We start from the raw sequence: 142,823 nt of genomic DNA on the forward strand, positions 1-142,823 counted from the left end.
CTTTTCCCTGATTTCAGAATCACATAACTACTGTCACATCTCAACCTCCCCGGGTGGACCTGCCTGTCACTTGTTGCCAGGGAGAAGATGCCGACCCCGCGCTGGCTACGCCTTCTTTTCAGGCAGCTCTATAGAGGGGTAGGGTCACCCGTGAGCCCCCTTGTGTCCAGACTAAACACCCCCAGCTCCATCAGCAGCTCCGCACAAGAGTTGTGCTCCTGACCTTTCCCCAGCTCTGCTGCCTCTCTCTGGACATGCCACAGCACCTCCACATCCTTCCTGATTTTAGGGGCCTAAAAACTGAACACAGGATTTGAGGTATGGCCTCACCAGAGTCAAGTACAAGGGTACAATCACTGCCTGGTCCTGCCGGCCCCACTGTTGCTGATCCAGGCCAGGATGCCTTTGGTCTTCTTGCCCACCTGGGCACACTCTTGGTCATGCTCAGCTGCTGTCGACCAGGACCCCCAGGTCCTTTTCTGCCAGGCCGCTTTCCAGACACTCTTCCCCTAGCCTGTAGCGCTGCCTGGGGTTGTTGTGGCCAAAGTGCAGGACCTGGCACTTGGTCTTGTTGAACCTCCCCCAGCGAGCTCACCAGCCACATTAACAGGCATATTCTGGCTCATCAAGAGGCCACACCAAACCCAACACGGAGCTTTTAAGATCAGTTCCCTGTACCAGCTAGATCAGCTTTGGCTTTTCAGTACTGCTGGCATCATTCCAGCTGGTTTCCCAAATCCCTTTGCACCTGCCCAGATGTAGCATATCAGAGCTAAGGTCAACCCCTGTGTCCAGGCTTGGAATTAGATTACATCTATGTGAAAAAAGCATATTATATGGCTCTACGCAGATATTTACTATATGTATTATGCTAGGTTGAAAAGTTATTCTGTATTAACATTTGAATAATATAGTGAATGTAGTTTTGTAATTAACATTAAGCTGTAGTAATCAAAAATAAAAACTATGTGTGTGAGATCTTCTTTTTAGCTCAAGAGAAAGAGAAGAAAACCAGGAAATTCTTCGCACAGAGATAACAATTACAGAAACCCCTAAATTTTCCAGAGAGAGATATTTATGTCTTCCTGATCAACAGAGACCACAACTTCATGTCGAACCCAGACTAAAAGGTGCCTGGGGGGATTAGCAGAGGATTTTTGACAAGGACCAGATAACTTGTTTTGTTTTAAATAAAATATGCATAATCATGAAGTGACTCCTCTTAAGAGAAGAATTCTACTATAACGGGGTCCTTCTCCTGCTGACTTTGGTCTAGGGAGTGGAGACCCAGCCCGGGCTGTACTCTTTGTTATTATTGTCTCATAAATTGTCCGCCTCTAAATTGTTTAACCTTTATTATTGTATTTGTATTACTATTTTTTTATATAACCATTTTTATTTTTATTAAATTTCCAAAAATCCCAAAAGCGACTGATTGGCGTTTATTACATCTATTAGCCAAATGCTGCTACACAATTCCAATTCCCAGATCTATTACCTAGATGTTACTCAAATGAGTCAACATGATTCAAGCACCCACAGGTGCATAAATCTTAAAACTAGTAAAATCTTCCTAACAGAAGTCTGTTCTTCAACACAGAAAAAAATTCTCTGTGGAGCAAAATCAAGTCCAAAACCCTTGTGAGCTCTTCCTCCAAACTGTTGCAGTGTCAAGCCATATAGTTCTGTGAAATACTGAGAGCTGGAAATTAACACTCAGTGATTTATTGTAAAAAAAAAAATCAGTTCAAATGCTCCAGTCCAGTTTCTTTTATACTTATGGTGTAAGTGATCTTCATCTGTCTTTACATTTGTATGCTTATCTTGGACACTAATATTTATTTCCATGGAGCCCTTATACATCCTTACATCCCTACTGTCCCTCCATAGGGACCATCTTGCTCACTTTAAGAGCTGCAATTCACATCTCAATGCAACTAATTCCCACCAGGCATTCTTCATTTATGATGCCCCGACAGGCTGATGGGAAGTCCCAAACGTGTCTTTCCACAAGTGCTTTTGAGTACTTCACTAGGAATATCTTCACCTGTTTTTCCATCAGTGCTGGTGCTTCTACACACTGCACGGGTGACACGAGGGCTGTGCTCAGAAACATCCCCAACTGTGAGCTGTGACAAGCAGAGCAGAGAGAGCTCAGGTGGTCATTACCTGCAGAGGATACTTGCAGAACACCCTCAGCAGAACTGGTTCTAGTAATATTACAGAAGCAGATATCTAAGGTGATTTTGCTCATGGATAGGTTATGATCTCTGGTTTGGAGGAGGAAAATGAAGAAGCACCAGCCCGGAGACAGGCCTGATAAGCCCAGCTAGCCAAAATGCCCTGTCTCATACACATGCCTTCTGCGACATTACACTCACAGCAGGCTCTCCCACAGTTGCAGACCACATGGAGCAAGTAAGTGCTGCCTCTTTTGAAACATCAGGTCTGTTTTCCTGTATTAAGAAAGAGGGCTTTTCCTCACCAGCCCAGTATCATTAATTCCTACCACTGACCTGGAATATATAATCAACAGCAGTAAAATGTACCTTCTTTTCCCCCCTCCTGATGCTTTGACAACATTCCCATCTTCTTTTCCACATTCAAATCAAGCATAGACACAGATGTTTTCTGCATTTCCATTTGTTTAAAGGCTAATACCGCTCCCGGGTGACCCGCGTGTTTGTCACACACTTTAGCGTGTCTCTGGTTAACACTGAAGGATGCTCCCCCAAGACAGATGCCCTCTGAGTAGAGACAGATCTTCAGTGAAGCAAAAAGCAAAGGGGTTGAGTGCTGTCCTCAGCTAACATGGGCTGATCAGGGTGAGAGTGAGAGTTCTGACCTCCTGAAGAGGTACAGCACCCATACTGTGGTAACTCGGCTCTTTGCATTTACCCCTGAAGATGGGTGGTGAAAGCCCACACAAACCCAGAGTGCAATGACTGGGACCAAAGCCGAGGGGAGTTTTGCTTGATGGATGTGTCAAACTCTCAACAGAGTTGTAAGAGAGAAGATCTGTGGTTTCACTGTGAGCAGAATGGTTCACAGGTCTGTTATCTCTGTTAAAGGTCCACTTTTAACATGCTGAAAGTCCTCATGAATGCTGAAACTTGAAAAATTCAAGAGCATCATGTATTACAATAGAACCCCATGATTTTTAAGCCTGAAGCATCCAAAACAAACTAAAAAAACCCACCACTTAGGGTCACAGATACCACGTTTGTCCACAGTTACAAAGTACAGATACAATCCAATTAAAACAGAACCCTAAGCCATTGCCTCTTGGTCTCAGGACTGAGAACTGGTTCCTGCTTCTCCTTCATTTTGCAGTATAGGCTTGGACATAACCAGGCCAAGACCTTCATTTGTTCCAACTATTCCTCTGCCCACAGGAGAAAACGCCCACAGGAGCAGGGTGACACAGTGAGCACTGAGGCGTATGGACTTGGAATCTGGGATACCAACTATGCAATTAACACATGAATAGTGCGTGTGGTTCTTCTAATGCTCTTTTATAGAGGAACAAAGAAAAGTGCAGCTACAAGACTCTCATGTTTACCTTCTTCAACAAAGGTAATTTGACTTCAAGCTAACCACTTATTCCATAAGTGACAGCCTGAGTGAGCCTTTTTTTAGCTGTCATGCTATTCAGCTGGCTGTATGGTAGTGATCCCTGTGAGCCGGGATGCTCTCAATGTTACTCATTGAGGCTGAGAGACATCGGATCAGCTGCAGGTCTCTGGTAAGCAACTGATGTCACACACAGCCTTGTACGGTGCCAATAGATTTTATATTGGTAAGTTTTAATCATTAATATATCCTCGTCAGTAACAGAGTTAACTCTGCTACCAAACTATGTTACATCTTACTTTTACAACATTTTTAATAAAACCATTTTTTGGAACCCTTTGGCAGTCGTTCTTCAAGCGGCTAAATTGCTCATCTGTGACACCTCCTTGCTTGCCCAAGGCTCCAACACATTTAAAAGCCACACACCTGCACACCCATCCCTCGCTCCATCGTAGAGTCACCTTCTGCTTTTGCACTCCGTGTCTCCTAATTTAGCTTGTTTCTCTCTTACCAACAAACCATGTGGTAAGGAATTCTGTGGCCCACCTGTCCCATACGCAATATGGCACTGAGATGAGGTACACTGCATTTCTCAAGGATTTCTCTGTGTGTCACAAACGTGGAGAGGGGTGCAATCCAAAGAAACCCAGTCATTTCTCTCCAGCTGCAGCAGGACTTGTCCAGCTCATTTTGTAGCACAAACACAGCTCTGCAGAACTGTTCTGTTTCATTTTGTCTCTGTTCAGGACTATTTGTCCCACTGGATCCAACAGGCTTAGGCGTATTTTAACAATTCCTAGTGCCCAGAGAGGCAATCTTGCATTCATAATGAGTTTCAGAAACCTGAGTTTTGCTAACTCAGCACTGTGGAGGGACACACAAAACACCAAGGAACTGTTGCTCTCATCAGTCATGCCTCTGCTGCTGGTGGCATGGAGCAGGAATTCTTCCAGTGTACTATCAACTTTGCTTGTGGATTAGAAGGAGGGACAAGGAAGACCAGGAGTACAGAAATTACCTAGGAAAGGTTTGATTCCTGTTCTTAGGACAAAAAGTTCTAATTCTGTAAACTACAAAAGTGACATTTAAAAGCAAATTTAAAAAATCATCATGTGAAAGGCATTTTAGTTGAATGCAATTAGCACCAAGGACTTGAGGGCTGTTCGCTGAGTATTTATCCCTTCTAGTATATCAATCCCCAGGAACAAGACATATTGACACTAGGAAAGCTTTGCTTATAAGATTTTTTTCCTGCACTTCTGAACTCCACAATGACAGGAAATCTCTGCCTCTGGCGTGCTTCCAGCTTCATAACCATAATCCCATGTAAGTTCGGTTCCAGCTTTCACATGCCTAAGAAATAAAACACTCAGTCAATTTGCTTGAACTAAGGCAAACAGTACTGTGATAACAATTTGTCACCAAAAACACATATGCAAACCCAGAAATTGTAGGGGGCAGGGAGCATCACACAGGCAGCTTGCTGGGAGAGAAACAAGGGATACAAGGAGTCACTGGCACAGTCATGCTGCTTTGCCTATGGAAATTGCTATGGAGGTTGCAAAAAGGATTGGAGTCTAAACAATGTGCTCTAATTTAGAGGGAAATCTTTGGAAATAAAAATCAAACAAACAAAAAACCCCACCAAAACCAAAGCCAACCAAGCAAAAAACCAAAATCAAAACAACAAACAAAAATCACCAAAACAAAAATACACCAAAAAACCCCAAAACAGCCCCCCCCCCAAAAAAGTACAACCATGTAAGTGATACATCTAAATGAATAACACAGTTTTGTTATCTTTCCTATGTACAGTGCATCACTGAAGTTTGAACAGATCTCTAGATCAAAACAAATGCCAAACTAAATACCCGAGACTATGATGCTGAGGGACAACTGATGGAAAATGTAATAAAATATGAATATTGTGATGAAGAGAATAATTCTCTGATGTTTCTCACTGGATATGGTATAGGGGACATCCAGTGAATTCCCAGGCAGCTGACTAATTACAAACAATGAGGACTTTTTGTACAGCACGTAATTGCAGCCTGGGACTTGCTGACTTGAGATGTTCTAGAGGCCAGACATGTAAAACAAATAAAAAAGTGACTGGGCAAGTTCATGGAAGGCACACAATTAAGCTCAATGATCCAGATGAAGTCCTTAATTTAGGAAAGTTGTAAAAGGGTGGTGCCCAGAAAACGGAAGAGCCAGTGAGGGGAACTCTCCTTCAACAATTTTCTGCCCTAAGTGTCTTTGCTGGTCACTATTGTCTCTCTCCAGTGGCCTCAGTCCCCACTACACTTCCTTACTGAGCAAGAAAGACTCTAGCTGAAACAAATTCTTTTTTTAGACATATTTCAAAACACTCTTCACAGTTCTTGGAGACCTCCCAGTGGCACCAGCTCTCTGTACCTCTCTTTCTGTTAGACAGTAAGGAAAAACCGCCATCTTTTACTTTCAGAACAAATCTTCACCTCTGAGTATCCTATTGACACATCCCCAGGACATGCTGGGCTACACAAAGTCCTGCTTGTCTTGATAGCTGTGAGGAAAAGGGCTGAAGCCAGCTTGTTTGGCCCACAAAGTGTCTCAACTGTAATATCCTGTAGGGTTCAATCTGCCCTATAGGACACAGATCTGGTGGCCATTCCTTGAGACACAACAGTGGGATGAGTGAATCTTGGCTTTCCGAATGACCCTGCTGAGTTAAACCTATTTCTCCACTGAAGAAGATTATCACTGAAGTGGACACCTCAAAATTAACCTTCCCTACTTTACACTTCAGTGCAAAACTGAAGCAAAACTCATTAGAGATAACCAAAGCACTGTGTTTCTTCTGTCTTTAGTGCACAATAAGAAGTCACCTATAAGAAGGTAGTTTTGTGCTTTTATGATCTAAGCATCTGCCCCATCCCTCAGTGTAATTATGCCCTAATAACTAAGCACTGTTTTTTGCCTCCTAGTGCCTTGAATGAACAACATCAAACTTCCAGAAATTCACCTGTTTGTGAAGAATGCCACCCATGGAAAACTTCTGTTGTGAGTTTCTACAAACACACTTTGTGCAAAGAGATTTGGGCAGCAGCTGTGCTGTAAAACAGAAAATCTGAATAAGAAACAGTCCAACACCACATGATTGGCTGAAAAAGCTGTTTTGTGTCAGATATCTGTCACCAGTCAAGGTAGATTCTTCCTTCCCTTCTCCAGCCCACATGGAAAGTTTATCACCCAATGCCATTGCCAGGGCAGCACTGCTAGGAAGCAAGCAGTGGATTACATGACTTGTGTTGGCCAAGTACAGGATGTGAAAGGTCAGGCAGGTGTGTGTAGGAACATGGGTCATGTAGGAACATGTGTATGCCCATGGGAGCAGACGGAAGGTTTCTGCAAGATGCACTACTAATATTAACACCATATTACCTCTGCAAGGAAGAACAGCTTACACATATGCAAGGGCTTTGCTGTGAGACATATTCATGCCAGTGAAGAGAAATAAATTACCTGTGGATGTGTCTATGAACCGTTTGTCTTAGCTAGAGGTACTTGTCAATTGATTGCTATTTATTTCTTGGCAAGTCAAAACTGAGAGGCTTAGTTAGCAAACATGTACACAGTATGACACACCACATTCTGAACCTATGACTGAACAGCAGGGAAGTTTTGTACAACACAACACATGTCCCAAACCAGCATGAACCAGAATTTACAATGGCTGGGGAGCAAAGTAAACAAAGCTGGGAGAAGGCATGTGGCTCAACAAAATGTGCTATTTGTTCTCTGAATCTCTAAAAAAGGCCATCACAAAAAAGATATCATTTGTTACTGGGGAATATGTCTCTCAGGAACCCAGTGGTGCCAAAAACTGCAGCTGGTACACAGCACTATCAGCTTATGGAGGCACAAACAGCCAGTGTGACCCAATCTACTGTCCTGTCACCTGTAATGGTAGGGAGCGGTGCATGTGCCCCTCTTGTCATGCACTTACCACTCATACTGTTTATGAGCAAAAACTTTCTAGTTTAAGCTTAAGTAAATGATGAATTTGCAGGGACAACGACGAGAACCCACGCAACTTAGTACTTACATTTAGAAAACGACCCACATTTCCTTCTTTTGTGGCATCCAGTACATAAATATTTTCTTCATTAGCATTCTTGGGAAGCATCCCATCACCATCAGACTCCTCACGAAGTGCATCTTGTTTTGGCTGCCTGCTGTTTTCTTTGCAGTCAGCTTTTAGGGGTACATTGTTGGATGGCCTCACAACGCATATGTTATCCAGCACACTGGACTTGCCACAGTCAACACCCTGCAGTGACAGACTCTTTCTTTTGCATCCTGCACTCTCTACACCAGCAGACTCAGTCTGTCCAATTTCCATCAGATGTTCTTCCTTCTGCTGCTGGGTGGATTCTGTCAATGGACATTTATGTTATTTCTCAACACCAGTTTAAGGCCAAAGCCTTTCCCTTGTTTGGCCCTGAACTCTTAGCCACCCATTCTTCCTACATCCTCTAAAATCTAAGCATCTTCCTTGCTATCTACAAGTCTATAACACAACTTTTCCATGTCTCTCATCAGTCCTCCCACAAATGACTGTTTCCTGCTGTGATGCCTAAAGCACTTGCTCAAGGTACCTGAGTGACCTGGTGTCTCACTCTTCTCAAATCCCATTCTACACTGATTTCTCCCATATGGCATTTTTTATCATTCTCCACCTTAATTCCCAAGAGAATCTCAAACTGTAATTGAGACAGAAGCAAGATGCATGTGCAAATAGCATCAGTTTCACACTGCATCTCCAGCTTGAGGTCCCCCCACCCCAGTATGATATCCTGATCAATTTTTGTTGGCTGGAACAGGTACTGGATGAGACACAGCAAGATCTGCAAGACTGACTTTCCCACAACTGCACAGTATTTGAGAAGCTGTTGTCTGGACAGTTCAACATGTCTCAACATCTACAGACAACATTGTTCTCTTCTAAGAATTGGCCTGCCCACACTGTCTACAATAAAGTGTATCATCTGATGGGATACAACTGTAGAAAGCATGCAGCATGTAGAGCTCTGCCAACCTACTTTCTTTTCCTTTCTTTGTTCCACTGGTTAGTTTTGTTTTGCTTGACTGATGAATCTGAGAGCTTTCATATTCATCTGAGCTGGCGCTGTGCACCTGTGTATCAAATGAAAAAGGCTGTGATGTGTTGTTGCTGCATGGAACTCTGGGCCAAGAGGGCACAGCAAGAGGCTTTTAGAACTCCCAGGCTGAAGTTTCAAAGCTACTGTAATGCATAGCTGTGGCTGAATCTGAAAGGTTAAATACATTTACTGCAATGCAACATTTATCCCAATTTCAAATTATCCTTCATAATAACCAGGAGTCCTCCACTCAATAAGACACGTAAGTAAGTGCGTAAGTCCCAACAATTTTGCCAGAATTGTAAGTTGCTGAGCCAAATCCCAAACATGCTTTTTACAGTTTCAATGAAACGACCAGATGAGGCAGAATTTCTCCTCTCCCATCGCAAAAAGGCAATTAGTTACAGGACCTCTAGAATGGACAGCACTGCAAAATTTTTGCATGAAAATTCCATGAGCATTTCCTAAGGGCAATGAATCCAGTAAAACCTACTGCATAAGTTTACACCAGTTTTCCTCCTTTGCACATGTCTGCAGGCAATGCTTCACACTCATGAAGGTCAGGAGTCACATTCTGCTCTGTTCTCCCAACTCTGCCACTGTGTGAGAAAACTGCACAGACATCCTGAGATTCCCTTCTCTCCCTGTATGCCATTCTTTGGGGAGATATCACAAAAATATTATCACTCTGACCCCCTAACCCTGTACACAAGGGGTGCAGGGGCAGAATACTTCACGCTCTTGAGCAGTGTAAAGTGAAGGGTGGAGAAGGGAAGGCTGTGAGAGCAGACAGTGCTGGTCTGGAGGAACACGCTGAAGGACTGATAATGGAGAGGGAATGGGGTGCAGTTTCCAGCATGACAGCCTAGCTCACAATGTGACACAATCTTGTCAAGAAAGGTCATTGGAACTATCTAAACATACAAGATGAAAATGTCAAAATTAACATACATATTCAGCAGCACAGTGAAAAATGAATCTGTTAAAGCCACTTATTACCATTTTTAGCTGGTGATTGCGAAAAACAAGTGTTCTAGTCCCAGGCCTTCTCACAGTAGCATTACTCGAGTTGTTTAGATGAACCCTGTACAGACAAGTCAAAAGGAAATGATAAAAGACAAACAGACCCATAAGTAACTCTCACAACACACATTTCTGTAACAGTCTCTAGTTTCAGTCTCTTCCCTAGAAGGAACTATAGCAGAACCTGCAGTTTGGCCTCACCCCGAGTTCTGTGAGTATTTTGGTTCTAAGAACTAAAAACCTAGGCTAGGTTCTCTATAATATTTGTAAGAAAGAAGTTGCTTAAACTGTTTTGAGAGATCAGCAGCTGTTTTTACATCCTTTTCCAGCTGTCATGGTGAGAACCAAATTGTCTGTTGCTTTATTATTATTATATCAGATTATCTCAAAATAGAGCACCTATAGAGTTTTGCCTTTTCCTGCTACTACTTTCAACAGTTTTGACAGTACAGCTTTCAACTAGGAAAACATATTCACTGCAAAAGTGAGGTGTTGTCAGACTTTTAACAGGAGAGGTTAAGGCTTCTGGCAGGAAAGGTTGTGTTACAAATAACAAAAGATTTAGAGACTGAGAGCAAACGGCAGAGCAGCTGGTGGCTGATGTATTATCAAACCTTTCAGTGTCATTTTCAAACCATTCAGACGATCTTTAAACAATTTATCTCAAGTATATTTTATTAATTCTTTCAAATTAGCATTACATTAATGCTCTGGACAGATCAAGTATACCTGAGAGATGAACTGAATTTCTAGAAAATGCCAAGTGGTACACATTAAGTAAAATTACTATAGAGGGAAAATTTTGTCCTGCTAGAAGAAATAATCAGGATTTTTAAAAGAAGTTCAGAAAGAAAAAAACACCACCCTCATATGAGGACATGCTCTAAGTTATACAACAGAATTTCTAGATTAGCAGAATATTACTCTCATTATGCTCAAGCTTACTTTGCTGAACTTACAAGGTTGATTTATTTTCATTATCCACAGTCTGAGAAAAAGATTCCTGATTCTCAAGAATGTCATCTTTGTCAGTCTGCACTAGTTCAATCACTGAGTCTGAACGATCGATGTCAAGTTTCCTTTTTTTGGAAGAAAAGTCATGGCCTCTGTCTTTCACTGCACCTTTCTCCTTCAGCTCTTGTTCAGCATCTCTCAATACTTCTCTGCTCATTAATCTGCCTGAAAGAAAAAGAAAAGTTCTCTTGTTTGTTTGGGTTTTTTAAAAAAATGCTTGTTTGCTAGTCTCACTATCACAGGTCAAATGTACATTAACAAATACAAGAGCATTACCTGGGAAAGCCAAATATGAATGCTGTCTATAATTCTATGATGTTAATATAGGCTGAAGTACAAACTGAATTAGACAAGGACAATGGCCTTAAACTGAAAGAGAGCACATCTAGATTAGATATTAGTAAGAACTTCACTTGAAGGTGGGAGGCACTGGCACAAGTTGCCCAGAGGAGCTGTGAAAGCCCCATCTCTGGAAGTGTTCAAGGTCATGAGCCACCTGGTCTAGTGAGAAGTCCCTGCCCATGGTGGGGATGTAACTAGATGTTTTTTAAGGACCTTCCAACCCAACTCATTCTATAATTTTATGATTTTTACTGATGGAAAATTACCCCGGCATAGCATGCACAGAAAAAAATCAGTGGTCTGAAATTGGTTTTACTCCATATTGTTTTGTTTGTCTGTCCCCATCTCATAGCAGAGCTCTTCCATGTCCTTCTGTCCATTTGATCATATTCCAAGTTAAGATTACATAGACACACTTCTCTTCCAACCCTGTATTACCCTGTTCTCAAAAAAATCCAGGGCACACAGCACGGGAGAGGGAGAATTGTGCTACATGCCTTCACAGGTTCCCTCTGCTACCTGAGTAAGTGCACACAAATGTCCCCCTGTCGATGTCATCCAGGCAGCGGACGCCCCAGCCCTTCTTCTCCGTGTTGAACACCTGCAGCCTGACTTGAATGCCATGCTGTACAACTCTGTTCTGACACATCAGCTTGTCACACCTGCACAACACACTACACTCATAGATCCTGTCAAGAGGAAAAGAGACAAAACACAGTATAAATAAATGCATCACCATAATGAAGTTCCTATTATTAATTCCCCTTCTAAGCATCAACAAGGCAGTGGACTGAAATATAAAGACTCTGCTAAAACTGGTTGTGCAGCAATGCTCTGAAGCTTGTGACTTCCTTATCTGCTGATTCATTAATTTTAAGAGTCTGTCTGCCAGATTTTGGTATAAGTATACAAGAAAAACAAATGCTGTATTTTTGTTTTATAGGAGTAAATCACACAGAAACAGAAATCCCTATGAAGCACCTAATTCTATACCGGAACAGATTTTAGCAAGATAGCAAGACAGCTTATGCCTGGACTTCACCGTAGCTGTCATGAATTTCAAGATTTAATGAAACATTTTCAAAAGGACTCATAATTGTGCTTTTTTCTTTTTTTTTTCTTTCCTTTTTTTTTTTTTTTTTTTTTAATCTGTTTCTGGGTTCTCTGACAACTTTAATTCTGCTTGTCAGCCAAAAACGAACATCACACAGATGACTGAAAGGGGCTCCTCAAGCCGGTAGATGCAAGCCCTTGGCTATTGCAGAAAACTACCTTGCATAATTCCTCTCCTAGACACCTGAAGTAACTGGCATCTTCTCCAGGCCACCTCTTTATCCACAGGAGCTGAATAAGAGAAAGGGCAAACACTTGAAGCATTGGATGGCTTTGGAGATTCTTGTAAGAGTCACCCATAACCAAGTCTGGCAAAAGCAGCTGGTTGATGCATCTTTAGGACTCTGGTCCCTCTTCACACTTCTCTTGGACCTTGACCTAAGCTGTGAAAACTACAGGATCTGCAATACAAAAATTTTTTTTCCTCCTATTACTCAAGTAACATTAATTATTTTTTATCGTCCTGATCTGTCACTAAAATTGTGACAAAAATGGAAGGTTTCAGTAATCAAAAAACACCAGTTATTTTAATCCTGTGGCACTTAGACTGAACTGTTAAGTGCTGTTTTATTTGTAGGTCTTATTTTACTCCTGTAGTCTTTCTTACCCACTAGGAACAGGTCCCTCCAGTCTTTTGTAATGGTATCCACTGGATCTTTTACTGCTTGGAGATAGAGGAATTTTGTTACAGCCTCTTGCTGTTAGCTGTAGGCATGCGCATTTTGACCTAAAAATAAAACATCTCAGAATGGATTTGAAGCAGAATAAATCAATCATAAATCTAGGTAATTTGAAATGCACTTGACTATACACACACACACACTTCTATATATACACTTGTATTCCCCCCTCCCTGTTCCTTTTACTCCACGAGGCTGTTTCAGGCACCTTTTTACTTAGTCTCTTGGCTGGTTAGATGTGCTTCACAATAACCATGTTCTCCCCAACCCCATTCTTCTGCCAAGCTCCTTAAATGGCACATGCAGCTGAAGTACAACAGAAACTTATTATAAGCAGGACACTGTCAAATGGATTGAATAAATAAGAAACCCCTCTTCTGGCACAGCATCCCAGCCTGTTTGCCGCTGCTCAGTTATCTTCCTCCTTCTTTAGCTCCCAAGAAGTGAAGAATTTTACACTGTGGAAAATTCAAGCAACAGTGCTTGTCTTCACCATTGTTTGTCACGACAACTTCCAAAAGTCACAGTGATTGTGCAAATCTTAAACCCCAAAACTGCACATCAAAAACATCTTGTGGGACTTCAGTGCAAAGAAGCAGCACCGTGTGCTTGCTGTTTCATCTGAAACTAAATTACTAAAATTGAGCTTCATCATACCAGGCTGTGATTTCAGGCTTTTGTTGTGTCATGAGCAACTATACTGCACAGCAGCACGTGCAACTGCCCTAGCTGTCAATAATACAAAACGCATGCAACACCAAATAATGCCTACAGACAGAGATCAGACAAACACCCTTCAAGAACGTAGACAAAAAATACCACCAAACTTGCATATGGTAACTGTGGCAGGTTCCCACAGTGTCTGAAGCTCAGAGTCACTGGGATTTAGAAAAAGATGGCAATGAGCAAGAGTATTGGAACTGCTCAGACCACAAGTGTATTCTGTAACCACTGAGTTTCGTAGTTTCTGTTTAGACAAGGGGAAGGACAACATGTAGAGGTTGGGATCAGAGATGTTTCTTGATCTGTCCTCAGTAACCCTCTAAGTTCCAAATGATCTGAACTCTCGAGGCTGTCCCACGCCATCTACAGGATGCCACTTTACAGCAGGAACTGCAGCAGAAATTGTCAGCAGGATCCTTTCCTGCCTGCCATGAAAACAAGTCTGCCTCTGCTGGCACAAGACTCCCTTCCCTACTCTTTTTCCAAAGCCAAGGTATCTGCTTGTCAGCTCCACCTGGAGAAGAAGCACTGCCAATTTGGGAGGAAAGGAAAAGGAACACAATAATCCCCCTGTTGATTGCTTCCTTCCCCACAACAGAGGGTGGACCAGTAGGAGCACCCAAGTTCTGGCAAAGAGAAAGACACAATGGTGTCTGTCAGTCAACACAAAGCACGGCACGAGATATTCCAGCAGCGCTGCTCCTGTTTGGTACTGTGCCTTTACACCCCACCACCCTGCTGCTGTGTGTCACTGGCCCGAGAGTTGATCCTTCTACCCACCTATCGATGCAGCCATCTGTGCAGTCACAGGAGTCAACAAACAAGCTGGAGAAATTGTTGAGATAATACCCACGAGGCCACGATGACTTCCGATACTTGAAATAAGGCAACCTTGCGTGGTCGAGGTTGTTACAGAAGGAGACAGGCACAGACTCGGCTCCGTTGCTAATATCGAACTCAAACACGAGGGGCTCAGGATTCATGGTGTTCCTGCTCAACAGCACGTACGTGTTGAAGGAAAAGTGATCAACGAACAAGAAATTGCACTCCGTTTCAAACAAGTAATTTAGCACGTCTTGAAAGCTTCTCAGACTCCGACCGCAAGGAGCTTTGTAGTTCACGTCCAGTGACTTTGAAAGGTAATCTGCTTTTGCATGGCGTCTTTGAAAGTCAAACAGGATTGGGATCTTCAGGGGATTTTCACCCTTGTAGGAGCCCGCTGCTCTGTTGGCAAGACACGCACTAGAGCACTTGTGGTTCTGATACTGCACATTTAAAGGTAAACCTTGAATTTTGCTAGATATTTCTTTACTCTCTGAGCAGGTTCTTTTTATGTCCTCTTTTTCACTATTTGAAGTGAAGGAGGAAAAAAAGAGAAAGAAGAGCAGCATCTTAGACAACCAGTGTTGCGCTCAGTTTTTTAGCAGTTTGATATTTCTAGCCCCACTGCTAGAAGGCCCAAGGTTTCACATGGTGAAACTGTCCGAACAACATATAAAGACACATTCAGTTGCATTTAAAGAAAAAAAAAAGCTTCTTCCCAGAACTTACATGCTAAAACACAGGAAGGAAATTAAAAAAAAAGGAATAATGTATCCTACCCTCATCTTTCAAATCAGTACCTGAGGCTAAATACTAAACTCAGAGAGACTAAGTTACACACCTGACAATCTGCACAGTAAGGAAAGCCTGAGAACTGATGCTTAAGTCCTAACCCTGACAACACTCAAGAACATTTATTCACAACCTAATGCCCTATTCTGCAACATTCTCATGTGGGAAATTAGACAAGTCTATCCAAAACCTCAGGTTTTCCACACAGATCAAGTTAAAAACATTTTGTCTTTGAAAACTCACAGAATTCAAACTAGGTTTAAACACTGACTTTAGAAATACAAGTTTAAGAATTTTCTCAACTGCAGTAAAGAATACGTCAAATAAGGAACTAAATGAAGGCACTGACCTGTCAGAAGCTTCTACAGTGTCTGCAGCGCTGTCATCTGGAAGAAGAGGCTGCACTTTGAGCTTGGTTTCCTGTGCACCATCTCCATTCAACTCATCGCTTACTGAAAAAAATTGAATGTGAGCAAAAACTTCATCAATCCAGATTTCAATTTAAGATTGAATTACTTTAGTTACTAAAGAGATAATTAACAAAACACATTACAACAAGGCTTTGCTATGAATTACAGCTAACAAAAAGCTTGTTAACAAGCGCCCTACTGAAAAATCTTCCATGTGCTTTTCAAAGTGACCAAAAAGAACACACACATGAAAGACATTTCCAGATCTCCCTTCATCATCAGAGATAAAAGGATGCCAAGCTATTACAGCTAGTGGAGCCATGCACAGGATAACTGCTCACAGACAGCTCAGGTTCATAAGGCCTTACTAGTTCAAACTCTCTTCCTATGGTACAAGTATTATACATATACACACGAACCACAAAAATACAAACCCAGGTGAGAGTTCACAGTTCAGTACTTGAGGAAATTAATAATTAGTTTTCCTCACTGTAATGCTAATGGCCTTCTCAGATCTATTTTATAGATTTCAAAGAAGGGAATGGAGCTTCCGGTGAATAAAACAAGACAAATTAAATCCATGTACCAAACAAACACAATGGAAATGCACATACCATTTGCCAAGGTTAAGAGATCACCTAGATTAGCTTCATTCACCAGTGCCCAAGCCTGCCAGCATTCTAGGCAAAAAAACAAACCAAACCAGATATTAAGTTTCGTTTAGGTAATGACAATAGGAAAGACAAGGTGTTAAATCCCCCACAGACACTTGTTTCTCCTCACTCTGCTTACCTAAAGCATGGCAAGACTCCTATCACTAGAAACATGTTGCACCACAGACCTCAGCAGACACATCTAGGAATTACAAAATTGTTACAGCTCACAGTAGGAGTTGTGAATGGGCACTGAATATCCCTCAGCTTTTGGAAAGCTGCTGGAGTGTTTCCAAGCACACATAAACTGGTGGTCCACAGTGGCAGTAATATACATAAAGACAATTTAGTGTAAGCTTCTACCTTTGTCGTCAGACTGCTCATCATCAGCCTAGGAAGAGCTGGAACTTGGTAGACCAAATTAATGCTATTTCTAAATTGGTGGAAAGGGCCTTCAGATGGAAGAATGCAAGAGACCCATTCTGCCTCAACCTCTTACGCCGTGCAATAAACATTACAGGCTAGCAGACAACTCTCAGTAACATCTATGGTAATATTTTAGCTTGAAACCTTTACAGAACAAAGCGCAGAAAAAAATCAAATTGAACTTTATCCCAGATTCATTGCATCATCTGGGGATTCAAGTTCAACCTTTATCTCTGCACTGCTTTGATATTTTGTCATAACAGTCAAGATGTGGGAGTTCAAGAACACAAAAAATTGCACTTCCAGTTTAGAAGTAGTATTATATATATAACACAGAATTTGTGGCTAAATTCATTTAAAAGCATCTTACACCACTACATTTTCTTGCACAAAAACCACCAATAAGATCCATAGATTACATTAAATAGATGACTTAACAAAAAGAAGCAATTTTATTCAATTAAATAAAACAGTAAAAGGAAATCTGTGTACTGCTCCAAGCTTATCAGAAGCTTGTATGTATTTTGATGTGGACAAAAGAAGCTTATTTCCTTGAAAATCAGGAACAATCTGAAATGCTTTAGTGTCACATTTTTCTACTATTGTTTCAAGTTATAATGGTGCCTCTGACAAAACATAACACTGAGATGATTATTATCCCACCCCAAAACCACTCAGTTCACTGAGATCAGCTTGAAAGGCTAAAACTTCTGATGATAAATGAAACACAAGGCACTGCAGATATTTCATTACTTTTCAAAAATGAGTATTTGAGTTCCATGTGCTTAAGAGCCATAGATTGTATGAAAAAGTATACAGGCAAAACAAGAAAATAGCCAATTGTACTTGAAATTACTTTTCTTTTTTAAAAAAGAAAATACTTTTTTTTTTAAAGTGTTTAAAACCACCAACAGCTAAGTTATTAAAATTCAGAGATATCTGGATTATGGCAGGTATCACACAGACCTACACAATCCAGGCCACAGCTACTCTGCAGCCCAGTTTAACCACTACCAGGATTTCAAACCTTGGTTTGTTGCAGTTCCATTCTTGATCTTTTCCTTCAGCAATGACAGCACATTTTGCACCTGCTCAAATATGACATCCACTCTTCTACCTCCCAATTGTGTCCAAAATGTCTTCACATCACCTGAAATGCAAATCATCACTTACAGCTCCTGAGAAGTCTAAAAACACACCTAACTCCTGGTGGACTATTCAAAGGCTCCCACTCATTTCATTTGGAGGCACTTCCAAAAAAGCAGTCAGTACAGCAGATGCATTAAACTTCCAGAAGTCTATTCCTAAACCTATCAAGAAAGTGAAACAGAAGCCAAGGGATGAACTGGAGTGGCTTCCAATGGTGCACAATGCTCCTTCAAGCAACTTTTTAAGCAGGTCACAAAGGGAGCTGTGGAAGTCTTTCTTCAACCACCAGCAATTGAGTCCCACTAGAAATTAATCACTGAAACTCACAAAAGTGACACAGGAGACTATTTTCAACTGAGCGAACTGAATATTTTACTTGACAAAAGACACTGGGATTTTTTTTGTAGTTGTAACCTCTCCTGGCTGCATAGGCTGACTATCCTGTCCCATCATTATTTTTGGTATGTTTTGTAGGGGGAAAAAGGTTCAAAATATTTTCAGATAAAAGCAGTTTGATTAATTTTGTTCAACAAGAGATATCAGTTAAAATAACTAGCACACCCCATATATCATGCCTCTTTCCTCCACTAGAAATATTTATAAAGAACACTGTTTAAAGAAATGTTTTAAGCACTGGTTTAGAACTTCTCTTCCAAAGGTATGTACCTTTGAGGTGCTAAGCCCATTCACGAAGGCTCATGTAAAAACTTTAGTTGTGAATCTTTGTCAAGGACTGTGAAAAGGGAGTATGTTTCAGTGTGTTAAAAGATGATGGCAGAAGAAAGAACCTGCTCTTTCTCAGTTAATGTTGCTCTTCTTCAATGACCAAGCACAACAGCAGAAGCAAATCTGTTTTGCTACTCCATTTCTGGATGTGGAGTCCACTGTCACCACACCAGGTTTACATTCCACTTTCAGACAGCAAATCTCTGTTGGCAAATGTGCTCACATGACACCTTCCCAGCAGTCAAGAAATACTGCATTCTCGTAAGGCTCATAAAAAAAATATTCCTTCATTTTTCGACTTAGTAGAGAATGACTTCTGTTTCCCAGGGTACCAGAGGCCCAGTGATGCCACAGCAGTGTGGGTCCTCTCAAAAGTACTGTACTGTGACAGCAGTGAAAGAAGTAACAATCTTTTGTCACCATAACCCCTGCTGGTTATGGCACCAGCAGGTACAGGCGTAAAACTTAATATCAACAGGCAAGGATAAAAGTACTTTGTCTTGTGAAATAGCTTGATTTGGCACTAACTCTCAACAAAATTTAATGATCTCTTATATTCATAGAAAAATTTTAAACATGCAAAATTTTAAAGTCCAATTACAGAAAAAGTCACAACAATTTTTGGAAACCTACTGGTCCAAGGGACACCACCTGCTCTGTGCCATTCGTACCCTTTTGCTGTGTATGACAGTATCACAAATTTAAAATAACAAAAAGTATATTTGATATTTGTGTTTAAATAAAATTTGAAAATACATTGAATTAAAAATATGCTTTAGAAATTCTAGTAGTAAGTTTCTCCACTGCAGGTTAAAACTGCTGTCCTTTTAGTACATCTGGATAGCACTGGTGGATGGATTACTTCAGAGGGTGGGTGACAGAACATTTTCTTGTTTCTGAGTCCTCAGCTACACTAATGCATAGACAACAGGGAAATAAAACACTCACATTAGAAATGCCTCCTCAGTTCTCATGCTGGAGTGCCCCAAAACTCCAGCAGCAAAAGCATTTGTTTTGCACAGAGAAGCAAAGGTTGCATTTGAAGTTGATAGTAAAATTTGCATCTCAAAAAAGACAGATGTCCACACCACGAATTTCTCTAGTGCTAATGCTGCTATCACCAGTGCCAGCCAGAAGGACAGGGAATGAGCAGACTCCAGATGCATCCACCTTGTCAGCATTCAGAACCATCTCACCAGCTGATGGATCAGGGGTGCACTGACATCTGGCTGGAGGGATTTTCTTTTCCCTTTATAGAATCCTTGTGATCACATATCTCTTTTTTCCCAGCATTGTGCAAGAGAATGATCATAGAGCAAGATACAAGCAGACAGGTCGAGGCTACTTACTGCAGCTTCCAGGTAAACAACCTGCGTGCACGTTTCCTGTAGTGCTGCTGACAAACCTCTTACACCATAAAAGGCAAAGCTATTGTCTTCCAGTTGTAATTTTCATATCAGAAGCAGTGCCAAATATACACTCTTTTCTCTTTCCCTCCATAAATCCAAATTATACTACCTTCAGTGCTGTCCTCCTGGGAACTGGTAAGGTTCTCCTCCTCTAAGTCACACAGCACTGCAAGAGGTGCAGAAGGGACAAGTAAGTAAGAGATCAGGTGAGAAATTAAAAACAGTTGTAGCTACTCAGCTTTTCAAAATTTGTACAAGTAAATACTACAGTGGGTATCAGGAGGAGCACTGTGTGAGAATATGTTGTGTTGAAACAGTCATTCCCCTTTCACACAGTCATCCCATTCCTTGTCAAGATCTAGCTGAGGAACACTTAAACAAGCAATGCAAGGAAGTTTTTTTACTCGGGTAATTTCTTACTGTCCTTCAAGCACTAAGCTGTCACAAGATGACCCAAACTTTCCAGCACATTCAGATGAGCCTAGACAACCCCCCTGCCAATTAACTCACAGTTTTCCTTTTTCTTTCCCTGAAATTGATGTGCTCAGTACAGCAGTACTATAACTAAATTAATTTACTTAGGGGGAAAAAAGGAAAACTTTTTCTAGGTAAATAAATTACTGAATCTGTTTCTTAACAAATGCACTCCAAGAATACTAAGGAGAAGACAGCACTCTTTAAACCACATTGAAGATTCGAAATTTTTACCCCCATGATCACAAATAGGTTGGAAAAGACCTCTGAGATCATCCAGTCCAACCTATGAGTGAACTCCAGGACGCCAACCAGAGCATGGCACTGAGTGCCACATCCAGCCTTTCCCTAAACCCTTGCAGGGACGGTAACACCACCTCCGTGGGCGGCCCATAGTGACAGACAACGTAAAACATGCCTTATTCACCTTAGCTACTTCATACTTTCTGTGCTGTAAGTGGAAAAAGAAATCAAACCCAAACCTTTCCATTCATACCGGATACTTCATTTAGTTGCACGGGAAAATAGGTTAAGACACTTGACTCCTAAAAATGTTTCTTACAAGTCTAATGGATGCCCAAAACATGTATATATATATGTATGTGCATATATTTATAATACATTATTCTTTTAAGGCTTACTTCTTTTCTCTTCCATCTTTCGGGGATGCTGCTCGGAGAGCTGTCACCCGCGCTGGGGTAGCGCCGAGCCCGGCCCAGGTCGGGGTCTCGCTGCGCTCCGGCACGGCCGCAGGGCCCGCGCCGAGGCCCGGCGAGCAGGGGCCGGAGCGCCTGTCGGCCTCGGAGGTTGGCATGGGGCGTGCCTGAGGTCAGAGGTCCGGCCCCAGGTCACTCCCACACCCCTCGGGACTTCGTCCCAGCCCCGGCTGGCCGCTGCTTCTGCTGCTGCTTCTTCCCTCTTCCTCCTCCTCCTCCTCCTCCTACACTGCACCCGCGCTGCTGACCGCCAGGGGGCGCAACACCACCAGGGAGCGCGAGGGACTGGGTGTGGGCGGCCCCGCGCGCGTGAGGAGGGCGGGGCCGCTCGCGCACCGCCTTTCTCCCTCTCAATTGGCTGCGACGACAGGAGGGGCGGGGCAGCGACCAATGGAGAAACAGGAAGGGCGGGGCGGGGGCGGGGCCGTGGGGCGGCGGGGAGGTGGCGCAGGCGGGGCGAGGGCACAGCCCAGGGACTGGAGGTGCGTCCGCCATCTTGGAGGGGGCGGGCTGAGGGGGGCGGGCTGTCCCCGGGGCTGTGGGGGCGCCGGCGCCATCTTGGGGCCGGGAGGAGAGCGAGGGAATGGAAGGGCTGAGCCCGCGGCTGTGGGCGGGCCAGGGTCGGGTTGCGGTGTCTTCATTAACGTGTCATAAATTAAAGCGTTTGGTACGTGAACCAATTGCGTAACTTCATTGCTGGCCTCTGCTCTTCTTCCTTGCCGGCTGAGCTGCTGCCATATGAAGCGCTAAATTATCGCTGCCCTTTCCTATTCGAAGTGTGAAAATAAAGTTTTATAGCTCCCTTTAAAATTTTCAGCCGCGTTGCCTTTGCGAGTGTTGGTGTTGTGGCTATGTAAAGACGTTTCTCAGAGGGCCAAAAATACAACCCCACTCCTAAAAAGCAGGGAGGGTGCTTCTTTGCTTTTTTGTTGCTTCTTTTTTTTGCCTCCACTTTAAAACTGTAGAGATAAACACGATTTGCTTAAATAATTGCAAAAATATTTCCAATCTTGTAGATACTGCTAATCTTGTGGTGGGGGTAGAAATGTGGTTATTCTGGGGACGGGAATGCTGTGTTTACTTGACTTGGAGCTCTCATCTGACCCAAGATCCTCCAGAAGATTTTTATGTCCACCATCTGCTTTGTACTTCTGTAAAACCTTTTAAATGTTTACACAGACGTGCCTACATCTGTGGCTGAAGTTTAGCCCGTGAGAACTGCCCAGCTCCCCAGACAGGAATGAGACAACTCACAGCAACATTGCTGGCAAGAGAGTGGCACAGCACTCCTGATGTGCTGACAGATCTCTCAATAAAAATAATAGTTTATTATTTTTTAGAAGAAGAGACTTCTCCCTTGTAATTGTTCATTTTAAAATTAAGCTTTTCCTGCTCTTGGAATATTCTGCGTTATGAGGTGATGCTTGCAGATTAGTTTTGCTTTACTGAATTATTAATACATGTGCTTGAGAATACCAAATGTTAGGAAACACTTGCAGCTTTACAATTGTATATACAGAGTAAACCAAATACAGAGAGGATGAAGCTGAGTGCTGGAAGAATCTGGAAGAACATGACTGCCTTCCTTGGACAAATTCTGAATTTATGAATATATTAGAAAGTACTAATAGATTTTGCTTGCTATTTGAAGCATGAAGAATGGAAAATACATCTTTCTTAAAATTAATGACTTGGGACAAAATTAATGAGACACTTTTGAAACATGCCTGAGTTACCTTTATTTTGCTTTTAGCCTGAAACTGTAGGATAGGCTTTCTGCAACATAGCAGCACATCCTGCCAGTGAACCAATAAGCTCAGTTCTTCCCAAACTTGTTAGGTGGCAGAAGCTCACAAGCGGTGCTGATGTGACTTCCCAGCAGCCTGCCTGCAGCTCTCCTCCAGCAGCAGTGTGAGCTTCCTGGGGCTCTGCACTCTGGACCTGGACTGACCACCTGGACCCAGAGGTGAGAGTGGCGCTCCCACGTGCCTGCACGTTTGTCGGGGTGACAGTGACAGGACTGCCTGTCCTGGTGAATGGTACTGTTGACTGAGTTGCTGAATTAAGCTTTCATTGCATCATTCTGGTCATATGTAGAGAGTTAAAATGAACAATTGCGTAGACAGAGTGCAAGTAGCTCCTTGGAGTGGGAGGAGGTCCCAAAAAAATTCATCTGGTCCCAAAGGAATTAATCTAGTTCTCTTCTCCAGGGGTGTTCTTTTCATCTTGAATGCAGTAGGGATTTGGGTTGTTCCTGATATGACAGGATAGACTTGGGTGAGGTAGAGATACTCCAGCAAACAGCAAACCAGTCAAAGCCATAGACTTTGAAAAGCTGTGGGCAATGGACATTCAGAAAATGTTTTTTAATTCTGATAGAGCTTTTTGTGCTTTTTTTATGGGATTGGCTCTTTGTTCTCTTGACTATTCTTTAAGAGTCGTCATGTCCATTGAATACTTCTGCCAGCTCCTGCTTTGTCACATCCTCCTGATTGTCCTTGGTGATTTAACTTGCTCCCTTACTCCCTTGCAGTGAGTGTCTGCACTTCATTCTTTCAAAATGTAACTTTAACATGATCTTCTTGTTTATTACACTGATTAGTTTGTGTGGTTTATATGTAGTCTCTCGTTATTCACACATCCATCTTCAGTAAGGTAACACAACAGAGAGCAGGCAATTCTGTGCAGATGACAGGCCATTCCTACTTTACAAATTGATTGCTGACAAAATGGTTTTAGTGAGGCAGCCTTTGGTTTATCTTAGAAATTTTGCTGTAACACATCATTATCTATGAAGACACAGGCTAATATTCCCTGTAGGTATGCTTCTCACTAATTGGACTCAGACTATTTACAGGCCCTCAGTATGTTTTGTTACTATGTTTTGTAATTCTTTTGCTATTGTAGATATGGTAGAAGGTTATCTGGATATTATTTTTTCCAAATATTAAATGAAATAAAGGGGAGATTATGGGTCTCTGAGAAGCCTGTAAATGAATTTTGTTCTACTTCTGGTGTAAGCATGTTTGCATTCTTGGCAACTAAAAGTCTAACAAATTGTCTGTTTGAGAAGTGGAAGTTCTAAAATCATAGGCTGTTGTAGTCCTAACGGAATCTTAAAACACAGGCAGAGACTGGCTAGGGAAAGGAAAGGAAAAATTTGTGTCACTGTTTTAACAATAGACTTCTTTCATGTGGAGGACCTAGATGTCTGTTAATTACTAACTGGCTTGAGGGTTTTGGAATCTGGCCCAACATGCTGAAACTTTTAATCATCCACTGGCTGGCATTTTCTTCAAAGTCTGCATTTGGAAACTGGTAATGCAATGGATTTCATCTTTACTGACTGTTTACGTAGTAGAGGCATTTTCAGCCATATTTCTGTCTTACAGTCTTGGTATTCATTGCCAGCAGAGATTCCAGGCAGGTCCGTGAGCACAGAAAGCAAGTTTGGATGTTAGATAATGTCAGACCAAGCTGAGCAGCCTGTGTTGCCTTTGCTGTGCCACAGCCCCACCACACTGATCAAGACCTAAAACTCTGCCCTCTAATTTTGGGTGACGGGAATCAATTAACAAGATCTGAAAGCCTATGATTACAAAATGCACTTGAAAGGGCCTGAGAGATCTCTGGAAACCAGGCAGTAGATGTATATGATGAAAGGAATTCAAAATAAATGCATGCCTAAAACCCTTTTTATCTTCATTTGTCATGTGAACTCAGCAATATATTTATCTGAAATAAATTTTCACTGGTACTTTCTGAAGTAAGGCTTGTGGTTGTAAATTATTCTGACCCTTTTGATGGCTCTTTGCAGGTTTGCCTGCAGGGTAAAATGTGCACACAAACTATTTTCATTAAATGAAAACATAGCAAACGTTAAGCAATCTGCAAGAATTAATGAATTTGTGGTGTTCCCACTCTGAAGAGATGATCTATGGGGACCCCTAAAACTTCATTCTAATTTGCCTTTTAAATACAAGTGTGGAAGCAGCTGTCCTAGTGGTGGCATCTCATAGAAGGTTGATGGACTGGTGCTGGTCTTGTGATAGCTGCTCTGCAAAGGCCAGAGAGGCAGTGCCTGGTGTAGAATTGGACTTGAACTAATAAAAACCATCAAAAAAAGGCATAGGATAACAACCTGAAGTCATTATTGTGTGTGGTGAAATAGCAACTTCCAAATAAAACTGAAACCTGTAAGGTTTCTAATGTACTAAAGGGAATTTGACTAAAACCTTAGAAAGCAGGGTAGATACGTGTTGTGGTGTGGAGGCTCAATAGAGCTCTTCATAAGAATATTCTGGACTAAACAGTCCTTAATCACAGCTTCCTGTGGGGAAATTAATTTAGTTGAAGAAAATTCTAATTTTTTAGTTGATTTTTTTTCCTTGATCCAGTTCAATGTGTTGCATCAGCACTTGGTTTGGCTTAACTTAGTAGATGTGGGGAGCCAGCAGTGAGGTGTGAAGAACAGGAGGAGCAAGAATGGGAGAGTGTATTGTCCTATTAATATCTATTTCATTTGGGTTTGTTTATAAGCGTTTTGAAGGGTCAGGAGAGCCACAGTCCCCTCAACATTTTGAATTGGCACTGTCAAAGAAAGAAACAGTCCAGATGTCCCTGTGCTTCTTGGACTGCCCTGTTCCTGTGTGCCATTACTCAGGGGACTGGTTGAGGTTAAAAAACAAACAACAAAAAAAAACCCAAACAAACAAAACCCCTAAAAATAATAACAAAAAACCCCCACAACCAACCAACCAAAAACAAAAACAAAAACAACAACAACAAAAAAAACCCAAACAAAAAAATAGCAAAGCAAAACACCCAAACAAACAAAAACAAAACAAAAAACAAACCAACAACCCCCCCCCAAAACAACCAAACAACCAAAAAACCCTAAATAAAAACAAACAACCAAACCCACAAAAACTTATTTGACTCAGCTATATTTATCTGAATAACCTTTCCCATCTAATTTGCTGTACATCCACTTAGTATTTGTGCTTTTCTCAGGGAATTGGAGGTGGCCTGAGTGCAAAAGAGCATCTGGAAATCAGTGGATTGCTTTCTAATTTTATTGTTGGTGTAATTTATGTTAGTTTAATGTGTTTGAGCCAACTACTTCTATAGTATGAGCAAAGTGGTGGTATGGGCAAGAATCCTTACCATATCTAGGTTATTTTAGATGATTTTATCACACAGCACAGCCTGGACCTCTCTGTGTTCTCAGCTGTGCTGCATCAAAATCCCCTCCTGCCTTTTTACAGACAGTGGAGACAAATGGGTTTCTCTCATGAGTGCTTGCCTTTAACTTTCCTATTACCTTTTATCCCATAAAATTCTTGAATGACCAAAGAAGCTGTGCTGAAAATACAGTGAACCAAATACAATGAACCAAAGAAGCTGTGTTGAAAATGTCTGACATTCTTTCACTGAGTGAACTGTGAGCCCAAATCAGAAGAATTCTGATCAGCCCCAATTAAGAAAAAAAAGTCATTTTTCTTAAGAAATGTTACTCAAGTGACTCCAATGTATGAATTTGGCATGCCTCTCACAGAAGTGGATACATATGCTATTTGTTACAAAGTAAACACAATTTAGATTACATTCAGGCTGGCATTAAAAAAAAAAAAAAAGGCTTTAATAAGATGAAATGCTTCTAGACACATAAATTTAATGTGCATTTAAAAAAAAAGTCAACCAAACACTACTGTTTATCATGATGAAATGTGTGGAATTGGTCTCTGTCAAGTTTGTTATGAACCAGTTATGTGAGAAGTCGTTTGGTAGCATAATTTGCCTTCACTTCAAGTGAAGGATCATTTTTAAGAATGAAATGGTTTTGTTAACAAATTTATAACAAAGTGTTACAACCCTTGCATTAACAGATCAGCATGTGGTTGCAACCTGGGTGTAGAAATCAGCAAAAAGGGACAGGATTTTTTAAAAAACTGTTTTTGCTGCTACATATTGTAGAAATATTTTTAAATTGCATACCCCCCAAGAAAATGTTCATGATTGGATGGAATTTTTTGTTGTTGTTCTTTTAATATTGTCCATATTGATAGAGGTAGTTCCAAAAATTTCACACAATGTACATTTAGTAAGTCCCTCATGCTTCTCACTTCTCCAAAAGCTGCACTTTTAGGAGAGGTAAGAGGGGTTTGTTTTTTTCTGGCTGTTAAATTTTCATGGTGCTCAGCAGGCTCATGCAGCTCTCTCTGCAGTCATGTCATTCCTAGAACTGATGCAAGGGAGGTGATTGCAGTAAGGGCTAGAATTCTCATTTTGACACCAACGTGTCCTTAGAGCAACTTGATAAATCGTGAAACAACATTTTAAAATTATTTTACAGCATGAGTTAAAAACACCCCTTCTGATATCACAGTAATGTTTGTGCCTTGTTTTTCCTGCTGCAATAATTAAGATAGAAGAAAGTACCGCTGCATAGCTGGATTTGGAAATGTGGGGACAGTTGTGTGACAGCCATCGGATTTTTGGGTGGTCTTTCTTAAAGATCCTCTGTCAATGTAGCACAGAGGCACTTGTACAAATTTATACATACAAATTTATTGCAGCAAAAATACAGATTGTTTGTTCTTAAGTGGTGAAGGAACTTGTTGCAGCTTTTTAAGTCAAGGCACTGGAGACTGCTGAATGCAGAGAGATTAATATTATGTGGGAATGGTTCACTTCCAGGAGCTGTAGTGTCCTGAGCATTCAGCTCTTTGTTTTGCCTCTTTTCATATATCAGCTGGGAGGCACAGCTGTATCAGCTTTCCCTCTTCAAGTCTACCTTTTAATTGTGTGCTCTCACTTTCTGCAGCTCACTGGCAGTCAGACAGCTCTCTTTCACTTCTTCAAATAATTATTTTGGACTACCAGTTCATGGTGGTCATTCAGTACCTGCTACTTTTGGCTACAAGAGAACCTGTCTGCAATATATGATTTATTTGTTGTTAGAAGTAAGCACCAAATTGAACCTTATAGAGTGGGTACAGGACTGCATGCTTGTTGTGGTCCTCTGTTAGGGCAAATACTGTGTATGTCATATAATCCCTGGGAAAAGTCGGGGGGGGGGGGTGAGGGGAGGGGTAATTTTTTTTTTTCCAAATTAGTCTAAGTAAGTGAGACAAGTAAGGCTGAATCTTCTAAATAAAAGCTTATTACTTAGAAATTGTCATGGCCATTGATCTTACTTCTTATCTGCAGACCATTAATAGGTCTCGTCTTTTACATTACCTAATCCATGTTTAGGTCTGTGGCTGTTTGCAACATCTCTGCTCTGTTTGCAAGGATCACACACAGCCTTGGGAAAAATATGGAAGTAAAAGATAAAGTGCTTTAGGTTGAAGGCAGTTTAAATGATGACAGGTTTGAATGTACTCTGAGGTCAAACTGGCTTGGTGGTCTCTAGGTTATGAGTTGTTTGGAAAAGTTTTCCCCTTCAAGAAAGCAGCATTAATGTGAGGATGTACACTCCCCTACAATTCTTCCATGTGCCACCCTTTTGTCAGGGAAGGGAAGATGGCAGCAGATTTGCTGAGATATCCTTACACTATTCTGGTTTCTTGGGCAGCAGTTAAGTGCTAGTTAAAAATGCACAGAGATGTTATCCATTGTTTTTCCTGCCTTGCTGAACTCCCTCCAGGCTGTAATCTAAGTATCTCCTCACCAGGGTTCTTAAGGTGTCAGCACAGGTCATCAGGCCCTGCGAGAAGAGGGCTGCAGAAACTTGAGGGACTCAGCAAATCTCCTCAGTGCCATGTGATGTGCTGCTACATCACTGATACACTTCTAGCCCTGCCTACAGGAGTGTCTCCCAAATCTGGGCAGCGGCTGAGGATGTGGGAGCACATGGCTGGAATAGATACAAATACCAAGAGAGGGTCTCAGCAAAGGGAGAGTCAGTCACATATTTAGAAATGGTTCACATTTAGAAATGGTTCCAGGGCAGCAGCCGGTATATATAGGAATAAGTGCAAGTAAGTTTTATAAAGATGATTACAGAAAACTCACTGGATTTTGTTTTGGATTTAAGGCTAATAAGCAGTTTAAAAATACCAGGAGCAAAAAGAACAATGACATTTGTCTGATGGGTGTGCTAAAGCTGTCAACAATGATGCTGAAAATACAGAACTGTTCTGTATTTCTGCAGTGAGAACCAAGATGAGTATTACAAATAATTACATAACTGTGAACAAATCCATCATATTCCAGCAGTAATTAAAGACCGAAAGAACACTTTTGAAAATTCATGGAGACTGAGAATTTTTTTTTTTTGATATCTAATGTAAAACTCCAAAATTTTAAAATTGTCATGAAGCAAAATGTTCAACATAATTAATAGAAAACATATTATAAAATGTCTCGTATTTCTGTTTGATTATGGGTTTGATGTAAGAAACTCAGTCATGAAAATATTACTGTCAATAAGGATATTTTAATTGATATATGATTTTTTGATTGTTCAGTCATTAGATTTTTTTGCAAAAATAAATAATCCCCAAATGAACACACAGTTGAAAGAAAATGCACAATCCTTTCTGACAGTTTTATCTAGGCCACGCAGAGTAGAAAGATGACAAATGATGGCACAGCCTCATGTATTTGATTGAATCAAAGAGCGTGTTGGCTGACTCTTTTGAAAGATGGACTCAAAGCTTTGTGAAGTTAATAACCATGGGAAGAGGCTGGATATGCCTTAAAAGATGAGGAACAGTATCTGAAAATACTTCAAGGTGTCAAGACTCATGGGCAACAGGCAGTGGACAAGACACTCCCTGCAGATAAGAGGTAGGCAAGAGCTGACAGGAGTTGAATGCACTGGATGCAGAGTGGGAGATTTCTTTGCAGTATTAATGGTCTCACTTCTGTAATACAACCAGGTTGGATGGGTTATCTTCAAGATATTTTTAAATTGAAGTCAGTACTGGTTGTAGGTGTCAGAAAACTATCCATACACTTAATGTAGGTGGTGAAGAAGTGAATTCTGAGTTTGTTGAAGTGATTTGATCACATACCTATGCGTGAATAAAATGGAGAGCCTTCAAAGAGCAGGTTTGCAAACATAGGAATCACAGTGGCAGGGAGCAGAAAGTAAAACAGATTATGAATTTGCAGAAAATTAAAAAAAACCAAAACACTGAAAGTGGTAACTAATTAACTATGCACTATGCATTAATGGACTTCACAGATACTCCAGCACTTGAAATTTGTGTCAAGGAACAAAATCTTGTAAAAATCTGCTCTTGTTCAAGAAGCTGTTAAGCTTCCAGGAACCAGAGTAAATCTTTGAATTTTAGAACTCTTTTGCTGGTAGTAACAACATTCATTTATTGTTTTAAGAAGAACAAAAAAATCAATTTCAAACTTATTTTAAATCCAGAAAAGGTCTTACTTTGTAAGTGTAGGAGTCATATAGAACCTGTCCTTAGTTTTGAGAGAAAAGCCAGCCTGTGTAAACTGTCACAGTCATACTACTTGTTACTTTTGAACTTCTGTGTCATCTGTTTTTAGGGTTTTTTTTAATGGAAAAACGTAAGAATAGGTAATGTGGTTGTTGGGTTAAGGACAAGGTATTAAATAGCTTATGCTCACATCTTTGGTTACCTGGCTGCTATGCAGCTCTCTGGATACAGGCCTTTGTGTGCTGAAATGTTTCAATGGAAGTTCTTTATGCTTGTGAAAGTAATTTCATCCCATGATGACAGCTAGGAGAGACTGTCTTGCTGTGGTCATGGAAAGTTGAACTGATACAACTCTTGCTGGGTGACCTTCTCACGGGATTCTGCCTGCCCTCAGAAAACAAGCTATTTCTTTTCAGTGGCACTTGGGTGGAAACTCCAAAATTTGCAACAATGCCAGACATAATTTTGTGTCCTTATGAGCACTGCAGTTCTGAAAGAAATAGTTTTGAGATTTTTCTCTCTGAATTCTGCTATTGGACCTACTCTCATAAATTCAAGGTGCTACATGCATATATATTAAAAAATATGTTCTGGAAGTGATCAGACTCAGATAGCACTGAACTAAAAATATAATTTTTTTGCAAAGATAGTAGATAACTTCTCATGTCTGGGCTAACACAGCTTGAGACTTTTCTCATTTGAGATGTGTACACCTTTCTTATTTCCAGTGTTAAACATGACTTTTATAAGTGGACAGTAACAGTCTTTTCCCTTCAGAGGTATAGATTTTGATGACAGATAAAGTTATTTCGTGAGTGCACACTGCAAAAACACACACAGAGAAGAAAATTATCAGTTGCTTCCATGGAAAGGGAACAGGTATGTGAGCAACCATTAGCATGAGAAAACTGATTTCTTAAACTAATTTCAGAGGGTGTGACAACATTTTTGAGTATAGATCTGTGTGCTGTGTGATATTGAAGCTGTCAGGTTTCATTAGGAGATGTCTGGAGGAATGATGTTTGCCAAGAAGATTTCCATGAGTATATTTGACCTGTTACAATGTATACTTTCTAGAGCTTGCCATTTATGTCATGTGGTGAGTGGTTTTCTTCCAGGTATCCAGAGCCTGTCAGGGATCTCCACTGTTGGGGCTACACAGAAATGGAACTGATCAAAGCACACCCAGGTGCCAGAGCTGCTCTCCCTCCAAAACAGAAGTTGTTCTAAAGACAAACACACTGCTCATGTTGGTCCTTCTTCAGGACAGAAGTCAAATATGTTTGCAGTTTGACAAATGATGAATATAGTTAATTGTTTGTCAGGAGGAATGACTTTGGGGTACTTGTGAAGACAATATCTCCTTGTGCAACTTGAGCTTGATGAGTTCTCAAGGTTCCCTATCCTTTTCCAATATGTTAAACTAATGTCATTGCGGGACAAAACTGGTAAAGAGCAAAATGTGAGAAGCTGTGGGTTCTCCTTCTCCAGGGGAGCAGTGTTGGCCACTAGAGAGTTTCTTGTGTGATTTTAGGCAAGTCAGTTTAGGGCAATGCTTAAGTATAACAGCTGTTTCCCAAGAATTATAGTAATGCTTTGGTTTTGTTATTTGACACTGAGAAAAAACTGTAATTCTTCACCTGGAAGCAGCAGTTTAGACTTTTAGCCTAATATTCTGGTTTTGTTTCAATTGTTCTGCTTTAGTAGGATTCTTAACCTACATGAGAAGAGACTCAGAAGTTTGTTGTGTCTGTGGGCACGGTTCTCTAGAAACCTGCATCGCATGAACTGCAGGACTGTTATCTCAATCTGCCAGGACACAAGTAAGCTTGGTACTGCCTGCTGTGTTTGTTTGGGTTCCATCACTGTAGTGTCAAAGCACATTATGGTTTTGAATGCATAAATTTTCCAGTGGAGAGACTAAGTGCTTTTCCAAGATCACATATTGTGACATAAATAGGAACTGACTCTCCTTAGGTCTGAACTCATCGTCTTCATGGGTGATTTTAGGCAAGTCAGTTTAGGAGCCTGCAGTGCCTTCCTAAAGACCTCTGTAGTCCATTCTAGCCATGCCTCTATATGAGACTTTCTGGTAGCACTTTTCCCCTTGTTTAGGGGTGACCACCTGGAAAATACAATGGTTCTGCAGGTAAATCCTGGCTTTGCTGCCCTGTAAAAGGAACTAATGGGAATGCAATAAATTGATACTGGATCGTGTCTTGTTTGGTCCCTCATCTACAGGAAATAGTCTTTGAGCAGACTTGGCTGCCCAGTCTTGACAGTCAGAAGCAATCTTGAGCAATCTGTTGTATCTGAGTATTGCAGAAGTGATTTAAGAGTCCCCTTAGGAAGGGAATAGTGCTCCTTTGCTTGAGGAAACCCCAAAGGTGCTAACTTCCAGAAGCAGAAGAAGAGTAGAGTAGTCCTTCCTCTGGTATGTTTCTTTTTCTACTTTGCTCTTGGTGTCAGCCCCTCTTAGAGACGGGATTTAATGGATCTTTGTCTGGTCCAGAATGATGATTCCTATCTCCTGATTTTCTTTGACACTACATTTTAGAATGCACACCTTTGGGTGTTTGCTTGGTGCCACCTCAGTTTCCTCATAATAAAGTGGATGTTACAGTGAGTGTCTCACTGGAGCATTTAACTTGTGTTTTAAATTTAACTTAATTTTTTTGTCTGCAAGTCATCTTGGAAGCATCTGATGAAGCTTCTGTAGTGATGGTCAGTAGAGGAAAAGTTTTAAATCGCAAGCTGCTGTCCAGCTTGTCAGAAATAGCCACATGTTGTGTATCAAGAAATTATAGGCATCAAAGGGCCCAAATGTTGATCTGCCCAACATTTTGTGCATATCACCATTGCTGAGCTGAATATGCAGTAATACAGCTTTCACCTTCAAGCATTCTTAGGAAGTTTAAAATTCTGCTTATGGGTGCTTCGTTGTCTTTGACCAGCAAGGAAGTTGTAGGAAACATCTTTAGGGTTTTTGATTAGTGAGCCTGGTGGAAGGGATGTCTTAGCCTGCAGTACCTGTGCTGCCTAACATTAAGAAAAGTGCTTGGTGAAGTCATGTGGAGACAAGAAACTGAATTCAGTACTTTAAAGAAGACTAAACACTATTAATACTGTTTGACTGTTTCAGAAATGGGAAATCACAGATAAATGCTTTTATACACTTAAAAGAATTTTTCAATTCCATGAAGAAAAGCAGTTATTTAGTGTAATGCAATAGAAACTGCAAGATTGGCACACATGTGATGAGCAGTTTTAGGTCTTCAGCAAAGCTCTTTTTGTTGCACCTCTTGAAATGATCTTTGCTCTTCCCATTTTTAATTCTGTGAATGGACCTTAAAGAAACAAACATGACCACTAAGGTGATTGACTGTACGGAACTGGGACAGAAGCAGTTTGGAGACGTGGAGGCTTTAATTATTTTAAAAATACCTGCTTGGCTCTTCAGGCAGTCACTGATTCTGGGGGATTAGTTTCTGATTGTGTGAATCTGCAGGTAAAAAGCGTGATGTTGTTATGAGTTTACTGTTCCTCCACTCATAAAAGTGGGAGTGCAGGTTTGGTTCTTATTTGTGTTTTGTGTTGGAACATAGTAGATAAGGGGCACAATTAACATTTTATAAGTGACTTTAGGGCAGACATAAAATTTTAATATGTTATGTTTTTCAGCTGTTGGGCTGTAGTAACCTGCTGTTTAGTCACAATTCACTTGGGAGTGGGAATGCTCAAGGAAAGGGATTAATTTTAATTGACTTTCTCTAATGATGGAGCTAGATGCCTTTAAAATTAGGAAACTTTTAAATTCACTGACCTGTACATAAAGTATTAATGCACAAAAGTTTCTGGTAGAAAGGCCAATGTCAGTGCTTGGTTTCAGGAGTGATTGTACACATGAATAACATATTCAGTAAAAACTCATGAGCAGTTTATAAGAGCTATTGCAGATTTTAAAAACCCCCCAAACCCCAACTAAACCAAACATCATCTTAGCAACTGTATTTGCGTTAAATAAATCAGGAAGGAAAAGACCGTATGTACTTAAAAGCTCTAGAGGGAGCTAAGAGGAAGAAAAGGGGAAAATAATCATTTAAGATGTCTGCATTTTTAGGAGTAGCTTATATAAAGCATCCATTTAAATCCTTCCACTCACTTCAGCTAAAATGCAGCTACTGGTCAGCCACTGCATCTTGCTGCTCTCTGGTTTCCACACTTCACTGAAGAAATTTCAATTTTCTAGTCCCGAGAGAGGCCAGAAGCTTTGCTGCTTTTTACATGGCTGTAGGGAAAACCACCTGCCTCCATAGACTGTACCCCTTCTTTTGCCTTTTGTATTTGGATGTGCAGCCAAATAATAATTTGCCGTTTGGTGCTGGTAGCTATTTTGGGGGGACTGATGTACAGGCTCACTTCCAAGCTTGTCTCCTTCCAAGATGACATGGAGAGAAATTGTGAGTGTTGTATGTCTGTATTTGGGATCTACTCAATGAAGAAGAATTTACTTGCATTAATCTGAAGTAGCCACATTGCTTTTGCAGGGATCTGAAGAAATTAAGTATGTGTGAACTCGCAAAATAACACAGAAGTATGAAGTTACTGCAAAGCATCTCATTTTATGAGGTTTTAGAATTGTTGTTGGGCACTTTTTATGTTGCTCTCCCGTACAGCTAAATGCTTTGAGTTAAAGTGTAACAGCTTTTCAATGCAGATTATATAAATTAGTTGGTTTTATTTCCCTCCACCCCAATAAACTGCCAAAATGTTGATATCTTGGGATTTGTAAGAATAGCATGAAATCCTGTGGGGTGTGTTCTTCAGTTTTCAGGTTTTGGAGTGTGGGGGAATCTTTTTAGTATGCTAAAGCTTCTCCTCTTAATATTCAGCATTACACAACTAAACCTGTTGCTGTGGAGAACTGAATTTTGATGGCCTGGGGCACTGAGCAATTTGGGGGGAAGGAAGGATGTTGTTGTTGTTATTATTAGAGGCTGCTTAGGGCTTTGGAATGCTGGAAGTAATCTCAGAGGAGGTAGACAGACTGGAAGTGGATGATTAAATAAGCAGAATTAATATATATATGCTGTGTGTTTATCATCTGCTGCTGTAATTTATTGCGATTTCACTCGTTGTTGAAATTCCTAATTTCTCTTTTCCACATCCAATAAATGGAAAGGGCAGGAAAAATAAACCGAGATTTTCTTCCTTTGGTCTTTATTAAAAAAAATTATTTTAAGCTACGAAAACAAGGGCAAACATTTCTCAAAAGTACTTTAACCATGCCTTAGTCTGAGGATTCTGCTCTCTTTAAAGGAAACAAATATAATTAAATTTAAATATGTGGAAGCTGGAGTGCTTTAGCAGTGCAGAATTTTTTTCCCCATGTACTTTGAGACTGTAAGGATTTTTTGTCTATTTATAATTACATCATTCTAGATTTTAGATGGCTACAAATTAAGAATTGAAGAAAACTTTTTTGGAAATATTGAATAACCTCTTGACAACAAAAATCTCCAACAAACAGATAAGAGCAGCAGGTAATTATCACTTATTCCTATTGAATGTTTCAGGGCCTTTTCCTGTTGTTTTCCTTTCATTCCTGAGAGAATTAACTCTACTTAAGATGAAACAGAGTATTGGAATAGCAGAGAATCTTTTTTCCCCTGCCCCTTTAGCTACCTTGTTTTACACAGTTTCTTCTGCCGCAGTGCAGGGATGGAAGCAGGTGAGTTTCTTGCCCTCTTGCTGTGTATAGGACTCCTATTAAAGCCCTAAAATATTTCTTCAGGTAGAAGATGAGCAAAGTTGAACTGTAATTGAGTGCAAATTCAATTTATTGCTCTGAATCAGGAAAACAGGCATATTTAGTCTGAAACAGAGTTACTTTGTAGATAAATTTCTTATACTTCCAAAGAGGTGGGATACTCAGAATGGTCTGTGAATACTTTATGGAGCCCAGTGATACACAAATTATCCCAACTGGAGCCCCTTATGTGCAACTAAACCAGCTTTTTTGTGATAGTTCAATTTCAGGGTAATATCTACCACCATTGAGCTCCATGGTACAGCAAAAAGTTGGGGTTTTTCCTGTTGAAGTGATGGTAGATTTACAATAGAAAAGATATAATTTTTCTTGGGACAGGTAGGGGAAAAGGTTTTTCTCTTAAAAGCACACAGTGGAAGCAGTGATGTACTTTGATTGTTGTGTTGCCTTAGGAAAAGCCAGTACCTTCAGAAGTAGCCCAAGGGCAGAGTGCTTATCATTTGACTTCCACTGTTTACCCAAAGGCCGAGGCGTCTGATAAAAAGGAAAGGGCCAACGCCAGAGAGGGTGTAAGGTACCACAAGGACCAGCACCCTTTCCCTCCTCTCTCCCCAGCCAGCCGGGACAGAGCAGGGCACCCACAAAAAGGTGCCCAGGGCCAGTTTTTCTCCCCAGGTCCTTCATGCCATGGCACATCAGTGCAGATTGTTTATGTGCCTCCTAAGCTTTGTGGAGGAAGAGGCTGTCTCAAAGGGTGGCTCATCTGGTTCAGAGCTTGGTGTCCAGTGTCCTTTGCTGAACTCTCTGAGGTGGTCTGGAGAGGAAACCTGGTCAGTGGTGGCTAATGTGAAGCCTTTAATTCAGTGCTGGAAGAATATTTCACGGGGGGTTTGGAGCAGAAATTGCCACTTGGTGTCACTTGTTGCAGTGCTTTCTGGTACAGCAGGAGCAGCACTAATTAATGCCTGTTCCCAGTGATGTTCAGGGCACTCCAAAAACACAGGGCTGCAGTATCTTGATGATCTCTTAGGTAAAGTGTGAGCAGCAATGGTGACATGATTTACAGATAAGTAAAGCCTCCTGTGCAAAGGCAGGAGCAAATGCAGGGAGGTTAAGGAAGCAGGGATGGCTCCTGCCTCTCTGAGCCCAAGAGGGACAGGCGAGGGGCTCATCAAAGTGAGGATTTGGGATAATCCTGCGCACTTCAGTTCGGAGCTGGCACTGCAAGCAAAGGCTGGTAGCCCTTTAAAAGGTGTCTGTTTCATCTGTATTCCTCAGAAATGAGGTTTCTCATGCATTTTTCACTGCCTTTGATGTAGAGCTGTGAGTAACTACTGCAGGTGAGCCTTAAATCAGGATCTGATGCAACAGTAGTGCTGCTAACTCCCCAAGCAAATGTAGCATACCAAATTATTTTTAATAATGTAGGACTTTGGCTAGGCTATGCCCTGAGGAAGGAGCGATGGGAGGTAAAGTTTTCCCCCTAAGCTGGAGAGCTTGGCAGAAAGACGTGCTGGGCACACATCCCTGCTGGGACTCGGCCAAGATCCAGATGAGGATACGTTTCAAATCCCACCTTGTAGTGCCCACAGTAAGGCATCCTTCTTTCCCTGGTCTCAACAGCTGGGGGCAGAGGGGACAGCCCTTGCCATTCCCTTTGGGAATGTGTGGCGTTTGCCTAACAATAGTTGCCGAGAGAGAAAAGTGAAGCACTAAAAATTCCTTTTATTACATTTTGCTATATTTGTATGCTTGTTAGTAGCTGGTAGTATTTGTTTCAGAATACTTTATGATATTTTTCCCCCATCACATTAGCCTTTGAAAAAATACTTTGGGCTAATGTTTTTCTTTGTCAGGATTTAAATTTTGCTCAGAGTATACTGCAGGTCAAGGGGGTTTTTATGCCCTCAAGTGTTATTGTGGAAAATTATCTGGATCTTTGTGTCATGATATATAGTCAGGCAGGAAGCAGCTTAACCTCGGCTTTTCTGGACAGGACTTTGCTGAAAGATGTGGTTTGTGAGCATGTTGATTTTATTATTATCTTGTAACAACAACCCGCTGTTGGGCTCCCTTATTTGCATTCCTAGCAGCACGGCAAGGTGAATAATTTAATTCCAGCAGCCTGCGCCACGTGATGGTGCGAGGACCCGTCAGCGATGCCTCCCCCTGCACCGACAGACTTTGGAGAGCAGTGGAAACTTACAGAAGTGATGCGAAATTGTCGCATGTCCTCCCTTAACCCTGGGGAAATCTCTCGGCGGAGTGATCACTTCATCCTTTGCTTTTCCACGTGTTCCTCTGACGTGGAGGTTTGGGGGTGTGTGTGCGAGCCTGTGAGCAAGACGAGTGAGGGAGTGGGAGAGGGGAGGGCAGTGGGGGCAAAGCGCACACCCAGGCTCGGAGCTCGCCGGAGCAGGAGCGGCGCGGAGCCGGGAGTGCAGCCGCGGGCAGCGGGGAGTGGAAATTTACAGCTGCTTGTGAGCGCCTGTGCATGTCCAAGTGATCCTCTCTGCTCACGCTTTTCCAGAGGCTGGCGGCGCTCGGCAGGAGAAGAGCGGGAGGCCGAATCGCGGGATCCCCGGTCCCTGCCACTTGTCGATGGTCGGCGGTGGGGGAACAGAGCGGAATTAAATGGGAGCTCGCTGAGGGCGGCTGCGGCGGCTGCACGGAGCGGCAGAGCTGTCTTCAGCACCTGGCCATGGGGCTGCGCCGGGCTGCCTAGGAGCCCCCACCTCGCCACTCACGGTAAGTGTCAGCCGAGGTGATGTCCTCCGAGTGACGGAAAGTTGAGTGATTTAATGAAACTTTCCTTTTTTCCCGTTAGCACCAGCCTTGTGGGAATAAACCTCTCGCCCGCTTCTTCTCGATAGTTACGCTGGTAGCTTTTTATAGCTTTGTAAACTGTGTTACCAGGAGTGGCTCTTTAATGCAGGCAACCCTAAACAATACTCCTCCTGTTACATAAGGCGCTGGCTCTGCGACCAAGCACTCCGTGTCCATGGAATATCTCTGGAAATGGCTTTATTTACAGTGTGGTTTCCAAAAATAAAATATCTGCAATATATCATTTCTCCTGCTCCTCTCCGCGGGCTGCCTGCAGCTGCGGACCGGCTCTTGAGATGCAGAGGAATGAGAGCGTGGCCCCTTGTATAAGGCAGGGGAAGGAGATGAAGGGAAGATGAGCGTGCGTGTGAACTGCCACAGGGAACAGCGTATGGAAATGTGGGTATGGAAATGACCCAGCTTCTCCTTCGCAGCCATCGCTCTTGTCCACTTGAAATGCTGATTCTGTGCCATGGGCGATTCATGAAGTCTTAATCAGGCAAAACTTTAATGGAGCTTAAGGGAAGTTGGGTTTTTTCTTAAAAGCAAAGGCTCTTTCTTGGGCTAATATTATGAGTAAAGTGAAATTACTGCTATAGGAAATTATTTTAATCTATTACGAAGCTATTGAAAGTAACACAGCAGACTTCCTACGAACTTGATCAAGTGAATGCTGTGTAGAGAGGTAAGTTTACTAATATTGGACCAAATGCAAGAATAGTAGCCATGTTCCTCACTAATAGTTTTAAAGGAAATCCTATTCCCTCTTGGCTGCTGCCTGTGTTATTTAAATTATATTACCAGTTTCCATTACTTCTACAGTTACTATTCCTACTAGAAATGGATATTTAACTTGGTTTCCCTTTTACTTAAGTAAATGAAAAGCTATTAAGGGCTCTTCTGTTAGAATTGTGTGTCCTTCAGAGACATCAGTTAAGAGAACTTTTTCTGCATGACTGAGTTTGTGGGAGTTTTGCTATGGACTACAGTTAGGCATGGAATTGAATTCTTAATCTTTTAGGTTTTAAAGATCTTTGTGGTAAATTGGGATTTCATATATTCTTGACTCATCAATCCTGCAAATTTGGTGGCTGTAAAACCCCTGGTTTTGTATATTTCTAGTTTTATTGAACATGAAGTAATAACCCACCACTTCTAGCTAGTTCACTAGCGTGATTGGGAGAGCTTATGTGGTCCTGTGATACAGATAAATGATGCTGATGTGAGTATGGTGCCACAGGGTGCCACATCTGCATGGGTGAGAATCTGAATGTTATCTGGCATTGCAGTGTGCAAATGCTGTTTTGTAATAAAATAATAATAATAATTACAATAATTATAATAAGAGTGGATGTGAAAACACAGGACTTCCAACAGAAGGACACAAGGTAGCAAAGTCAAATACCTAAAATGCCCTTAACTTTACTTCTGTTCTCTGTACCCTACTCATGATAGATTTAGATCAGATATGAAAAAGAATTTTTTTTATGGTGAGGGTGGTGAGAATGGCACAGGATGCCCAGAGAAGTTGTGGATGCCCCATCCCTGGGAGTGTTCAAGGCTAGGCTGAATGGGGCTCTGTGCAATCTGGTCTAGTAGGTGTCCCTGCCCATGGCAGGGGACTTGGAACCAGATGATCTTCATGGTTCCTTCCAACCCAAACTGTTCTATGATTAGTATTTTGTTTGTATTACCACACATTTATACCCCCTTTATGATCATTACTGCCTCAGTCTGGGTTTGGTTGCTGAATATCTGAGCTGTAGCATCTGCTCCAGCAGTCTCTGTACCCTCCTTCCATCTCCTTCTTCCCCTCTTGTGCTGGTACAGCTGCAGACTGTATCTGGGAAGAACTGGACTGGAAACCTGTGTGACCTTTTTATCCCCAGCAGGCTATTTTTTGTTAACCTGGGTCACTTCCCTGACCTGGCTCACCATGTGGCCCTGCAACAGCTGAATGGCTCCCACAGAGGCTGTAGGGATGTGAATACTTGTGAAGCAGGGTGTCACCATCTATCAGAATAGATTGCCTCAGTGACCAGATTGCTTTTTGGTGTTTCATTTTATCCCCTGTGTTTACTGAAAGATTATACATGTGGGGTTTTTATGCTGTTTTTTACTCAAGTGACATTCAAGCGCTCAGTTGAAAAGAGTTCATAATTTCTTTAAGTGCTTCCATAGAGCTACAGCACAGCACTTCAGTGGAGCATCACCATGAGTGCCTTCAGTTTCATAACAGTATTGAACAACTGTGTAATATTATTATTCTCATTCTGTAGAGGTGATCAGATTAATGGCAGAGCTGCCTACTTCTTTTCCATGTCTGATCTTCAGGACCCTTGCCATCTGCTAAAAAAAGTGACATTTGTGGTGATGGTAGGCATTAGTGTGATGTTTTGTGTGTTCAGGTGAAGTTTCAGCTAATATCCATCTTCATTTCAGGTAATGCAACAAGTAGCCAACATCAAAGCTTATGATAAGTAAATTCTTGAGTTTTTGGAAAAATTAAGTTGCCAAGCAGAGAAGGCAGTCATTCACCCTAACCATAACACTGTCCTGTCTTCTGTTATCTTCGGTCTAATTTGCAGTGCACCTTCCAAAATCTGCAACTCATTGAGAATTTGCAGAGAAATTGCTTGTTTCATAGCCTTGATTTCTTCTGTGTATCAAACAAAATGTGGGTTGTGTGAGGGGACTGCACTGGGGAGGGTGAAAGGACAAACTGGGCTTCTCTGTGTGCTCATCACACATGAGGGCTTCCATCTCCTGGTTTTAGTACATTGCTCTGTCATTGCAACATCTTTCCCAAATACGGCAGGAGGGAGTGATGAGGACCTCTTCCATTATTTGGAGCCTGAATTAGATAAGATGATGAAGAAAGTGTGCTAACTCAGAACCCAAATAGATGGGTCATAGGCACACTGCAGTGAAAGGGAAATGAAGGTCTTTTTTTCCATTCCGGAAACTCTCACACAATATGAGCCACTAAAATGCTTTGATTCTGATCAACAACTTGATGAAGGTTGGGAGCTGAGGCAAGTCTGATACTCCATGGGGAGCAAAATTTTTTGCTTATTTATTTTTGAAAACCAAATGTTTTTTCCAGAGGAGCATCTGCAAAGAGTGCATGGATGGATTCATGTGCTCTCTTCCATTCTTGCTTTCGTGGGCAGGAAAAAGCCTTTGTTACTGAGCTGCTTTAATGAGTCACTTCATAGTGGGATGGGCTGCTGAGCAGAGTGGTGTTGCTGTTTGCATTTTTCTTTCATTGTGCTTAGAAGTTCAGTTACACTGTAATATTTTGAGGAAGTATATGACTTAAAAGCAAAGAAACTGTGGAGAGTGCCTACAATCAGAACTAGATCTCTTTCTGTACTTTATAGCTGTTCTAAATTTTTTTTAGTACTCATTCTCTTTATGAGCCGATAAACTGGCAGAAGAGATATTCTGAAGCTTGATAAAGTGTCAGCTTTGTTGTCAGATGATCTAGGTTGTATTCCTGACACAGCCACTGATCTTTTTTACGTGGCCTTGGGTAAGTCTTGTAATCTTTCTGTGTTTCAGCTTCCCTCTTTGCTGAGGAGACAGAATAAAAGCAGGTAGATAGGTTTTTTGAAATTGTGTTTTCTGTCTTGGTTAAATGTGTGTAGAGTTGGAGACCTCTGAGAGACTGTATGCCCTGAATATGAAGGAATGTTAACTTTGACAAATTACTGAATACTCCAAAACTCATCTCTTGTAAACCACATCCAGCTCTGGATTCAATTCACTGCTTTAGTCCTTGTGAGTTTTTTCCCTTGTTTCCTGACTTGAACAGAAACAGGCTGACATTTAGAAAGCAGTTCTTTAATGTTTCCTTTTGGTGTTTCCATGGTTTATCTAATATAAAATAAATGCCATTTTTTTTCTCCCAAGCAAAGATGGAATGATATTCCATGAAAATACTTTTGTAAAAGTAGTGTTTCTAAAATGTGCTGGACACTCCAGCTCTGGGGTCTGAAATGTCCTGTTCATGCTGATGGAGCAGGCTTAGGAAACTTCATTTCCTCCTACAGCACTGCCAAGGCATTTTTCTCATGACTGGGAGAAACAACCTCAGTGACCAGGAGAGCTGGTCTGGTAAGATACAGCTGTTTCTTTCCTTTTTGTCATAAACACTTTTCAGGAGCACCAGTGAAATAACATCATCAAAACGAAATGTTTCACAAGTTACCTGGTTCTCCATTATGAATTCAGGAGTGTCCACAATCCATTTTTGATGTTATGAAAACATATGTTGGATAACCATTAGATGGAAAAAAGTTTTCCTAGAAAGAGGGAAAGAAAGGGGTTCATTCAGTCCTGTCCCTAGCTGCCAGACAGGAGTGTCAAAAATTTATGAACAGATGCTCTGTAGTGTGCCTGGTAGAGTAGGTCATTTCAAAACCTCAAAGCTCCAATGGGTGGAAACCTTTACATTTCCAGCTGAAGTTTATTCATCAGTAGTTTATAGCTGTTTGTGTCTGCATGAATAAAGTGTTATTGTTATTTTATTGTTATTTAAACTGAAATAACTTTTTCATCTTTCTTCTATTTTTATTCTAAACTTATGAAGGTGGGCACTTTTAGCCTCCAAGACATGCTGGTCTTCCCATTTTTCTGGCCATCCAGTGTGCTTCTCTCCACCCACTCTAACCTCTGTTGATTTTACTTGACTCTGGGTGTTCAGGGTTGTGTTCAGTGTTCCATATGAAGTTCTATCAACACTTTGTACAAAGACATAAATACCTTTGGTTTCTACTGACCATTATTTTTGTGATTCATCACAGATTTGCATCTGACTTTGTCTGTGTATTTGTATATGTCACCAGCTGCTTGTTTTCATCATTTCTCATGATAAGTCCTGAGCTTGAAGCAGATGTTCATAAAATGGCTTGAAAGAACCTCTAAAGGTCATCTAGTCCAATTCCACCTTTCATGGATGTCTTCAACTGGATCAGGTTGCTCAGAGTCCTGTCCAATCTGATCTTGATGTTTCTGGGGATTTGGAACATCTACAGATTGTGTCTCGTCTACCATTCAACATTATCCAATACTTTCTACTCTTAACTTTTATCCCATTTTTCTTACCTTGGTTCTTGACTCCATTCAGTTTCCCAGGCAGTAATATTCAAGTCCTGTTATGTGTTGGTAATATCTTTCTATTTTCAGTCACCACAATCTTTGAATAGGCTCTTAATTCCTATGCATCTCTAAATATGATCCCATCCACAGACTGCTCTTCCCTTCTCAGTCAGATGACATGATCATTTTCTTCTTCAACTATTTTTTGGTACTATATTCACATCAGTGCATTCCATGCTAGATACATGGATTCTACTGTGTTTTCTCTGTTTAAAATACAAGGGATTTTAGTACGAGCTAACTTTGGTGAGCCTCTGTTGCATTCTTTTGAGTTGTCATTAATCTTTGTTTTTCAGTTATTTTTAGATTGGTTTCTTGAGAAAATGAAGCTTATGTGGTCACACTGTCCATTTCTCATCCTAATTTCTTCTCATGGTAACTTTTGAACTTACTGTGAAATTTCAAGCAACCTTGACAGAGGACTAGATGCCTGGAAGGAAACCAAGTTCCAAAAAGCATGCTGAAAATAAGTGATGTAAAGAATAGGGCCTCTAAACCAAATTAGTGCCTCTACTGAACAGAAGACCTTCCAAGAAAAAGCTTAGAGAGCAGGGAACTGGTACAAAGAGGAGGACAGGATAGAAATTCCCAGCTGTGATAAAAGCTTCTTTAATAAGAGATTGTGCTTTCTTTGATTCTGGAAACTCCAGTCACACAGAGCAAAGCTGGAGGAGAGGAGTCCCTGTTTTGCCACTTGCCTTATGGGATAGCCAGCCATAAGACAAAGGAATACAACTCCCAAACCTCAGCAGAGTGACTTTACCCCCATGTGCTTCTGCCTGTAATTGTGAACAGCACATGTGCCCCTAGAAGATTCCTGCATGGGGAACCAAAAGGTTCTGCAGCTGCCAGTATGTATTTTCTGAAGGGATGGATCATCTTTTGCCGGGTTAAAAACTGTATCCTGAGGAGGGATAAATCCAAAAATGCTATTTTATACACATCTGTGGCTCTTCCCCCTTTTCTCTCTGCCCCCCTCCACTTGCATATAGCAGAGGCTTTGCTTTGTGTATAAGACTTTGTATATAATGAAGTAATGCAGAGACTTGGCTCTGTTCAACAGAGCAATGAATTAAACAGTTTCTTGAGTCCCTTCCTGCCGTATTATTGGTGTTTTTGCTGTTGTGATTAAGATGCTGGTAGGGTATGTAGTGGAAAAAAAATAGTATTTTATCACTGAGCAGTGCTATGGTGACTTGCTGGTGATACTGGAACTATGCAGTGGAAAAGTGCTGGTTCTGTGGCAAAATTAGTGATTCTTTAAAATACAGACACACTACTCTAGACACCAATGTAAGTTACCTTTTGAGAGGAAATAATAGTTTATTGTCAGCATTTCAGTTAGAAATGTGAACTTCATTTTTTAAAAATCTCAGAACCTCCAGGTCAGGGGTACTTAATTTAAAAAATCAATTTATCTCCCCCTTTGCTTTTCTTTGTGAAGACTTCTGAGAAGAAAAGATGAAGGGATGACTTTAGCAATCTGAACATACCTACCCCACCCTGGATGAAAACAGTTCTTTTCTGAAATGCAACTTGCCTGTTAAGCTCCTGATTTCAGACTCTCTCTCTCTCTTGCATCATCACATCCTCATGCCATGCCTTCAGGATAATAAAAACATGCAGAATCAGGTCCTTCTCAAAGTGTATTGTGAATTATTAATCTTCTTTTTGCATCACCTGTGGGATTACAGAGTGCTTGGCACTTGCTAGCAGCATCTAAACAACTTTATTGTATAATGCTGGCATCACAGCCGTTCCCAGGGCTTGCGTGTAGCTGAGTGTGCCCCAAAGGATGAGTTGTTAGTAAGCCCAGGATTCAACCTTGCACCTTGTCAGGCTGAGGTGGGACTCTGCTCTGGTGACTGGTGCTGCCAAAACTGAGCCTCACCTCTGAGCCTCATGGGAGCAGGACTCTGCTGCTGGGAGCTCAGCTCAGGAGTGAAGGTCATGTAGCCAAAACCAGAGAAATAAAGATGGGTTTGAATAGGATCGTGAGGAGCTTGAAAGTGATGAGGTTTCAGACACCGAATGTCAAAATATCCCTGTAAAACTGACCTAGCAACAAATGAGAAGCTATATACAAATGAGAAGCTGTATCACCTACTTTGGTTTAAACACGACATTTAAAAATATTTCCTAGTGTGTCCTAGAAACTCTTCCTGTAAAGATAATCTGCAAAAGTGTTTTGAAATGTTTTTAATAAGATATTAGGACAAAGTCTGTATAGATTTTGCTTTTAAAGTTTGAATTTTGTACTTGGCTGTTTTAGATGGTTACTATTTAAAGATGCAATAGAATGTATAGAATGCCTAATCTGGGTATTAATTCCATAGATTATTTGGGGATTAGTAACACATGGATGTATGGCTCAAATGGGTCATATTTCCAGATGGACTCTTGTGTGCCCATAGTAACAACAAAGCACGAGAGGAGTTGGCTCTTTGGGACCATGGGGTTTTCTTCTTTACACTCTGTGTATTGTGCTTGTTTAGTTGTCTTGTTTGAAGCTTCTTGTATAAAGCTTTTTTAAAATTGCAGATGTTGGAGAATAATGGGATAGAAATGGTTTGTGTGTGTATTTATATTTTCACAACTAATTTTACAAATGTGTGTGTGTAGGAATTGTGATGTTTTTCTGTTTTGTGGAAGGAGATGAAAGTTTGAGATTACTTTTTGCTTTTGTTCTTTTTTTTCCCTTTACCTCTTTTTTATTGTACAAACTGGAATGGAGTCCAGAACAGTGCTGAGCTTCTAACCAGAACATATTCCCATCTGTAGTCAGTCATTGGCTTCAATAGATCTTTGTATTGGACCCCCAGCAAAACCCATAAGAATTCACAGCCTAAGGCTTTGTAAGATCAGAAACTGAGCTGCTTGGTTTCTTTCATATATAAATACAGTAATGTGGTATTTGCCTTTCTAACCATACAAAAGAAGAATGTTTTAAATTAAACAAACATTCAATTTTCATTAAAATGCTCAGTCTGTCATTTAAATGTCATGAATACATTTATGTTTATATTTGGGTCTGATCCTCTGTTCCTTATTTAACTCAGGCAATGTTCTACACAAGTGAGATCTGACCCCAGATTCTTGAAGTCTGTCAGACTTAGGGGATAGCTTAAACTGCTTCCTCTCAAGGTCCCCTAGGCTGACAAAGCAAAGCAACTGAAGCAGAGATGGCAGAGAAGCTGGGACTCCAATGCTCTAAACAAAGGGTGCTTTTGGTATGCTGGCATCTACAGTTGGTTTTCTGCACTGTGATGGAGCTGGTGAAGTCTGACAGAAATCCATAGGAGAAATCTAGTGGAGCCTGCCAGATGTGCAGCGCCCAAAATACATTGGACATAGCCATGGACTTGCTGGAGTGCTGACCTGTAGGTCAGAGCTTCCTGCAGGAAGCATCCAGCTCCTGTGCAGGGGCTGAGTAGTTGCTTTTCGTGTTCCCATGGTGGCTGTGAATCCTCAATGAACTTGCAAGAACTACATGTGAGAACCTTTACTGCTCCACTGGGTGGCTGAAGCAAAATGTAATGCCTGAGGTGGAACCTTTTCTTGTTCATAATGTCTTTGTGTGTTTTTGTTGTGTTTTTGTATAAACCTTTAAAGCTGGTTTTGTTTGTTGTTTGATTTAAGGCAGTCCTCTTCTATCCTGAAAGAAGAAATTCAGGTGAAGGAAGACCATGCCTTTGTTTAGTAAATCGCACAAAAATCCTGCTGAGATTGTGAAAGTTCTGAAAGAAAACATGGCCATATTGGAAAAACAAGAAAAAAAGACAGACAAGGTATGAGGTAATGTTGTAAAAGACCAATAAGGCTTTTATGCTGGGAAAACAGCAGAATAAGGGGAATTACTTTGTGTTTGATCACTGCCCTGATTCTGCAAGTGCATGCCTGTGGATGTGGCTGTTTGCTGGAATGGTTCTGTTGAAATCAGGGGGCTTTTGCATAAATAAAATACATAAAATCTGGAGGTCAGACAGAAAATGCTGAGATCCAGGAGCCTCAGCCAAAACCAAGGGTGATCTCCCACTACTTGAAACAGTAATGCATCTAGCAAAATAGCTTGGAAGGCTGTGTGAAAACTATTGTACTGTTAATGGTTTTAGCAGGATAACACATGAGGTTGCCAATTAATTTATAGATACCCACATGCAAAAAACTCTACTTCTGATGAGCAGAAGTTTGCAGAAAACAGGAAAGCTCTATGTGTCCAGATGTGTATAAGAGAGATCTCACTCTGTCCATCTTTTCTAATGTTCTGGGTACCAGTGCTTCCTAGAAGAGCTGTGCTACTCCTTTTCTATTTATAGTGCTAGGCTTTTGCTAATATTACTGCTCTCTTCTAATTCCATGACACAGACTAGAGTTACTTTTGCTGCTTTTCCAGTGACCATTTGATAAGGTACACCCCAGCACACAAGATGCTAACTAAAAAGTTAGAAATTTATGCTTGCATAAAGTTTTACTTATTTTTAATTTCATTTTTTATCTTTTGCATCTGAGACTCTGGCCCTCTACACTATTGCTGTACTAGAATACATGGTTTTAGTTAACAACAGACTAACTTTAAGTTAAAAGTGACTGGCAGTGGAAGCAGAAACAGCTGATAAGGGTCACCAACACATCTTCCATGGAGCTGAGGTTTGCATGCGTACATGCTTGTGTTTGTGCTTCCCCCACCTTGTGCAGGAAGTTATTTGAAAACAAACCCAACCCAAAAGGTAGGAATGGAGCCCTTTGCACTCTTAGTGAAATCCTCCTGAACCTTTTTGTTCAAAGCAAGTAGCTCAGAGTGTGTTAGTTACGTAAGGTAAGTCACATGGATTTCTGTGAGATCTCTGGTGTTTGATATTTCATTCTGAAATATCTTCAGGAACCTGAAAACTAAGAGAACTTGCCTCTGAACTAAAACATAAAATAAGTAACTAAACAAATCTACAGAATCTCTTCTCCCCTGCTGAATTCATCCTCTGGAGCCTGATTAAAGAAGACATTCAAAGCTGAAGTTCCAAACTTGGGTTTCTTTCTGATTTGCTTTGCAGAGTGACTCCTCTGGGTTGTGGTTTTGAGGATTTTTGGCTTTCAGCTGGTTTGTATATTTGGGTGTCAGTGACAAGGAGAAATTCAGATTTCTTAGAAAATTGGCTGCTCAATGTAAATTTTTCAGAAAACTCAGAACAGCTGATGTGTGTTTTCCTCACAGGGCAAAAGGAATGTTTCCCTGGCATATTGGAATGGAAACAGATCATGAAATTAATGGTGCTTATTTTACAGGAAGAGCCTGGCTTTCACTTAGTTTTTTATGTACTTTATTGCTCTGGGGTAGAGGCTGTTCCTGGGGTGAATGTGGGTGATGGAGGGAGAGCAGAGAGGAGGACAAGGCAGTCCCCTCAACAGTGAGGCAGAAGGTGAGGGAAGCCTTTTTTTGGATTGGTTTTAGCTTGGGTGGCCTGTTGACTCAGGACTTTGTGCTGCGATGTCAAGGAAGCACGTAAGGCCCTTTTCCTTGTAGAAGGAAAGGTTTGAGACGCCTTGGTAGTTCTGCCTTTCATCTCAAGTGTTCCACTGAGCTGTCCTGAAATAAATACCCGTTAAAGAAAATAGCTACATTTATTCTCCTGAGTTTATGGAAGTAAATCGTAAGGACTAACTATCTTTGCTACTGAGATGATGATAAACTTTAAAAAATGCCAGGAAAAACAGCTCTTGCAAAACCAGTCAGCCCAATCACACCTGCAGCTATCCATTCAGGTTTGTGAACTTAGTAATGCCATTTCCAAGTGTTGTTTGCAGATTGAATTGGAAAAGAAAACACAATGGGAAGAATTTCAGTGGCCCACAGGTTTTCAGGAGATACTCAGTAATGCTAATGAGTAATGTCTTCATGAGAATGATTAGAGAAATTTAACTGAAAACAAAAGCAAAGAGAAACAAAGCACAATGCTGTACTCTGTGCTCTTGAAAACCTAGCAAGGGTTTTAACTTTCCCTCCAATTTGATTTCCAGAGGGAGACAAAATTTGTCAAACTTTCATGAAAGGGCCTAGAGGTTTAGCTGCTGCAAGAGCCAGAGACCTTGGATATCTCAGAGCTGGGTTGGATGTCTCAGGACCCTGTGGCCCTGTGACCTGAGATGTTTGCAAATCAGGGCTGTCCAGTTTTTCAGATTTCTAGCTCCTAGTCTGCTGTAAGAACTAGAAGAGTACTGTTTCCTCACCATAAAACCCAGGTTCCCAGCACTTCCAGGATACAACCCCAGAGCATCCCTGATTATCTGTGCAAAGTGGTTTCCAACTAGGACTTGCTTCAGATACTTAAACAAGAAGATTTATCCTGTGACAATTAAGCTGTTATTGTAGTACAGCCAATGTGGTATGTGGGTTGAGACAGCTGATAGCTGCTAATACAGCCAGAATTGGCAGAGAAGTGGGGCAAAGCCTGAATTAACTGCAGGGCTGGCAGAGAACCTCCTTTCCTTTCCCAGCTGAGAAATCATGAGGTGAAGATGCCGTGGGCAGCCAGGAGGGCACAAAGTCAGACAGAGAGGGGCTTGATGCTTCTAAATTAACTTTGTGCAACTTTCAACAGGAACTGTATGTGTCTTGGAGGGGGTGTTTTTAAATAATGCAGAAAGGATCATTCCTGCCAAGCTCTGCTGTACACAGGTAGAGGGAACTTTGCAGCAGAGCAGTTAAGGCTTTTTGGGTAATGGGAAGAGGGTGGAGGATATAACTTGATGGGCAGGATGCAGAGAAGACAGTTGTAAGTGTAAAGGAAATTATACACCTTTTCTGAGGCATTTCCATGTGCACACATAATATACAGAGGTTTGCACTCTTTCTTTATGATGCTTTTTTTACTCATGGATTAGTACCCATTCAAGCTTTAACTAAACTCTATTGACTGCACTAGCATCTGTCTCCTTAGATAAGGATTGAATTTGACCCACTTTCTGCACGTGTCTAATTTTTTTAAACTCTTAATTTGAGTAGTGTTGCCATAGTGCTTTTTAATGCTTTTTGAACACTCCCAGCTGAAAAATGGGCTAAGTTGTAATGTTTGGTTCTTACTTTTGTGTGTGGGTTTTCTTGTTTGTTTGCTTGCATGAATATATGTGTGCTTAAAGCTTTGCCATTTTCTCAGATACATTTTGATGGTTGATAGACCACAGGTTGAGAAGTGCCAGCACATTTGGCTCCTTTTCCTCTGAAGTACTCTTTCTAATAGCTTGCTTTTACAAAGTTTTTAAAATAATATCTATTTTAAAGAAGGGATTGGAGCACTGGCCAATTTAATGCAATAATTGGGAGATTAGGTAGGGTAAGGCAGAGCTGAAATAGTGGACTAAAACCTTCTTTATCAACAATTCTTCTCTCTTCCAATATCTGAAATAAAATAAGGTGTTCTTGGAGCATATGCAATTGCTGACATCTTATTTGGGCTTTGATGTGGTGAAGAACAATTAATTAAGTTTTATTACAGTATTGTTTAGATGTCATTACAATTTAATCTCAGTCACGCAGAACCAATCAGTCCTTGAATTTAATGAGGAACTCTGGAGCTACCTAGAAAAGCAGGAAAGTGTTTAAAGATATAGGAAAGGAGCCCTTCAGAGCTTAGGCTCTCTTCCTTCTTTCTGGCACAAACTCCTATAGCACTTGGAGGATGCATGTAAATAGGGATAAAGAGAAGCCGTGATACCAAGAGCTCATATCTGTTGATCCTGAGGAAGAATGGGCAACATGTGACACTCTGGTCACGCTGCTTCATTTATTACCGATGCATCGCCGTGTCTTTTGTGAATGGATATTGTGAAGGAGCATTGATAGAAAGGGTGCCTGACCAACCTCACAAGAAAAGGGGTGTGACACCCTGACTTCTCCAAGCCTTGTGTTCAGCTGCTGGGCCCAGTCAGCACAAAGCAGTGCGGGTGGCCTCCACTTTGTCACTGAAGGACGTCCTTGAGCACATCCCCCTCTTACAGCTAACCAAACACCTTCGGGTGCGGCAGCCTGACTCAGTGCCATCTGTGGTGCCTACAGGTTTGGTAACATTTTCTGAACCTGCCCTGCAGCAAAAGCCTTCCAAGTGTCACAGGCTTTTAATTTAGTGCTGCAAACGGATCTGAGGTTGGTTGAAACTTGGTCTAATCTTTGCATGTGGTCTAGATGGGCTGAAAGATTTGCAGTTTCTGGTATAGCTGATCCAAGACAAGGTTTTATTGTGGGAAATGAACCCAAATGCATTAAAGCAGGTTCAGAGCACTGTGCTGAGCGCTTTCCTGTCAGGTAGGACTGCAGGCTGCAGCGCCTTTAGTCAGTGTTCGGAAGCATAGCAAAGCAAAATGTAACTTGAAGTGTCGTGCTTCTGCCCCTTTCACTTAAATCTCTCTAACAAGACTGCTCATTCAGGTAGGTCACTGTAATCCGTCCTCTCTTTCATCTCTGCCTGCTGTGACAAATTTGGTGCTGTTCAGAAGGGTCAGGAGAGCAGGATTTTATTAAGGCTACATTTAAAAAGTTCAAGATATCTGGAACAAATACTTCTATCAATAAATCCTGTTTTTTTACATAGCAACAAGGAAGCCATTCCTGGCTGCTGTTCAACCTGCTGGCTGCTGCACTGGTAAAGCTCTGGGGGCTGCTGTGTGAGATGAGGTGCACACGGAGGGCTCTGTGTGCATTTGCGTGGAAGAACAGTTGCGTGACTGCCAGGAACGTGAACACCCATGGATGCGATCCTGCAGCTGCCAGAGCCAGTTGCAAAATTGCTTTCCATTTCATTGCTGCACACTGAAACTGAGGGAATGAGATAAGAAGGGTTTGGCACCCCTTTGCCCTAGCTCTGCGTGTCCTGGGGTTTTGTGGAGCGTTTCATGTTTCAGCTTCCCTGTTCTGCTAAGGCCTGTTATTGCTCTAGAGGTGGGAGAAACTCCAGATACTATCAAATTCTGGTGCCAAGAGCTTAAACCTGTCCCTTCTGGTTGGTTTTATGTTTTAAGGACCTTCAGAACCTTTAGTTCTGTCTTAAGTGCAGGATTAATGGTGGGAAAGGAATTTATGTCCAGGTGGGGCAAACCTGTCTTCTCCATTTGCTCATACATCCTTTTAAAAGGCGTTTCCCTGTTGTGCTTGCTTGGCCAAATTGTCTTTGCCAGCTTCCTTGAGTACTAGTCCATAATGTTTCACTAAATGACAGACATCAGACCTCCTGATCCAAAATATCCACAATTAGGCCCTGTAGATCCATTTAGCATGAAATTGCAGCAAGAATAAGTCAGTTGGGGTGACCCTGGAGTTACGTGGTTGTTAGATTCAGATTCTGCTTTTCTTGGGAATCCTTACAATCCTTAGAGAGAGCTGCATTGGCACTGTTCTTTAGGGGAAAAACTGGTTTGAATCACACAGTGAGAATATTTTAAAACAAGAGAAGACCAAATCAAGGAGCTTTATGCTTTTAGATGCAATATATAGCATAGAGTGCTGGCAGATCACTGAATCACACGTTGGAGTATTTAACATCGCACTGGCAGGCATCTCTGTGTGTTACTGTCTGCTGCTGTACAAGAGAAAAGCAGTTTATAGAGAGATTTTCCACCTGGAAATGTGCTAGGTACACAAACAGAAGCTGTATGCTCCTATCTGCCATATTCTTATGGCTCTCCTCTCCACTGCCTACCCCACATGTGAAGATCAATCAGTCTTTCAGAGAAGATTTTTTTCATATAGAATTTCAGGGAATCATTTCTCTATAAGCTCCTCTCTTTGTGTTATGTTCTCACTAAGTGACAAAACTTTCATCTGTGAGGAAAATAAACTGACACAACAATCTTCAGCTTACAAAATCTCCAACTCTGGTTGAAGCTGTTGGGTTTTGACAGAGACATAAATGCTGACAAAGAATCAGCTTTATGAGGAGGGGATGTTTAACATGTTTATAATTTAACATAGATAAGTTATGCAGACTTATCTATACTGTCTGTTTTCCATCTCCAAGACTGTTGTAGATCATCTAGTCCAGTAGGGTTGGCAGAGTAATCCAAGGATTGTTAGATTTCAGCCTTTACACAAATTACTGTCTTTCAAAATGGACCCAAAACCCTCTTGTGGGTTGGTGGTCATTATAAACTATACTCTGTGGATGTAGTCAGTTCTTGTTGGATGGAGACTTGTTGGAAAGACCAGAAACTTGGCTTAGGGGGTTGAGATCCTGACATCTGTGCAGGGACAACAGTGCAAATGCTAAAGTCATGTGTGTGCTGGGAATCAGCTTGCATTTCATCCTTGCTTTTTTGTCCCTACCTGCAACTTTTGACTGTCCAAAGTTCAGCATATCCCACTTTTGACATTAGTATGTATATGTACAGGCTGTTCTGTTTAGGATTATGTGTTTGGTTTTCTCCTTTCCTCCTTTTTTCCCCTCTATTCACAACAGCATCTCTAAATATAGTGGCATAAATTCAATCATGATGGAAATGACTTGTACCTGGAGGATAAAAGGAAAATCTGCTGGAAATAAGATTATGCCTAATTGCAGGAGTGAGGCAAATGGCTGAAATGCTTTGATATTTCATGAAACTCTTTCTTCTGTGTTGTAACTTCTGCTGGAGTGATGGTTGCAGCACTTTGCTGTTGTTACTCTTGCCACTGATGGAAAATAAAAAGTAGCATGGAAGTCATAATAGACTTAGGGGTTTCTAGGAAATCTTTATTTTTTGTCACTGTACTTCTGTTCGTGGCATTGTTGTGGGGAGGATGTCTTCCAAGGCTTTTTGTTGGTTTTTGCATTTTTTCCTAAAGAGGGTCAGGACCAGTCTGACTTCTTATGTAGATATGTTTCTGTCACCTTGTATTTTCCATGTGTTTGAGTGAATAAATGTGCTTTGTTTTTTGTTTTGGACAGATGTTGAGTTTTTGGATATTGGAATGTCTTTTTTCTCTGAGTCTTAAGAAAGTTTCCATCCCAGAAACTGTGCTTATGTACTTAAGGTATTATTCTAAAATTGCTGTGAGATTAAGTGGAAATGTCAAAATGGAGGCTGTTAATTGAGGAATCTGTGTTTGGGATTATGGTTTTCTTCCAGATATATTGTGAGGGATATCCACTGAGGAGTAGTCCTTAGATTTAACCGTGATATTTGGTGGTGAGTTGCACATCGAAACACAGACCATGGAGAGGCTCTGAAGGGGGAGGAAATGACACCTGAAATGTAAATTGCATGTGGAAAAGCTGAGGAGATGAGCGGATGGGATGGCAAGTGACTAGAGAAGTGCAGCTGTGGTGGCCATTTCTGCCCACCAGCACATGTTCTCTGTTTCATTTTCTCACACAGCACTTTTTGACCTCCTTTTTGAGAATTAAACCTAAAGCTGAGTCCTGCAGACCTCTTTTCTACATATCAGAAAGGACTACTTATACTTGAAAGCAAAGTTATTAATGTTTTTTAACTACAGAATGCCAGAGATATTCACACCCAGCCCAGCAGAAAGGGTGGAAAGCCAAAAAAGTACGGACTTTTCCTTTGAAATGAAAATATTTCCCTAGCTCTTATAAAGATTTAGAGCTTTACTTTCTAAGATAGAGCCTCTGTTATTAATCCTATCTGTGCTCTGTGGGATATCTCAAGTGACACACCACTAACATTTGAGGTAAAAATAGGCTCTTTTGCAGAGTGCTGGTAAGGAACATCAGGACTTCTGCTGCTAGAAGTTATCACATAGTCATGCTCATTTACATGCTGCTCATGCTGACCTATCTCAACCAGCAGAAAACTGTGATAGGTACAAAGAGATCGGAGGAGAGCAGTTCTTTATGCTGTGCAAAATCAATGCTTAAATCTTCCAGGTAGCTGCAATGTAAAAGTGGCTTTTTATTGTAGTTGGTTTTGGTTTGGTTTTTTTTTTTAGGACTGCTAGGTCTTTTTCTATAATTTTTATTTATTAATGTGAATAAAATCTGTGACTGAAAATGTTGGGAGATCAGCAGCAGGTGAGAGATGCCTCTTCAGAGCACTGTGGGGTTATGTTATTCAGATTGATGAGGTGGTATTTGAAAGCATGGTGTTTTTCATTTCAATATATGTGAGAGATATATAGAAATTACTGCTCTGGCTTTGAACATCCGTTAATTTCCAGTTAGCTTTTACAAATCACTCTTGGGTTTTCTCTTTTTGTCTTGATTTTTTTTTTCACCTGCTATACTAACAAAAAGCTGACTTCAAGTTAAGGTTTTTCAAAGATGTGAAATGCTTTCCTATCTTCTGCATCCTGCCTGGCACTTTGCTGTCATTCACAGCTTTGCTTTCAAACCTGTTCGTTACTTCCTTCCCAATCCCTGCCAAAGAATCCAATCGACCTTGCTGCAGGTCATGTGTGTATTAAATATAACCCGACCCAGAAGGAGCCATTGTCTCCATAGCCCCATGGCTGGAGCAGGTGGGATTCACAGCACACACACCCACATGAAAAAATGACTCCTTCCCTCCACAGAGGCTTCATTTGTTTGAAGTGGAGCAAAGCTGTGAGGAGAGTGTGAGCCAGAGCTGCCACGCTGCAGGGAGCGGTCATTTTCCTTGGGAAGTGGGGTATTACCATTCACACCTGATTTAAACCTGCTGACTGCAGGAATGCTGAGCTGATACCTGCTTACAGGCGTCTCTTTCCTTTCCCTGTTGAAACCCTGCTGGTCAAAATACTTTGTAAGGTAATTCCTGATTCATCCTCTACATTAGGTACCTGAAACATTGCACAGGATTAGTACACTCTAGGTGGGAGCAAAAGATGTGAAAGATCTATTTTACTTCACTTGGTGGCAGCTGTGGAACTTTACTAAAGCAAATTGTTTAATTTAAATGTCTCAATCTGAGACTGAAGCGCCTGTGTGCTCAGTGAGCAAATCCCTTGAGGAAGATGCTGGCTCAAACCACATCTGATAGGGAGAAATAGGTGGTGGCAATTTGAAGCTGTCAAGCTTTAGCTGGGATAAAGTTAATTTTTTTCCTAGTAGGTGGTGAAGTGCTGTGTTTGGAGTTTAGATAAGAATAAAATTGGTAAGACTCTGATGTTTTAGTTGTTGCTGGGCAATGCTTACACCAGGTCAAGGCCTTTTCTGCTCTTCACCCCACCCCAGCAGCGGGTGGGCTGGGGGCACAAGAAGCTGGGAGCAGACACAGCTGGGACAGCTGGCCCCAGCAGGCCAAAGGGATATTCCATATCACATGGCGTTATGCCAGCGCACAATGCTGGGGGAAAGGTGGCCCAGGGCTGCTGCTCAGGAACTGGCTTGGACATTGGATGGTGAGCAATTGCATTGTGCATCACTTGTTGTTTATTATTGTTATTGTTGTTGTTATTGCTACTATTTTTTCCTTCCTTTTCTGTCCTATTAAGCTATCTTTATCTCAACCTAAAAATTTACTTTCTCCTCCAAGTTCTTTCTCCCATCCTACTGAGGGGGAGTGAGCGAGTGGCTGTGTGGTGTTCAGCTGCCTGCTGGGTTAAGCAGTACCACAGGGCTGCAAGGATTTATTTGGGCTCCCTGCAGAGGAGCTGGGACAGCCCATTGGGAGCAGTGGGAGCAGCCCAGCAGCCACCCCTGTGGTGGGAGCAGCCACCTGCTCTGGTACCTTCATCTGGCACCTCTTGCCCCACGTGTGCCATGGAACCCACTGGGGTGGACAGGGGGAGCAACAGTGAAATTGCTGCTACCTCTGCAGGGCTGTGCCTGCCTCCAAACTTGTTAAAGGATCTTGCTGGCACTGGTTGGTATTGCTGTCTTGGCCCTATTTTATATCCATGCTCTGTAAGTGATGGTATGTCATGTTTAAATTGATTGTATCTCATGTAAGGCTTGCAGGGCACAGTATGGATGCTCCAGCCTCCGTGATTACCTAAAATTATGATATCATCTTGCAATCGATAACGTTCATTGTAAGTTCATTTAGAAAGATTTGTTTTGAAATGCATATCTTTTAAAAGAACACCCTTTTTTCCTGTTTCATTTTTTAAAAAAAAAAACCCTTATCTGCTGGCAAAAAGGCATCAGAGGAAGTGTCAAAATCTCTGCAAGCAATGAAGGAAATTCTGTGTGGGACCACAGACAAAGAGCCACCCACAGAAATCGTGGCCCAGCTGGCACAAGAGCTCTACAACAGTGGCCTTCTAGTGACGCTCATTGCCAATCTGCAGCTGATAGATTTTGAGGTAAGTCAGCATCCTTAAACTTTTTTCGTCTCCTTGGTGTTGGTGTTGTCAGTGACTAGAGCCATATCTTTCTGAAGTCTAAATAATTTCATTGCATTCAAAACTGTTTTCCACAGGCTGAAGAAAGTTGCTGCTGCAGATTGGTTGGTGTCCTGAAAGACATGCTCATACACTGGCAGTGAATCTGATTTCTTTTAAATTAAAATTAAAAAAATAAAGAAATATTGCCATATGTATCCAAACAAGATAGGACATGGTTCTGGGAATACTGTCTAGGACCAACCTTGTAAACTGCAGGGATGATCTTTGGGATAGTGCAACTACAGCTACCTGCTGTCTCTGAAGAGTGTCCAATTTAGAAACACTTCAGGGACATGGAATAAAAATAACTGGAAGCATGGAGAATTTCATGTGACAAAGACTGAAAGAATGAAAATGGTTTAGTTGAGAGGAAAGGAATTGAAAAACATGTTAAAAAAAGACAGCAGGTCACAAGGTAATTTGGGTGTTCCCCACTTAATATTTTGGATTAAAAGAAGAAAGGAATATAACTTTTTTTTCACAGTAGGAAGATTAATATGAATGTATATGTATATATATATTATTTAATTTTATATATTTATATATAACATTATATATTCTGTAGAACTTCTTGCCAACTTTGTTGTTAAGGCCAAAAACCTAGTAAACAACTGCTATGACAACTGAACTTGCTTATAAGCAAGGAGAAGAAGAGTTATAGTAGCAAAGATTGCAGTAATTCAGGATGAATATCAAGTCTGTTAATTTACTGTTGGCTGGTAGGGATGGGAATGAACTCTGCCACTGTCAGGTCATTGTCATTCCTGTGGTTTGCAGTCCGCTGGGATAGTGGCCCCCAGGGGCTGCTGTTATGAGTTCCATGATTTCTGTGGCTCCTGGGCACTGGTGATTCCTTACAAGTGTCTAACCATCAGCAGGAAATCCTCAGTGCCCAGGAGCCAAACCTCCACCACTGAGGTCTGGGACAGGAGGAGTACTCAATGTACAGGCAGCTGCTGAAGAGAAAAATCAGTCTCTCAAAGAGATCTGATGCTCTCAGACACACCTTTTGTGGGAGTCATGTGTAGAAGTTATTTTCTTTCCATTTTGGAAATGAATGAAAGGGAGGAAAATGGATGATTTATGTTTCATTTTTCTGCCCCTGCCACCAGTAAATGCAGGATCAAGGACTGATTGATCTATTTTGTATTAATTTTTGAAGAATTTTTTAGTGGAATTCTCTCACTCTTGCTCAGGTCTTAAGTTCAGGAGGGTTTTTTTTAATGCTTTGTCTTCTCTGTGTCTCCTCTGGTTACTGTTAAATGTCTAATTACAAAACTATTCAAAACCCAACAACCGAAGCCCTTAAAACACCCTTTAAGAAAAATGGAGAAGAGGGGAGGAGAAGATACTGTTAGCACAGAAGAGACACTTCTGCATTTTTTTAGTTACACGACAGGCTGCATTGCTTCTGCCAGAAAAAATATTCTGTATGAACATAATAAACATACAGTCTTTAAAGCAAGCACTGGATGAAATACCTAATCTGTTGTTGAGTTGCTGTTACTACAAGCAGTTCTCAATAATTCTTATTGCCAAATACAATTTTTATTAATTGCAGAAAACTTCCCAATCATTTAGCCAAACTGTTATACATATTCTTTGGACAAAACACCAGAAACCAAATGTCACTGAACACAAGGACAGTGAGAGCATGTGCTGCATTGTCTTCATGTCATCCCACTGACTTTTCCAGTTTATCAGCTTCTCTGTTTCCATTTGGTTATGTTGGTGGCCACAGTTGGTATTTAAGTTTCTTCGTTGAACAAGCAATTTCATCACTCTACAACATGCAAGCTGATCCGTATGTAATGGTAAAAAGCAAATCATAAACTACTGACAATCTGATTTCTGAAGGCAATAATGTTACCTTGCTTTGTCCTGACTCCCTGTATGCTCCTCCCCAACCCTTCTGCCCACTTTGATCCCAATTTTTCCCCGCTGAACTTCCCTTTAAAGATGTGTTTTCAAAGACTGTGTAGGGAAGACTTGGACACGTCCATCACACATCCATAGGAAACACAGATTTATTGCTTCTGCTACTCAACAAACAAGACATAATTTCAGTGATTTCAGACATTGTTATGAAGCATCAAGGTCAGGTTTGGGCAGGAGCCCAGAATCAAGATCAGACTGGATTTTTAGAAATTTAAAATATGAAATTTATTTTTGAACTTTGAAGAACTGAGGCAAATGTGCAAACATAAGAAGTCAACTAAAAAAGTAGACGTTACTGTGTGTAAGTCTGAAGGTTCACAAACTGTAAAGCCCCTAAAATAGGCAGTAAATAACTACAAGCCCAGGACTGGTGATTTTATAATCTCTCCCCTACTTTACCTTGAAACAGGAGCTAAATTATGGTATAAGTATTATACAATTCTTTATTTATAAAATGCATTCTTAGTGGGTTTTTTTTGTTCTTGTCTAGCCACTTTCTCTTCACGCTGCCCTACCTTGTGCTTCAATGGCCATATGTATTTCATTATAAGGCAAAATTCAATTGCAGGTCCAAGTAAGGAGTGTTCCAAAAGTACTCCTACAATTTTAATGTATCCCTCCTATCTGCCTCTATTCCCTCCTGGAGAAGCCATGGAGATCAACTCTGGCTCCCACTGTCAGTGATCTTTAGAAGATTAGCTACAATTGGATACATATATCTATATATCTATATCTGTCTCCTCTCTGTGGATATTATGCTGCAATGCACACAGTATTAAGTAACTAATATAAAATTTGGCAGAGCAGAGAGGATCACTTAATTTCTGGCTATCTTTACCTCCCCCTTTCAACAGCTCCTCTCTGTCTGAGTTGTTTTCGTCTTGGAGTAACTGCTGAAGCCCGTGGGGATCACAGAATTCCAGGCATATGATATGGGTGTTGTAAAGATAGGGGAGAATGGGATGACTTTGTACAGAATTAGCCTATTTGAAATTATGTCCAAGGGTCAAAAAAAAGTGTTGCAGACAAAGGCAGATGGACTAGCCTGCTCTGATTTAATTCTCCTCTTTAATTCCCAGAGTCTCCAAGTCTCCAAGCCAGCTGGGCTGGAACAAGTAGGAAAGCAGAATGTTTTGTGTTCCTCAGCACTGATTTATTTGTAGAGGTGAAACCAGGGAATTTTCCTCCGTGTGAAACTATCTGCTCCTTGGCTTCAAACATTCATAAGTTCTCTGCCAAGGAATGTTTGTCCTCCCAAGACAGATCAATGAGCATGTACAGATTATAAGTGACCTTTTGCTTTAGCTTGCCCTGTGCATAGTGACCTGCTGTTGACTCAGTGCCTTGGTTACTGTTCCTTAGGGCAGCCATCTCCCACCTCCCTTAACTTCACACATCAATTTGTCTGCTGTGCCAGGGGAGAAAGCAGCAGGGGTGGAAGAGGATTTTTAATGCAAGACGTATTGGTGAGCCCCATGGCTGAGTAGAACAAGATTTGGAAAGACCTTCTGGAAAGCTGTTTGCACAGGGAATCTTTTGAAGACAAAATGTGATTGTGTAGATAGGTGCACACAGCACAATGTTAGGACAAAGAGAAGGACTTCATTTTTGATTGAAGCAGAGACACACATGTGATGCAGCCATTCTTTATCGGTAGTAGTTACGTCATTTTTCATGGTAAATAATGGACACAGTTTAAATGCAACCCTGATTTTCAGAAATGTAATCCCACTTGGAGTTGTTTGCATTGGACTAATGAAAAGCTTTAGCTTTTTAAGTGTAGGCAATGTGGCAGGGGTTTGGTACCAGCTCTGTTACTCACATTTGGAGGCCACGAGAGTAACAACACACACGGCAACAGCATGCTGGGCTCAGGGTGCTTTTATGGTGCCTTAGTGTTGCTGTTTGAAATAGCCAGGGCCTTGGTTGACAGTGTAAGAGGAACGCACATCTTCATTTAGGAAAAACAAGGAGAAAATGGGAGGGGGGAAGTCAGGAGCCTTCAGAGCCACCCAAAGGAGAAAACCTTCTTGTGGAAACAGCAAATATGAGACAGAGAGACCGTGGAGGAAAAAAATAAAAGGCTGACATGTTCTGTTTTCAGTTTCACTTGTACTTTAAAACGATGAGTAAATGGTCATTTGCTCATGCTTTTCTAAGCAAAGATATATTTTGCTTCTTTAACAGGGCAAAAAGGATGTTTCCCAGATATTCAACAACATCTTGAGAAGACAAATTGGCACACGCAGCCCTACAGTGGAATACATCAGTGCCCATCCACATATCCTATTCATGCTTCTAAAAGGGTAGGTGCTTTTATTTGAATTTCATTAAAGAACATTGCCTGGAACATGCTGCCATTGCAGTTGATCTACTTTCTCACTTTTAGTTAAAAAAAAAAAAAAAGGATTTTCAGATTTTGCTCCAGATTTCTTACTTTATTTTTTTTTTCATATTGACTTTCTTTGTATGGAACTCTATACTTTTAAATGATTATTTCATTTGGCTGTTATTCCTTCACCAAACTTCGAGCTGAAATAATTATGTGCTGGTTGTTTTTGACTGCTGCCCACGTGATGTGTAATTCATTTCCCACCATAAACTCTTGCGTAACATTATTGGTGACTGCTCAGGTTCATTTAGATCTTTTTGCATTGCAGGAGTGACCAGCAGTGGTGTCTGTAAATAACTGGAGTCAAACTGGATCATTGTGTGGTAGAACAGAGAGGAGGAAAAATGCAATAAAGAGTAGTTCTGCCTGTGGGACAGACTTCTCCAGTGCTTGTGGCCACAAGTGAACTTCAACTTTAAATTATTTCTGTAATTAACTCCACAACTTTCAGCATTAAATTTCTTTTTTTTGGGGGGGGTCTTTTTGACATCACTACAGTGATGATAATTCTCTCTGTCATTATTACAAACTGGTTTTAATTTCATATGTATATACAATCATTTTCTTCCCTTTTCTCTGTCTTTGCTTTTTCAGTTTTTCACTCATTTGGATCTTACACATTGGGCATGTATTGCTACCATATGTCTGGGCTTTATTTAAAGATAAAAAAATATTTTTGGATTATGTCCCAGATTTCCTTTGACATCTGTAGCAACCCAGAATATTAAGATGATAGTGAAGTTTTTATGCATATATGCTTCTGACAGACATTTTACTGTGAGTGACCTGAGTCAGTGGATGAATTTAAATAGCATCACTTAGATGCTTTTTTTTTTGGAGAATCCTGCTGCATGCAGCAGTGTCTATGGTCCTCAGGCTCCTTGTTCATGGTGTCTTGACTGCTCCTCTGCAGCACTGCACTGGCCTAGAACTGCCATTTCTGGAATGTCTTGTTGAAAAGTGCAGTTGAATCCATCAGCAGAAGTCCAGAGTCAGTCCTGCCCAGCGTAAGCAGCTGCTGCAGAGCAGTGTAATGATATCAGACATGATGATGCCTTCCCTGCCTGTGTCCTGCTGCTGGGACTGTCTAAAAATGAGACCTAAATTCTGTGCCTGCATCCAGGGCAGGGCCCTGAACACACAGCTTGCTGTGTGCCCACAGCGTGGGGTGCCTGTGTGCAGTCAGCTGCAGGACTGGGAAGCAAGCACCTCGTGTTAGGCACCACCACATGAAAATGTGACTTGAGGACATGTTTTCTTATTTATTTAGTGCTGAATGAATTATGTTATTTATATTATATAGATATATATTTATATAATGCTAGAGGAAATATAGGAAATCAAAATCTGCTAAAGGACAGTGGGTTTGGCTGACTTGTGCCATTCCGTGTTTGTTGCATGACATCACAACATTACCTGGAAAGAAAAACAAAAAATCACCTCTACCATGACTATAAAGGAAATGTGACTGCTGTGCTTCTATTGGATGTAAAATTTCCTCTGCCCCCTGTCAGTCCCCAACAGCAAAAGGTTGCTTTTTTGTGGCTTAATGTGAGCTCTGTTGGGTGGGAAGGATCTTCAATCAGAGCTCCCGCCCAGTGTTTCCTGTCTCATACTCCAGTGGAACTGCCAGCTTGAGATAACAGTTCCTAGCTTTTAGGCTTGGTTTTCCTTGTTGCCTGCTTCCTTCCAGCTCCTCAGCTTCAGAAAACACACAGCACATAGTTGCTTTTTTTTAAATTTTCTTTCATTTGTGTAGGTTATTTGACTTTGCACTGCATGAGGACTTGCTTTAATACCATCTTCTGAGTGCAGGCTTTGTGTATAGGATTTCAGATGAGTACAGTATTTGGTGTACATAGAGAACCAGGTGTATTTGGGCTGATTTTTTTTTCTCGGGTGTCAGCCTATTGCATCAGCCCAGAAATAACTTTGATCCTTTGTAAGTTAAAATATTTTTCCTCTAGGACAGTGACTGTTGAGGGCTAAGTTTATGGCACTTGCATTGTTTCTCTCAAGTGACACATTTAGAAGCTTCTTTGTGAATATATGTCCATGTATCTACATATCTATATATCTACATATCTATATATCTACATATCTATATATTTATATAGCTATATAGATATATTGATATATCGATATATATCATGCCACATGATATCTCTACCCTAGATGTTGCCCCAACCTGTGTTGTGATAACCTCTTCATATCACAGTGCAGTTAGAGCTTTAATGAAATATTGGCTGAGGTTGCAAAATTCCCCTTGAGTTTATTCAAGGATAAACTCAGACTATAGCAGTAGTGTAAAGTCAGATCAGAATATACCTGTTTAAGACCTTGTGTCTTCCGGACTTGATGCCTTCCAAATCTCCTGCCTGTGTTCCTCCCCTTGTACCATCTTCTGCACTCACCATGGAAGAATGATTCCCTTTATACAGAAATACATTTCTGCTCTCAGTCTTGCCTCTTTCAAACTCCACAATAAGTGTTTTGAAATACTTCAAGGCCATTGTTTCATTTTCTAGTTCTCTCCAGTATTCACTCTGTGGGGGTTTCTTTAGGTTGTAAGTTCATCCAAACAGAGAAGGACTCAGTAGTTTTTTCTGCTGTGGTAATACATCAGCATAGAGCACTAATTGCTCATTAAAAGTGATTTTGAAACACATTTCTATCATTCCTGTTTGGTGGCTTTGTATGTAAGTGTGGGTGCAAAGGACATGCTAGCTATGACTGGGCAGCCTGTAAACTTCTTCCAGGCTTATTCCGGGCGCCAAACCCAACTTCCCTCGCTTATGTGAACAGCCAAAGGTCCATAACCCACTTCCAGATAATGGAGCATTTGACTAAGAATGATTCTGTAGATACTTAATGTTTTTAAAAGTTATTGTGCTGGAAACAATGTAATTTGCTTTTATTCCAACCAAAATATTCATTAGCCAACTATTAAATATTTTCCTGGCTGCACTCCTAGGAGCAGCTCTGCCTCATTTTCTTTAAAAATTAGTATTCCTGTTAATGGAGTTGATGCCTCAATGGGAAACATCAGTGAAGTTCTGCTGTCTGAAGAGTTAGAAGTTCAAGTTTGCAAATGCTTCCCCAAACAAAAACAAATACGGGCTTGAGTGCCTGCATTTCCTTGGGGGTGGGAAGCTTCATTTGCCTGTTTGGAATAGCAATCCATTTTTCATTAAGCCAACTATTGTTGACAGCAGGTTGAAGAATGCAGCTCTGGTATGCTTGCAGAACACTACCATTCTTTTCAATTGCTTGCTGATGGTAAATTTGAGGGCCCACTCACTTACAGCACAGATGGCATTTTGTGTTTTTCTTCCCTTTTCTTTTTATTGTATTTCTTTTGGCCTAGTGATAGGAATTAATTGTGCAAAGGAAAAACGATGCTGATAAGCTCTGGGTGATAATACACAGTTCTGATATAGTATAACCAGTTTATTGAAACAGAGAGTGCTTTCTGTCCCCTTGGACTTCAGCACTTTCACATAATTTCTGGCAGACTGCTGCAAGAAGTTCATTTTAAGTCCTTCTTGACTGTTGGATTTCATCCTTTTTGTTGTTTAATGTGTTTCTAACAGTTTTGTTTCAGATTAATTTCAGCTTTAAATAAATCAAGACTTCATAGAAGTGGAAGATGATCTGAATTTCCTCCTCCCTCCCTCCCTCCCTCCCTCCCTCCCTCCCTCCCTCCCTCCCTCCCTTCCTCTCCAAGGGCAAGACGTGTGCTGGCTCCTGGCTATTGCAGTGCATGTGCCATAACAGGATTGTAGCTTAGGGAATGGATGCTTGTGTCCTGTACACAGCCATTGCCCCTGCAGAAGAGGAATTGAGCAGAACTCCTCCTAAATTGCAAAAAAAAACCCCAAACAAACAAAAAACCCATCAAAACAAACAAAAATTTCAGAGCTACAGAAAGCTTAATCCTGTGTCGACTGCCTGGAGAGACTCTTCCTACCTTCCTCATTAATGCTCCAGAGTGATGTTCTCTAGAAGTGGAGTGGGAGGTGATGGATGGTCATGAGGTGTTACAGTTTTCTTGGATAAACTGAGGAGCTCAGAATTAAATCTGAAAAGGGAGGTTGTTATACTCTACTGGCTGTGCTTTTTCACAAATCCAAAAGGGTGAAGGAGCTCTGTGGAAATGTTGCACACTCCCCACGGTCTTTCCACAGAGAGGAGGTGTGGTGCAAATTTACACCAAAACGTGTTTTAGCTTGGGAAGAGAGAGGTTTGCAATGAAAAATTCTGGCAGCTTTATCTGTGTGTCTGCTCCTGAGCTTTGGGATGAGGTCCTGCAGCTGGGTATAGCACTGTGGCTGGGAGCTACTCTGTGTGTGTGCTGTCCCTTCTGGCATGTGTGTTCCCTGTGCTATGAATTTCCTTGTTGCTAGAAAGGTGCCTGTTTATCTTTGTTCTTCTATGTTTTGATGTTTTCTGTTTCTTTTCATTCTCCAGATATGAATCCCCAAATATTGCCTTACGTTGTGGAATTATGCTGAGAGAGTGTATCCGCCATGAGCCCTTGGCCAAAATCATACTATTTTCAGAACAGTTCAGAGACTTTTTTAAATACGTGGAAATGTCAACATTTGATATTGCTTCTGATGCCTTTGCTACATTCAAGGTAAAGTATTCAGTATGTGCATCATAGTTTGTGTCAAAAGCAGCACTCCATCAGCAGTCATCACTGAGCATTGTGTTGCTTTGAACTGGGTGGCTTTTTGATTGCTCAGTTAACCCTTGGTCTGATTGTAGCAGGATTCACAACAGGGATCAAGTCTGCAAAGAATCTTTAGAGAAATGTCAATCTGTATTTAATTAACGTTCTTTACCTTGATAATCCATGGTCTTTTATGCTACCATTTAAAACTCAAATTAATTACATATTACCTACAGTTCTTGTAAAATGCATAACCTTTTTCTCTCCCTACCTTCCCCCAAGACAAACCCACTGCCCATCATGACCATACAAGTAAATAGAAGGCATCTTTTAAAACTAACATTGGAAATCATTGTAATTTTGCTGTCCCTTCTGAGCTCAGAAGTCACTGTTTGCCACGCTCAAATGACCGCACAGAGACTGGAAACTGAGAGAGAGGACAGTAGGGCAGAAAAGTCTGCCCCTTGTTTATTACATCCTATTATATACTTCCAGAAAGGTGACCATCGATTGGAGGGTGGAATCCCACCCCCCATCCACAATTGGCCAAAAGGACTGCCAGACAACCTTTTCTTCTGGAGAAGAATGCAAAACAATGGCAGTATTTACAAAAAACAATCTCCTGTTTACATGAGCAGAGCGTGAGAAAGTGAGAACTTCTACTTCAATATGAATGCTCAGAAAACTAGGAGATCTCATGGTGACACTCAGCAGTCAAGTTTATATTAATGCCAAGCCCACTGATTCTTTCACAATGTATTCACAGTCTTATCACCCATGGTTCAGTGTAAGGACTGTAGTGCTAAAAGCTAAGTAGGTGGAAGCACTGCATAAGCTCTGTCGAGTGGAGCCTACTGTGTAGAGTTTGTGTTATATTAAACATGAGCTTGGGTGAAGTTGCCAAATTTCTTGGAGTCTGGATGTGAGCGTCATCCTTCCCACCAGGTGCTATTACAGTCCTTGAGCAAAAAAAAAACAACCCAAAAATTTGATGCCTGTGAACTTCATACACAGAAGATTAATTTATTTCTGAAAAACAGTTTAAGAAAGCTGAGGGAAAATCTTTTTAGTTAAAGACTCTTCTAAATATAGAAGTAACTCCTTTTTTTCTTCTATCACTGAGCTCCCTGCTGTCATAGAAACACATTGTTTATTCTTTCCTTTCAAAGCTAATTAGAACATGATTAGCTAGACCTCAGGAGTAATTGTAAGGAATGTTAGAGCTCAGCTCAGTGATTCAGCATACACTGAACCCTGGCTTTTTACTGGTGTTTACTAACCAACCGAATGGGATGAAGATTTGCATAATGGAGATAACGTTGCATTCTTCAGTAATGAGTTGAGCAGGATTAGCAATTCAAATCACCCTTTAATCAATTGCAGCATCTTTCCCTTATTATAAGTTTCGCTGTTGTGGTGTCCATTAGGTAAAGACTATGAAATTCAAAGTAGCACAGAAACACAGGCAAGGTATTAAAAAAAGTGCAACATAACTTAGATATTTAAATCTTCTGTTTCTGGCAGTTTACCCTATGCTAAGAAGAATATTTGTCTCTGGCCAGAAAAAGTGCTCCTTGACTCAGTTCCCAGCTCAACAGAAGAGATTTGCATCTTCTCCCCATGTCCTGCTTTGAGCAGGAGGGAAGAGTGTGTTGGTGGTGATGGGCAGTCTTCACCTCAGCCAGGAGGCAGGATGGGGACAGGGGTTGTTAAGCTCTGGCAGGGACTTTAGACTGCTACAACCCTCCCCCAAAAAGAGGGGTTGATGTTGTTCGCAGATCTACAGCTGTAGAATGTACTTCTGTCCCCTGTGAACTGAGAGTATTTTTAGTAGGATTTAAAAATAGGATTCTACATGCACTGGAAAGAGAAGAGTATGAGGGCAGTTCATCCTCAGACAAAGGACAGAAATCGCCTTTTAAAATGCTTGGGGGAAATGTATAAATGGCATTTTTAGTTTTTTTTTAAATTGCCTCAGCACCTGATACATGGTCAGTTCTGGAAATAAACCAGCTGCTCGTCTCATCTCCTGTTTGTCTGTTACTCTGAATAGCTGGAACAGCAAAAAGTGATGTGGAAGTGATTGAATCATGAAATATGGAGCTACCTCATCCCTAACACTGAAAAAATAAATGCTGTGATTGTTTGCTGGCTGGATTACTGAACGCACGTTTTTGTTTCTGTTGTCCCTATGTTGGGTTGCAACTTGAGTGTCTGGTTCAGAGCTGAAAGCCTTGGATAGTCTATGCACGGGAGGAGGGCTTAATTAAATGTGCATTAAAGTCTGAGGATATTTATAGTAGGGAAGCATTGGAATTTTTTATGATCTGGAGATGTACTTCTTAATTACAGTTATCCAGGTGCACTGCAGAGAGGAAACAGAGCTATTAAAAATGCAGAGGAAAAGGGCTTGTATTTCAAGGTATAAGCTGGCTGTGGAGGGTGCAAGCAGCAGTTGGAATAGGCTGACTGAACACTTCCTTGTCATCTCCTATGAAAAACTCATTTTGGATTATATTTCATTTGTGCCCACTATTGAATGACTTGTACTTGCCTCTAAGTGCCCTGCATAAAAGCTCCTGAATCACATGTTTCTCTTTAAAACTGCTGTCACTGCAGTCCTGCTAAATGAAGGGATGTATTTAAAACAGGCATGGAGTTTTGTAACACACTGCTTTCCTCTTATAATTGATGGTAAAAATAAATTAAAGGATTAGTATGTAAAGGATTTCTTTTCTTTATGAAGATGTGTCTGTCCATCTGCTTGAGCTCCTCATCAGCTTCAGTCTCTGCCTGGGTAGGGAAACCAAGAAAAAGATTATGAAAAAGAAACTGATTCACTGAAAAATATCAACTTGAATGGACTTCATCAGGCATTTATTGTGATCAATATTATGTTTTAAAAGAACCAGCAAGATAAAAATCATACGTAAACGCCTCACGCTGGCCACTCATTTCATAGCTATTCATCCAGTAAAAAGACTCAATTTCTTCTGGAGCTGAACATTTGCATCTCTGTCACTGAGCGCCAGCATCCATTCCCATTCTGTGGGAGGGGTTCTTTTAATTTGAATTGGAATTAGTTGGTCTTCTGGAATGGGAGGCAGTCTGTCCAGCTATCTGAAAGGTCCACTACTGCTTTGTGTCAGAAAGTCAACCTTAGGCAAAAAAAGCTCTACAGAAGGGACTCACCCTGCTTACCTGAGACTCCTTCCAGGGAAGGCAGTGGAGCAGGTGGGAGCCTGGATGGCTTAGCTTAGGTTGGTGTCTAGCTTTCATTATTCAATAGATAAATGTATATACAGTGGCTGAATTTGAATTTTCCTTGTATTCTTGGAGATGAGCAATAGCAGTTCAGCCTTAGCATCATTCCCAGTTGTGGGATGGCATGTAGATCACTTTTGGCTTGGAGATCGTAGCTCCAAGATTCCATAAAGAGTCAGTTTAATTTCTTTCTTTTCCCCATCCCTGTTTAATATGAGTACTGTGCACTATGACCTATCAACAACAAGAAAAGGTGAGAGGGAAACAGGAATAAAAAGAAAGAGTATTAGAATAAATAGAGTTCTAAATTTATTCTATTAGCATTATATTACCTGAATTCTCCCTAAAGTCCTACTAAACACATAATGAATACAGTGTTGTCTATAGAAATAATGTTGTAAATGCCTTCTGGTCAAAAGTGCTGAAATACATTTCAGAATCAGGGAACAATCAAAGGCACTCACTCTCTCAGATAACCTTTCTCTGCTCTTCCCCAGGACCTGTTAACACGACACAAATTGTTGGTGGCAGAATTTCTGGAACAAAATTATGATGTAGTAAGTACCAATGCTGAAAGACTTTTTTAAAAAAAATCTTTTTATGCTTGGCTGGAAAAAATGAGCAGGGGGTTTCGTGCTCTGCATAAACTCCTCACATAGAACTGCAAAACCAAACACTGCTTTGTACTGGAGCAGAATCCACGCTTGGCCTGTGAAATGCAGATACTCCCTCTGCACACACCCGGAGACACACACCAAGGTTTCAGGAGAGCTCACACTTAAGAGCAAGTTTTATTTCTTGCTGTGTGCATCAGATCTCCTCAAGTGTGAATGGAACTGAAACTTTGCATGTAAACAGATCATGGGAGAAAACTGTGCAGGTTTAAAACAGTTTTGTGATATCCCAGCACAGACGGGGTCATACCGGTGTTATTTATTGTTCTTTGGGACAGAGGAGAAGAGTTACTGAAACAAGTTTTAGCATTACTGGAAATTATATGTACCTAAACGAGGGACTGACGTCTGCGTATTCCCGTTATCTTCCTAAGGCATTTAGTCCCTTAGTTAGCTGTAATTTTTCACTTCGATTTTTTGGCTCCTTTTTGGACCAAATGTGGGTCAGAAAAATTCCATTTGATTCAACTAAAATTGGACTGATACAGATCATGGAATTAGACTGGGGGTTATGTTTTCATGTTACCTGAGGTATTCTTTTATTTCATTGCCAAAAGGAAAAGACAAATTTCTTTCATTCTGGTTACCATGAAGGCTAAATAAAGAGCAGGCTTATTATTGCTGAGTCACTAATGCAGCTTAGCTGGAGCAAAGTGTCTCTGCTAATCTTTTCTCCTAATGCTGAACTGCACTGGAACAGTCCCCATTCTACATTTATTTGACATTTTAAATTTTTAAGTATCAATTGCCCAAGCGAGGCTTTTTTTGTTGGGTTTTTTTTTTTTTTTTCTGGTGACTGTTGGATGGCAGTGTTGATGTTTCCCACTTGTTTGGTAGATAGTTTGAACATATTTCAGCCTTCTCTCTCAGTCCTCCTGAGCACAAGATCCCCTTGGTCCATCCCTGCAAAATCCAGCATGCACTTTGCGCCTGGTGACCCTTGCCGGGCAAAGAGCTTTAAGGAGCGAGGGTGCTGAGGGCAGGCGAGGTGGCACCTCTCAAAAGGAGCACTTGGGATGCCCCATCACCATTGTGGGGTGTTGTTTTAAGTCACACAGCCAGGCATGACCGTGATGTGTGTGAGTGGATGTCATATGCTGGACCCACATGTCCTGCTGCAGAGTCACCCTTCTGTAAGAGAAGGCTGTCCAGGCACTGGCTTACTTCTGTCCCAGTTGGCTCACACCAGCCCTACTCCATCCAGTCCATATGTGGTATTCCCCCACTGCAGCACTTGGAAGAGGAGTGTTCCTGAGTGTTAATTCACTGCATGATAACCAGCCAAGAGAAAAGGCCACAAGAGCTGGACCTGGCACTGCAGTGAAGTGTTAGAGGGTGGCTGCAGCCACTGCTGCTCCTCTGGGGTGAGAAGGACCAAGGGAAGGGAGGATGGACATGAATCTGATGCATTTGTGTTTTCTCGTTACTCTAGATCTTTGAGGATTATGAAAAACTCCTTCATTCAGAGAATTACGTAACAAAGAGGCAATCTTTGAAGGTAAAGTCTCTCACCACTTTCCTGCTAAATTTGTGCTCTGTGTAATGCAGAATATCAAGGTGCATGTAGGGTAATGGAGCAGCCATTTATCTGTTGAGAGAAGAACTAAGGGCTTGTGATGCTGTACCTGGAATGCACAAGAGCTCAGTGTGTCTTTTCTTTCCTGGAGCTCTGGGGAAGCACAGGGCCATTTCTGTGGAACGAGCGCGATCACTTCTCTGAGCTCAGATCTGTGCTTTGATTCAGAGCGTGGGTTCCAATGAACTCGGCAGTAACGTGGCAGTCTCTGGTGTGCCACATGTGACATGGCCTGCACATGGAAGCAGAGGGGGGTGTGAATGTCACATGGGAATGAAATGACGGTGTCTTTGTGAGACAGCTGCACTACACCTGCTTTTGTCCCAACTGCTCACACCAGCCCTATACACACAGCCCATATGCAGGATCCCTCTCTGTAGTATTTAGAAGATGAGCATTATTGGGCATAAAGTAACCCCCTGCATGATAAGAAGTCTAGTTCCTTTTTTTTAAACTTTGTGACATTGAAGCCTCTTAAGCAAATATTGAAATAGGCTGCTGCTTTCTTTGCATTCAAAAATGATGTGGTGAACTGAAAAAAAAGTGGGGTTTTTTGCTAATTGTGGTTACAGCTTCTGGGTGAACTGATTCTGGACCGACACAACTTTGCCATCATGACAAAATACATCAGCAAACCAGAAAACCTGAAGCTGATGATGAACTTGCTGCGAGATAAAAGCCCCAACATTCAGTTTGAAGCATTCCATGTGTTCAAGGTGAGCCAGTGAGTTGTAGAGGTGGAAAACTTTCTCTTCTCCTCATAAAAATGTCTTTCAAGATGGAAAAGAAGTCCAGAAAAATAAGGCAAAGGTTGGGGTTTACAGTCACTTGCAGTGTTTGAGAGTGTCATAATTGAAAAGGTTTCTATCAATCAACCTCTGATTTCTGTTTGCTTGCCTTCAGGTGAGACCTAAAGCAGCATCATTTTGGTTTGAGCTGGGGGTAGTCAGTCAAGTAGCCATGAGCTACAGATAACAAAATACACAACTTCTAGATAGTATCCAAGGGACCTTCTCCCCACTTCTGGGTCATTTTACCATGTAATTCTGGGTAAAGATAAAAAAAAGGTCTTAAAACTCCACATTAAGATTAAAAGTAGGTGGTGCTGGTGCTGGGCATCAGTGCAAATGCAATATGCTTTTAAAGGTATTAAAAATCTGAGCTTGAAATGAGCTTTATCCTTCCATCATTTGGCAGTGACATTGATGCAGTGTTAAACAATTACCAGACCCAACCAGTGTCCCTTTTTTCATGATGATCAATGTTAATAAGTTAGAAGTTTACCATTTTCCTATCAAAAGAGTTCTCTGCTCTGAAACAGAGTGAGTCAGATTGTTATGCAAAACTAACTCTAATTTGGAATGAACATGTTCATTCCAAACTATAAATAGAGTTGTTAACGATTATCAGAAGTGGAATTTTGAGCCTCTAAGGATATCCCCTCCCTAAGCTCTCTAAGAAGGATACCAGAAAACACCAAATGACTGTGGAAAGAGGTTACAACACCCTCCACAAATTCCGGGTGACTTGTTGAGTTTTGTACTTATGCCATTTCTGATTTGGAAAAAAGCTTTCAGATCTTCAGTGTGGAGACTTAGAGAATGTGCAGCTTCTCCAAAAAGCTTTTAGTTTTCTAAAAGAAAAAAAAAAAAAGCACCTTTAAGGAGGATTAAAAGAAAATTCTGTTAGTGAAATAAGCAGCTTGGTAAGCTGTTCCCTTGCTGACTTCTTCCAGTCAACTGAACCACTGAGAGTAACTTGTATTCCTCCTCTTTATCAGGAGGTGTGTGGCTCCAAGATAAGGAGCAGTCTGGCTCCAGACACTTGCAGCCTTTGAGATGCCAGTGGGGAGAAGGTATCAGAGGAATAGGGTTTCTTAGCCACTCTGTGAATAAATGTAAGATTTTTATTTACGAAAGACATGAGTTGCTGTTCCTGAATTAATTATAGGCATGGACCAGGCCTTGGGAATGGCTGATTTCACTTATTTTAGGAGGCATTCAAAAGGACTTGGAATAATGTAAAAGGATTCCAGTGTCCAACCATGTCACACATTGCTGTTCCTCCCATTCTGCCTTCCCACTCCTCCCTTCCACCATGTTGCATCCCATTGCCAGTTAAAATGGAGATATTGCAGGCTCATCCTTGCCTGACCACTTGCAGTTGCTGCCGTGTGGATATAATGCTTGGACCTTGGAGTGCCAGCAAAACAAACCATGAGCAACAGTGGTGCTGTGTTTCTTCAGTTCAAAGGGCCAAACTCTGTCCTCAGACACCTCCATGGGATGTTGTTGGTCTTTTCCAGTCAGCAGGGCCAAGCACTCCCATGGCATTCCTCACACTGCCTCACATGTGCAGTGCCCTTTGTGGGGGAGCTGCAGACTCAGAGCAGAACCTGATCAGCTGGAAATTGCTTGTTCACCACCACCAGCAGCCCACTGTGGAGTAACTGCAGAGGTGCAGCAGCTCCCCTTTTAGGATCCTCCTCACTGAGGATCTGGATTCCCTGGATGTAGCAGCATCCAGGTCCTCCCCAGGGGGAAGGGTCATTACAGGGTTTGCTACAGAAAACTGCATTGTGAATTAGCTTTGTAGAGAGGGTCAGAGAAGCTCTTTTCCCTCTGATTTCACTTCTTAAATTGAGTACGAACTTCTTGAGGACTACTGAAATCCTTACCTATTTAAGAGACTGGCTGTTTGTGCCCTGTTCTGCAGAGTCCCTTCCTCCTCTTTCTGGGTTTGTGTCTCTCAGCCTGGTTCTCTTGTCAGCTGTAATATTCCATGTTAATGTAACTGGGAGAGGAATCTTGTCCTCAGCTTCTAATCTCATAAATTTTAAACTGTGCCTGCGTTTTAAAAATATGCTTGCAAAATACCTATGCAGTCCTGGCTGAAATTACAGTAGACTAACCACAGCAATTTGGAATAAAAGGTCTGCTGAGAAGTGGATACTCACTGCTCTGTCTGAGCTGCCAAAAGATTTGGGTTTAAATTACCTGATTTAGATGTTTCACCAGTTAGCACAGTTGAAATGAAAAAGTGTTTGTTTTGTAAGCATCCAGATTCCAACACTCTCATGTCCCAGCTGACCCAGAAAAAGGCTTATGACTCTTACTCCCTGAGGCGATTTCTAATTATTGCAGATTTGAAACTGTAAGATAGAGATGAAAGTGGCGAACACTTCTAGTGCAAACTTATTTTGGAGGAACATTTTGTGGCTGAAAATGCCAATACCCCCAAGCTCTGAGAATATTTAAATCATCCAACCTACTGTGAGTGGGAAAATGAAGACAGAGTGCCCATTTGCAGTGCCTCTTTCCATTCTCCATTTAGGAGATGGTTGGTCTTCCTCCTAACTCCAGTCCCTTCTTTTCTTTTCCCTGAAAAAAAGTGGACCTTCTGCCTTGCAGCATCCTCCTAAAGATCTGCAGCTGCTTTGTAAAACTGGATGTCCCAGGCAATATATGCATAAGGATTACCCAGTATTTAATAATGAAGAAAAGCTAACACACCTCACCCCTTCCCTCCTCCTTCATAAATAATCCAAGGGGATCACTTAGAGTTGTAGGCTTTGAGAGTCACTGGTTCTTCTCTGCAGTGATTCAGTGGAGAGATGTCAGTCTCGAGTGCACACACTTTGGGGATCCAATATTGGGAAGGGCTCTCCAGCTCCCGTGGTGGGTTTGAGATATGTTCCATTAGTGGAGCCTGCTTTGAGTTTGCCTGTCTGCAGGGGAGGCTATATCGTATGTGAACATGGTGCAGAGATTCCTTTGAGCTCACATATTCACAAAGGGTAGGAACAGCTCTCTTGGATTTCACAATTTGCTGATTTTCAGGAAAACACCCTGCAGCAGTGAGCTGGGACTATGCAACTTTCTTGCTCTTAAGGAGACATTTAGCAAGATATATTTTACTGTTTAAATCTAAAAATAGAATGGGTACAGTGTGTTTTGTGACCTCAGTTTCATTTTTCCATTCTCTTCTGTGCACATTACGAGCTACCTCCTGCAGCTTGCTCTGCAAACGGCCTCTCATAATTTGACCATACTGACAGTTTGCTCTTGGTACGAAGCTGAGGCCGTGTTTGTGGGGATGTGTCCTCTCTGTTTCTGAGCTGGATAATCTAAAGGTTAAGGGCTATTATGTGAAGCACTGTGCTATAAGCAGCATGAACTGTGTGTGTTCTGTGTGTGCAGTGTCCTGACAGTGACATTGTGCATGACCCCAGAGTATGTCCTGAAATACTCAATCCAGGGCATCCTGTAATTGCTCTTGCTCTGCTGTTGCCCCAGAAGGTGGTAATGCCTGGTTATCAATTGTAAGGAAATAAGGTCAAATTCTCTAATCAAGTAATTCTGATGTTTGTTTGAAGAAATACATTAGGACTTTTAACAGAGAAGGTAGCAACAATTGCACTTAGGACAACTTTTGAAGCTTCAGAGTTGAATTTCATTCCAGGCCTTTTGCAAATCCTCATGAAATGGAGCTGTCTCTGTTTTGAGACAGCTATATTTAGAGCTGGAATTTTTATATGGGTGCTGTCTTCATTTTGGGTCTCTGTCTCTCTCATCTCTCTGAATTTAGTGCTCTAGAACATATATCCATTCATAATAAAACCGCAGGTGAAACCAAGTTCTCTGTGGTTTGCCCCAAACCACATTCATTTTAGTGGAAATGTTCCAGACAGCATTAATAATGTTTCTGGTTTTATGGATTGATCTCCTTCTCTATGCCAATACAGAGTTCTAAATAAGGGGGACCCTTTCTAACATAAAGTCTTGTGGTGGTCCTGCTCCTGGGCTCTGTGAAACTGGCCACTTGATACTGGCAGAATTGATTTTGTTTGCTTAGCCAAAGCACTGAATAACATTTCAGGAATTTTCTGGTCCTTGAACATGCTCTCTTTAGGAGTCCCTGTTGACACTGAGCAAGACTGGCAGTTGAGATGATCTTTGTTTGAATGTTCACTTTGCCAGTTTTGCAAGGGGCAGATTGTAATCTATAAATAATTGAGCAGGAAGATAAACAGGATGTGATGGCTTCTATGAAACTAAGTTCTTTACTATTTGCTGTGGTAATACCAGTGGTAGGTCCAATATGAAATGCTATTTATTATGTTTACCACCAACCTTCCAGTTCTGGCTACACAGCAGAGAGCTTTTACAAGAAGAATTATTTAGATTTTTTCATTTTGAGAGTCACCCTTCAGACAAATCTTATGGAGGCCTAATATTCAACAAATACATTGAAGGAAGATGTTCAGCACTTCAAGGTCAGGCCTTCTTTGATGGCTTCCATTTGCATTGTCAGCAGATGACTTCTGAACCTCTGGGTCCTGCCAGTGTCTTTGATGGTTTCTTCACCTCATCACCAAGGGGAAACTGAACTCCAAACCAAAAATTTCTTATGAAGATCTACAAATCCCTGCCTGTAGGCTTACATCCTGCTTTTCCCCAAGGCAGCTCATCCAGATGACTGGGGGCTTAGTCCAAATCCTGGAAGTATCTGGCTTCCATCAGCATGGTCACCTGCTGTAGGTCAGCACACAGGGAGCTGCATCCTGGGGCTGCTCCAACTGAGAGCATGAAGTGCTTGCACCCTCATCCAGAGCCGAATGTCCATACAAGGAGGTCTCAAGATTCATGTTCCCTAGATAAAGCAGAGACTGGAAAGCTGTGAAGTATGTTCAGATTTACATCCCCGAACCCTTTTTCTCTCAGTCTAAGGGAAACCAATGCATCAATAGCAGCGTATCAAAGTTATTTGCAAAAGAGGAGATGCTGCTCTCAGATGCTGCAGCTGTTGAGAGTCCCTCAGGTGTAGTGAGAGCTGTGAACTGGCCACCCCACCCACGGGCAGATGTGTCCCTGGTACCAGGCTGCCCTGTGAGTACTTTGGGAATTGTGCAGGAAAGTGGCTGCTCAGCAGGGGTCCTTGGGAGTGGAGGCTGTTAGTGTTGCACTTGAGAAATTTTAGGTGGCAAGTGGGAATAAAAAGAAACAGTTTAGGATGATAGCTCAGGGTAATTAGAGAAGGGCAAGGTGGAGGCCTGTGTGATAATTGTAGATAGTGTACTGTCACTGGGACCATGGCCTGGACACTGGATCAAGGAAAACTTTGTAATACACTTGAGGAGTGTTCACCCGGCATGGCAGAGGTTGCAGCTCTTTCTGCAGAGGGCAATGTACCTTGCAGCAAGGACTCCTAGGAGCAGCCTTGTAGCAATGTGGGATTTAGATGATGATTGCTGCTACTATTCCTAACAGGCCTCTCTTTTGGAAAGGCCACTTGGGTTGGCACTCAGGCAAAGCAGTCAAGTCCACACCACATACACACCACAGCCAGCTCAGCAAGAGAGGCAAGAAGGGCCTTTTGTAGGATAAATTCCAGAAAGGGTTTATTCCAACACACCGAAGGGAATCAGGGACAAAAGCCCTGGCCGTGTGGTGTGCACAGGGTTAAGTATGGGGTCAGGAACCAATGGTCTGAGGGCATGGGGCAGTACAAAGGGCAGGGCATAGGGCAGTGCCCTATAGTGGACATGGGGGCAGGCCACCAGGGATACCACAGCCAATGGGGAAACAGGAAAAGGAGAAACCATGAGAATTAGGGACGTATGGGGAGAGCAAATCTGGGGTAGATCACATAGTGTTGCGAGACACCATGGGGGAAGTCTTTCCTTTCAGTCTAGGTGGAGACTCTATGGTATATTCTTCCAGGGCAAGGCTCTGGGGATTCCCCTGAGGGGTTCAAAGCCTTCCAAACAGCCTGAGGAGGTGGGATCCAGAGAAGACAAAGGCATAGACAGAGATTAAGACTATTCTAGCATCAGGATGCCAGGGTTTAAAAGCAGATGCTTTGCATCACCTACGTGAAATCAAAAAGTACTTCTAGCTTCCTGTTTGGGCAGTACTCAGTGGGGTACTGTTGGTATGTGTCGAACCCTGCTCCTTCCACATGTTCCCCTGATGTGGCACTTTCGCGTCCTCTGATTTTGGAGTATGAAGCCTAGTGGTGGGTCCAGTCTGAACCCTGCCCCAGCCTTCACCAAGGGTTGTCTTAGGGACAAGAGGCTGTAGCACAGCCTCCCAGGTCAGAGTGTGCGTGATCCTCATCAGGTAGCACAGCTCCTCCCTGAGCAGCTGGATGTGGCTCAGGTTTTCCTGTGGACACAACCTCAGGGGAGACAAAGGGACCTGCGGAAGAGCCCTGGATTGGGAGGCAGCGGTGGTGCCGCCTGTGCTCGGCAGGACAAGATGCCATTCTGTACTGTCAGCAGATGTTTGTTTTCATTCTGGTTTGGACAGGCTTGGAGGGAAACTGGACACTTTCCAGTTCTGTCCATCCTTAATTTCTTCTCATCGGGTAGAGAATAACTGGAGTTATTTCTGTCGTTGCACAAGCGCTCAGGCGGTGTTTGTTGACCAGCCATGGTAACCTCGGCGCGAGCCAGATGTGGGAGCTGCTCCCAGGGTGGCCGGGGGCGCTGCACTCGTGTTCCCACTGTGAGCCCTGCGCCCCATCTGCCCCTCCTGACCGACATCTCCAGAGCCCCAGCTCTGTGGCATCCTGAGGTCCCTGAAAAGAGCCTTTCACTGCTGCCCTTTGCAACCTTAGGTTTGCACTTAACCCAGAGCAAATGTTAAAGAAACAGTGTCGTGGCATGAGCAGTCATGTTCAGAGCTGGAAAATTGCAGGTTTAGAGATTACTGGAGGAAAAATCAGAGCGTTGAAGAAGGCCAGCAAGCCCAGAGTGCTGGGCCAGCTGTGCCAGGTGAGCATCTGTGTCTCATGTCACCTTCCTGCATTGCCACCCTCCTCTGGTCAGCCAGTGCTGCAAAGATGCTGAGCACACCACAACCCTCCTGCTCCTGCTGCTGTAAGTTTCCATGCTCCCATGAATGAATTAGGCAGAGGGAAGTGAGGCCTCTGACATATTTTTCCAAATCAAAACAAATCTGGCAAGTCTAATTTTAGGCCTGGTTTAATATGGAAATGGTATCAATACTGACACAAAGCTGTTCCATTCTCCTGATAATTAGTTTCTGTGTATTTATCATGGGTGACAAGAGACTGAGAATTGATAGCTCCCTCTCAACAGCTGGGTTTACAGTCAGGTTTTTATCACCAAAGAGCAAAATTAAAGGGAAGCAATACCACATGCGGGCATGGATTTGCTTCAATTTGCTGTTGAACCAGCATGTTTGAACTCCTGTCTGACTGCCTTGGGACAAGGTGTGTAGCAGTAGAGCATCTGCCTGCCAGCCCGCCCTCAGCTGACTTGTTAGAAAGTAACCTATGGGGATGTTCTGACTGATGTTCCTCTGTCTGTCTCTCTCTCTCTGTCCCCACCCCCTCGCTGTCTCAATGTATCTGATTTTGTTTGCATGTTAGGTTTTTGTGGCCAGTCCAAACAAAACACAGCCTATTGTGGAGATCTTGTTGAAAAACCAACCCAAGCTAATTGAGTTTCTGAGCAATTTCCAGAAAGAAAGGACGGATGACGAACAATTCACTGATGAGAAGAACTACCTGATCAAGCAAATCCGAGACTTGAAAAAGCCAACGGCATGAAGAACTCCTGTTTTCCACTGTAGGCATTAATCTCAAATGTTAAGTTCCTCTGTGTCCCTTAAACACCACAATAGTGCTTGAGAAGGCACAGCAAGTGCCTGGTTTTTATTTTGTCTTTGTTCCTAGATGTCAAGAGTATAGGGGTTTTACATGAGAACTAAAAAACCAAAAATCTAGAATAATATATTATTTTTAATCAAGACTATAATTATTTATGTCAGTTTAGAATCTCTCTGTAATAGAAGCTGGTTTGACAGTTTTTTGGTTTTTTGTTTTTTTGGTTTTTTTTTTTGTTTTGTTTTGTTTGGTTTTTTTTTGTTTTTTTTTTTTTTTTTTTGTGCTCAAGAAGAATGAACCTCTTTGCTTAATTTTGTCAGCAAACTTAAGCACTGGCAAGTGCACAGAGCAGGTCTTCTGAGGACTGTGACATTGTTCCTTCACACCTGTAGTTGTGACTTGGTTCTAGTGCTGCACACACACAAGACTGTGAAAGAGTACTTTGGTCTCTGGAGTTGCTGCACTTACAGGTCAGGTTCTTTAGTCAAAACTACGGAAGATAAAAAAGCAGAAAAGGTCACGTTTTTGCTTCATTTTGTGTTCTTTCATCTTTTTTTCCCCTAGATCAGAGCTTTTCTATTCAGTGCTAGGGAACAGATGGATATATCAGCCATCTGAGCTGCTTCTGCCTAACTCCCATTTCCCTGTGTGTGATCTATCTTGTGCTAGAGCACAGGCTTTTCCTACCAAGCAGTCTCATGAGGAGCAGCCCCACGTACACGGTGCTCACATGTCCTGTAATGGAAAAAGGCAAGGGCAAGCCCCTCTCATCAAAGGCCATGCTGAATTTCCGATGAAATGATCCTGCACCTAAGGAAACCATCCATAGTCAAGAATATTGGGTGGTAGCCAGAGCTACTTGGCTGAATTGCGACAAGGGCTGAGCCTAGGCACCACAGTAAGAGGAGGGTCCTTAGTGTCTTTCCATTTGAATTGCAGTCTTGGCTGTGCGAGGTGTGTTTGAGCTGAGTTCAGCAAGGGAATCATGAAAAGTCCTCTGCCAGATCTGCTGCGTGGGCTGAGGTCCCTGAGCCTGCAGGTGCTGTCACAGCTGAGAGCATTTTCTGGATGCCGAGCCCGGGAGGCCCCTGAGCAGCAACAGGCACCAAAGGCCACCAGTAGTCTGGCATTTCCTGTCCTTGTTCACCCTGACATGAATCCAGGTGTTGTGTTAAAGTTGTAGAAGAGGAGGTTGTTGCACCATTAATGTTTTGAGTTTAATAAGCTCTGTGGTACAGACAGTGTTTCCCTGGTGTGTTTGAAGAGTTTTTAGGGTCTTTTGTTTTTGAACAGGAAAATGTTATTCTGGTGCTTTCTTAGGAAGAGAAGTTTGAGAGCAGGGAGTGGAAATTTCTTGAATTTTTCTGGACAGCCTAAGTTATGAGTTTTCCTATTTGCTGTAAGAAAGTTCTCTAGCTAAAACTCTAGCTAATGCTTCAGGTAATAGGTGACACTGACTTGTAAAAACAGAACAAGCCCTTTTCTTTCATTTAACTGTTGTATATTGAGGTGACTGATACTTTAATTTATGTGCTTTAGAAAAGGGAAGAAACAGAACAGATTGTGGTCTCATTTTTTTTTCAGATGTCAGATACACACAACAAATGTACATCTTAGTTGCCTGGAATTTAAAAAAAAATATTTACAAGCTATTAAAGGCATGATTACTGATCACCCTTTATTTCTGTCTTTGGTGTTTTTTTCTCTCTTGCCTTTCTGGATAGCCATACTCCATACAGTGCTAAATTCCTTCTCTCATTTGCCAGCCGGTTTCAGCAGATGGAGAGGGATGAGCACTGTCTCGGAGCCAATGCTCTTTGAAGCATCACCTCTGCAGCCTGGCTGCAGTCTGGCAACCCCAGCCCCAGCCCAGCTTAGCCTGGCCATGAGTCCAGCCCCACCCTGCGGGTGGTGTTTGCTGGCAGCAGTCACTTGCAGGTCAATAAGGGAGCGTCTCCGGAATTGCAGTCCTTGGAGCCTTTTAAGTCTGATCCTCTGAGATTTGGAGCCTGAATCCGAAGGGTGCTTGGCTGTGTTCTGAGCTCCTGGGGTGGGGCTGGTCTCCAGGGCTGGATTAACACAGAGACACGTGTCCATTGCCTCAGCCTCTGGTCACATGAGAACACTGAGCTTCCAGCCCATGCTAGGAAAAAGTGTCTCATGGTGTGCTGCTGGGGAATGCCTGCCCTTGGCGTGTGAGTGTGACCCACACAGAGGTGCCCAGAGGGTCTATAAGGGGTCACACTGTGAGCGCTTTGTCTGTGTGGTCTGGACACAGAGGAGCACTTGAAGAGATCCAAACCTGGCGCTGACACGAGGAGCAAGGTTACACCCTGGTGTCTGCATTGGCAGAGATGTGTCAAGCCAACAGGAAGAGTGATGGGCCCCCGCCCTGAGAAGGAAGCCTTTTTCAGGGCAAGGAGTCTTTGGACCACATGAGAAAGTAATTGGTAAGGAGGGCTTGTGAAAAAGGGGATCTGTGTGTGTCTGCAAGAGTGGGGGGAAGAAGTGGTCTCACAGGTAAAATGACACATGCCAGGGCCCTTGCAGCTTGTTTTACCAGAAGCTGGTCCTGCAGTAGATCACACAACACATCTCAAAGTAGAGTCTTCCCCAAGCTCAACTTGTTTAGATCTTTGAAAGAATAAAAAGCATAAAAATTGGTGAAGATTAAATTAAGCACCATAGTAATATTTCACAGCAGGTGGGGACACATCCCTAATTAAACTAAAATGAGGTCTTTTCTAATGTGACTTTGAAATAATGACAGAACTCCCAATTTCCTTTGGTGCATTCAGTCAAGGTGGTTCTTCTGCTTAAGGGTGTGCTCCCACCAGGGACTCACAATTTATCTGAAACTATTATCTGAGAGGGCTGTGTGTTTGCAGGACGTGGTTCATCAGAGTGAAAGCAGGAAAGAAGATTGAAAACTGGAAAGATAAAGAAGCTCTAGGAAGCCTCTCCATTCCATTCTGCACACAGCACTCAGCAGGTTTGGATTGCACAAATGAATCTCTGCCAACGTACGATGTATGATCCTGCAATGTCAAACCTTATTTGATACAGCAGAGTGCCAGGAATCTTTGAACCATAAGCTTCTGTCATGGGATATGGGTAGCTTCTGCTGAAATCAGGAAAATCTGATTAGAAGCAGCCACAGGCTCCCCTGGGTGTCCTGGTGTGTACAGCAGCAGGTGTGAACCCGGGAGAGGCCAAGGACTCTGGCCTTCCACAAATGTGGGCGTTAAGACTGCTTGAGCCTCTTAATCTGCATTCTCCAAAGACAAGATCAGATGAGAAGGAAAGAATGACTTGGGCCTCTGCTGTTATCTAATGATAACAGCACTCACAAGAGGGAGAGGAGATCCAGATCCCATTTGTGCTTTGCTCCTGCTTGTGAAACTGGAGCAGGGCTAAGAGAACTCAGGCCTCTTTCCAAGGGGTGCAGTGGTGTTTGGTCAATAGAGAAGCTTTTTCTCTGGGCCAAGAAATGCTTCATTTCTCTTTCTGAAGTAGAAGCACTTCAACTTTTTGGCTGAAAGCACCTTCCTGCAGAACATCTTATGCCTGGCAGTGAAAGTTGTTATGAGGCAGAGAGGATACAGGTTTTGGTCTCTGTGACATAAAAGGGAATTGTACATAACTCTCCCACTCCTTGACTAGGTGTTCTTGCATAAAGATACAGGTTTACATGGATGGAGTACAAGGTGTCCCAGAACCTCCTGTGGGAAGTTCAGCCCCGTGGTGAGAGGCAATCGTGTGAGCCAGAGCTGCTGTGGCCTGGGGAAGAGAAGGAGCTAAAGTCCCTGCCATCCTAGCCCATGCTGAAGGGAAGCACTGCCTCCAGCAAAGGTTCCAAACCCTCAGGGTCTGATGTGTGAGGTACCAGCAGCCCAAGCCAGCTCTGAGCACAGTTGGTGCTGGGCACGCAACATGGGATCAGGCTAAGGGGAACCCAAAACAGGTTAGCAGTTTTGGCTGTGTGGTTCAGCTCTAAGCCAAGTGTCTTACAGGGCTGTGACTTGGTCCAGCTCCCCCAAGAACCCCAGGGAGAAGCAGGCAGCGAGCCCAACCCTCTTGACTCATGATCCTGCTCCACAGTGCCTGCCTCGAGCTGGCCTCTCTTTCCAAGAATGGGAGAGGAGGAAAAACAATTAAACCACCCACCCTCCTCCTATGGCATTGGTTGCAAGGGGCTTTCCAAAAAAGGGTATAAATAACCTTTCCCACCTCAGGCTGTGTCGCGTTGAGTGGCAGCACGGGGACAGCCTGTACCGGGGGTGTAGCGCCAGCTCTCCCCGCCGGGCTCAGTAATGACAGGGACCGGTGACGTGCCAGCCGTGTCAGGCAGTGGCGTGCCTTGCCCCGTCACCACTGCTACAAGAGCCCCGTGGCTGTTTCCATCGCCCTACAGGCACTGGGGCGCTGGCAGCCGCTGGGAGGGCTTTGCTGCTGAGCATTGGCCCAGGACAGCCCCGCACTGCCCTCGCTGTCTGTGAGACTGCAGACCCCGGCTGTGGCACGGCACATCAGGCATGGCCAGGTGTCCAACAGGGTCTCAACCTCCTCCCTCTCTTGGTGTACCAGTTTCGCAGCTTGGTAGTGGTGCCCATAGGGCCATGGGATAGGGTGTGCTTTTCTTCAGAGCCTCTCCCCCAAGCACAGGTTTGGGAATGAAATTTCCAAATGTCATTTTGTCCCATGGCCAAAAATGTAACCCGTGTATTTTAACCACCACACTGTGCCAGCAGACACCTCCAGCATGTTGAGCTTTGACAAGTACTTGGACACAACCAGCACCTGACCAGCAAGGTGACAGGTAGGAACAGTTTCTTGGCTGCAGGACAGACACTAGCCCAGTCATGGCATCATAGCCCAGCTCCTCACAGTTAAAGAAACAAAACCCACCCAAATCCCCAAAGCAGCTCTCCTGGGGAGAGCTATTAGTCTGCCAGTGAATAGAGTTATTTCTTCTGAGTGCACGGAGAAGACAGCACCTTGTCTTTGGGGCCGTGAAGTGCCTTAACTCCCATGAACAGAAGCCCTTTATTTCCAAATTGCTGGGTACGTTGCCTCTACTGAAGCTTTGGCAATGCCCTTCAATTCCCTTGTAGAACAGCTGGCTTGACAGGCGTTTGGAGCGGATTTAAAAATACTGTTGCCAAAGCAGAGCCTGCTGCATCTGTTTGTGCAAACACTCAGTCAGATTTGGCTTTTCGGCACACCCCAGCACAGCCCTGCCCCGGCAGCCAGCAGGGAGCAAACAAACCCTGCCTTTGCTCAGGCAGATGGTCAGATGCCCAACAGGCTCTGTGTGCCTGGGACAAGTGGGGGCCTGTAAGGAGCAGGGCTCTTGAAATCCCATGGGGGAAGTGGAGAAAGGCATCTCCTCCCCATTTTAAAGCTGGGTGTGGGAGAAAATTTATATTCACAGATGAACTTGCCTTGTGCCCCAAGGAATGTCAAGGGCAAAGCCACAATTAGCTCATAGCACAGAGCAGGTTCTTGCTGTGGGCTGACAGCCTTCCTGTCAAAGGCTCAAAGGAAAGTGACACTGGGGACTAGCAGGCAAGAAAGCAGGATATCCCAGGGGATGGCAGGCATTGCAGCAGGAGGAGAGACATATGTTCATTCCAACAAAAGACCCAGCTCTCCTGCTAATACATACCACTGCTAGCCATGCAGTTAAGCTCCTCTGCTTCCTGCTGGCTTTTGTTTTCTCTAGCTAAATCTGACTTGCCCCACAGTAGGAATGCAAGACTAAGTGAAGGTGAATGCACTGGCATTCACACTGTCTTACATATATCTTTCAGGTAGTTCTGAAATAACATTGGGGAGGAGGAAATGTGTCTTTGCTGGCATTTGAGTGACATGTCCCTAAGGCCTGGCTCTAGCTGAAGTTATTGTTCAAGTACTTCATGGTTTCCCCACATTTCTTCAACCCTTTGTTTTTCCTCCAAGTTGGATATTTAGCTGCCCTGGAGAAAAATTTACTGGCAAAGCAGTGGGGTGTCCTCACTGGGGCCAAAGTACAGATAGTTGAGCAATGAGGGTGAAGAAGGAGGAAAAAGTCAGGCTCGGTTGGTAGTATATCTTTCTTATGCTACTGAGGAACATTTTGAAGCTGCTACAGATTCCATCCCTCCAACAATGGTCCTGTAGCTACAGAAGCCACCCAGTCCTGAGACAGAGCCTGACTCCCTGGGAAATCAAAGTGGAAAATTTCCTGTACGAAGAGCTGATATTTGGGGTGCAGAAGATAAATGTCACTCTGCAAAATACCCCAGGGAAAAAGCCATGCCCAGCATTTTCCTCTGCATGTCTGTTCCCAGCCCAAGCATGGTGAAACCTGTGCTGCTGCACGCCAAGCAAGAAGGCCCTTTATCTGCACAGCAGATATGCCAGACACAATTTTTCCTCTTCCCATTTACGAGCTTTGAGCTGCCTTGTGTGTCCTGACATTTATAATGAGCATCAGCACACCTTTGTCTTGTTGTGTCCGCAGCAGGACTCTCTGGCTACCAGTCACAATCACAGAATCATGGAGTGGTTGGGGCTGGAAGAGACCTCTGGAGACCACCCTGTCCAACCCCTCTGCTAAAGCAGAAACAGTTTGCAGAGTATTACACCAAGGTGGGTTTTGAGTGTTTCCAGGGAAGCAGACTCCACAGCCTATCTGGGCTGCCTGTTCCCGTGCTCTGTCACCCTCGCAATAGAGAACTTTTCCCTCCTGTTCACACGGAACTCCCTGTGTTTCGTGCGTACCCGTTGCTTCATGCTCCTGTCACTGACATACACTGGAAAGAGTGTGGCCTCACTATCATTACACACCCAGCCCTAAGACATTTGTTGCACTAAGATATGTAAATAATATAATATAAATTTTATGTAGCAGACGAGAGCTGCCACATAACTGCTGGAACGGCTCCAGAGCCCGGCACGCCGCGAGTCCCGGCATCCCGGTGGAGCCCGGCACGCCCTGGGTCCCGCTCCCCGCGCTGCCTCGCCGGGCATTTCCCTGCCAACAGCGCCCTCTCCCGGCCTTCTTTTGCCGGCGGGGGCGGCCGCGCTGGGGAAATTGATTTAATTTACTGCCAGTCAAATCTGAGCAGGGTAATGAGAAATAAACACGTCTTAGAACAACTTCCCCTTACTCCTCTCTTCTTCCCGAGCTCAACTGCACTCCCGAATTGTCAACCTTGTCCCCTCCAGCAGCACAAGGAAGAGGAATGGGAACTGTAGTCAGTCACCACACTTTTGTCTCTGACGCTTCTTCCTCCTCCCCATTGTGAGGGGATTCCTCACAAAGTTCCCCTGTTCCACCGTGGGGTTCCTCCTATGGCCGACAGTCCTCCATGAACTTCAGCGTGCATCCTTCCCTCGGGCTGCAGTTCTTCATGAACTGCTCCATTGTGGGTGGGTCCCAATCCTGCCAGCAAAGCTGCTCCGCAGGGGCTCCTCCCTCCGCTGACTCCCACAGATGCTGCCAGGAGCCCAGCACGGGCTTCCCACGGGGTCACAGCCTCCTTAGGCATTCACCTGCTCCAGCAGGTGGATGTTCTGGAGTGGAGTTCTGCACGGCTCGCAGGGGGATACACGTTCCCTGTGGGCCTCCCTGGGCTGCAGGGGCACAGCTGCCTCCCCATGGTCTGCACCAAGGGCTGCCGGGGAATCTCTGCTCAGTGCCCCGAGCACCTCCTGCTCCTCCTTCCCCACTCACCTCGGTGTCTGCAGAGTTGCTCCTCTCACATATTCACTTCTCTCTCTGGCTGTTATGGTGCAGCTTTTCCCCACTTCTTAAATCTATTATCCCACTGACACCATAGCAGGCTGCTGGGCTTGGCCTTGGCCAGAGGTTCACCCATCCTGCAGCTGGCTGGCATTGGATCTGTCAGATATGGGTGAAACTTCTGGAAGCATCTCACAGAACCAACCCCAGAAGCCACCCACTACCAAAACCTTGCTGCACAAGCCCAATACAACGGTAACCCAGATCTGTTTGGAATTGGCACATACCATCAGCCCTCTTTGCTTTCCTAATATCCAAGCAATGTCATTTACTGGATCCAGCAAATTAAAGCCAGATATTTGGAGTCTGGTCTGCAGGCACAGCGGCTGACACAAAAGGCACAACGGCTGTCTATTTAGAGGACAAAGCTTTTCAAAGTAGTCCCCACATTAAACATGGCTCTGGAAGCCTGTCCCTTTGCCAGCCTGGCTGTGTCCCACTGACTGCTCACTGTGGTCTATGATGACATTGCAGTTCAAGGGCACCTCTGAAACACATCTCCCATCTGTCCCCACTTACTGAATGTGGCTCTGTGACATAAGCCAGTCTTGGAGGGCACTGAGTGGATTCCTTTCAGCATAACAGGAAAACTAACGGTAGGAATAGCCATAATGCACTCCACTGCTATCAGGCCCTCAGTCCAAACGCCAGGGCTGGAAGCAGGTGGCTGTGAAACCCCTGGTGGGGCAGAGCCCCAGCATCACCCACTTGATGCTTCAGCCTCACTGCCCACAGCTGCTCTGGGGGCTGGCACCGCTCTTGGCCCCATCACCGCAGCGATCCCGCTCTGCCCTGCAGGGACGGGGAGCTGGGGCACCTGGCCATGCCCCTACTGGCATCTGGGCAGCAAGGCAGGAGGCGAGGCAGGGACCAGTGTTACTGCTGGATGGTCACAGCTTCATCCACTTCGATCCTCTCCAACCAAGAAACAGAGGGTGGCAGCTTGCAGGGCTCCCTGATGCAGTTCCCACTCTCCTGAAGAACAGGAAATTAATCCCCATCGGCCGGGGAAGGGGATCCCAGCCCTTTCCCAGGGCTGGCAGGAGGCATAGTCTCATGTTGTGACAAACTCTTCAGGCAGAGCAGAGGGAGGTGTTAGAGCTCAGCAAACAGTACCGGGCCTGTAAGGAGTGTGAGCGTTCCAAAGCACTACGTAATGTTCCTAATAACCCAAAGCCCTTAAAAATACACTTCAGTACTTACTGTCAGATTAATTTATTAGCAGGAAGCATGTTTTGCAGTAAGGCAGACAATTAACAGAGAATTTCTGCAATTCTCAGTCAGGAGGCCAAATTATTATGGACAGTTAATACCTGCAATTAAAATGATTGTTCTGAAATGAATGAGTCTCAAGATGCATATGGAAATGTCATACTATGTATAAAATATATAACTTTTACATTTCTTGAGTAAATACTTCGCAATTGTTATGTAAGAAACAAACATCCTAGAGTTGATTTGCAAAATAAGCACTGCAGGAGATGTCCAGTATTCTGTGGCTCTCCCTGGTAAGCACACAAGCAGAGCAGAACCTACAGAGCCCATAGGCTGAGAGAGGAACCCCATTTGCATTTCTCCTGTTGGCCAAGATAAAGTCCCTACTTCATAATTCCAGGAAAAAATAAAGTAGGATTATACTGACAATCTGAGCCTACAAAAACTTCTGAGCCTCAGGAAGTATCTATAGAGTATAGTAAGACAGAAACAGAGCCACGCTTTCAAGCCTTCAGCCTTACAAGGGATTCCAAGTTTCACAGAAAGTTTTGTAAAAAGTCTTCTTTTTAAAAGAAGTAATTAAAAATAAATGTAGAAGCTCAACTCCTCTTGAAGCAGAGATTACCAGCAGCATTCACTGCAGTATAGTTATTTCATGTGTGTGATATTTGACTTAATTTATTTCTCTGTGCACCCAGGCCACCTATGAAGGACTTTTCAATTTCAGCTGTTCCTATGAAGATACAGATTTTATTGATTTTGATACCAGCAAACTGATTACTATAAAACTTGAAGGTGCCTTTAATCTGGCCCTGTTTTTTTCCTTGCTTCTACTTCAAGTAGATGAGCATTGTCAATGGATTATGGAAACAAGAAGGTTTCAGTGGGTGGACCACGGCAGACTTTTTATTCTAATTTGGACAGTGTACACTATCCAGTCACAGCCTTGCTACCCAGTTCCAAGCTTCCCCAATACCTAAAAGAAACAGAAAAAACCTACAGATGCATCTTAGATGTGATTGCCCTTCCAGGACTTTAAGAAGGGCAGCAAAGACAAGATGCAGGAAAGAACTGGGAAAGTGCTGTTTATATATCCTACCAACAAGAGCAGAAAAAGATTTCAGGTATTTGCACTGGAGAGCTCAGCAGAGGAGTGAACAGAAAGTCTTGGGACATCTGCTAAAACAAACAGTTTGAGGTCAGATTCAAATCAGGAAACAGATGGGAATCAAAAGATTCTGGGTACAACTCTTTGTTCTGGTTATGCATTACTTGCCCCCTCAACTAGCAGCAAAACTAGACTGCAGTTTCAGTGGCTGTCACCACAATGTCACCCTTTAGTGCAGTCATCCAAGAGATGGGCATCTGAAAAGATTTGGGCTATTCCACTGGTACAGATCATCCTATCTTAGAAACAACAGACACTGGTGATTTATTAGCTTCTGTAGTCCTAGGAGCCTGTCAGTGAAGATTAACAAAACTCAACACTAGCAATTTTCACAGATGTAGGTGCCAGTGAGATGCATACAGCCAAACACTTTTATGCCTGTCCCCAGAAGCTGAGAAAAAGCAAAGCTAATCTTTATCTTCATTAATTCAGATGGACTGCATGTGGGGCAGCACAGAGAGCAGCAAGGCAAGTACCACAAAACGAAACAGCTCTGCCGCTATGGTGGGAAGTGTGATTGGTATCCAAATCATTCAGCTAGCAATGGCTGCTATCCCAATGGTTTTGTGTCCATTATACTGAGAAGAAGACTGAGAAGCAAAAGCCACTGTCAAGAACAGAAATAGTTGCTGGTGGTTATTTACCTACCATTTCCTAGAAGATTCCCTTGATGATTGTATTTGAAGAAATACAGCTTATTTCTGCCATTTGCTAGCGCAGAACTTATAAATCCATTCCCTCAATCCATACCCCAAGTACCTAAGACACCATTTTATTATTACTCTGACCTACCACCCATGAACTTTCAGTATGTATTTTTTAAGGTGTTAAAAATGATCAGCCACCCAGTTACTTTCACAGAAAATACAAGCAGCATTTTTTTTTTGCCTGGAGCTTTTAAATTAAAAAGACCTACAGGTAACGCTGTAAAACATTAAAGACATCATAAATAAACTTATTCTAAAATTCACTTTCCAAACAATAAATAAAACTGTCCCTTATCTGAAAGTGCAAACAGGCTGCATTATAAAAAGTATGACGCAAGACTGCAGGATGTGCTTAATTATTCAGTAATGACCAAGACACAGTTTCTTGCTTTGGTGCTGCTGGTCATCCAGCGATTTTGTTTTCTGGACCCCATCTAAAGAAAAAAAATGCATGGAACATTAATATAACAGCAAGCATGGCCTAATACTCATCATGGACAGGTATACTGGAATAACACTGGAGGTGGGGAATGGGGTTGAGATTGTCTTCTTCCCCTTACAGAGGAACATGCAGTAATCGTAGCTAAGAGGAATACACCAAGGAAAGAGAGGAACTTAAACCAGTTCAGTACTGAAGATGCAGGCACACCACATTAAAGAAAACTATGTTAGAGAAATAAGCCCTGTGAAAAGTTGTCAAACAAAGTACCCTAGGATTAATCTTTCTCCAGCTGGGTCTAAAAACCATTAAAAGAGAGAGGAACAAACAAGCCCTAACGTTTTGCAGTGATCACTAATGCCATAAACACTACTCTGAGCCCTTCCCTCCCCACTTCCCCAGACCGTAAGGAAGTAGCTAACAAAGCGACTACTCCACAAATCTGTCTCAGTACACATTAGGAATTTGCTTGGAGTATTGTGGCCATTTGTGTGCCACAAAAACTACCTCCAGTCTTTTTTGTGCTCCTAGCACAGTACTCAATGCATCTTTACACTGCATCTTCCTGCTTGAAGCACAAAATTATTTAGCTGCTATTTTCCATGTTGTTTTCCCTTTGGATGAATAACATTTTAAGGATTGGTAGCTGACAGTAGACGCCTATGGTGGGTCTCTTTTGTAGCACAAAAAGGCTTCAGAATAAGACTTATCTAAACTCTGTTTTGAAAAGGTGACAGCTCCCTTGCTACAGGGGTGTATGTCAACAAGGATTTTGTGAACTTTATATTATACATGTGTGTATATATACACAAATATAAAAGCACTGAAATGTTCTGCAGAACATATATAAATGACCTGAAGGAGTCCAGTCCCATTTATCTTGAAAAATAAGGGTACTGTTTTTTGAACACAATCTAAAAAGTCTTTCTAGAACAAAATGTAAAACATGATCAAGTAATCTGAAATGATCTACGTGCCAAGCAGCATGTTGCTGACCTTCATAATAGCACTGCTGGATTTTGTAATGTGTATCAATGCCAAGCATTTTGTTACAAGTTAGTTTACCTATTACAGGCAGTTATTACCTATTACAGTTAGCTCATCTATTCAAAAACCTCAGAAAACTTCTCATAGCAAAATTTAACTCATTGAAATCAAGACTAATTAAGACTAAACCATCCCACAGGGAATCAGGTTGGTTTAAAATGTGATCTCACTTACTAATTTCAGTCATAAAACGAATTAATAAAAAAATACTTACTTTCCCTGGCTGTAGGGTCATGGAATTCAAGTGCATTAGTGTGCAATGGACTTAGTTGCCACTGGTAAAAGAAGAAGAAAATGTTTACTTATTCCAGAAGACAGAAGAAGGAGCAAAGTGAGACAGGAAAAGTACCCTACAGGCCTTCACTAAGAGGCATAACTAGGGGTGAACACACTTGCTTTGAGGACTAGTAGCTATTACAGGCATGCAGACATTAATTTCCTTGAGAAGGGGGAAGGAAGCTGTTCACACCGCCAGTGCTGCAGTTTGCCATGGAGAGTGCCCTGACTGCAGGTGCTCATGGCCACGTTCAAAGGCTTGGCCCACCCTCTGGCTCATGGCACAGCACTGCTCCCCAGAACTGCGACAGAGCAACCTCTCAGTTCCACTCACCCAACTGAACAGCACAGCGCTCCTCCTTGCTGGCTGCAGACTGCTCACTCTACTCTCCCATCAATGCTGCCCCCAGTTTTTAGAATACAGTACACTTAGACACTTACTGTAAATTTGCTTACACCCTCAAGTTCACCAAACTTCATATAGGATATGTCTGCTTTCTTTTTTCCAGCATCAACATCTCCTGCATAGATCTGCTTGATACCAGCTCCTTTAATTAAAGGGACACATTCGTCACATGGACATTTTGTTACAAATATCATGCTTCTCTCGTCTGGCTTTATTTCTCGACACCTACAAACAGTCAGAAAACAGAATTTCAGAGTTTGCATCTCAGTAGTTTTGAATTGTGACAGATTTGATGCCTCAAAAAGCAAGCAAAGAAGTGATATTTACTCTCAGAAGCAACTTAATCCTAATCAAGTGCACAAGTACACAGTGGAATCTGGTTTGGTTTCACTATCTGTGAACAACATCCATCCCACATCCCCACACCTATTATTGTTGGAAGCTTCATCGACTCCCACACTTCCTCATTTTGGGTTATAGCATGATCTAGCAAGAAGCAGAGCCAGTGGTTTGTATCTGAAGGATAGCTGAAGGAGCCAATACTCTTTAAAACCCAAATTCATATAAGAATCTGAAGAAAATCCAGGAGCTGGCTGTGTCCATATATATCCAACATCTACATCACAGGCATAAAAAAGACTCTCATTGTAATCCACAGTTCATCACAGTGACGTCACACATTGTTCTAGTTTGGGCTGGAATACAGTTAATTTCTTCTCAGCAGCTGGTGAAGTGCTGGCTTTTGGATTTAGTACGAGAATAATGTTGAAAACAGACTGTTTTAGTTGTTGCTAAGTAATATTTACTCTGAATCAAATGCTTTGATTGACATTCTGGCAGTGAGGAGCTGTGCAAGAAGCAGGAGGGGTGACCCAAACTGGCCCAAAGGATATTCCATGCTAGAGGGTGTCACTCCCAGTATATTAACTGGGGGAGTTTACCTAGAAGGGACATTGATCAGAGTTTGGGAATGGGGTATGGCATTGATCAGTGGCTGGTGAGCAATTGTGTTGTGCATTGTTTGTTTTTACCTTGGGTTTTATCTTTATTATCTTCTATTATTATTAATAAATTTTGTTTCAATTATTAAAGTGTTCTTGTCTCAACCTACAAGTTTTACTTTAGATTCTTCTCCCCATTCCACTGGGGCAGGGGCATGAGCGAGAGGCTGCCTGATGTGTACCTTCCCCACTGGGCTTAAGCCACAACATGCATTTGTCATTGTTGTTTCAACCATCTCACTCTTCTCCATGGTAAAAATAAACCCTTTACCTGAATGTCAGGGCGTTCTGCTCCGCATGGATAATGTATCTGAACTTTCTGATTTCCCGATCTTTTTGCTTATCATCCATGTGTGGAAAATCTGCATATTCAGATCCAACAGGAAAGGCATTGTAACCACAGCCTACAAAATACATTGCTCCTGTTCCATCACAGCCTCTCTGCAACAGTAAACAAAGCATCAAATTTGGAGGCATTTTAACTGAGTTCTAAGTCAAAGTCAAAGCTGTGCAATGTATACTTTTGTGTGATCAGACAGCTCAGCTCTTGCCAAACTGCTCCATGTCTGTGTGAAGCTTTTCCACTGAGCCCTGGAGGAGCTGCACAGGTAAAGTGTGACACCTCAGGTACCTGCACCAGGCTTTTGAGGCTCTCCTTTTGGCAAGCAGTACTGACAGCAGGGACAAGAAGTCTGAAGGATTCAGTCCTTAACAGTGTCCATGATTAAATACAGCCGGAGTTCATCCCTGATGTGCCAGAGATGGCATTTTGCCTGTCTTTTAACAGACCCAGTGACCAGTGGGCTGATAAGAGGCGATTGGTGATTGAAGTAGAAAAAGATATAAAACAGCAATAAGCAGCTGATGATTGAAGTGTTAAAAACAAATTAAGAGGATGTTGCAGCTGTGTGAAGCATGAGGCTTCCTGGGATTGGTAACATCCATAAGCAGAGATACAAAGAACAAAACCTTTCTGTTTGAATGGGAAAAAGCACTGTAACAATATTCATAGAAAAATAGCACTTTGATCCAAAAAGGAATGTGCTAAAGCCCACACAGCATTTCAACTGCAACAAATATCCTCAGGAAACTGTCAGGCTACAATTGCACTGAGAGCTCTCCTAAAAAGAGCTGCAAAGAGGGGCCATGCAGGGCACATGCTGCCTGAGCAGCAGCTGTGGAAAACCTTCTACCCAGGATAGCTGGAATAACTGACAATGACTGGGGAAGCAGGTGCACTGAAAACCCAGGCAGAGACACTGTCGTCGTTACTAAAATCATTTATACTTCCCCTTCACCTTAAACATAACAATGAACCAGTCATTAACTTAGTTACTAAAGCTGTGTGTATGGAAACCAGAAGTGTATAAACTTTAGGGCAATAACAAGCTCAAAGCCAGTGTATGAATTGTGAGTGCAAGAAAAAGTAACTTTTTCATACTTACTGATTTTTCCTCTGCCCAAATAATAGCTCCAACTCCAGTTTTATGATCCTCTAAAATACATAACATTTTAGGAGTAAATAACAAATAAAGCAGTTTGAGTTACCTATACATCAACATATGACATCCTAGAGTAAAGAATAACATTTATTGTTACTTTGTGACAATAAGAATTATTGTCAGAATTGTGGCAAAAAGATTAAAAGCTTAGAAATCATGAGTCTACTGTAAAAGCTGGGTGTTCTCTGTGTACATTTGTTCACAAATTAAATGAAGCAACCAACACATAGATAAGAATATGTGTGCCAAGAACATGTGTGGACAGGTTCACTAATGTGAGACGGCAAACTGATAGAAACCTTCTTGTTGTTTACTACTTAATTTAATGACTTAATTTCTGCCATTCTTTATGGTTCTGTGGTCTGAAGTACTATCAAAATCAGTTCCATTTTATACCAAATTCAGAGACAAAATATTAACAATTGTATTTTGGGGGTGTATTCTATCACCATAGGAAAACCAGTACAGAGCTTTCATTATATGACTTGGATGGTTTTTATGGCACTTGAAAGATCTTCCCCAGTAGCTACTGATGAGAATCTTGACCAGTTAAAACAGAACATATCAAGGAGAAAAACACTTCAGGCTTCCACTAATTAATATTGCAGGACACTGTTTCCATGAATCATTTCTATCATCCTCAGTATCACTACCATATGCAATCCCTCAAAGAGGGTCTTTCCTGTCAAAGATGTATTTTATCAAAGCTCTCTTAATTTATATTCTGCATATTTATTAGTCACTGATGAAGAGAAGATGATAAGGACTGATCAAACCAGCAAAGAAAACATCATATGTTCTTGCTCATTTTATATCCACCTATATAATAGTCTAAAGCACCTAAATATGTGTGTGAGCCGCTATTTATTTTAATTTCATTATAGTACAATAAAAGTTGACTCAAAACCCAGACCTGAGTCCAGGCTACAGGTAAACTTGAACTTTGCTGCTCCCAAGAGTGAGTACTCAAGCTTGGTCATTCCATCTTGTTCTGTATAACAGCAGCTGTACAAAGAACTCATAACTGGTTCCATGAAGCTTCTGAATTACATCTAAAAATGTGATCTCTGCAATTTTTTGGAGATAAAATTGCTGAGGGTACCTGACTTGGTTGGTTTTGGATGGATGTGTTGGGGGATTTGTTTTGGTTTAAGCTTTATATATGTACTATTTGTTTGTTTACAATGGTTTTAAAAAAAGGCAACTATCATATCTAGAGTACAAAAAACATTCTTAGGGAGTACCATCAATTTTAAAGTTTCATATGCTGTTCTCTGGAAGAACTTATCACTTTCCTGCATTGGTACTCAGAGAGAATAAAGCAGCTAACAGAAGTCACCTCTATCAAGAGAGAGTCAATAACCATCTTTCTACCTCAGAAGCCTGGACATAAAACTCCAGCATATGTGCAAAGAAAACCCCCATCAGAAATATAAGCACTTCCACTAATAACATTAGGACTAAGAGACCTCATGTAACTGTACTTAATGTCCTACTGAAGGATATTATGTCACTGCTTTTTTTTTGAAGTGTACATTATCTGCTTGAAATATTGACATTTATTTGATTACAGAAGCATCTTGTGAGACCTCAGTAAAAAGAGCAGCTTGAAGGATTTAGATGCCATTCTGCTCCATTTTCAGTTGGGCGTTGGACACATGGGCAGGGCAGGGTTTGCCAGCACTGCATGTGAAATACCTGCACTGATTTCCTCATGCAAAGCCTCCACACACAATACTGTGTGGCCCTGTGGAGCCTTTACCATTACTGCTGCACTCGTTTCACATGTGTAGGAGTGGAATTGAGAATTCCTTGCTCAAGGAAGCATGTGGAAGAATAAGACTGAAATCAGGAACTCGCTCTATGGACGAGACCCCGTTGTTCCTGCTCCGGTATGGACTCACCTGTCCGATATGCAAGCAGCCTGGCTTGGATCATGCAGTGCCTTGCCACGTCCTGGGGCAAACACTGATCGTCGGCTTCACTTGTTCCTTGGGACCCACTCCTGTGAAATCCAAAGCATCCAAAGACAGGGACACTGGCAGCCACTGACGCCAAGACCAAGACAAGATCTTTCATATTCTGCCTAAGGTTGCTGAAGTACGGGTTTTCGCAGAGGTTCTCCAGTCCTATTGTCATCAATATTTGCTTGTGCATTTCCTCATTTGAAATTAGAAATAAACTTTCATACTCTTTTATTCTCTCTTGCCTACACGCAGTATAAAAGTCGGTGTTACAGTCAGGCTGTGATTTTGCTATTTTCTGAATAAAATCAAACTTGGTGGAAGTTTCTTCAATAAACTGCACCATGTAGCACACCAAAGGCTGAAGCAGCACACACACGCGAGCACGACTGTTTGACTTCAGTCTTTCCACGGCTTTGGCATCCAGCTTTGCATCCTCAGTGCTCATTGGATTGGATACCTCGTTCTGCAAGCTGATTTCAGGATCTGCAGGCCAGTAAGAAATCCTGTTCACCCCGGCTGGAAGAGAAGATGATGCAGCAGAAGGAAGCATGCAAGTGCAGTGGAACATAAAGCTTATATTCAACACGCTATTGTCTAACCCTGGTTTACTTCTTTAGGGCCCCAAGTATTGCCTAATGGGTGTCTAGGCAAGAAAAATGCTGGTAGATACAAGTAGCAAGGGTTATCCAACCTGACAATCGGACTACAGATAAAAATTTGAGTTACCCAAGTTCTCAAATCTTTGTGACTGCCTAATTTTGCATCTTAAATCCAACAGATAAATTAGCAACATACAAAAAGAAATTAGCACTGATAGACACTGCTGCTGAGATTAAAAACCAGTTTTTGCAGAAAGGCTGTACCAGCAGATCCCATTTCTAGAAGTGAATGATCTGGTTTGTCTTCATCTCTCACGGGAAATGGAAACCCTTAAGTACTCCTTTGATTTCTGCACAAAAACCCACTCTTCCCTGGTGTCAGTGATGTGCAATGAGAAAGCAAGGAAAAATACATCCAGCTAGGCCTCATCATCAGGCTTAGGGCTGCTCTGGCAGAGTGCACAGGACCATCAGAAGCTCAGCAGTGCATCCCAGCTGAGTATTAATGGTTGCATACTACAGAGAAACAGGGTCTCGTCAGCAAAGCCCAGTTTCCTGACCACGGCTCCAGGAAACGTACATTCATCCTTATGGAAAACATCAAGGCCATACAAATCAGGGACTGCCATTCACAACTGGTCAGTCCAAAGAGAAAACAGGCTTTCTGTCCAAACAAAAAAACATTTACACCTACTCTACTACAGTCATTGCTTACCATTTACAATCATTTTTAAGCAAGCTGAGCATGGTTTTCTGGAAAAATAAAGGTCACAGTTTTTAAGTCTTGATCCATGTTTAATGAGTGCAATCTGGCCAGCATGCAAGTCTGTACTGGAGCAATGAAGACCAATAATCTTCATATTTTTCACCACAACTAGACCACTCTTCTTCACCTACAGAAAAAGGCATTGTTATTACTTTATGTTTTTTTCAACATTGAGTCCATAAAGATGTTACAGTTCCTCTTTGGATAACAGTAACCAACCAGCAGCAGAGCACAGAACTCTTCAGAACAAAGGGATCATTGAATAACCTGCACTTCCCTAAGTGCTTCTTTTTGTTGTTTTGTTTTCACGTGTGCCTGTTAATATCAGGGTGTCTCTGTCAAACTCCAAAGAGGGACTTGTCACAAATTCCTGATTTTTTCTGGTTATTGCTTTACCTGTAACAAAATCCAGAAGCGGCATAGAAAATTCTGTCAGTTACAGCTGAAACCTTCTCTGAATCAGCCAGCATCTGGAAATGCTCATGAATTTAATTTCTATCTTAAGCTTGATCATCCTAGGAGCCAATAGCTTCTATAGCTTTATTTCTGTCTCTTCATTTATGTAATGAATCCTGGTTCTAAAGAATCTTCCATGGAAGAAGTCTCCATACCACAGACAAGAGCTATTACATCTAGATTCCCATGTATTGTGAGAAAACTGGATACAAGCTAGCTTGATGAAGCTGGTGAAACAGATCTCAATATGCAATTCAGCTGCTACTGAACACTGCTGCCTTAGATCTGTAAATTGTTCCACTGCTTTGTGGCTACGGAAATGAGACTTTACTAAAGCCCTATATGCAAGCCAAGTGCCATTTCTGACTGAATTACTAAATTTCAAAGTGCATTTGAAGGCTGTAGGTGCTGTTCATCTTTCCCTCTTTCAGATCTAGCCTGGGACAAATCCAGCTCTGCAAATGAGGCCTAATTGGCACGCAGATTATATTCCTATCTTTTTGTGCCCTGGCTGATAACTGGGCTGCAGATCTTGGCACATGGGTATGCTCTGCAAAATGCAGTTATCATTTAAAGAGCCCAGTAACAACTCTGAGCACAAAAGGTCAGTCTGAAAATGCCTCTTGACTTTGAAGAGTAACAGGCCACTGTTTAGAAGACTCACTCTCAAGGGCAGTTTCTTCTCCTTGTAACTGAAGTAGTTATCTACAAGTTCTTGATCAGCAAACATTTCAAATACTCATGTACCCCTCCACTGTATAAAAGAACTCATCTACAGTCATGAACACTGTAACTCTAAAAGAGTCTCTCTACACCAACAACCATCTTGACTTTACACACAGGGTATAACCACATCTCCTTTGTCACGCTCTTTAACACACCTGCCATTTTTAATGCTTGCTTCACCTCTTGGGGTATATACCTTGGCTTTCAAAGTTTTTCAGAAATAGCATGCTATTTAGCCATTTTGCTATTTTTCTCCCACCACTGGTACTAGGAAATATTTGAAAAAAGTTTATTACATTTGGTTGGTTTTGGTTTTTTCAGCTGGACTATGTCCCATCTAAAGAACAGTTGGGTTAAATTCACTGAAGGAGCTCTTCAGAAAGACCAATTAACAATAAGCACAGACATTTTACCTGGGATTTTTTCTGCTGCTCAGCTGAGGGAAAGAGCTCCATCCAGAGACTTAATAAAGTAAAAAGATTGACCTTAGAAAGTCTTGGCATTTGACCTGTTATGAAGGAAAAAAAAGAAATATTTATTAGAGAATACTTAGAAAGAAACTCCATATCGCTGAACATTATTTTTCAAGTCTTCTAGACCACAGGTGCTACAGAAGCCGGTTCATCAATCCCTTCTGCTCTTTCGCAGCTCCACCCTCACTCTCCTTCTCAGGGCAGTCATTCCTACTCGGAATGTTCCCATCTAGATGCAGAGCTCAGATCTGTGCAACAAGAGGAACTGGTGAAACTTTCACTGAAACTGAGTTAGTTAGTTTGACTCAGAGGTGTAGAGCACAAATCACAGATCAGATCACCAGATCCCACACAACTTAATATGTTCATATGATTCACAGATGCTTACAGAAATCTGAGACAGCTTCTAATTCAGCTTAAGGTCACCACAGAAGAGGGCAAAAATATCCAGGCACACACATCAAGATCTTACACTGCTGCCTACAGCCAGAGTGGACGAGCCATTGTGAAACCTTCCAGTTACATCAGTTCTGGAGATCCTGCCTCTGGATTCTTAGTCTGCTTAGATTTTGGCTACGCTTTTACAAAAATTCAAACTTTTTGCTCAGGCCATCACTTCTGACAAAATATTCAAATGCAAAAATCCCTTCTCGGAGCACCACCTTGTGCTGTGCTTCTTTTCAAAATCTGGGAGTTGTCCCACAAAAGAAAAAGGAGGAAGTACCCTGCTGCTCGCTAAAGCTTGCACTATTCCAGATGTAAAGCTATCTTGCCTCACACTTGGCAAGAAGTTAATTAAGTCCTTGAAATATCTCCAGTCCCCATTTCAGGGCTGCTTACAGAGAGCTGTAATGAACACATATCCCTCTGCAAGTCTCACACGTGCTGACAAGAGTATTATTTCTGTTTCTGTCTTTTCCCACAAATGTTACAGTTTTTGCAAAGGAGGAAATGGCAGAAGCAAGAATGGAACAGAATAGAGAAAAACATTCTTTAAGTAGTTCCAGCAGCTTGGAAGAGATACAATCAGATTACCTGGCTGGGTGAGAGGGTTAGTTTAATGGCATGTTTGTGAGCCCAAACAATTAGGACAACAAATAAACATATTGAATCCATGACTGAAACACCATTTTCAGATGATATTTTAGCAGCTTTTTTCACACATAAGTGTGGTTTGGGAAAGCAACTATAGTCTGTCAGCAGCACTATCCAATGCCACACTGTCCACTCTTCCTTAGGCTGCACAAGCACTGCAAGGGGCACCTGGTTAGCACGTGTGCTAAAAACGTACATGGCAAGCAGCACACATCAAGATTTGTTGTCACTTGTACTAAAAGCAAACTGTAAAAGTTAAGTCTACAAGCCACATCTAAAGAAGCAGAATGTGTTTTGTTAAATGGGCATTTGAGTTCATCCTCATTACAGCCCCTGTTTACTCCTGTCATAGCACACACATGTGCAGTTCCCAAGTGGCAAGTTAAAACAAACAGTGCAGTTTATACCAATGAGTATATACCAACAATTTGGCACACAGAGTAGACTTAAAACTGCATGCACCACAAAAAAGTTTTAATTATTCTTTGTTTGCTGGCACCTAACCCTAATGTGACCTGTCTAACACGTGAGAACCAAACTGAAGCACATCCTGAAGAATGAGATGCAGGAAAATATTATGAAGAACAAAAGACCTTTAGTTAGAGTTGTATCTGTGTGTTTGCATCTTCACTCACTTAGGTAGTTAAACACTCCCTTAAGTTCAACAGGATGAAGAGAAGGATGATTAAAGCGGACTGGAAAAGAGGCAGAGGACATCTTACAGAATTAAAAACAACTACAGCAGACTGGGGAAGTAAAGGAATCAGGCTCTCTGCTACTGACAGCAAGGCCACAGAAAAAGGAGTGCTCTTTCCAGGTGCATCAGGCCCACTTCACACACAGGTAGGATTTTATCCTCCTGGTTACAGATCTTGCTTCAGTGAGGCGAGGCATGCTCCAGGGACAGTGTGCTGTGAAGGCTGGTGACAAAACCCTGCTGCACCTGGAAGCAAACAGGAGCAGGGCACAGCCTACCCGGACATGGCTCAGATCCAGGATTGTGTCCTGGCTTTAATGCAGGAGCTCCTAGCCCAAAGTCTGAAAGGCTTCTTACAAGTGCTTGAGGAAGCCAGCAGTGACATCAGTCTGCTGCCTGGGAAAAGGAAACTAAAACCCATTTCCAGAGTTTAACCATTTTGCTTGTTTGGAAGGAGGATTTCCATAAAACCAGGATGAAACAAAACTCATACACCTACGCAGGAGACCTGGCTGTCCTGCCATGGTGCTCAGTCTGAGAACCATCTATACATCACATCTGCATGCACACACCACTCCCTTGGGACTGCAATGGTGGGATCTGTGGAATCTATCAGCACATGTTTCTCCTGGGCACCCCAGCACTGTGAGAAAGCTGCTTTTTACCAAAGCCATACCACGGGCCTGCTCTGGGGTAAGTAAGAACATCCTTCAGAAGGCAAAAGTTTTCCTGCACATTGTGTTGTATGCACATTAAATACACCTGGTACAGGGCTGGAGGAAGAAATCACTGTAACGGGGCAGAAGGGGGAGGAAAATACAAGCTTATGTCAGCAAAAGGCCCTCATGGAGAGGGGCACTGTCAAGCAGCAGCGGGAGAGGATGGAGGAGATACATATACATATATATATATTTAATGTATAGATACATGCTTAAAGATACTACACAGAAGTATAGACATAATTTACGTATATATACACATTGTGTACATAGTATAAAGTGTGCATATATATATAAAGTATCTACATGCTTATATACTAGAGATATGCTACATATATATTTTTATATATATCTATACAATATATTTTTTTAATATGAAAATATAGGTACACGTAAGTACATATATACTTTATATGTATACACACATATACGCTACATATGTAGATATACTGTATGTATATGTACATGCACGCTGTCTGTGCGGGGCAGGAGCACTCTCTGAAGCATCACCGGCGGAGGGGGAAGGCGCGCGCTCTCTGAACAGCCCCGGGAAGAGGCGGAAAGAGTCTCTTAAGGAGAGGACAAACCGGGCGGCCTCTCGAAGGACCCGGTGGGCGAGGCGAGACCCGCGAGGGGTCGGTCGGCGCACACCCCCCTCACACCCGCCTGGCTCGGCCCGGCCCGGCCGGCCCGGCCCGCCGTCAGCGCCGCGGTTCCCTCACTGCGGGGCAGGCCCCGGCCCGCTCCCCCTCCCAGCCCCGCAGCCCGGCTCACCGGCCATGCTGTCGGTCTGCGTGCTGGCCGCTTTGACCCGCGGCCCCGCCGCCGCCTCCTCCGCGCCGTGCATGGGTGCCGGTGCCCGGAGCCCCCCGCCGCCGGCCCCGCACCGCCCTCAGGGCGGCACCGCCCCCACGGCCGCCCCGGGGCGGGGCCGGTCGCACGGCAACGGCCGCTGACGGACGGGTGCCTCGGCCAATGGGAAGGCCGGAGGCCGCGGGGGGCGGGGCTCGACGGGGCGGGGCGGGGCCGTGGCGCCCGGCGGGATCGGCGCTCCGCAGCGGGAAGTTAACGGCGAGCACGGGAGCGCGGGGCCAGGGCGTTGGAAACGACCCGCAAGGATCAACCAGCTCCTGCCAACTCCAGGCTCTGCACAGGAGCACCCCCAGGAGTCCCACCATGCGCCTCAGAGCACTGTCCAAACGCTTCTTGAACTCTGTTCGGTTCCAGTGCCCAGGCACCGCTGGGTGAAGAACCTTTTCCTGATATCCAACCTAAACCTTCCCTGCCACAGCTTCAGGCCATTCTCTCGGGTCCTGTCACTGGTCACCCCAGAGAAGAAATCGGTGCCTGGCCCTCCTGTTCCCCTGACGAGGAAGATGTAGCTGCGATGGGGCCTCCCCTCAGTCTCCTCCAGACCTGAACAGACCAAGGGGGCAAGTAATGCATAACCAGAACAAAGAGTTGTACCCAGAATCTTTTGATTCCCATCGGTTTCCTGATTTGAATCTGACCTCAAACTGTTTGTTTTAGCAGATGTCCCAAGACTTTCTGTTCACTCCTCTGCTGAGCTCTCCAGTGCAAATACCTGAAATCTTTTTCTGCTCTTGTTGGTAGGATATATAAACAGCACTTTCCCAGTTCTTTCCTGCATCTTGTCTTTGCTGCCCTTCTTAAAGTCCTGGAAGGGCAATCACACAGCTCCTCACGGCTGACCCTCAAGGACCTGCACCACATTCACAGCTCTCTTTTGGACACTCTCTAAAGCAGAAGCAGAAGACTCTCAGAATATTCTGAGTTGGAAGAGATCCACCAGGGTCATCAAGTCCAACTCTTGCTTGAATGGGATCCCAGATATTTCCTGGAACAGGCGGCTCAGCTGCAAATGGTGCAGGAGGAGCAAACACCAGACCCTGGCTACTGTGCTTTACTCTCTGGAGGGGTTTGGGAGCTGTGCTCGGACTGATTATTCAGCTTTCAGCAGAGGTGTCTGGAGGGACCAACCTTCATTAATAAGCTCTGCTGGGCATCGTGGTCTGTGTAAACCAAGGCATCTGCTTGTGACCTCTGGGCTTTTTGACCAGAACCTCTGGGGTGGAGTGGTTAAGGTCCCTGCCACTTTTTCTAATTATCAGGATATGTAAAATCTTCTCTGTGGATACATTTTTTGAGATATCTCCACAAACTGCTGTCATGTATAAACCCCCAAATAGTTATTCAGAGCCAGTGAGAAAAAAAAAAAAAAAAAAAAAAAAAAAAAAAAAAAAAAAAAAAAAAAAAAAAAAAAAAAATCCCATCTTGAAGAGTTACAGAAGTCCTAGACCATCTAGACTAAAAAGGCTAAGGACTAGAAGGACTGAAAATTAGTAAAAGAATTCCTGAGGATGTGACCTAAAGCAATACAGAATTTTTTGAATCTCAAATCAAGTCAATTGAAGCCTACAAACTGGATAAGAGCATGAATTAGGTTATAAATAGTTTCTTTCTAAGGATCATTTTGTTTCCTGTATGGCCAAAAATTAATTTATTTGTTGTGCATGCATTGCATGACCATCTCAGATGAATTTTTCTTCTGTTTGGAAAAAATTCTAGACACCCATTTTATGAAAGACTACAAAAATGATTTGTGCATTTTCACTTACCAATCTCTCAAATGTGACCAGATCATGCCTGAATTCTGTGTTAAAATAGACTGCATCAAGCAAAAGGGTAACACCTTTTAGTATGTTTTTTCTCCCAGTATCCCAAAACCAAACCAAGACTTGCAAGAAGTCTCTCTGCTCTATTAAGTCTTGAAGTGGGTTTTCTTTCCCTTCTGTGTTAGAGAAACTTCTTTCACAAGTAGCTTGCTGATTTGGACACAGTACTTGATTTGTGTGCTCTAGGGTTTGCTCTTCCATTCAGAGCTGGGCATGGAGGTGGGATGTTTGAGGGTCAGTAAGCCTGAAGTAAGTGGAAATCAAATTTACAGCAACATTCATCTGTAACTTGCAGTCACCTCTTTATGCTGGAGTTGTCTTCATAAGAGGGGAGGCAGCATGGTAGACAGACAGACAGACAGACAGATAGATAGATAGATAGATAGTCCCATCCTACAATAGCTTTTAATCTAATTATGGTCTTGAATTTGAAAGCTCCCACTGACTGGACTGGGACTAAGTGTTTTGCTGCCTGTTTGCCTTCCAACAAAAGCTGCAGGTAAAAGCTGGAGGGCAGCTGATAACAGCATCTCTGTGGAGCATGAAGAGGGTACTTATTCACTCCAGAACCAAGAGAAATCATGTAATTCCCTAAAATTTGTTGAAAGGAAAATGGCATTGACTCTACTGCAGAAATCATCCCTGCCCAGGGACTAATTTGGCTTCTTTTGGCAAGAATACAGTGGAGAAGAGGATGGTAGTAATGAGGAAAAGTGGGTCTTAGCCTTGCTGTTCTTTTATATACAATTCAGGGTAATTCAGCCTTTCCAGTTAACCAGCATGTCTGAGCTTCAGTTTTTATAATTTACAGATTGGCAAGAATTTCTGGATAAGCCTTTTCTCCTTGAGAGAGACCTGCTGAAAAAAACCTACTGCTTCTCTCAGCAGCTCCAGTTTGTTCCTTCATCTGTGTCTTACAAACCCAATGCATTCAAGTGATTGATTGCTTAACGCCCATTCCCCTCACCCCTTTTTCCTTTGCTTGGATGTCCCGTTTGAGGTGTCCCAGAAGGCTCTCGCTGATGTGTTGTGTTTTGATCTGACAGATGGGAGAAAGCAAAAACTCTCTCTGACACAATGTCCTTTGGAAGTTATCACACCCCTTGTGTTCTCATGCCTCTGGTATGTTTCCATTTGTGCAGGCACCTTCTGATACACAGCTACGAAGCTGTGTGATCATCTTGGCTGATGACTTTCAGGATTTTATCCTTTGCAATAATTTAATACCCATTTGGTATAGCAACAGTGCTCACAATTTATTGAGTTGTTTTGCTGGGCTTTTACGATGCTTCTTGTACTGCTGTTAGTAAATTTTTACACCCTTATCTTCATGGTATCAGTGGACTGAAAATCTCATTCCCCATCACCATCTCTTTTGGGGTCGATTTGCTGAGAAAACTTACTGGTGTATTGCAGTTCCCTACTTTGCAATATTCTTCTGTGTCTGTGCACTGCAGATTTTAGATCCTGTATCCAGGTGTCCTGCACTACCATCAACTCTATTAAGGTAGATGACTTCACACCTACCTCAAAATTCTAGCTGGAGTATAATGATAAACAGTGAAACTGTTAATCTGTTTAAAGACCAGTAAGAAGAACTTATAGTGCTTATTCTTGGGAGTTTGGATCTTTATTAATCTCTAGGAATTCTACTTTGACATTTGTTTTGCCTTCTGGATTTAAAAACAAACCCTCTCCTCTTAGGAAGTTTTGTCTGTGAGCTGTTCAGCATCTGTAACAGCTAGGCCCATCAGTTCATGTAGGAAAGATCTGATATCTGTTAGTAGCATGCAAATACAACAAGGTGCTCTTTTTATCTCTTAACACTCCTTGTGTGAATGACCTTGGAACAGATGTGCTTGCTTTATAAAGCAGTGTGCTGAAGCACACGCAGTGGAAAGGGGAATAGTTGGAGTGTTGTGGTGGCAGGAGTGTGATTTGTGATGGCTGCAACGCTGAGCAGGGAAACCTGCCCTGAGCAGGAGCCCCTCCAAGAGCCTCTGTCCTTACCACTCACTGCCTTTTTCACTGCTTTGGAAAACAGCAAGATCAGGAACCATGTAAAAGTCAGTTTGACAACAGAAAAGGCAGCATCTGTCAACTCTATGTCATGGAGGCAGAAGAAATGGTTTTGCAAATTCTCTGCCTGTCTCCTGCTGTAGAAGTTGTAGGCCTCAGTACCTGCTTTGTGCGGGAGTTCAGTGTCCTGCCATGTTGGTGGCACATGGCACCACTGATAACTTTCTTTATGAGCAGCTTTTTCCTCACTAATCACTGAAAGCAGCCAGTGATGCCTCTTTCCTTCTTCCTCCAAGCAGAGCCAGGTTTGTGCAGACAGCCTGGAAGTGATTCCTTCTGCAGTTACCTACAGATCACTGGAATCAAACACTCTGCTGCTTTTACCTTCTGGTAAACAACAGCCACTGAGGCAGAGCAGAGGTGTTTTGCAGGGTGGTGAGTGAACATCCTTTGGCTGCACCAGGATTCCTCCCAAATGGCACCAAGCACTACCAGGATACTTCGTAGCTCAGTGATCACTTTGAGTTTGCTCCACTGGCAAACATGAGTGTGAGGTCCTGGTCACTCTACACCACCCTGCCCTGTGGGTCTGTGACACAAACTCATTCATGGTCCAGCTTCCCTGAGCTCACGTGTGGGATTTTGCTCCCTGTCATTTGTGCGATAAAGCTCGGGTTTAAATGTTCCGTTGTATAAATATCCCAAAGACTGCCCAGCACAAAACCAGCATCCTGTCTGCTCTTCCAGTCTGCAAGCCCACAGAGGCAGTTTCTTCTAAGGATGTCTTTTTTGATGACTATCAGTTGTAATGCAGTGATGTGTTCTGTCAAATGGTCTAATTTGGATATTTCTCCCTTTATGTAACAGAAATTACCTGTCGATTTTTTCTTTCTGGCATGTGAGTCCTTTGACAGCCTTGTCCCATGTTTTGGTGTCAAGGAGGCAAGAAATCAATTTTGTTTCTGTATTTAGAAATAAATGCAGTATTCCTAGAGCCCAGACTAAAATGTAATACATTTGACATTTCCACAGAGGCATATTATTCCTCACACACACTGCACTTCACAAAGCAAGAGGTGTCTGAGAAGAAGGAAACCAAAAGAAAGTGAGGACTATTACAAGCTCCTGATGAGCTATTGTTTCTCACCAACAGCTGTAAAATGGACACTGAAGACCAAATCAGTTAGTGAAGGGAAAATACATAAGGAGGGAAGAGTTTATGGGGAAGAAATGGATCTGGGTGGATCCCATCTGTGTGGTAGGGGGCTTCTGCTCCATGGGACCAACTCCTGCCTCTCTTCTGTGTTTCCTTTGCCTTTCCCAGACTTATCTCAGCCAGGGCTATTTTCAGCCATGTCCATCCTTCCCTGCTTCTTTCCCGTCCCCAGACTCTGCAGGAGAGATCTTCCTTCACAACAGGCAGCATGGAAAGGAGCAAAGATTTCTGTGTTCTGAGTCTGTCCCTTCTGCATCTTTGTGGTTACTTCCCAGAGGCCGGAAAATTGGCCTGCCACTCTGTGGGAGCAGCTTCCCTTGTGTCAGCTGCCTTAGCTCACAGGTTTGCTCTGGAGGAGCAGAATGCTGCAGGCAAGTGGATGAGATGATTCCCTGGCACAGATACGGCTTGTCCAGGTCAGTCCAGCAGACTCTGCTGAAGTTTCTTGAAGTCTGTAAAGAGGTAATGCCTACAAGCCTCAAATGAAGTCCAGGGCTGGGAATGCTGCCTGACTTGGCAGAACTGAAACCCTGGAGTAAGAGAATATTCCCTATGCTGTGCTCAGCTGCTGCAGGAGAGGGGGAAACTCAGCCTCTCTCCACATTCCTCTTCTTCTGTGGTTGTGGACAGCTTGCACTTCCACAGGTTCAAAACACAACTTGTCTTTGGGGTGTATTTGCGCAGCACAGACAAAAAACAGACCTATATTCAAATTAGGGAACTGATTTCCTCTTTAAGATGGGGAAAATTTGTTGCACAGGAGCCACACATTTCTTGGGCATATGCTTCCCCATATAATCAGTTTAGCAGCAAGCTGGGCAGTGCTGGTATCCTTGATTTATAGCAGGCACCAGGTCATTTTTGTTGCTTTCAAGGTTTCCTGACATTGCTTTGCAACCTCTGCAGAGCTTCAGAGTGCAGAAACATTATGCAGAATTACACAGAGTATTCTGTTGAGTTGAAAGGCACCCACAAGGATCATTGAGTCTAACCCTTCAGTAAATGGCCCCAATAGGGATTGAACCCACTTGCAGAGTCCTGCTGTGCTTAGATACCCCTGATACAACAACAGTCTTAAGGAACTGTCACGGGCTCTGTGAGGTGACATCACAGCGGAGTTTCTGAGAGCACTGACACAGAGCTGGCTGGCTTTTGCTGTGGTGAAATGCTGCTCCTGGTCACATGGGATGATGTTAAATAAGTTCCAGAGGGAAAAAAAGGTTACTTTTATCCTTTTGCTGCCTTCTCTCTTACTCTGGCCAGGGTAGCTGTCACCTCTGATACAGCAATTGCACCAACTTCCACAGGGATTTGAGTGCCTTGTGTTGCAAAAATGCTGGTGTGGTTCTTCCATTGCAGGTAAATACAGCCTCCCGTCTGGCTTGCATCCCTGTCACTTCATACTGGTTCTAGTGATTTACAGATGATGCATCTCAGGCTGGTTCACTGTGCTGAATTTGGGTGCTTTGCTAAGGACAGTGGGATTTGGTGGAGTCTCAGCTTTAGGACACCTGACTTCAGCCCACACTGAAGGCTGACCTTATGGATACATCCCTGGCTGCATGCAGGGGACATGCTGAGGCTGAGAGAAAACACTCTGAATTTCCTCTCCTGCCCTGCCTTTTTGCCTGTGGGTCCTAGGACAGTGTCTGTGAGAGATTATGGGGAGTGCAAGGGCTTTACATGGCCTTCATATCTTGGGAAAAAAAAATTGACCCAGCCCTTCTTAAGGGTTAATCTTTTTTTAAAATCAGCTCACATAGAGGTGCTGTTAAAACTTTAAACAGCGTGAGCACATACAGGCTCGTGGCTGACAGGGACAGGCTGTGGTTGAAGCATCTGGCTCCCCACCAATCCCTGGCAGCCTAGATGAGCCCTTTGGCAGAGAAATTTGTCACAGACAACTTCTGACAGAGAAATAAACAAATCCATGTGGTAAGTTCTGGCTGGCACAAGGAAAGGGAAAAGGAGGGAAAACAGCATTATCTGTGCTCCACAGCAGGGGAAGGAAGACGAAGTCCAAAAGTGGAGATACAAGGAGCAGGGACTCATCTTGGAGAAGGGGCAGCATGCAAATGGGGTGACCTGAGGGCAAGATGGGAGAAGTGAGAGGTAGGACAGAGTTGTCAGCCCCACTGTTCTTTGTCCTCTCCCAGGGCATAAGCCACCCCCATCCTGGGTATGTACCCTTGGGGTTCTGCTGTTCCAGCCACTGGGAAGGAGACTGACGTGATGTGTAGGGCAGCTCTGGTCCTGGCTATGGGGGGCTGAGGACACGGGCTCTTGGACACGCACAGCCCCAGCAAAAACAAAGCAGTGTTGCTGCCTAGAGCTGCTGCAGGAGGAGATTCCAACCTCATCTCTGTTAGGTACTTCCCAACCCCTTTTCTGGTCCAAAACTGGCTTTCTGAAATGCTCTGGGAACCTTAAGCTTTGGTAGCACGCTTGGAGATTTGTGTGGCCCATGGAAGCACTGGATGACATCAGCCTTAACATTTTGGGTCACCAGAGGGTTCCCACAGTAGGGACACTAGACAGAGCAGAAGACAGCGTTGCTTTTGCTTCCCAGTGTTTTGAGGCTCAGTTTGATGGATCAGGGACATCTGGACAGGCACCAGAAATCCTTGGTCCCTTGATATTCACCCAGATGTTGCAAGCCCTTGTCTGCCTTGTCATGAAAAGCACTGAGCCTGCCTCAGCAGTAAACAACAATGCAACAAGTGGACCTGAGCCTGTGGAAAATGCTGTGCTTTGCCTGATGGGAAAATCTTTTAACATCCATTGGTACCAAGTAGTTAAATTTAGTGTCTGGCCCCCAACTCCTCAATTTCCCCACTTGCAGTGTTTTCCCCCTGTTTTCTTCTGAGTTCCAGGAAATCCCCACCAAAGCTCAAGTGTAGCATCACAGGTGACCAGGAGCATATAGCAACAGTAAACCAGTTTGTAAATAATTCCCTAAAGCAGTGAAATATACTTCTGGATACTAATTTTATCATAGAATTGGCCTATTTTGGCAATGTTAAGCCTGCTCCTAAATCAAATAGGAATTGGCACCCCAGGGATGCTGGGGCTTGTTCCCATCAGAGTCGACTGATCCAAGGCCAAGATCATGTTTGTTGGTTTAGCTAATTCAGAGCAGTTTGGGCCACTTTATACCTATTTGGTTTTCCTCTTACTTTGTATAATCCCTTTGTCTGATTGCTGAGATGGCCTTAGGCTTTGTGTTTCCTGTGGGAGTAATGCAGCACAGTGACAAATGGAATTTTAAGGGGATGACTGTGGGGATGAAACGTGTCCCTGCACCTCTCTGTTTGCCAAGCCAGCTGCACACGGCCCTTGGAGACAGCATCACTCCAGCAAGTACTAGAGCAGCTCTGAACTTGAGAGGTCTTTGTTCACCCAAGTGCACCAAACCTCTCTAAAACAGCCTCTCCTCTCCTCTCCTCTCCTCTCCTCTCCTCTCCTCTCCTCTCCTCTCCTCTCCTCTCCTCTCCTCTCCTCTCCTCTCCTCTCCTCTCCTCTCCTCTCCTCTCCTCTCCTCTCCTCTCCTCTCCTCTCCTCTCCTCTCCTCTCCTCTCCTCTCCTCTCCTCTCCTCTCCTCTCCTCTCCTCTCCTCTCCTCTCCTCTCCTCTCCTCTCCTCTCCTCTCCTCTCCTCTCCTCTCCTCTCCTCCTCTCTCACTCTGTCTCTCATTTTCTTTACCATTTTCTTTACCCTCCTTCCTTGTTGGTGGCACACCTCAATGCCACCTCAGTGCTGGGGGCCAAGCTGTGCCTTTCGGATACGGTCCATGGGAAGAATTTCTTTCCTCTCTGTTAAGAAAAACCTGTTCATGTGTTTAAAAACAAATGGTTTTAGGTTCCTTTCAAGCTTCAGGTGGCTAACTTTGGGTTCAGCTCTTCCTCAGTACAACCACAACTCCAGCAAGCCTCGGGGCTCTGTCAAATCGCTGATTTTCTTTCCTGTGATTTTCAACATAACTACATGTGTGCTTTAAAAAAGAGACTATCTCACCATGCTTCCCTTTTTATCATCTGGTCTCTGTGCTTTTCTTTTACACCCCTTCCCCATTTTCTCCCTCCTTCTATTCCATTTTCTCTTGTAATTTATATCCTTCATGGTATGGAAACTACTTCTGAAATACTTAAGAGATAGCCTGCCTGCACCTGGACTCAGAGTTCCTGGGAAGCGCTATTTTATTTACAAGATCCCTGCTTACACAATCCAGTGCTGAATGCCAGAGAGAGCAGTGCCAGGCCTGGTTAATTCTGAGTAAACACCCCAAACTTCCTCTATTTCCTAAGCCTTTGTTCTGGTGGGGAGGGAGCATTAACAACAAGGCTCTGCAAGCTCACAGGTGCGATTTTGCTGCCTGTGTTATTCTACTAAGCGTGCAAGGGGATACTTTTTAACAGGGATGCAAATGACTTTCCCAGAAAAGCAGACCATTTCCATGGAGTCTGCCAGCGGGAGCAGAAGCCTGCGGCTGCAGCGTCTGAGGCTGGGCAGGAGCAGCCCAAGCCTGGAGCTCCCTGCAGAAACACAGTCACTGCATGAACAGCTTGGGAGCCCCAGCTGAGAGGGAGCTGCCTTGGACACCCAGCACACCCAGCAAGCAGAGCAGTGCCAGGGCTGTCTGTGGCAGGGAGTGCACCCTAGAAAAGGGGGTTCAGGGCAGCATCCCACCAGGGCATTTCCCTCCTTCCTCCACTCACCTTGTGCTTCTGGTACCTACGCAATTGCTTTTGGGGAAATTTCTGATGAGCAAGTATTTCACTCCCAGTGCAATTTAGCAGGAACTGATAAAGGAAAAGCCATTATCAGGAGACCACAGGCTCGCAGGAGCAGCTCCACAGCCACATATCAGTGTGATAAAGCTTTTTTCCCCCCCTTGGTCTACGTATATTTACAAAGATTACTATTCATAACTTGCCGTCTGAACCCCTCCAGAATAACAGCTGTTCTTTTACGATAACTTTACATCTTAATGACACCCCTCAGCAAAAGCAACCTAACCCAAGCCTTGCAGACAACTGCTCTCCACCAGTATGAAGCTGACAGAAAAATAAAATGTGTATGCAGAGAGATAGAAGATTTTTTTCTGTCTTTAGGTGTTTTAGATTTTATTCAATGACTCAGAGTTACAGATTCCTTAATGGAGAAGTGGTCATAATTTTAAAACTCAGAGAAGACTTGGGTTCGATTCTGCTGCCCTGAGATCTCTGAGCTAGCTGTTGAAATCTGTTGAATTGATCTGGACTGGCTGGATTGATGGGCTGAGGACAGTTGTGTGAAATCAGCATGGCTAAGTGCTGGGTCTGCACTGTGGCCACAACCCCAGGCAGTGCTACAGGCTTAGGGAGGAGTGGCTGCAAAGTGGCCCAGCAGAAAAGGACCTGAAGGTGCTGGTTGGCAGCAGCTGAACGTGAGCCAGTGTGCCCAGGGGCCAAGAAGGCCAATGGCATCCTGGCCTGGATCAGCCACAGTGTGGCCAGCAGGACCAGGGCAGGGATTGTCCCCATCAGCACTGGTGAAGCTGCACCTCAAATCCTGTATCTAGTTCTGGGCCCCTCACTGCAAGAAAGACATTGAGGGGCTGGAGTATGTCCAGAGAAGGGCAGTGGAGCTAGTAAAGGCTCTGGAGCAGCTGAGGGAGATGGGGGTGTTTAGCCTGGAGAAAAAGAGGTTCAGAGGGGACAGTACCACTCTCTACAACTGCCTGAAAGGAGGAGAAGTTAACAGAGAACCAAGGGCAAGCATGGACATACCATCAGTGATGCCTCTGTAAGCGCAGTCCCACGTCATTGATTTTGGTCCAGATTTACACCACTAGAACCAATGAAGTAACAAGTAAAATGCACAGAGGCAATGACCCTCCAGAGAAAACACTGCTCCAGCTTCTTCTAGCTTTTCCTCACAACTAGCCTCCTTCCTAAATTGTCCAGTTGAAGTTTCCCATTAAAATCTTTTGGAGCAGCATTAGTGAGTTGATTATGCAGCAGGAAGTCCTGGGCATAGTCCAGCACATTCAGTGATGGGTGTTGGTGGTGGCAAGGTGGGTTAACTTGGTGTGTTATTTGCACACGCAATACACAACGTGACGCAGTGGAGACACGCCGCTACCACTTACCAAACACTGCTCATCTATCCTAAGGAAGTGATCTGGGATATCTCAAGTTACACAACAGAGGACTGGTTGCTAACATACAAATAAAAGACCTTATTTGATCCTATGGGTCACGCAAAAAGGGCTAAGACCAGAGACTGCTGCGTGCAGCAGATGCTTTCCTAAGAGAAATCAGTGAAACTTCCCAGTAAAGTTCTCTTCATGATTACAAGACCAGGTACTAAAAGCATACACCTCTTTTTCCAGGGCTCTTCAGGTTGGCAGGTGATTTTTTTTTGCATCCATCGCCTTGTGAGACTGTGTTCTGTAAAATCTCATTTATAAGAAAACCGTTTTAAAATGGTGAAGGCTGTCTGTGAGTTTTACTCATTACAGCTCCCAAGAAGTGCACGTTTGCAGACCTTGGTGTTATGATTTTTAGAAAATACTGGAAATGGCACAGAGCATGTGCAGTGAACAACATGAAATAAAGTGATCCCGTGGTTTTACTGGCAATTTACTCCAGCTCTTCCCACTGACTTGTCAGCTTTCACGAGTTGCACATCATTCTCCCTGCTTCATGGTGCCTGCTTGCTCTGTTATCAAAAACACGGGTAATCCCAAAATGCAGACGGGTATGAAATTCCACATGCCCTAACAGATGTCCACCCTTTTGCGACTCTCCTGTGAGAAGGAAGCTCCCTCCCACAGGCAAGAATGCCTGCAGAAGCGCGGGGTGCAGTCTCAGAAGCTGGTGGTGTACTCGTTCCTTGAGCTGGCGCTGGTCTCTGTGCAGCCCCCGGCGTCTTTAGTCACGGTGAAAGCCCTTTCTGCCGCACGGCGCGGCAGCAGCAGCCTGCAGGCTGCTGCCCTGTACTTCTTCGAAACGAGGTTGTAGAGGACAGGGTTGATGGATGCGCTCAGGTAGAAAAGCTGCAGGGCGAATATATTAAAGTACTGCGAGAACAGCATCGTCCTCATGTCCCGGGTGTTTATAAATATGATCCTGCCAATGTGGAAAGGCAACCAGCAAATTACAAAGGCCAGAACCACCACAGCTATAAGACAAAATAACACATGCGGCAGTTAAGGAGTGAGTTAACTTTTCAACCAATCCAGTAAACTAAATTTTACGTGGCTGATTTTGCAGGTTCTTCTAACTGATACAAACGATATATAGAAATAATGGCATTAAATTGTTGGAAAACCATGAAAATGGGAATAGCATCAAGTCTGAATGTTAGTCTTTGAAGTAAAAGGTAAGTGCTAAAATTTTAAGCTAAACTGTGAGATGAGGTTTGCTGAGGAAAATGTGAATTGACAACAGACAACGTAACATCTGTATAATAACATCAGGCACTACAGAATTTCCCCCAGCTATGTCTGTAATACCACATATGAGATAGGAAAACAAAAGTCAGAATGAGGAGTTTTTGTGGAAGTTCCACAGCAGCTCCATTTGCTGCAGAGTTGTTGTTTAACTTGTCTGCATCACCAAAAAAGACCGAGGCTGCACCTCAGTCACCCAAGCTCCCACAGAATTCACTCTTGTGATGGGATGGTATCTAACATAAAGACTTTACAGTGTAGTTGGGCTACTGATTTTTTTCCACTAAAGCTTTTTCATGCATCCCCAGACCATTACTGCTGGAGACAGCTATTTGCCTAGATGGATCTCTAGCTCGAGTCACTTCAGCTGTTCACCTGGTCCTGGGTTGCATTTTAGCACAATGAGAACAAATACAAACCCTTTTGCAATGGCAACACAGCAGGAGCAGATGAGGAACAATTACACAAGTATATTACTGTATCCGTACTTTTAATTATTTTTGTTTATAAATGCATGTAAGTAAAAAACCCAATCATTTGTAAGGCATCCTCCGTGCTTCTCAGAGCTTAAATAAACGGGATGTAGCCAAAGGAAGTTTACATCTGAAAAACACCACACACCTGGATGCTGCTGGATCTTTGAGACAAGGGGGCACTGGTCTCATTCAGCGGGTTCTGAGATCATGGATATGGGTGTTTCTGTCGGAAAACCTTGTGCCTACTTTAGTGTAAGTACCTTCCTCAAATAAGTTGGCAAAATTCTCTCAGGCTTACTAGTTTCTTTCCTTTGTGCTATGCTATTTCCATCCAGCTGATTACATTCTCAGTAAAAGAAGTCTCCCATGTGACATGTGAAAACTACACTAAAGGTAAGCAAAAATAAGTATTGGGGCATTTTGTTTTATGGTCCTTAGTCAATAGTTGGATTTATTTTTTCTTTCCCCTCAGACTGGTCACTACTTACAAACATTAAAGCCCCAGAGCAGACTAAGATCTCTAACTTTCCAGAGTCTGATGCTGGGTTACTAAATGTACGATTAAGAAAATGAAATAAAAATTATCAGCATCCTACATCTGTGGGAAGTGCTTTGGTTTTATGGGATTTGTCTTCAAATAGCTCGTAGGGGCTATGTTGCTGTTTTTCAGCCTCCTTGGGCAACCAGTGGATTTACTCCTTGGAGAGCTACAAATGACCACTAAGAACTGACTTTTCAGAAGCAGAAATCTTCCATGCAGAGGTGTTGCTGCCCACTGGAAGAGACTGCTGATGTTACCACAGTTTTTCTGAAGTTGCAGGCTACCATATACTTGGTTCTGCCTGGTAAAATTCAGACAAGGGGTATTTCTACGGAAGGCAGCCGTGCTGCTGGACGTGCAATGCCACGCGGGTGAAGCCTCAGCTGGGAGGGAGTGAAAATGCCCGCCGTGGCAGTTCTCGGGAGTCCTGCTGGGCTCGGCGTGGCGGGGATGTGCCCCTGCGCTATTCTCTCTCCTGTACGGGAGCTGCGGGTGCCTCAGCCCTGCACGGCCCCCCAGCCCGGTCCCTGCCCCAGCCGTAGCCCGAAGGGGACGGTAGCGGGACTCACCCAAGATCCTGACAGTGTGGCGGTGCCCCTTCTCGCGGAGCAGCGAGCTGGGGCCCCGCAGGCGGGAGTTGCTCCGCCACAGCTCGCGGCCGATGAAGCCGTAGAGGACGCTGAGGCAGGTGACGGGCAGGACGAAGTAGCAGGTGGTGACCCAGAACATGGTGGCCAGCAGGCCGGACTGCAGCGCCTGCGGGGTGGGCTTGCACTCGCGGCTGAAGTCGGTGTGGTTGTCGGGCTGCTCCACGCCGACCAGGAAGAAGAAGGGGCTGGCGGAGAGCAAGGCAAAGGCCCAAAGGACGCCGATGGTAGCTCTCACCCGGCGCTTGGTGACGACCACCTTGGCCTTGAGGGGGAAGCAGATGGCGAGGTAGCGCTCCACGGTGAGGGCGGTGATGTGGAGGATGGTGCAGTAGGTGCAGCCCTCACTGAGGTAGTGCGAGAGGCGGCACAGCAGCTGCCCGAAGATCCAGGGCCGGGAGCGCCAGAGGCGGTAGAGGTCGAAGGGCAGCCCCATGAGGATGAGCAGGTCCGACACGGCCATGCTGCCCAGGTAGAGGTTGGTGGTGGTCTTCATGTCGCGGTAGCTGCGGATGACCAGCACCGTGAGGACGTTGCCCGCCACGCCGACCACGAAGAGCCCCAGGCAGACGGCGGTGATGGGAACGAGCACCCACATGGGCAGCACCAGGCACAGCCGCTCGTCGCAGGGCGGCCACGGCCACGGCCACTCGGGCTCGCCCTCGCTGCCGTTCCCGCCGCCGCCGCCGCGCCGCATCCCGCCGGGGGACGCGCCGTGCCCGGGGCAGCGCCGCCGCTTCCCTCGGCCCGGCCCCGCCCCGCCCGCGGCTCCGCCGCCCGCGCAGGTACCGCGCCCCCGCCCCGCCCCGCGGGCCCGGGCGGCGCGGAGGGAGGCAGGCAGGGAAGGAGGGAGGGAGAGGGGCGGCGGCGGTGCGCGCACAGGACTGACCACCAGCAGCGAAAAAGAAGGTACTTTTATTGTCCACAGACTCTTAAAGGTACTTTGCTACATCGTTTTATGTATTTTCTATCAGACTATACAGGTTCGTCTTCATGGAGCCCGACGTTGTACAACCGTAAAGTGATATGTTTGGTAGTGTATCTATAGCGTTTTAAAAACTTTAGAGTTTCTCTTTTTCTTTTACTTATTTTTGGAATGTACAGTATATGAGGTAAAATTAAGATTACATTAAAAACTGTCTTCAATGCAGTAATATGCACTGAGGCTCAAATGGCAAATACACTATTAAATGACTATCAAAAATAGGAGCTCATTTGAATTTTTACTATGAAAAACGTAAGTCACTGCAGGTTACCTGCAGTAACAAATCTTACCGTTTTAGACATTCAACCGTAAGAAATCTCTGGGCTGTGACACGCAACCTCATTTGCACTGCCAAACATGGCACTTTTAAGAAGGTTCTAGAAAACATCAGTTATCGCGGTATCCTGCGGGAAGGTATCGGCCTATACGTACAAATGACAAATTTGAAATAAAATGTAAACATACAGTACATTTTAAAGACAGATCGTTCTCGCCACGTGGAGGCCAAGTTCTTCGCCATTTCTTTTTTTTTCTTTAAAAAAAACGAAACTCAGCAACATTATTCTACAGCACAGATCATTGGACGTATAAACAATTACAATACATGCCCGTTCTAATATAAGAGAAATTCTTCAGAGATCTTCAAAGCACAAGACAGAGGTTCCTTTTTTTATTATTATTAAGACTGACAGAAGTGTTTAATACTATTAAAAATGCTAAACTGAACACAACTAGAAGTCATTAATGATCCACTATCTTGTAACTCAAATAAATTAAAAGTAGCTAATTACAAAGTGTATAACAAATAACATAAGTGTGATGAGACAAGGATTTTTTTTTTTTAAGATAGTTTCACTACAAGCTTTGTGTCACTGGCAATCATTGACATCTAGCAAGATGTTCAATGGGATACTTGTTAAAATTCAGTCTGGTCATTCAAGAACTCACAAATGCAAGCTCACAAAACATTGATGAGTTATGCAATTGCAAAGTGCTCTAATGCAACATTAACTACATGCAATCAACGTACAGTATCCAAAGAGACATTACATTAAACATTAGGATCTCAAGAAAAAAGCAGCTTTAAGTTTTCTGGTGCAAATTACTACACTTCGTCTTCTGATTTGGTGCCCCAAAGAAAGAAGGAAAGGAAGGAAGGAAGGAAGGAAGGAAAACAAAGAGAAAGAAAGATAGAAACAAACAAAAAAAAGGCAGTGCTTATTTCTGGTGGATATGGCAAGTGAATGTTGGGGAAACAGCAAAAATTCAATAATGAATTTTATCTCAAAATTCTATTGACTAGCCAAAATCAGAGGGCACAGACATCTGTATAAACTGTATCCAATCAAAGGTCAACTTTGGAAATGTGTTTTCCAATTTAAATAACAAATCTAAGAAGGTCTCTCACACTCTCCCTTCTATATTCAGAAGAAGTAAAAGAGGCATTTTTGTAAGTAAACATCAAATCCTGGGGGTAAGATAAACCACTTGTGCCATCTCCTTGTAGTCTTTCAAAAACATCTACTTGCAGTGAAGAACTCCACATTTATCACATTAGAAGCTTCCTTCATGCATACTCTTCCATCCAGTTTATTATTTGCTGCCTGAGAAAAGCCCCTTCTGTTTTTCAGCATAAATCCTGCTTCCCAAATAATTAAGACAAATGAGGAGGTAGAAATACAGCGCTAAATTGCTTTCACAGCATCAGATTAATATTGTGTACAGCACAAGTTTGTTAGTGTAAGTTTTAAATGCGATCTACACATTCTTCCCTGTTATGTTAGCAACCCTTAGAAGTGTGGGCCAGGAAATCATCTTTACACTTGCACTTACTGGTCAAAGCCTTTTCATTAAACACTGCGTGCCTGCCCCATATTGAGTTTGTACTGCATGAAGGCATATAAAGAAAAGGTTATATTTCTGTGGCTTGCATTTTAATAACATGTGTCAGCCTATACCTATGAGTAAGCATTTTAAAGTGGCTGAGAAAGTTTGCATCAGTCCAAATGCCGGTGCTAAATGCCTGGTTTTGTAAAAGCAAGAGAACAGAATTACTTTTAGATGATGAGAAAGTAAAATGTAATGGGCAGCATTATAAAATAGATCTCTTTTCTTCACTTTATGACGAAGTACTGAATGATAACAGCAATCAGAATGGAAAAGATAGCAAAAAGTGCGAGGATGACAGCAGCACACACTTGGTCGCTCTGTGACCATTGTGTCCTTGTGGTTTGCACAGTGTCCTTGTTGCTGGCGCTTGCCGGTGGTTCAGTCCTCTGAGAGATGAATAGCACTGGGGCGCTGTAGGGGCCCACCAGGTCCTGGTGACCCGTGGCCTCTTGGCACTGGCGAATGGCACATGCGCGGAATCGGTATTCACAGTTCAGCTGCAGGCCTGTGTATCGGAACGACCAGTCCGGGCCCTTGTAAATCTGGCAATAAGGGGGAAAAAGGGATACATCAAGTACAAAAGTACTAGAGACACACATGTAGCTTAGTGTGCTTTGGTTTATGGTGAAGGTAACTAAAAAGGATGACAACTCACCAGTGTTTTCACCCACGCAAAGAAAAATGAACAAAAAGCTCAAACACACAATTTAAATACCAGATAAAGTCTCCAGTTCTTTTGGTGAAACACAAGAACTATGCTTGCTTGTGTGGAATGATGAGTACACACCAAATAAAATCTGCCACAAGCCCCAGCGTTCAGCCGTTTTAGTGACCACTCACAATGGGATGCAATATACATCATACTGTATCATGGGATTTTAGGCAGTTAACTGTATCAAGCCAATTCATTAAGTCTAATTCAATCCAACGTACTTTGTTGTAGTTATCTATATTTAAAATATTATGATTTATCCCAATAAACACTGTATCAGCAAAGCCACTGAGTCCTCTTTGTGATTCTTAATTTCATCATATTCCCAAGACAGAGATGACTTATGAGTGTGCTCTCCAGAGGTCTATCAGTTGGCAGGTTAACATAAGTTCACAATGCTTCAGCATGGAGTGCCTAATTCAGTGAAATCTAAATTCCAGTTTCTGGAATTAATTAAATTTGCAGTTACGTAAAGGTTCTGTGAAAGCCAACAAAACCTCACAAGGACACAGTTAGAGGTACTTCAGTAGGTACAGAGGTATTAGGTGGGTAGCACAGTGCAATTTGATTTCTCTCATTAAACGCCTTCACCCTCCCACCTCCGAATATCTGGATTTGCTTTATTTAATTGGTAGCACGATACAGAGATACCACATCCTCAGGAGCTTTCCCTACTGTTACCATGCTGTTAGACAGTATTCTGAAAATGCAAACAAGAAGTGTAAAGAAACAGGAAATCCCTTCTGATTCTGCTATTCGAAGAGCTCTTGCTGTGCCTGAGGCTACTGTTGGAGTTCTCAGACAAGCTGAGCTTTACTGGAATCTACAACCTAGAGACTCTTCCCTCTGAGACAGAGCAGGCCATCAGAAGTGCAGCACCTTCAAAATTCTGCTAATTTGGATCATGCATTTGGGAGTGAGCAAACAGGCCATGGACACACATCCTACTCCAGCTCCAGCTATGCCAGCTGGCAGGGGTTACCATCCTCAGCTGCTTGTCCCCAGTGCCTTGCCAGGAGTTGCCTTCTCTTCCAGTGTGTTTCCTGGGGCATTTATATGGTTGCTTCCTAACCCCTTTAAGATCTTTGATGTATATTGCTCAAACAGCAAAAATTAACTCATTTTGTTGTAGCATGGAGGGAGCAATGACATGAACAATTTGGATGATGGATCAGGAAGAAGGAGGACAGGGGAGTGAAGTTTTGGCAGTGAAACAGCAGGAAACCACTTAGAGCAGACTTGCAGACAGTTTATTTTTTGTCTATGTCAAATAAAATTTCCATCATCATGTCTAATGTTTTAAAGGCTGTTTTCATAGTGTTTACTTCTTGATTGTTCCAATTTTAATTTGTGCAAATTAGTCTTTTCATTTTATTCTAATTTACTATGCTAGACTGCTCTGCAGAGGCAAAAGCAATCACACACCTCAGTCTACTTTGTTATTACCATACTCAAAGAACAAACTTTATTTTCTTGCCCAGGTAATTTGGCAATAGACACTGATAATCAAAGCGTGGTTTGACTCTGTATCTACACAGACCACACCTTATGTACCTAATGTTGCATTTACAATGTTGAAGTTACAAAAAAGAATATTCACATGGCAAGACATCTCAGTTTACTGTTCATCTTTTACTGAAGAATTTAACAAATGCCCATAACAAACACAGTGCTACAGTAAAAGTTATGAAAATATTAAGGCCTATAATTTACCAAAGCACAGGTGAAACTTATTTAATATTGAACTGTAATAAAATTATAATATACTAGAATTAATTGTTTCTTTCCTGGAAAGAAAGTTCCTTGGCTTAATAGTATGAAACAGTTTTCAAGCCTAATTTCATGTCAGGCACTTTATAAACTGTGAAGCAAAAAAAAAAAAAAAACAAAAACAAACCCAAACTGGGAAGCAAAATTAGCACTGAATGCAGGATAATTTGTACCCTGGCATTTCAAACTGCTTCTTTGCACTTAGTGCAAAGAGAACCCCTTGCCCCTTTTCTCCCCAGTCTCAATTCTGTACCATTGGGTAAAAGGTTTATTTTTGTCAGCTGATCCATTAGTGGATGACTTCCTCACCACTTGATGTGTCAAGCTGTATTTGGTGAACATCAGTGTGACCCAGAGAGGCTGTAATTTAGTGCAGAGCTCCTTCTGAGATGGAGGAGATGGGTTTAGGAGATACTGCCTTATATTACTAGTAACAAAAAGTTAACATGGTGACTGGTTATCACAAACAATAATTGAAGAAAACTACAATAACTTAAACACACCATACCTGTTTGAATTCTGAGTCTTTTCCCACCATGACCTGAAGACAGTAGATGACTGGATCACCCTTCATGGGCTGCAGAACCTCCCATGTGATTTCACAAGTATGGTCGTTTATTCTCTCTATCCTTGGTGCTGAAGGAAGGAAGCATAAAAGTGACAGCTAGCTCTGCTTTCCCACATCACATACTGTCACATTCTAATGACCTTTAGAATTCTATATTCTACCTCCTGTTTTGTCTCAGAGAAACAAAAGCTTCAGATTCAAATTTATTCTTCCTCCAGTGTTTTCTGGAGCAACAACTAACAATTCATACAGGCCTCTCCTCCTAGTTTAGGTATCATCCAAGAGAAAGCAAATAAAATTTAGTGACTGTAAGTGTGCATCATATATCAAAAAAAACCCCCCAAACAATGCTTAATATTATTCTAAACATGCTAGAAAGCATTTCCACCTTAACTTCCACTCTTAGGTAAGCAGGGTATTCTAAGTACAAACTTTTTATGTCAAAGAACGTATAAACCCCAAGTCTTTAACTTTTGGAGTGAATATTTTAGGCAATTACATGAAAGGAGCATTCTCCCACTATCCCTACCTGTACTTGAAAAGGGCTTAGTAGTCTCAATATCCCAAATACAACATAATACCAAAACCTGCTATCCTCCCACCCCCCAAGTGACAAAAGAAGCACCCTTACCTTTCAAGGCAGCTGGAACAGATTTGGGAGTAGTGAAAATATATTCTTGAGAAAGGGGACCTTCGCCAGCTTCATTACATGCTTGAATACAAAATTTGTATGATGTTGACTCACTGAGTCTTTGAACTTTGTATGTATGACATGGTCCTCTGTATAAGGATACAAACCTGAAAATGGAACAAGCAGCTTATTTTGAACACAGAAAAGGACTTCTGAAACAGCTAAACTATTGTCTTGAAATCTCTTCCCATAATTTCCCACAATCTAATGAAAAGCCCAGAAACACTTATTTCAGAGTTAAAGAGTGTTCTGGTTGCTATAAAACAATAAGCTCATTTTCCAGGGGCAAGTTTCTATTTCCCGTGTCTTTGAAATAAAGATCTCTCGCACAAAGAACACTACAGATACTCTCGTACCAAAAATCTTCCTAAGCCTTTTAAGAAACTATTTTGCATTTGAAACAATGGGAGAAGACAGCAGTTGTGTCTCTCAATGAGCTGCATTTTTTTCCCTTGGCCAGCTATGCCTCCAACATCTTTAGCTTTTCAAAATTAGGTAACTAGATTTTAGCTTTTTGTCCCTTTTTAACTCTCCCTTACTACACCTAAAAAGTGCCACGGATCCAATTGCTCACGTACATCACTGTTGGAGATGGGCTCATGCAGACCTGCACAGGAGGGCAGAGTCACACCTGTAGTGCACACCAAATGTGTTTCTGACAGTTTTGTACACTGGCCGCTATCCTTCTTGTGGCAATTCTTGCACAGACTGATCATGGCAACTCGTGTTTGATTTTCAGTTTTGGTGTCCCCAGGACCCAGCACAAATTTCTCTCTTCCTGCAAGGGTTGTCATCTACTTTGGCTTTTTCTTATCTTTTAAAATTAAAACGGATGGAAGCTGCAAATGACCTAGTCTTTGGTAATGGCAATTAATTTCTTTCCAGTTAAAATGTCTAATTTATTTTTCTCCTTACAACACAGCAATTTCACATAGTAGCCCTCTTTTGATCTTTTTGTCAAGCCGAAGCTGCTCATCAGACATGGAACACTCTGCAGCTCTGCTCACACTGCTCATCTTACCATTTAGGCAAGAGTTCTTGCTGTACCACCTCAGCTGACATTCTATTTAACATGAGACCAGGGATCACTCAAAATAATAATAATTTGTATTGATTTCCAGTAAAATAATTGTATATAAGGCAACAGAGAGTAAAGCATTCATCTCTTCCAATATTAGGTATATAAAATTCACAACACTGATTGGACTTGTTACTTTGACAAAATATTTAACCAGAAGTGAGAAAGAAAAGTGCTGGTACGAAACACTGCATTAAACTCTTCATGTTGAACTGTAAGTAAAAAACAACAAAGTTTTTTATCTTGTACTTCTCAGCACAGAACACTAGAGCCCCTCTTGCCCTGCCAGATGAGAATACCTTCTACATCTGCTGTAAATTCACCAAAGCACATGGAATTTCACCCTTTGCTGCCATCTCCCAAGCATCACATCATGGTGACACTGGGCAGATTAAAGCAATGCCAAAACCAACCTTCCATTCTTATCCTCCATCTGAAGGTGGTATTGGATGGAGTCAGTTAATGCTTTCGCAGTTCCCTCTCCCCACTTCAGCTTGAGAGTCTGAGAACTGTATGCAGCACACTCCAGGCGAGGTGGGTCCGGGGGGAGAGGCTTTGTTTTCAGTTTTATGGTGTGGCTGAAAGGACCCGCTCCAAGACTATTTAGGGCTTGAATTCGTACCCTAGCATTTGGAAGAAAAGAGAATAAATTAAATTGAAATTAGATTCTAAAAAATAACTGCTCATATCCACCATTCTCATTAAATAGAGAATAATGGTCCTATCTACAATGAAGACTTTTATCAATATTATGCTTTGATAGACCGTCAAGAATAAGCAGGTATATCAATTTCCTTACATTTTAAGGTGCTGGCTTAATTAGAAATAAATTCAAAATAAATTCACATTAGCGAAAAGATGCCAAAGCTCCGTGGGTTACTTCAACAGTGGTCCATCTTTCTGACTGTCCCGGCCTTGAACCAAAATTTTTGATAGCCACATTGGACTGATGAGGGAAGGTAAAAAAAATCCCAAAGAGGGGAAACCGTATCTGTGACTGTTTTATCAGGTGAGTTCAAGGATGACTAACAGACATTTTTATGGACTTTTCTGAACACAACCTATTCATGTGAAAATAAAGTGATGGTGCCCAGCCACCTCTCTTGCTGTTTCCACCAGCAGCACATCTCTGGGCACTTGCAGACACAAGCCCTCTTGGGTCTGTCTGCAAAGTGAGGGGGAAACCACAAGTTGCCAAAAGACACAAAGCTGAGGAAGTTGTAGAACTTGATGTTCAGGGATAAGGTAGGGTTTTGTTTTTTTCTTCTTTGATACTCCAAGAAAGGTAATGCTGGCATTAGATTCTTAAGTAGGAATTAAAATATTTAGCCAAGAAATTTATTTCTAAAAAGGAAAAGGCAGAAAACAGAGGCTCTTTATGTATTTCACAGGTAGCCACAGGGAGCAAAGTGTGTCTATTTTCATTTTGCAGACTTAACATTTGCTTGTCCAAAACAGTATCTAGGTAACTGGAAAAAAGTAATCACAGTAATTAAATTATGAAACACTCAACCACACAACTGCAAAATGTGGAAACACAAATGTGTATGCAGGCTAAAGAATAAATATTTCTCCATCACTACAGTAATATTTAACGTTATGCTAATTTATTACAGCCCGGAACTAAGGTTAATACATGCAATTTTTTATTTGCACAAGGAGTTGACAGTGTATTCTATAAAAAAACTTTTGTGGGTAGAAGTATAGGCATAGCTCTGCAATGGAAATGCCTTTTTTCAGTGTACTGACACAGAGAGCAACAGTTCTTCAGATTGCCAGCATTACTGTTAAATAATTACAAGGCACACAGAAACACTATATTCTGACATAAAGCCATAAAACATTAATTAAAAAACATTAACACAAAACAAGTAATTAAGAATTCAGAAAACTGCATAGCCAGATGATATCCTAATTATACTGAAATCATAGTGGGCTAAAAGTCTGACTTCAGTGGGACTGCCATTCTTTAACACTGAGGACATGTTTTTGTAACAGGGATGTAGTGCCTTCAGGCAAAACTACTGATTTTTGCATTTATATTTTTCAGTAACCCTTGCACCGAACATGAGATGATTTCAGCAACTAAAATTCTTCAAAAGAGATGCATAGCTGGCTGATTTTTCAAACTGATACTGTTCATGCTGACTTCCGCTTTTTCTGCAGATAAGGCATTGCAAGTTGCAATGAGCTCTCAGTAGATCAGACTGGACACAGTCCTTCCTTGGATGGATTTTACCTTCTCAAACAGAGAAACAACCAGTCCAAATGCAGTTATGAATCTGAATATGTGATGTGAATGCAGTTAAATTGACACATTAACCAGACAGATACAACAATACTGTAATAAACTAACATAAATTATTTTTGACAGAAAATAAAAATAGCACATCTATTTATGATGATCATCATTACAAAATTTCTTTTTGCTCCATGGCTGTGCACCACTGTGTCTCTGAGAGTAATAATGAAGCCAATAAAAAAATACAAGGAAACAAAGCATCTGCTCTTGTGGAGGAAACAGTAGGCTGTCAAGTAGCTGTGCATCACCTACCTGTAGGTAGTATCTGGCTGTAAGCCATCTATAAAATAGGTCAGATCCTTCCCAACAGTTATTGGCTGCTTGTCTCCAAAGTCTATGCTGTAGCCAAGGATTTCAGATCCATGGTCACAAGGTTCTTCCCAGCTTATAGCAAGGCATGTGGAAGGAGAATAGTGTGGACTTTCAACTTCATCTTCACTTAGTCCACGAAGACAGGTCACAACTGCAGGTACAGAGGCTGGAGTCATACATGCCACTACTTCACTGAAAGGGCCTGTACCTGCAACATTCACTGCCTGCAAACCCAAAGTAGACCATGTTTTTATGGCACAGTCAGTTCCTGTTTCCAGAGCTCACCAACAACAATTTTACATCTTTACCTGAACCCTGCAGTAGTATATAGTGGCAGGCAAAAGCCCTTTCACTTCACAGCTGAGCCCAGGCCCACAATAGGAGATCTGCATGCATCCTTCCACACCGCCCCACTCCAGTCGATACTCTGTGACATCAGCTCCATTACTTGCTGGTACCTTGAAAATGGATATTGATAATTAGAAGTTAAATATAATGACATAAGAAAAAAAAAATCAACCAAACTCACCACATCTATATTTTGTTTTTGTTCCAGAGGAGTCTTACCCTCCCATTTCTTTGCTGGTTTATGTTTAAGTACAATAAAAATAACAGGCAGAATCTGATACAAACTTCAGGAAGTTCAAGTAAGACAATTGCAAACACAAAGTCCTGGACTGATACAAAAAAGTACAGGCTGAGGAGCAAACTTAACCAAAAAAATCCCTGTGTGTTCTGGTGAGAAAGTTGAATAAGCTGTGTGTGTCTGATGAAGGTGAACTACATATTGGTTGTATTAGCAAATGAACAGCAAGAGGGGTAAGAGGAATGATTCTCCTCTGCTCAGCACTTGTGAGGCTGCATCTCCAGTACCATGTCCTGTCTCGGGATCCCCAAAAGGAGATGGACATTGACATAATGGAGTAGGTCCAGCAAAGGGTCACGAAGTAGGAGTGCAACACACAACAAAAAATAAAGTTTACTTGATAGCAAAGTGATCCAGCTAGGGGAAGACCTTACTGCTGCCTTAATTTACTTACCGTGAGGCTACAAACATTATGACAAATTTTGCTTGAAGATGGCACAGTGCCAGGACAAGAGTCATGACTTGCATTAAAGGGTATTTTGAGTAGACAAAAAAAAATCCTACAGAATGAGAGCTTACCCAGACAGTTTTGCTAGGCTGAAACATCTTCATTCTTGGAGATAAATAAAATTTCACTGGGAAAAGCCCTGAGAAACTTAAACTATTTGAATAGAAGGTTGAACTGAAGGACATCTAGAGGTCTACTTGTGCCTTAATTACTGTGTGACTCTGTAAAGCAAACATCTAATATCACTCAAATTAACTCTACCTGAATGTTTTATGGTATTTTTTTTTAAAAGGCTTTGCCTTTTAGATATTTAAGGACTGCTCCTCTGACATTCCTCCAGTAGGAAGCATGAACACTACTTTCCAAGTAAAACAGTTTAAAATTTTTTTCTGTACAGTTCTGTAACTCAGATACTTCACCTCATCTCTAAGCCACTAAAAAGTTTTGTTTAAAGAGTATTCCCAGATAGAATCTTTCTTTTTACAAGCTTAATTTTTATCCATTGCATTTTTTTAATCAGATATCTAAATACTATGGGTTTATAGGAAGTCTGTGAGGCTTTTTCTGCATTATTACTGATGTAATTATATAAAATTAAATCAGGTTATAAACCCAAGAAACACAGTAATCTATTGTATTATGTGGATACATTGTCTCTGAGGAACTATAACTATATTAAAGAAAAATTTTACGATGAGACTGCATCACTCAGAAATGCAGAGCAGCAGCTGTGGCAAAACTTCTAAACAAAAGAACACAGTAAGATCCAGTACCCACAGCCTGCCAGCTTACTGCTGCCTTTTAATGGCATGATGAATGACTAAGGTTTCACCTATTGGATAATCAGGTATGTTTGATTACAAATAAAGTGATTAAAATACAGTACTAGACTTTTCAAGCTGAACTCAAAAATGCAGAAGACCATTATGTCAAAACAGGTGTTACCCTGGCATTCTTACCTCCCACGACACCTGAGCACAGGCAGCAGATCTGCACGTCACTTGAGGGGGCTTGCACTGATCGGGGGGCCCAGGGGCTGTAGTTATTTCACATTTTTCCGAGTACGGTCCAAACTATCGAAAAGGGAGTTGATACAACTACATTGTAAAAATGAAATTGCTACTTTTTGAAAAACAGTTTACCAGAGTAGGGACATGTAATAGCAACCTGAAACTTTGTATTACTTCTTTATAAAATAAATTTCTGAGGACTGTGGATTCCAGATTTATTTCAGTATCTAACTATTCTCCAGAACAGTTATAAGTTTTTCTTCACTCCAGCAAATGCAATATAAATATATGTGACACTTCAAACTCTTGGGAAAACCAGGGAAGTACTATCCAAAGCCTTCTTCTGAAGTTATATGATGGCTGCACTGGAACATGAACCAACTGGTACTGCCTATTTATACCTATGTAAAAGAAATAAAGGATTCAAAAGCTATGAACCATTCTTTGCAGAGTGGAGGGGAGATAAAAGTTAGGATAGTGCTTTAAGGCCTTAAGCTGCAGACCTCTCCACAAACAGTGTCAACTCATCCTGACAGTTTTCAATGAAGTGTACATTATTGAACAAATCAGGACTTTGGGTACATAACTAAATAAAGCTGGTTCTACAGCAATAATTGATTTAAACACATTTAATACTCCCAAGAGGGAAAGTAGTCTTGTATCTGATAGAACATGTACTCAGAAGTTAAACTAAATATAAAAATGGAGAGTCAGGAAACACTAATTATTATGTTCTGAACACCAACAGATGTAAAAATAAAGGTCAATTTACAAGGCTGTATACAGAAAATAATTTGCTACCTTACTTCACATGAAAATAGTGAAGTCATAACAGTGCTTTAATAAAGTCCATAGCATTTCCTAATGATTTCCTAATGTAACTGTTCAGATAAAAGACATAATCATCTATTTTCTCTTCCCTTCATCTAAAAATCCCCTTCATTATAACCTGATGTTTAACTGTCTGTTCCCACATAACAATAAGTTATGTGACTCAAATGACACTACATTAGGAAATCCTACTTTTAAAACTACTGTTAAATGCTTCTTTTGAAATAAAAAATCTTTTATTAGTGATCTGCTTCTGGAATGAATTTCATTTCAGACTGTTTCCTTACCCCAGCCTTGTTAGCTGCTCTCAGTCTGAAGCTGTACATCCTCCCTGGAAGAAGGCTGCCCACTGTGCATTCAACATCAGAACCCTGGTAAACCTCTCTGTGTTCATCACCTTCTGCCTGAAACATTTCCAGACCATAACAGGTAATGGGTGAACCACCATCTACCTGAGGTGGTCCTAAAAATAATAAAAAAAAAAAGCTCATTTAATTTCAACACTTAACACATTTGGATCCCTTACGATTTCTAACACTTGTAATAAAATTACCCCAACGCAGCTGAATTTCTCTTGCTCTTGGTCTACCCTGTAGCCTTGGAGGCTGGCATGGACCAGGAACCACTGCTGGGGTCTGCACCAGTAAGGAATCAGATACCTAAAACAGAAAGATAGATTAATTAAGCTATCCAGGCCAAAACAAGAACTATCAGTTACGCCACAAGTAAAGACAAATACCTGAGTCATAAACAGGATATTCCTCATTTTTTAATGACATCTTCACATATGTGAAGATGCTCAAGTGATCTGGTATTCTCATAATATAAACCATGCCAAAATAATCACACAATATGCAAAATTTGCTTTTGTATTTTGGTACCCACACAAGGAGTAGAATTAAAAACAGTGGTTAATTATCAGTACAAACCTAGTACAAATGCTTGAAATATTACTTATTCAACATAAATTCATGCTCTATTGCATCAGACTGCAGTTTAATGAGTTCTTAACCCTTACTCTAAGGGTTCTATACTTTCTGTGGTAGAACCTCTCAGAAAGCAAAAGTGGGCAGAAGTGTCAATCAGAAGAGATTAAAAAAAGAGATTTCAACTTTTCCATTGCTTAGCAATACCTAATGTGCAGCAAGTTTCCACCTCTGATTTGAAATTTGGGCAAAAATTGCCTAAGAACATAACAACCCATGCAGCAGATGGCTTTGACTGTTCTGGATGCAGACAGAAGTGAGCAGAGGCAATGAGAGGTGATTTGCTTCAGCGTGATACACAACAAACAGGAAGTTGGAAAGCCTTTAGGTTTAGAGATAAATGAATCTCAGTCTCATTCCACAACTGGTTTCTATGTATGCTGAAGAAAGGGTGGACTGGACGATCTGATGCCTTTCAGCTCCTTTGAATATACTGATGCACTGAACAACTGCTGCTACTTAAAAGGCAGAATGTTTCGCAAACGTTCATGAGAAGCTGCAGAAGAGTTAACGGCATCTTTCTTCACAGTTCTTCTGTTGATTTCTGATACCTTCAGAAAGTATCAAGACTTCTGGAAGTTATTTTCTCTTTGGTACTCAATGTTAATTCTAAAATCATGGGGTTGGGCTGTAGGGAAGTAGGCTGCCAGAGTAAAAGTCTCCAAGGACTTGTGGTCTGGTGACTGGGAAAGCACTGCAGCCAAGCCAGCACTGAAGGAGTCCTGATTTATTCTTAAGGCAAAGGTGGCTGTAGTCAAGGTTATCTTTGCAGGAGACTTCTATGTGGAGGAAGAGCACATTTCAGGTTGTAAGGCAGGGCTTGGTAGAAATGCCAAACACCAAGAATGTAAGGCTTTTTAAGGTTTTTGTGACAGCAGCTTGACAGCAAAGCCCTGCTGGAAGTCTGCAGAGAGCCAGGGCTGGCTTTGTCACACTTGCTGACGAGAAGGGAGAGCAAATACAGCAAGACATTTTGGCACTAGCTGCTGAACTACACCACAGAATTGACAGGGCACAAGTGTGTGTATGTAATTTGTATGTATAAAGGAGCATAGTATGGCACAGCAAATTGTTTGGGAATACTGAAAAGTAGGGCAATGTAAACATTTTAATTGTGCATAAGAAACCATGGGAAGCAAACCCTGTAAAGCCTGAGTGAAGACTTCTTCCCCTGCCTGCTGGGGTGACTTGGCTACTCTGACAATGTACTTCACTGACTACAGGAAATACATTAAATTCATAGAATCACAGAATCTTCTGAGTTGGAAAGGATCTACAAGGATGATCGAAGTCCAGCTCCTGGCCCAGGACAGCCAAAAGAATCATACTATGTGAGAAACCATTGTCCAAATGCTTCCTGATCTCTGTTGTGCTTGGTGCTCTGACCAATTCCACAGGGAGCCTTTTCAAGTACCCTTCTTAAACTTCTGTATTGGGTTAGGCCTTAATAAATGACACTGTATAAATGTGTAAAAGGATCTGTTTCTGTGAATAAGATAATCATGTCAAACAAAATATAACATCAGAGAAGAATATTCAGATATATTTCTTTAACAAATGAGAAGAAACTCGAACAACTGTGCAGCAACACTGGAACTTCTCAAACATTCTAATTATGGCTATTTTGTTAGGCACATCTGCACAATATTTGCTTAAATATCTACCAGATCAGATTTTCTTACAGAGAGCGATCTGATTTAATAAAAACATTAGCTGATTTTACCGTGCTTTGTCCTCCTTCCCCAGTGCAATATACACGTAAGCGATAGGACGAGCCCGGATTTAGTCGGTCACACACGTGTTCCCTGGCGGCTCCGCTGTAAATGGGATCCCATTTGTTTCCTGAAAGGTTGGGAATAAGCGTGCAATGAACCAAAGTGTAATTTGCCACACTTCAGTACCAGCCACAGCAGGTATCCTAACTTCACTAAAATAAGTGTATGCCTGATGTTTATTTAAAAAAAAAAAAAAAAAAAAGAAACTGAGACTGCTTTGAATCTCATGGAAGATCCTATAATTTCATAAAGATAGTTTCCTAGGTCTGCTAGGAAGTAGATCTGCTGAAGTGAAATAGCTTCTCTATTTGGTATTTACCTTAACTAGAAGAGAACTTATTGGGTCAGCATGCACATTCAATATTATAACCAAATAAACAGAAAAGATACAAAAGTAAAATTTTTCATGGAAAAAAAATTTCAGATTACATTACCATTTTGCAGGCTGTAACTACAGTTTATAATTGATGAAGTTTGTTCCTGTATTCTGAATGACCCAGAAGCATATGAAATTCTGATTTCATTATTTACTGCTCTTAAATCAGAAACTCTTTAACACTCTCTCTCTCTTGTTACAAGATTAAGCAGGGAACCTGGGGACTTTTAATAAAATCTCCAACAACTCAATACACCACAGAATTTAGAGGGCTGGGAATGAAACGTAATGCACAGCTCACTAAACCTGCAGGAAAGGTTTGGGTGCATCATTCCAAAAGTGACTTAATGTGGACATGTGACAGAGAGAGGACAGCAACAGACTAAGTGCCGAGAGGGCTCCCATCATATCTAGGGCCAGTGCTCTGTCTTAATCTGACACAGCACTGGAGAAGTTTAAACTTTTATTCTCAATGTGTTTCTGAACTCAACAAGGCTACTTAAGAGGTCTAGATTTTTAAATAATTAGCAAGATAGGTTTATGTCCAATTTAGAAATACTGTCAGTTTGCTTTCTGTATGAAAGAACAGAAAAGCAAATAGCAGAAAGTTATCCCAGCTGCATCATTGTTCTCTTTTAACAGTGATAAATGGAGTATGAGCTTTTCTTTCATCTTCCATGCAGACAACAAAGCTACATGTCCCTGTCTTCTTGCCCTAAAATGTCTGAAATGTGTGATTTCATTTCCAAAACTGAATAGACCTAATTAGTAAGTTAAACAAAAAGCATCTCTTGTGTCACAGAATTTTGTGGCATCTTTTTCTTAATCAGAGAAAAAGTGTTTCTTGAGTACAATCATCAATGTACCTCTATTTTCTTTTTGATGTCAGTCCCTGGCAATAACTTTCTCTGTCATAATACACATTTTACTATTCCCACATGCACACAGAGACAGGAAAAAAACCCCCACACAAGTGAATGCCAATGTATGATCCTAACACTTACCACTTAAGCCTTCAGACATTTCCACAACATATGTATTTATTGCTGCTCCCCCATTGTCTTTTGGTGGATCTATAAAAAACAGCAATATTGCAAATAAGCGAGGCAAGTTAAATGGCTTTATAGCTTTTGGGGAGGATTTCCAATGGCAAAATCAACAGGCAGCTGGAGATGGGTGCTTATTCAGGCAGAGAGCGTGCTGGCCCAGGGCAGCAGCAAGTCCCTCCAAGTGCTGCTATGTGAAAGGCGGCTCTCAGCCCTTCGTACACTCTACACAGGAAAAGGGACAAGGGAGATGCCCCTGGGAGATGCCACAGCAAACATTTCACTCTCAAGTGCTGTGGAAGGCTGACTGAGTATGGATTCAGGGGCACAGACTCTAATGGTCCTGTCTTTTGGACTGCAGACAGGAAAAATTATCATACCAATTTGTATATAAAAATATTTTGAAATTATTTAAGGACAGAATTTCAAAAACCTAAATATTTGGGGGCAGAAGTCGGGAGCTCTACACTGAAAACTTATCTCTTAACTTCTATTATATAACTAGAAATTGAGTGCACTATCCTCCCTGGTACAGTATTCATGTACAAGATACAAAACTACAGAGCTTTCTTTGACATATAATCCTAATACTGTTTCTCAAAGATGACTAAGAAAACAGCAAAATTAAAATAATGTGAAACAACATTTTGAACAAATATAAAGACAGCATTATACTTCAACACAGAAGGGTACTCTTGCCTAAACATCACATTATGGATGTGCTGGATGAAATTATGTTGGCTCTTAGGCAATTGTTATGTATCATAAAATACCAGCTAAATAAAGTGAGACTTAGATGGCAGATTGCACTTCTTTGGTTGGAAGGAAATGACTTCAAATGAAAAATAAGATTGTCACATTAATTACCACATAGAAAAAGGATCACTATTCCAAATAAAGGCTATTAAAAGTTTTATATATAAATTGATATTTTAGGTAGCTTTTGATATACAGATCAGGTATTTTTATTAACTTCATACACTATGCATCATACATAAAAGATCAAATATTAGGTCCTGATGTAGCAAAGCACTCTGGAAAGGTGCGAGACTGGACCTGCTGAGCACTATTTATACTCTACTAGTAAATTTCTTATTACTGATGCTAAAGAATTAAACATACTATTGAATGGAAATAGGTAAGAAGTGACAATAAATGTAATTTTTTACATTTTTACTGTCTGATTTTCTGCTAAAGTATTGCATTGCACAGTACTCTTTAACCTTCTTCTATTTTACAGCACAACGCTAAAAATTCCTGAGCTTAAGGAAAAGTTTTGCAACATCCTTAGCAAAAAAAAAAAAAATTATCTATCAAAACCAAATAGTTTGAAGATACAGGTTGAACTCTTTCAGTAAGAACCCAGAATGTCATGCATCTACTTTTTGTACCAGAGAAACAGAACTTCTTAGTACATCAATTAACCACACTTTTTAAAGTGTGGTCCTCTGCAATAACAGTCCCTATTACAATTAGCTTATTATTCTTCCCATATAATTAGTTCTACTGTCACATTAAGTATTTTGAGTCAGTATTTTGCCATGTAAATGCATCATAATGGCTTGGCTGACTAAAGTGTTACTAAAGTAAAACCTGACCTTTGCTATAAAAAATATTATGTATGTAATATATATTAAAAATATAGAAGAAATACTCTAAATAGAGCTGGAAAACATTCTTACCCCAGATTATTTTAAAACTCTGTGCATGAATTTTTCCTTTCACTGTGGGTTTTGAAGGTACCCCAGGTTTGTCTGGACAAGTAATGTACTCCACTGTCTCACTCGGACTGCTTTTCCCTTCTGAATTATAAGCAATGACCTGCAAATATATATAAAATACTATAAATGCATTGGATAGTGGTATGTTATTCACTGTTTATGGTAAGGACAAATTAATTTATACTGTATATATAGACAGATAAATAATAAATTGGCACAAGAACAGAAGTTATTATATACATTCATTTTACATTTTCATTAGTCCCATAGTTAGACAATCACTATAGTGAAAATATAAATGCATGCAAATTGCCAGAAAAAAACAAATCCTTAAAAACATCCCTCCCATCCTAGTATAGCACCTTCTTTTACAGAAATACATTCAGAGATAAAAAAAGTGTTTTTATGGGTAAGTTGTATTAAAAGCAAAGAGATTTTTTAATCTCTTCAGTCCCAAGGATCATTATGGCAAAGGTTGTCATGAAAGTCACGTGAAGGACAAGGAATTATATTTGTTGAGGTTAAACTGTGTTTAACCAGTCTGAGTGCTTTCATGATGAAACAACTTGCTCAACAAATGGGAGAGAGCTGGGGACATCATCTACCCTAATTTTAGTTTGATCTCCACAACATCTACGTAGACAAGCTGGTTAAGACAGAACAGGTGGACCACAAGATGGGTGTAGAAAACCTGACATAATGCCAGGCTCAAAGGGTGTTGGCTAATGGTTCGAAGACAAATTAGCAGCTGCTGATGACTAGATTTCCTCAGCAGCCAATTCTATTTATTATCTTTAGAAGTGATCCAGACGACAGAAGTGAGTGATGCTCCCAGATTTGCATATAGCACCAAACTAGGAGAAGATACACATATGCTGGAGGGAAGAGCCATCATAGAGACTTTGATAGGCTGAAACACTGCATCAACAAGAACTGTAGGAGCTTTGGACAAAGGTACAGTCTTGCATCTGGGATGGAATAGTCCCAGCACCAGTGCAGCCTGGGGTCTGACTCTAGCCAGTTTTTCTTTTTCAGCTCTGCTGAGAAAGACATTGGGATTTGAGTAGGAGCAAGCCAAATGAATCAGCAAAGCATCTTGGCAGTAGCAAAACCAAATTGTTTCATGGGCTGCATCAGCAAGAATTTACCTAGCAGAACAAGGGATTTAATTATGTCACTTTACTCAGCACTTTTAAACCATGCTTGGAATACTGTGTCCAGTTTTGGTCCTCCCAGTTCAACAGACACTGGAAAACTGGAAATAATTCAGAAGAGGGCCAGCATGATGATCAGAGGATTAGAGAACCTGACATTGGAAAAAAACCTTTGTTTTATTCCGCCTGAGCAAAAAGAAGTTTCATTGGGAAAGATCTAATCAGAGCCTTCTAGTACCTAAGAGATAGTTATAGAAGAGATGAAAACATTGCCTTCCAAAGGATCTGTAAGAATAGAACAAGAGCTAGCAGACACAAAGTGTGTTAGGGGAAATTCTAACTGGATATAAGAAAATAAATAATTATCATTAGAACAGACAGCTCAAAGAAGTAGTTGAATTGTCCTTGCTGGAAGTACCAAAATCTCAGCTCAACAGGGCTGGGACAGGGTTGAACCGCCTAAGTTAAGGCCTGGCTTTCTACACAGATTTTGACCCAGATGATCACTAAAAGCCCCTTCCAACCTAGACATTTCTGTGCTTCTAGGAAATCCAATGCTTGCTATTCTTTACTTTCTACTTTTTTGTTTAGTTTAATAAAAAGCTAAACCACCTAGGAAAAAAAAAGGAAAAAAGAAAGAGGCTTTACCAGCTTTTAGATCTGTTTTAAAAATGAGCAGAACCAAAATGACAGCAATGATGTTAGTACAGATTGAGAAGAGGAAATGCAAGCTAACATGTCTCAGACATTAAGTCTCCCGATCCAGTTTACAAGATTAATAATCATCTGGTTGTCTTTGTGCCCTTACAAATGAAGTTAAACAGGCAGTTAGCATTTACGTATTATAATAAGGTTTCAAATGGTTATAAAGCTTCTTTCAAAAGCCTTGAGGAATATTACTACTAATTAAGTCTTTCCCCTGTATAATAAAAATTAAAGACCTGATTAACATAACATTTGTTTCTCCTTTATGCTCCATGAATGAGCGAACAGAGACTTCTGTTTATTGTTTTGCTAATAAAAATAGGATATAAACACTGGAGTTTATTTTAACAAGAAACTTAGGATGTTTAAGTAACTACACATTTACTAGTAATGAGTATGGTTAATGTGTACTATTACTTTCCAAGGAAGACTATGGTCATGTCCTGCAAAAGCGAGCTTCAAGACCATCTGCTACTCTTTAGCTCATGCGTAGCTGTAATAGTGCTAAAAACACACTGTGTATTTTAAATTATTTAAATACTAAGCTATGCAAAAACCTCAACAAAATCATATTCAGAAGTGTGAAATATCATCTGCAAATGAGTAGTTACATGCTTTAGTGTTAACTGAAAACAAAACAATCAACCCTTAAACTATTGCCATTCATACTGAAAGAGAAGCTGTTCTTCAACAGTTCCCAATTCTTCCTTAAGAAACAGTATTTTAGGTGTATGTGTGACAACAGCTATCAACATTTGTCATTTGCAGACAGATGAGGTTATTCTGACCTTGCCTCAGGTTCCACCAGGGGAAGTTTAAATTGAACATTAAGAAGAATTCCTTCACAGAAAGAACAGTTGAGCATTGGCAAGGCTGCTCAGGGAAGCATTTGAGTCACCACCCCTGGAGGTATTTGAAAGATGTGCAAATATGTTGCTTAGGGACATGGTTTAGTACTGGGTTAAGAATTGGACTTGATCTTATAGGTCTTTTTCAACATAAATGATTCTGTAATTCATACTTTGGGACATGGAGCTTTGTTTCAAAACCCAAGCAACTATTCAAGAGTGACACAGAACACAGAATAGCCCAGGCTGGAAGGGACCCTAAAGATCATCTGGGTTCAACCCTTCAGGGCAAAGAGAGCCTAGATGAGATTATTTAACACCCTCTCCAGTCATATCTTGAAAACATCCAGTGATGGGACTCCACCACATTTCTGGGGAGGTTGTTTGAGTGATTACTTGATCTTACTGTGGAAAATTTCTTTCCTACACCAAGATGAAACCCCTTCCACTGCACCTTGCAACTCTTGGCCCTTGTCATCTCCAGGTGGCTCCTTGTGAAGAGACAACCTTCCTCCTCTCTGTAGTCAGGCTTTAAGTACTGGCAAGCTGTGATGAGGTCCCTCTGAGCCTTCTCCAGTGAGAAAATATGTAATTCCTTTAGACTTTCATTAAAGGGCAGGTTCTCCAGCCCTTTTATAATTTTTGTGACCTTCCTTTGGACCAACTCCCACTCTGCCTGTCTTTTGTGAATTGTGTGGATCAGAACTGGACACAGTTCTCTAGGTGGGATCTGACACAAGCTGAATACAGGGGAGATCTCTTATCTCTGCTAGCAATGCCACTGCTGAGCCAGCCCAGGATCCAGTTTGCCTGATGGTCCCTTTCAGCAAGGCTGCTCCTAGCCTATATGTGGCTCCTTGGTTATTCCAGCCCAGGTGCAGAACTTTGCACTTGTCTTTGTTAAACTTCATGCTGTTTTTGCTACCTCACTCTTCTAGCCTGTCCAGGTGTTTCTGTAAGATAGTTTTGCCTTCCAATGTGTTCATCTGACCATTCTGTGTGGTGTCACCAGCAAATTTGGTGAGAGTGCTCTCAATCCCACCGTCAAGATCAGCTGTGAAAATGAACAGCAAGGGTCCTCCTGTCCCTAA

The 142,823-nt window shown here is 42.2% G+C and overlaps 5 protein-coding genes across 18 annotated transcripts in view; 1 reads left to right on the plus strand and 4 right to left on the minus strand.

Moving 5' to 3' along the window:
* Window positions 1-1,431: 1,431 nt before the first annotated feature.
* SETDB2 (SET domain bifurcated histone lysine methyltransferase 2) lies at window positions 1,432-21,450 on the minus strand. Of its 4 annotated transcripts, none has more exons than XM_063392065.1 (14): window positions 21,118-21,450; window positions 20,112-20,168; window positions 17,746-17,868; window positions 16,254-16,319; window positions 15,579-15,681; window positions 14,396-14,839; window positions 12,820-12,939; window positions 11,619-11,788; window positions 10,703-10,922; window positions 9,717-9,804; window positions 8,661-8,754; window positions 7,664-7,992; window positions 6,581-6,669; window positions 1,432-4,926 (listed from the first exon to the last, which is right to left on the minus strand). In XM_063392065.1, the coding sequence occupies exons 1-14, from the start codon at window positions 21,131-21,133 to the stop codon at window positions 4,809-4,811; spliced, it is 2,037 nt and encodes a 678-aa protein (XP_063248135.1). In that variant the 5' UTR covers window positions 21,134-21,450; the 3' UTR covers window positions 1,432-4,808. The 4 variants fall into 4 exon arrangements, with proteins under 4 accessions (XP_063248135.1, XP_063248134.1, XP_063248133.1 ...); XM_063392064.1 differs by having other exon boundaries at window positions 6,581-6,664; window positions 14,396-14,962; XM_063392063.1 differs by having other exon boundaries at window positions 1,433-4,926; window positions 9,720-9,804; window positions 14,396-14,962.
* Window positions 21,451-21,749: 299 nt separating this feature from the next.
* CAB39L (calcium binding protein 39 like) lies at window positions 21,750-83,475 on the plus strand. Of its 8 annotated transcripts, XM_063392082.1 has the most exons (11): window positions 21,750-21,859; window positions 23,032-23,158; window positions 38,903-39,120; window positions 48,001-48,149; window positions 58,403-58,567; window positions 62,774-62,892; window positions 67,449-67,617; window positions 71,415-71,474; window positions 73,024-73,089; window positions 73,740-73,883; window positions 81,565-83,475. In XM_063392082.1, exons 4-11 carry the CDS (start codon window positions 48,048-48,050, stop codon window positions 81,742-81,744), a joined length of 1,005 nt encoding a protein of 334 aa, XP_063248152.1. In that variant the 5' UTR covers window positions 21,750-21,859; window positions 23,032-23,158; window positions 38,903-39,120; window positions 48,001-48,047; the 3' UTR covers window positions 81,745-83,475. The 8 variants fall into 8 exon arrangements, with proteins under 8 accessions (XP_063248152.1, XP_063248153.1, XP_063248151.1 ...); XM_063392083.1 differs by lacking the exons at window positions 21,750-21,859; window positions 23,032-23,158 and adding an exon at window positions 38,334-38,708; XM_063392081.1 differs by lacking the exons at window positions 21,750-21,859; window positions 23,032-23,158 and adding an exon at window positions 38,334-38,692.
* Window positions 83,476-90,798: 7,323 nt separating this feature from the next.
* Window positions 90,799-105,780, minus strand: CDADC1 (cytidine and dCMP deaminase domain containing 1). Its single transcript, XM_063392090.1, has 9 exons — window positions 105,624-105,780; window positions 102,279-102,373; window positions 100,633-100,810; window positions 99,256-99,834; window positions 97,295-97,344; window positions 96,121-96,290; window positions 94,884-95,073; window positions 94,381-94,441; window positions 90,799-93,114 (listed from the first exon to the last, which is right to left on the minus strand). The coding sequence occupies exons 1-9, from the start codon at window positions 105,694-105,696 to the stop codon at window positions 93,041-93,043; spliced, it is 1,470 nt and encodes a 489-aa protein (XP_063248160.1). The 5' UTR covers window positions 105,697-105,780; the 3' UTR covers window positions 90,799-93,040.
* An 8,692-nt stretch (window positions 105,781-114,472) lies between these two features.
* Window positions 114,473-120,633, minus strand: MLNR (motilin receptor). The gene is made up of 2 exons (XM_063392091.1): window positions 119,801-120,633; window positions 114,473-117,943 (listed from the first exon to the last, which is right to left on the minus strand). The coding sequence occupies exons 1-2, from the start codon at window positions 120,573-120,575 to the stop codon at window positions 117,630-117,632; spliced, it is 1,089 nt and encodes a 362-aa protein (XP_063248161.1). The 5' UTR covers window positions 120,576-120,633; the 3' UTR covers window positions 114,473-117,629.
* A 144-nt stretch (window positions 120,634-120,777) lies between these two features.
* Window positions 120,778-142,823, minus strand: part of FNDC3A (fibronectin type III domain containing 3A) — a 112,033-nt gene continuing 89,987 nt past the window's right edge. For all 4 annotated transcript variants that reach the window (XM_063392092.1, XM_063392093.1, XM_063392094.1 and 1 more), the window contains 12 exons: window positions 138,987-139,125; window positions 137,263-137,331; window positions 135,831-135,949; window positions 133,675-133,780; window positions 133,409-133,584; window positions 132,240-132,353; window positions 130,495-130,644; window positions 130,127-130,410; window positions 127,986-128,195; window positions 126,435-126,601; window positions 125,744-125,871; window positions 120,778-123,295 (listed from right to left, as the gene is read on the minus strand). In XM_063392092.1, coding sequence (XP_063248162.1) covers window positions 122,978-123,295; window positions 125,744-125,871; window positions 126,435-126,601; window positions 127,986-128,195; window positions 130,127-130,410; window positions 130,495-130,644; window positions 132,240-132,353; window positions 133,409-133,584; window positions 133,675-133,780; window positions 135,831-135,949; window positions 137,263-137,331; window positions 138,987-139,125 — 1,980 coding nt within the window. In that variant the 3' untranslated portion in view covers window positions 120,778-122,977. The remainder of the gene's footprint in view (window positions 123,296-125,743; window positions 125,872-126,434; window positions 126,602-127,985; window positions 128,196-130,126; window positions 130,411-130,494; window positions 130,645-132,239; window positions 132,354-133,408; window positions 133,585-133,674; window positions 133,781-135,830; window positions 135,950-137,262; window positions 137,332-138,986; window positions 139,126-142,823) is intronic.

The sequence above is a fragment of the Prinia subflava genome, chromosome 3, assembly GCF_021018805.1.
Source record: "Prinia subflava isolate CZ2003 ecotype Zambia chromosome 3, Cam_Psub_1.2, whole genome shotgun sequence".
NCBI classification, from domain to species: Eukaryota; Metazoa; Chordata; class Aves; order Passeriformes; family Cisticolidae; genus Prinia; species Prinia subflava.

What these genes read in the sequence shown, in the direction of transcription:
- SETDB2 (XM_063392062.1), bottom strand. An exon ending in TCTCTTAACCTTGGCAAATG is followed by an intron (nt 15,682 to 16,253) that starts GTATGTGCATTT and finishes AATTTTTTTCAG; the next exon opens with TAAGCGATGAGTTGAATGGA. An exon ending in GAGGGACCTGTTCCTAGTGG is followed by an intron (nt 11,789 to 12,819) that starts GTAAGAAAGACT and finishes TCCTCTTGACAG; the next exon opens with GATCTATGAGTGTAGTGTGT.
- CAB39L (XM_063392082.1), top strand. Translation starts at nt 48,048, where the DNA reads ATGCCTTTGTTTAGTAAATCGCACAAAAATCCTGCTGAGATTGTGAAA. An exon ending in TGCAGCTGATAGATTTTGAG is followed by an intron (nt 58,568 to 62,773) that starts GTAAGTCAGCAT and finishes CTTCTTTAACAG; the next exon opens with GGCAAAAAGGATGTTTCCCA. An exon ending in CTATTCATGCTTCTAAAAGG is followed by an intron (nt 62,893 to 67,448) that starts GTAGGTGCTTTT and finishes TTCATTCTCCAG; the next exon opens with ATATGAATCCCCAAATATTG.
- CDADC1 (XM_063392090.1), bottom strand. Translation starts at nt 105,696, where the DNA reads ATGCACGGCGCGGAGGAGGCGGCGGCGGGGCCGCGGGTCAAAGCGGCC. An exon ending in AGGGTGTAAGCAAATTTACA is followed by an intron (nt 94,442 to 94,883) that starts GTAAGTGTCTAA and finishes TTCTTTTACCAG; the next exon opens with TGGCAACTAAGTCCATTGCA. An exon ending in TGACCCTACAGCCAGGGAAA is followed by an intron (nt 93,115 to 94,380) that starts GTAAGTATTTTT and finishes TTTTTTCTTTAG; the next exon opens with ATGGGGTCCAGAAAACAAAA.
- MLNR (XM_063392091.1), bottom strand. Translation starts at nt 120,575, where the DNA reads ATGCGGCGCGGCGGCGGCGGCGGGAACGGCAGCGAGGGCGAGCCCGAG. An exon ending in CCACACTGTCAGGATCTTGG is followed by an intron (nt 117,944 to 119,800) that starts GTGAGTCCCGCT and finishes TTTGTCTTATAG; the next exon opens with CTGTGGTGGTTCTGGCCTTT.